The sequence below is a fragment of the Channa argus genome, chromosome 10 (assembly GCF_033026475.1).
Source record: "Channa argus isolate prfri chromosome 10, Channa argus male v1.0, whole genome shotgun sequence".
Lineage (NCBI taxonomy): Eukaryota > Metazoa > Chordata > Actinopteri > Anabantiformes > Channidae > Channa > Channa argus.
The window spans coordinates 24,883,081-25,004,190 of record NC_090206.1 but is presented as its reverse complement, the minus strand read 5'-3'; the positions used below and the strand labels follow the sequence as shown (position 1 = coordinate 25,004,190).

General features: G+C 39.0%; 1 protein-coding gene across 1 annotated transcript; it reads right to left on the bottom strand.

Moving 5' to 3' along the window:
- Window positions 1–8,816: 8,816 nt before the first annotated feature.
- Window positions 8,817–97,569, bottom strand: fat2 (FAT atypical cadherin 2). The gene is made up of 29 exons (XM_067518133.1): window positions 97,317–97,569; window positions 85,004–88,267; window positions 83,327–83,638; window positions 74,792–74,850; window positions 74,054–74,365; window positions 72,136–72,343; window positions 62,348–62,487; window positions 61,917–61,979; window positions 61,077–61,289; window positions 60,407–60,617; window positions 55,110–58,777; window positions 54,032–54,428; window positions 51,658–51,857; window positions 50,390–50,543; window positions 48,999–49,232; window positions 43,666–44,055; window positions 35,310–35,521; window positions 33,351–33,488; window positions 33,084–33,227; window positions 30,286–30,483; window positions 28,676–29,279; window positions 28,015–28,215; window positions 24,881–25,038; window positions 19,796–20,228; window positions 18,844–18,997; window positions 17,458–17,557; window positions 17,139–17,287; window positions 16,207–16,460; window positions 8,817–12,247 (listed from the first exon to the last, which is right to left on the bottom strand). The coding sequence occupies exons 2-29, from the start codon at window positions 88,239–88,241 to the stop codon at window positions 11,751–11,753; spliced, it is 13,041 nt and encodes a 4,346-aa protein (XP_067374234.1). The 5' UTR covers window positions 88,242–88,267; window positions 97,317–97,569; the 3' UTR covers window positions 8,817–11,750.
- Between the last annotated feature and the right edge of the window lie 23,541 nt (window positions 97,570–121,110).

Genomic DNA, 121,110 nt, shown 5'->3' with positions numbered 1-121,110 from the left:
CCTTAGAAAAGCAGTAAAGGTGTAAAGTGGGCTAACCATGAAAAAAGAGGAGAGTTTTATGTTTAATTTTATATTTAATACTAATGTGAACAACAGTTTAGAACCTGCAAGACAAACAATTCGTCGTTTGAAATTGACGTCCGTTGCCGTCATAGCGTTAGCATGCTGGGAAGCTAGCCCAACCACGGTAACGTCAGCCGGACGAGGAGAACTGTTCGTCCTGAGGAGCAGGGCCTGTTCTGGAAGGAAACAACCCGCAGCAAGACGACATGAGGGGGGCCACACGGGATCAGCACCATCTCCCCATCGTGTGAGTGTTTTTGCTGCGACAGGGTACCAAGCTAACAGGTGAACCGCCGCATCACAGGTAAGAAGACGCAAGCTAATGTTAGTAGACCGTGACGAAGTGTTACACTTCCCCTATTTTTCTGTACTGAAAAATTCGCATTTTTAAGAGTTTGACTCGAGTTTGACTTCAGAACGTTTGCGTTAATGAAGCTTTGTGGCACAGGCGAATAAGCTCAACTATATCAGTATCACGTGTTTTCTTAATAATCAAGATCATCATACTGTGTAAGGATTTCGGTCACATTTGAGTAATGTTTCCAAGATACTTTTTATTAATAAGCAGGTTCAAGCATAGCAAATGAGCAGAAACCGCAAAAAGCCCTTTGCAATTCTGTGTCTTCGTCAAATGCTCAGTGGACTGTTAAGACTTTTTAATACTGAGCAGATACAACTAAAATTAGCATTAGGTCATATTTTCATTCCTTGTACTATTCTAAAACGATTACTTAATTTATAATTTTGCTATTTTAAAAAATGTTAAAGTAAAAAGTCAAAATTACAGTGAGTATTTATTCACTGCATATGTTAAAAGGTTTCCGGTAAATTCTCAGTTTGAAAATGACTGAACAATACTTTCCACTGGTGCAATACAGATTGTAAGATGGACCGAAACATTGAACCTTCAGTGTGACATGCATTTTTTTTCTTGGAATAGATTTTGCGTGATAATGAGATGTGTTTGAAAAATAAAGTGTCCTTAATGTAAATGATATGGTCAAAATATTACAAACACCAATTAGAAAAACACTACAGAATGGTTAAAACATCTCTAAAACCTCTGTTCAAAAGTGAAACATGATATTCTGCAAGAAGGTCTGTTTTACATTAAGGCTGATGTGTGAATTTTAGTTATTTCTATATGAACAGTGTCTATCTGTATGTTCAGATGAATCATCAAATGTTGTTAGGCCTTTGTCTGACGGCAGAGTGTCGTGGACGAGAGTAAAACCGCACCACTGCTGAAAAAATCCCAAGGGTAATACTGTACTGTAAATGTAACTTATATATGCTCTGTCTTCTTTCTTTGTCGCTTGTACAAACTGCTCTGTTTGTCCTTGCTGTGGTACAAAATGGCAGTGAGGTCATACAATTTCTGGACCTGTACAGACTCTGGTACTGTTGTCTTTACTGTTGTCATTGTTATTGCCACCGTGGTGCTTTTGCAGGCTATCTAGACTGTAAATATGACAGATATTGTTATTATTCTTTTGACTCTCTTTTTGCAGATGATTATGTATAATTGCATCAAGAGAAAAAAACATTACGGGTAATGCAAGGCACTTAAAAGGTTAAGCAGTGAATTAAGGCAGAAACTACATAATTCTAGCTAGTACTCTCATTGTGTATTGTGCATGGGTGAAAATTACATTTGAGTTAATATTCAGTGTTTTAATAACAAATGACATCCTAATTTCATATAAAGTCTCAAAAACGTTCATTAGATTTTTGAACTGCTTTTTCCAAAGCTGCGGAAAACATAGTGCCTGGAGAAATAATCTTCATGACATTAACCTGGGATATTTATTGGCCTCTGCCTTCAGGGCAACATCCACCAGCTCGAGTCTTTTAAACTACAAAGGTTCTGATTCAGAACTAAGATTTGACCTTGATATAATGACATTTTTAAAATGTTTTAACTGAGACACATCAGCTGGCGGTTTTACCAGGAAAGGCATCTTACTCTGTTTGAAAGTTTATGGAACTAAACACGCTTTAACACTGTTTAGATCAGAGGTGTCCTAAACCAATACTAATAGTATCTGTATTGGGGCGAAGTATTGCTATCAGCCAAAATAAAGCCAATACAAATTTAGTTTTATTGGCCTGTATTTGAGAGGTTTAGGGCTCTGGTGCTTTCAAAACACGGATGACCTACATTATGCTTTGTACAGGTCCTTGACTGCCTCCCGAATATGCTGATGGGCTGATCATGCTATTTTCCTAATGTAGAGTCCGCACATTGCAGGCATCAAGAGGCCTATTTATGACACAAACAGAGGAAATGTCAGATTATGATTTGCTGGCATCAGGGAGAAGCTATCAATTTGTGATAAAACTCGTATAACTGATGGGAGAGGTGGGATGGCTGAGACTAATGCATTTCTGTGGTAGAAAGTGTAGATTTTTGTTGTTTATTTTTAAACCCTTGATACAACCTACTAAGTATAACGAGCTACGGACGACATGGGCTTATTCAGGTTATTCAGGTCTATTGACATAGACACTGATCAATTTAAATCATAGAATTGCCATTGCTCACACGTGACATAAGCCAATGCTCGACATTTTAAGCAGCAAATAAGTAGTCTACAAGTGCAGTAGAGGAAGGGGAAACGCTCTATTAGTTTTCTTGATCATTTATGTTGTTATTTTTGACAAATTAAAAAAGTATGTTGTTTGTGTTTTTTCCATGAACTAAAACAGTCCATTTAAATAGTTAATAAAAATTTGAAAATGTGTTGCGTAGTGTTGATATTGTGTCTGCTGACCCTGATCTCAGTCACTGGTGATTGGTGCAGTGGTTGATCAGTTCACTGGTTAATCAGTTCACTGGTTAGTGTGTTTGGTAATCATGCTTGGCAGATAATGCACCTCATGCACAAACGTTTTTACCTCCTGTTCTCACTTTGTCTTACTCTTTGTGAGCCAGGTTCATAAAAAGTTTGCCACGGCAAATAGTGTTTTCTTCACCCCACATCGAAGCAGTGCATCAAGGAAAAAATGACGTACCAGTCACCCGATAGAAGTGACTAACCTGAAAATGCAACCACAAGCTGACACAATCCTGTGTGTTATTGTTCCAGTCCCAAGTCTGGATAAATGCAGAGGGTGGTGTCAGGATGGGCATTCTACATAAAAACGCTCACCAAATCAAACATCCATTGAATCTGACTTCCATACCAGATCGGTCGCAGCCTGGATTAACAATGACCACCACCTGTGCAGTTGACGTACAGGGAACAGGTGGAAATTGGGCTACTGTTGGTCATAGGAGGAGAGTAGGAAGGTGTGTTAGTAGGCAGAAAGAGAAGAGGAAATCTAAGAATGTAGGACTGACAGTAGGGACTTTGAATGTTGGGACTATGACAGGGAAGGCTGGAGAATTGATTGACATGATGCAGAGAAGGAAGGTGGATATACTGTATGTCCAGGTGGAAAGATAGCAAAGCTCAAAGCTTAGGAGAAGGGTTCAAGTTGTTCAAGTTGGGTCAGATAGGAAGAGAAATGGAGTAGGAGTTATACTGAAAGAGGAGTTAGTGAGGAATGTTCTACAGGTGAATAGAGTATCAGACAGTATGATGAGTCTGAAGCTGGAAATTAAAGGTGTGATGTTAAATGTTGTTAGTGGTTATGCCCCACAGGTAGGATGTGAGTTAGAAGAGAAGGAGAAGATCTGGACTGACTTAGATGAAGTGATGCAGAACATCCCCAGAGGTGAGAAAGTGGTGATTGGTGCAGATTTCAAGGAATAAAGCTGATGAGACAAACAATGAAGTTGTGGGAAAGAGTAGTGGAAGCTCGGCTAAGGACAGAGGTGAACATTTGTGAAAGAGAACTACAGATGCAGTTTGCTTTGAGGATGATGATGGAAAAGTACAAAGTGGTTAGAAAAGAAGATATTGGCAAGAGATCCAAACAAACTTAAAGAAGAAGAAATTTGTCTAATAACTGACTATGTCTAAATGTAGCATTACATCGCTGCATATTTGTGTCACTCAACTGAAGAATTTAATGGGTGTAGATCAAAATCACTTTTCAGGCATTGAATTGGCCTTTAACCCTTTGAGCTTTTAACTTCAAACTTGTAACTTCAGAGTCCTGTCAAGTAGGGTTTTCTCTTTAGTCGTGTTACCTTTGTAGCCTTCTCTTGAAACACTTTATAACTTTGGGTTAAGTGTAAAAGTAACTTTACTCCAGTACATGATATTGGAATTCTAGAGATGTTCTGACCTGATCCTTACACTGAAAAAAATGACTTGTAAGATTTACTTGATAAAATCCTCGTAACAATTGTGACTTACAGTTTTTAAGTAAATTTTACTGCTGTAATATCAAGTACAGCATACAGGATCAAGTAAAATGTACTTAATACAAAACTTTACACAAATGAAGACATTAAGTAAACATTACTTAATTATATTTAAGATATAAGATATATTTATAGAGAATATTCCAGTACAATTAATGATTTTTTTCATGAACAGGAGCATCATTGTCATAAAAATATTAAGTAAATCGATTTCGATTTACTCTTATGAAGAAAATAAGTTGATTTTATGAATTTGTATTACTCACTATAATTATGTAAATGTTGCTAATTTTATTGATTATTGTATTTATTATTATTATTTATTTTGTTAACACCTAGTCACAATTTCAAATTGCCTTTTAGTGCAACCTCTGAACATCTGTAATGACTAGGCTCTGAGTCCTTTTAAACAAGTGAAATCTCAGCAGCTAACTGCATGTTCCATGCAGCATGACTCCTCAGTCAACAAAGCTAAACAATCCTCATTGAATGGTATTTTCTAAAAAAAAGCTCATTGAGCTTTCAACCTGATAAAAATTAATTGTATGTTGCATTTCAAACGTGCAAAACCTTTAGACTGATATATCACAAATACAAATAAATCCCTAATAGATCTGAAATGGTGATATTTTATAGATATTAAATAAAAAAAAAAAAACCCTTAAGCCCTCTGAAATAACTTGTGCACTTTAAGTATGCTATTAAAACAAGGGTTCCCAAACCTGGTCCTCAAGCCCCACTGCCCTGTACACTGCTGGTTACCTGGATCAGGGGTCAACCAACGCACTTTGTCCTCCCCCACTCCACCTAATCCAGGTAATCAGCAGGTGGTGGGGCAGGTCTTGTTGTTAAAAAAGTAGGAAAGTAGGCATTGAGGACTAGGTCTGGGAACCCCTGCATTTAAACACTTTAACTTAAAAAGGCATTAAGAGCTCCAGAGAAAATTGAAACTTTACTTTACCCCTTATCTGTCATAACACCAATGATAGAAAGACCAGGTGCCTTAATTGACACAAAATGGAAAACTTTCCACAAGTACTGTGGTAAGATGACCTAAAAGACTTTTCACAAGGGTGCAGTATATCCTTTTTGTAAAGTATCTTACATATGAACCAAATCTTTAATAATAATTCAATTTCAACAGAGATGTGTGATTCTATACATTGTGTGTGCATTAAAGCACACTATAAACAGCAAGTCAGCAAGTCCTGGCCATGTTTGAGAACATCCAAAACGGTTTTTGATGAGTGAAACTTGAAGAACACCTCTCCAAGTGTGTTTAGAAGGTGGCGGGTCCATATAAGACCAGCTGCTGTATGTAAGAAGAGGGTCCAACAGTGTGTCTTTGCAAGTTGTTATAGTCGTTGAAAACTAATGTGGGATGCAGCAGCCATGGCTGTCAAGTACTTGCTGTGGTCTGTTAGGACAACATCTTCAGCTTCAAAGCTTGTACTTTTGGGAACTGCTTAATCACATCCAATTCCAGTTTTCTGAAACCCCTCAAAAGTGTAGCGAAGTGCTGGGGGGTATGCACGGTTGAGGGCATAAATCCGGCGATTTATGCGATAATACGGCGAACAAATCAGTTGTAGAGCCTGGGGCAAGATGGTTGCACTCCACAAACTGTAGCCCCAGCAACTTTACGTTGCCTGGAAACTCTATGGCTTTATAACTCCAGAGCACATTTCATTTTGAACAAATTTTAAACACTGGAATTGTCAAGACCTCGCGGGATAAGCCGAAAGGACAAAAATAAATAAATAAATGAATAAAATGTTGGCTTTTTTAAAATAGCATTTGGGCCAGCTCTTAGTGGAGCATCTCCACACCAGTCATTCACTTACTTATGCATGAGCCGTCACAGTATTTGACAGAACATTTCTCCCTTGTCTGTCTCTAAAGCAGTAAAACAATTTAAATGTATTCAGTGTTATACCTGCGTTCGACCAAGTTGTGTAGCTAACGTTAGCTTGTGTGCAATCGTCATGTTGCTCTATAGCAGGAAACAATGTCATTTCAAAATAAAAGCGCTATAAGAAAACCTAACTTTAAGTTGGAACATTTCATTCTTCACAAACACCCAGCTCTAACAGGTACACAGAGACCTGCGAGTCCCGCTCTCTAGCCATTGTTTGGCTTGTCCACAATGGACTAGTATTAGCTGTGCTAACATGGCAGGCTGCTTGGAAGAAAGTTCCCCTATAAGTTAAGGTTAGATGTGAAGGGCTATGAAAAATATGAGTTTTAGTTTAGGAATACACTTATGAAAGCATCCAACCAGGCAGCGTCTCTGACAATTCCAACTGTCTGAGTCAAATTACGGGAATCTTGTTTTATTCAAAGGCGCGTGCGTAAATTCAAATCACATATGCTTTTTTCCCTTAAAATTTACTTAGTAGTTCTGGGTTTATGTGCAGCGACTATAAATAATTTAAATAGTATAAGTAAATGCCTAATAAACCTTACTCTCCCCACACAGTTAATTTATTACATGAATAAAATGTGTATTTAAAAATTTACATAAGAAATTCTAGTTCTCACTGAATCTTAATGTTACAATGTTAAAATTATGAGTTATTTTAATATATTTTACTATACCACAAAGTTCGTCTTTTCAGTGTCAGATTAGGGCTGACATACACATGTTTTAACGATTCATATCAGGTAAAATAAAGCTGATGATCAAAATGTATTTGTGTTGTATACGACTTAGTTCTGTCTTCTGCTACTCCTTTAAAAAGTGCGTAGTGTAAATGTATTTAATAATCAATGTGAACGACTTAGTAAATCTCTGGGACATTTTTGTCAAACTGTCTTTCTCTATGTGGTGACTGCTATAATGACAGTGAAGCTAACAGCGTAGATGTGTTTGTGTTTGTGTCTGGGCTGTTGGTGTCCGGCTGTCACATACCTGTCACATGTCACTTAGTTGCTCCCGCCGTGCGTTGGCCAGCTGCATGATGCTAAATGAGAAGCAGTGTAAAATGCTTTGAGTACCAATAGATAGAAGAGCTAAATAAGTGCAGAACATTTACCATATGCAACACTGTTGTTCAGCTCCTGACAACACATTTTCAAATACTTTGGATATGGTAGAATCGTAGTGTGTTGTGCACCTTCATAGTCACTTTCACAAGTGTAAAATAACAAATGTCAGGACTAATTCAAATTTCAGTGATTTGGTTAAGCTGTTGTCCAGTTTTTGCTCAGCCAAAGCAAAAAAAAAAAACACCTCTAACACTTGTGTGATGTTATAATGTAGTTGTAGGTATCCAAGAAATTCAGCTGCTGCTGAAATGATTAGTCATTTTGAAAAAGTATCTGCGTTTGTTTTGATTGATTTTAGCAGCAGTTCAGAGCCAGACACTTGGCCCTTCTAACCAATCAGATAATTTCAAAGATTTCTGCTTGATTACTGCATTTTGCAGCTTGTAGTATATTGTAATATGATAATGACTAATGTGCTGAGTGTAGCTTTTGATAGAAGAGCTTAATAAAGCTGGGGATGGTTGGTTGGACCAAAGTGGATTGATTTCAAGTCTCAAGTTAGCAATAGTTTAAGTTATGAGTTGTAGCTGTAATAAAGATTTATGTACCTACAGGTTATCAGGTTGGATTCAAACGCTGCATAGCTTTATTCTCGTTTTTACAATTGACCAGTAAAGCTGAGCCACTTTATTGATTTGGCATTTTCTAGCTTCAAATACAGGAAAGTACTGCCCCATGAAAGGTAGATTATCTGGTTTCTGTCTGACCAAGGAAAGTTGTCAGTAGATACACTACTCACAGAAAGTTTGAGATAATTGACTTTTGGGTGAAATTTATGGAAAATGTAAAAAGTTCATGCTGCAGTGATATTATATCCTGAAAGGGCATTTAAGTAGAAGCATGCAGTGCTAAATTCTTCATCTCAAACACTTTATTAAAACAAAAGCAAGAAATGTCACTGTCTCAATAACTTGTCAATTGTTAGGTGTCGTTAGGGGAAGAGGACGTTTTTAAATACACACTGTCATTGAATCACGTTGGGATTTATTTGTGGTTAATCACCATGTTAGAGAACAGCCCGTTATGCAACAATTACTGAAACATTGAACAGTTAGACATGTGCATTCAAAAGTTCAGAGAAGGTCAAATTAAGTTCACATGTAAAGGTTAGAGTGCATTCTGAAATTTCACCCGAAAGTCAAATATCCCTAACTTTGGGACTTGTGAGTAGTGTGTGTCAGACTAACACTGACAATGTAAGTTACCAAGACAGCAAATAATTTTCGGTGTGTATCGGACCTTGAAATTACCCATGGTTCCCTGTGATAACTCTAATCTTGTTTGGGGCTTTCCATTTTTAACCTCTCTACTCGGGACTTAACCCCATTTTTGTTTGTCCGTTTTGATAAATGCTCAGAGGACTAAGGGTGCAAGCAGTCAGACATCTTCATTCACTGTTCATAGAAGATCCTCTTTATTCAAATTCTCTTAACAACATTGAAACACAAAAATGAGAAGGTGGCATCTTTAATAAAATATCTCACAGAGAAACAATAGACCAAAACATGGGAAGGCCCACATTGATACAAAAATAAACTTTATGACCTAACTGAATGAAAACAAATTTAACAAATCACATTTTAAGCAAAGAACATCACCACAAACGCTACAGACTCTATGCACAAAACATTTCTTTGTACATTTTAAGATCTTGCCAGTGATTTTACATCAACCCACGTCATACATCAACAGGCTATTGGTAGGTCAGTGTCACTAAATCCTAACAAAGTATTACTTTGAGAACAGCAGGTGATTGTTAGTTTTAAATGGTTTCCCATATACAAACATAAAAATAGGCTCTAGAAAATGAATGTAGTTTTTCTTTAAGTTTAAGAATGTTTTGTACTTTCAGGGATACTCTGACATTGATCTTCTTGTCTAACTCTTGTCAAGAGTGAACAAAATGTCAAAATGTCAATTTTGCCTTTGGTGTTCAATACAGAAGTAGGTCTGTGATGTTTAGTGTAGCAGAAAGACTCGACATACATTACATGTTGTACTGTGTGTGTAGCAATAGAAAGTGAGATGTTACAGTTTAAAAAGCAGATAACTTATGAACAGAAGCATAAAAACACAGATTATAAAACCTGCACTATAGTGGCTTCATTACTATGGTTCCAAATGTGAACATCAGTGAAAGTTTTAATTATTTTGATGGATACTGACTGTTTCCTGCCTGTAATTGCGCTAAGCTAAACACCACAAAGCTACAGTTCTCCTTCACTGAACATAAAGAGCTGCTGATATTGGTTTTGCTCTTTAAGCTCTCAGTAAGACCGCAAATAAGCACAATATCAAAGTATTTCCTTAACAACATTTGATCTTATTATATCAAGTATGTGATTGTAATGTGTGATTCACACAAAGGTGCAAGTGTGATTTAATATTTCAGAACAATATTTAGTCCGAGTGTATCACAAAGGTAAAACCTCAGCTTACACTGTACCTACAGTGGTCACCATGTCAGTCACTGTTAATGCATCTGCAGTTAGGGCTTTATATGCTTCCAAGCGTTTAATTAATTTCAGTCTTTTAGTTTCAGAAATAGTTCCAAAGCTCAGTAGCAACTTTGTAAGACTTCAATTAAAGCAGCAGTGATTGAACACTGCATTGTGTTGTTTGGGTTTGTCCATTATGGTGCCAGATTAGAGTTTTGGAAAGATGTTTTTTGTTTTTTTGTTTTTTAAACTTAGACAGGGCTGGAATTACTTGACCCATCAAGGTTTTGTGTTTTGGTAGTAACGGAGCAGTAAATCAGAAAGGTTAAACTGCTGAAATCTGTTTTCTATAGTGTCAACTTATGCATAATGATTCTCTTTGTAGCTATGCTAACAAACAGTACATACTGTAGACTGTACCCCGATTTATTTCATGTACTAAAGGGAACAATACATGGCTACCACAGTAGGTTTGTTTAAGTGAGATAACAAGTAAACACAAATCCTTTCAGTTGGCCATCAAGGAAAATAATTATCAATCTACATTTAAAGTTACCCAATTATTGGCCAGACACAAAAAGGCAATTTAGTGTCATAAAATCAAAATTGATGGTAACAAGTAACTAATAGTTTTTGTTTCAGGTTTCTTCCTGATATATTGATATGGAATATTTGTAAATGCAATGATTTTAGCTACTCCTGTAAAGCTAATGTAGACTACTATTCAGCATAGCACATTTACTTGATATGTAGCACACACTGCACAATGAGCTCCTGATCAAAACAAGCATTTCTTTTATGTGAGGCTTGCATATTTACACCATTGAAAATGGCTGCATAGACAAATTTAGTACTGCAGTAAGTTCCTCTTATCAAGGGCAGCAACATCACAGAGCAGAACGTGATTACAATCAATACCGCAATCTTTTTCACACACAGAGAAATCTACAGAATTTACACTAGAAACATTTATTCTGGTGTAACACTTCACAACTAACATTACCATGCCACTTGTGTTCAGGACTTATCTTTTGAGGATCCAGCCCCCAAATCTTAGTAACAGACAACGACACAGGGTTCAATACATTTAGTGCTCCTGTATGAAATGTGCTTAGTGCCACCTTTAATACCTCTAGATTCAGAAGTAAATAAATGCTGATTTAAAAAACAAAACAGAACAGTTGCAGAATGTGGATACATTAAGCCCCATTTGTGATTTACTTGTCATATAATGCAACAGTCATCCTCGAAGCAAATCCAGATTTTTATTAAAAACATTTCTGAATGAGTTGTTATTGCCAGTGTTTTCTTTGAGCCTGCTGCTTCACAGTCACATGGTGTACAGTATACGGAATATCAGTTTGACAGAGTGTCAGACACGCTTGAAGTTTGGGCGTTTGGAAAGACTCTCCTGTGTTAAAAAGTCTTGAGTTTTGCCTTATTTCGACTTTAAAGCAACTTATAGTAAAGTCTAATACTGTTGACGATTTCACAATCCTAACAATGTAACAAGGGTTTTCTGCAGCATATCAAAATAGATGAACTTCTGTGGATAACTGAGGAGTCCTGAATTACCCTCTTCTAGTCTGGCACAGCAAGACTAACAACAGAAGAAAAAAGTTAAAGAAATGAAAGAAATCTGAACTATTGTTTCACATGGTGCTTTCATCTTTATCAGAGATGAAGACTCAGATCTCACAGCGAGAGACTGCTGAGTGGCTGGTCCGTGCTAACAGCTCCATCTGAGAAGTGTACTTGTACACAAAGCTGCCTTAGAATGAAGGAATAGTACAGGCGCTTGCACTGTTTCTTTCCAAATGAAACAAGAGTTTAAAAAAAAAAAAACAGGATGTAAAAAAATGTAAGCTTCAAATTCTTACTTGGCCTTAAAACATCACCTCCTCACAGCTCCCATAATCACTTTCCACTATGCTTGAGCCATCGTAGCTGCGCAGGTTCTGACCTGATGGTCGTGTCTGAGGCTCGGCGGGGTTCGGCTCTGGTGGCAGGCCGGTCTGCTCTGCATACGATGGCATGGCCACGCTCAGGCGCATACTGAGTCTCTTGTAGCCTCCTGGGACATTGTCAAGGCTGTGGGTATGTTGGGTGGGGTAGTAGCTGATAGCAGTATACTCATTGGGGCACTGAGAGCTGGGAAGAGGAAGCCCATCAGGACCCAGGAAGTCGTCCAGGTTTTGGTTGCTATAGCATGGTGGCAGGGGTGCACGGCGGTCACACCGGTCCAGTGGGAAGGGGAAACCACTGAACCGAGAGTTTCTCCTGGAGTCCACCGTGGAGGTGGAATAAGTGTCCTCTACTATGTCAAATTGAGGGAACTCCTGGACTGTTGGTCGGCCATAATAGTCAGGGTCTGCAGGGTACACTGAGGATACAGGAAAGACACCAAAGATATCAGAACCTTTTCTACATACTTTTCAGTTTTATTAAGGTTTTTAATAATGTAATGCTGAGCAGCAAGTCTGTTGACCAATTAATATATTGACAGAAATTGCCAGCAAGGGATAAATAATTGTTTTTAAGAAAAATGTCAAACATTTGCCTGTTCCAGCTTCTTAAAAGTGAGAATGTGCTGCATATTTCTGATCCTTAAAAAGACACAGTACATTTGGTTTATGCCTGTATCAACAAAACTATGATGTGTACAGCACAAAACTTTGGCTAAATTGGGTATTTAATAGAATATATTATAGAACTTGCATCATGTTATATATCTTTGGATTAAGCTTTAGACAAACTGTTGTAAAGGAGTAGAATGCATTTCCTGCTGGGGAAAAAAGCTGGGACACAGCAACATCATGAAGGTTATTTATTTCGTAATTAAAAAAACTGACAACAGTATGTCAGTGTTGCTCTCCACACACACACTGGAGATCCACAGATTGTTGGATTAAATCTGATCAGACAACTCTAATCAACACCTAGATTTGCTGAGAGATTAATACCAGTAGACAATTGTTGCAGTTAAAGGTTTTAAAAAAAGCTTTATGCATTTGCATATTTAATCCTTAATTGTGATTTGAATTCGTGTGGGTTTGATTAGTGAAACAGGAGGTGGGAAGATGTCTGAAGAAAGCTCAGGGTCCTAAGGTCACATGTTACCCAAAGGCAGAGAACTGATCCAGAACAACTTCTAATGACAAATTAAAGAATCCTTTTTTCTTTGAATCAACAGAATTGCAATCGAAAAACACTTTTTTTTGTCAAAGGCAATTCAAAGGCTAAGGTCCTCAAGCGTTTGTACACTTAACCACATATAAATATTTTCCTGAAACAAATTTTAACCCGAGGCCCCAACCTTGAAATACCTCACTGATGATAAACCCGTTTCTTTTCATGAATGTTTAAGTAGTCACTTATTGGATTTGAGGCGAATAGCTATTTTTCTGAGTTAGATCTTGAAGGAACTTGGAGGACTTTGCAGTGATTCATACTGGACGTATTTAGCATTGTTTCATGTAGCAGTGAGGAAAGCAGTAAACATGCTGCTCGCATGAACAGAAAGTGTTACAGTCGTTCCTAAAGGTGGAGCAGTGATGCATTATCAGGGTTCTGTGACTTTTCATTGAGGTGATCTGCTTCATGGTCAACCTTCATTCTCACCTAAAATTAAGACAACTAAGAGGAATGTGTTTTTCCTTAGCCACGGTTGCTAAGGGAAAACAAAGACTAGTAACAGTAAAGTAATAAAGTCTAAACGAAGAGGACACTGAAACTCATCTCACACTGTTTGACTGACACGGAACAGAAACATTGCTTAGCAGGAGAGATACAAAAACCCGATGTATTAAACAGTTTGTTCAAACAAAACAACTTATAAAGTCTCCTGCTGAACTTGAGTTCCTTAGAATACTAAGCAGTGTGTCTGTGTGTGAGGGAGTTTAAGTTAGAAACAAGAGCTATGTGGAGAATGGCTGAGGCAACGAGGATGAAAGACAGATAATGAAGGGGATGTGGAAAATAGGTGAAAGGTGGCAAATGATTCAACACTGGAGAGAAAGTTTGTTTGAGTCGTAGAGGTCAAAGAGAGAGAGAATTACAAAAGGGAACAAACCCATAAGATACATAAAGGAAGGGAGACAAAATGGACAATGGGGGGAAAAAAGAGAATTTGCAGATTGGTAGAGATGTTTCCTGACTAAGAGGAAGGGGGAGGGGGGATGAAGAAATCCCGCTATGTAGACTTGATCAACATCAAAGGGGACATTCAGCTCAGATTCAAAGTCCATGATTATGTTATTTCCACAGTTCGCACAGCTCAATAACTAGTTAAGAAGAAGAGCTGTTCTTATTCTGGTGCTCTAGAGAAAAAAAGAAAAGTCTTGGATCACTGCAGCCTGTAACATTGATAACAAATGGCAGAAGCACTTTTTAAACTTTAAAAAATGTCTTAATGCACAAATTACACCCACAGGGGTGTGTGTGTATATCTGTTCACTGTAATCAATTATCTTTTACTGGTTGTGACTGTACTACCACACTCAGCAGCAGCTAATATTTTTTGAAAGAATTTAGACCTTGGTCATATTATATTATTTATTAATGAGACATTCTTAAATAGACTGATTTGATTCTGGCTCTCAAAGCACTTGGTTACAGTCAGAAAAGGCTTTGTGATTCCTAGTGGAAAGAACCTGACACAAGACAGATTTTTCCACATTTAACCAGTCCCTCCTTAACCCCTTTAGGTTTCTAGTGTTGGGGTCCCATGATTTGGACACATTTGTTGTTATAAGACGAGGTGGTTCTAATGTTTTGGGCACCCTATTTAAAATTAATGAGGTGGCCAAAACATTAGAACCACCTCTTCATATAATGTAAGACTCCACTACCCACTTTTACCTCAATAATAATCATAGTTAGAAGGTTAGAAAGTCTAGAAACTTTACTCCTTGTAAAAGTAGAATTCCTGGCAGAGCCACTGTTTGGGTTGCATTAAATTGGAAAGGTGGTCATATTGTTGTGCCTGATCGATTTATATCATTCAATTCCACTTTACTGTTTTGCTTTCCTTTGGGTTTGCTTCTGCCAAGGCCATAGTTCAATTTTCTGCATCGACACTAACTCTTATCCTCTGCAGGCAGGGGAGGGCAGAGCTTTGCATGTGAAGTCTGTAGGAACAGTTCTCTTACTATAGTAGCATTTAAAAAATGCGGCATGTTGAGTCTTGCATGTACTTCACTTGACATCCGTGTTTAGACAAAGCTTGGATCCTAAATTATTATATCTTGTATGTTTTATACAACAGGCTTTGAATTTCTATTTGTTAGAGTTTGTATTCAATATGCAGATTCAGAATTGCATTTCTATTTAATAAAGATTCTATGTGAATTAGGAACCAGTGAGCTTGAGAACCCATGATTAAATCAAAAGCCACGTGCGAAGGATTTAGATGCTGAACCTCTAACTAGCAGGATAACAAGTGAGGAACTATAGGAATGTGTCTTTAATTCTCCCTGATAAGATCAGGTGTTCATCATGCCATCCATCCCCCAGGAACAGCAGCCTATCTATCTTGAGACCATATCAATGGATGTATGAGTCACAGCTGAGCTCTATTGATCTGTTGCATTTGAGAACATCGAGGATAGAGAGCTTGAGAGAACAACAACAGAGAAGGAAAGAGTGAGTTTGGTTGCAGTGAGAGACTGAAGAGAGATGGATAAATTAATTAGGAAAGGTGGAAACGAAATCCCTCCTTATTTGTTTCCTTGAATCTTGCCTGCTGCACTAAATCCTCCTAACGGCCCAAAGTTGCACATGTCAGTCAGGAAAGTCAAAATGAGATGAGGGCGGCTTCTAGAAGAACACAATGATTCAAAGAATATCTCAAATCTACCTCAACATGCTATGTAGCAATTACTTTTGGGATCAGTTTCATTTACACTGGATGCATTGATTTTTGTTGAAGCTGTTCTTGCATGAAACCCACAGACAAGAGAGAAAGTATAATATGTAAAAGACAAATAACAGAAGGGTTTTTATAGAATTAAAGGGATTCATAGAATATAAAGTTACAAATATAGACAGTCATTCAAGGAAAAAATAAACTCAAAAAGTAGAATTAACAGAGTCAAAATGCAAATAGACGAGGCTGAAATCACGTACAATGGGTCTTGAATGACAAAATCCTGTAACCTTTTCTGAACAATTGTGAGGCGTTGCAGCAAAACAGGGAATGACAAGTTTAGTTAGTTTAACTTTTTTATAGACTGCAGAGAAAAAAACACTGCATTTGGAATTATTTTTCTTGTTGGTGAGGAGCATTGGCTTATGCACTTGTCCACATGATGCTAAAAATTCTGAAATGATATAGACACACACCTTCATAGTCCATGTCCCAGTGACTCTTCCTGATGGAGTCATTGTCGGAACTGGACGGTGGCCTGACAGGGAGGTTGGGGGCCACGCTGCACACGACCGGCCCCTGCATCTTTGGGGAGGAAACCCCACCCCCTGACAAACTGATCTGGCTCTTTGGACGAAGCGATCTGAATGGCGTGTGATCAAGGTCGTTGATGGGACCAACCAGTGACGTCATCTCTATGGGGTTCCCTTCTTGATTGGAGTGTAAGTAACTGCAGGTGTGAATAGAGACGTTTTGGTTTCAGTTAATCAGCCTTTGAGGAATAATTACAAATACCGGAAATCTAGTCTCCTTCACTAGCTAGGTAGACATTTTGAGAATTTGGAGAAGAGGCAGGAAGAAAATGTTTGCGAGTTGGGGAGCAACATTCAGCAATAAAGATATGTTAAATATACTGACATGGGCCAAATTAGCAAGTACTGTTCTGTGATTGAGAAGGAAACAACAATCTCAGAAACAACGTTGAAATAAAGAATGAATGAAACATTTTGAAAAAATAAAAATCTGAATATTACAGAATATTTAAAAAAAACACAAATGGCAGAGATAGATTTGTAAGAAATAAATAATAAAATTAGTAAAACTGTTTTCTCTAATTAGTATCATACATCTACAGTATTAATTATTACTAGTATATAGTATAGCACTGTTTAAAATATAATTTACATCAAAATCAGATTTTTCTTATTAGTTGTGTAAACTTCCATGTTGTTTTGTTATAGAAAGGTGGAAACATTGATGGAAAAGAGAATAAATACATTGGGAAATCTGCCAATAGTTTGAGAAGTGACATTCGTGTGTCGTGTTAAAATTGGGTTCAGATGCTGATTATAGTAGGAGAGAAGTGTTACAATAATAACTTTGAGGACACAAATATGCCTTTACTTACCCATTGGAGTCCTGGACACAGACTGGCGTATTCTTCTGCTTAACATAACGTTTTCTGATGCAAACGAAGATTCCAACCAACAAGAGTAAACCAGCCACGCTGGCACCAATCTCCATGATTTCTATGTGGCCAATCATTGGAGTTAGTTTCTAGAAAGACAATATACGTGATAGTTAAATGTCATTTCCCTGTAGGTTTCTCAAGAGTTATACATATATAATGATCAGAATTAGCACCATAACTGATACTTTATTGTTTTGTTTTTGGGCCATTCTTTAAAGCCCAAGAAAATGTATTAGTAAGTGTTGTTGTAACGGACCTGAGGCAGCGGGTCACAGTGGATGGAGCCTCCAGTAACTTTACAATCAAAACCTCCAGGACACGGATTGGGTGAGCAGTCATCAATCTGACTTTGGCACCTACAGGGATAAAGGGAGTTGAATGTTAGAGCAACATTTTGTATTAAACTTTAACTGCTTTTTATTAGTACATGTTAGTTGAGTGTGTACACTTTGAAGAACAAAGGGCTACGTAACTTCTCCTGGCAGTGTTGGTGTTCAACTCTAACTGCTCCATAAACACCAGACTAAAGGTCATGACACACCCAAAAGACCGGCCACCGGATCAGCTCGTTACCTTTGTCTGGCTCTTGATGACACCAGTAATACAAAAGCTGAACAGTCCTGTGCTTGTAGGAGAAGAAGACAAAAAACTAAACTAAGCACTGTTTGCTTCCTATGTTCTCTCACTCACCACAGACTGTTTAGAACTGCTTGTAATTGAGGATATGTCTGATAAGTTACAACAGCAGTACAAGTTGTACTGGCGTCATCAATACAATTTTTTTCCCCACTGCACTGATTTAACTAAAGTGGAGGTTTTTTAAAAACTAAAATGAAGCTATTCTTCACTGAAGGGTAAATGCTTGACAATTCAAAGAATTTCCAATAACAAATGTTTTTGTTTTTTGGTAAAGAAAAAAAAAAGATGCACGTTTCCCAGGTGCTGAATTCCCTCACTGTATACAACATATGTTAGACAAGAATTTTGGAACGTTGATAAAGTTTTTAGATTCTGCTGTCTTTGATTGGATACTGAACTGTTTGGTTAAAGTAGATAGAATTCAATCAAAATGAATGTGGTGGACAAGGAAAACATTTTCCTCATATGTGCTGTAGTTCAATTCAGAACCCGATTGCAATGTAACACACAAGCTAAGATAATAACCAGACTCATTTAAAAATAAACTGACAGCAAGATAAAACTTGTAACTTGTAAAGCACAAAGCAAATGTTCACTTCCTGTAATTACAATCTACTGCGGTCATTTTTCATAACCTGAGTTAATCCAAGTCCCACCTGGACCATGGACTGGTGATACCCACGAGGGATGCTGCAATCCCACAGGCAGCCTTAATGAAAGAAGTGAGATGCAAATACTGGTGTAATCTTTGTTCTAACATGACACATTCTTTTTGGCTATTTATGAGTGGAATGAAAGTAGGTGGTTGATATAAAAAATGTGTATGTCCTTGAATTTGCATGGATGGTCTCTTGCTCTCTCTCGCATGCACACAAGCAGGTTATTATGTTGTTGTTGTTTTTTTTTGACACAAGCAAGTGATGCTGCATATATGGTGGTTATGCTGGTTATTGTATTTTTTCCTGATCACTTTTTACTATAATAATTAAGTTTGTGAGATTACCATTGTTCATCGCTGCCCAGTGAACAGTTGCACATGTACCCTTGAGCCTTCGGTACACAAACCCTGCCACCAGTACATGACTGTGAGACACATGGGTTGTCGGGCAGCTCGCAGCGGTCGCCGTGGAACAATCCAGCACACCTGCAGCGCGGCTCTGCAGAATGAAACCAAATATGAATGAAATACCCAAATATCTGAGACAAGAGCAACGGATCAAAGCCCCAGTGAGCTTCCCCTACAGGCAGTAAATAATCAAAGCTAAGGTCAACATGATCTAACCAGAGAATAGGAGAGTGTGTTTAATATTAAAAAAAGATTTTGGCTACATGAACTTAATACAAAACATGTCTGCTTACATCACGAGCAAGGCTGCTACTCCAACACATTGTAAACATGAAAAATAACACTAGGAGCAGCTGTGCAACAATAAAAAAAGAAAAGAAAGGCGCATTATGCATAACCCATTTGTAAATGCATATTAAGCTCTGAACGCTTCTGAAACACAGCTGACCTACACTATGTACCAGTGACAGGAGAGAAAGTGATAAGCTCAATCTTACAATTTGGGTATTTTGCAAATTGTTAAAACAAAAATGTGGATTAAAAATGATTTTTGGTTCCATATCCACCTTCCCAGAAAAGTAGCAACAAGCTTCCAGACATCCTCTTTTGTGATCCATATTTCAAATAAAAGAACGGCCCACAGATAAAGGATTTAGGCTAAACACATTTACTGTGACTTTTGCAGCTTTAAAAGAGCTGATCAGTTCTAGTTTTTAGTAAATAGCTTAAATCTAAAACGGGATATTTGGGGTTTGCGACACTATGGCCACTGATGTGTCTGTGAAATTGGCACAGAGGAATAACATATGCTGTGGATACTGGAAACTATAGAGAAACGGGCTCGAATGAAATCTAACTAGTCTAATTTCTTCATTGTTCATGCACCAACCTCCTGCAGCATCCTCTTCACAGACTCCACTGTTCAGACAGGGGTTGTTGTCACAGGCCCCTACTAGGCTGCAGCACTGGTACACCCCAAACACCCTCCTGCTTCCGGGCCCACTCCACTCCGCTGTGTCACCCACTCGGATTGGCTCCCCATTGAACTTTAGGCCTTCCAGGCAGCCAATGAAATTAGGCAAGTTCCCAAGGACCTCTGAAGCGAAGAGCAAAGCACCATGGGAGCGCATCATTCGACACGGTTCTGTCAGGGTGGTGGAGGCTGGATGCTGCTGGTCCAGGGTCAGTCTCAGGGCAGTAGAGTTCACTTCAAGCTGTATATTGTGCCACTGGCCGTTTGATAACGGAGGAGATGTGATGAATAGGGAACCAGGGGAGGTGTTTCCACAACTGTACGTAAACTGCAGATTTCCATTAGTCAGCTGAGGAAAAAAAATGACGACAAATGGTTAATGAGGAGTAAAATCTTTAAGGATCACAGTCCAAATTCCTCATTTCAGCTACATGTGAATAAATTAAGCCAATTCTCATAAATCTAAAAGAGAATTTTATCAGTTTTTTTCTTATGTAAAATACAGTTTTACATTTTTCTTTCTTGTTGACTTAGTTTTGTACACAGATGGAAGGCAAGGAGGCTGCTTGAGGTTTTTTTAGTTACAGCACTGAGCTTCTCTATTAGAAACTGTAGTTTAATGAATGCAGTATTCAGTCCATATGGAAAAAAGATTCATCAGAAATGAATTAGAATGGTATGGATGGCAATGATTAATGCAGCCAAATACAAAAGGACCTTCAAGAAAACATAAGTAAGAGTGCAGGCGACTCAGAACATCCATGAAGAAACACTTTTCTCCCCGTCTGATGGAGCTTGAGAGGATCCGTCAGGAAGAGTGTGACAAAGTCGAACAGACAAACAAGAAGCGTCAAAGTTGTAGTTGTTGCCAAAGGTCAATAAGTAAATCGCCCTTATCGAGTGCAGTCCCCATGTTCAACACCATTTCTGCAATACTCTGCATTTTAACAAAGTAATGAGCCAGCAGCTTCTTCCTGCACCTTTTAATCCATTTAGTTTCTATACATTACAGAATCTTCCCTATTTAATACACAGATGGAGTGTGTGCCCCTACCGGACACAGAGCACCACGATGCATTATTGATGCAGATCTGTTTGGCTCCTGCTTCTTCACTGCTTTAGGAAGATGAGCTTTTCATCTTTTGTTTGATTTGCTTATTTGGAGTCTATATTTTTTTTTATCCTCCTCATTAACAGGCTGCTCAGCATTCAGGCCCTTTGCTGCATGATACTGTTTTTTCTTCTGTAGGCCATGTTTGATTCTCTGCAGCTTAGAGCAACTTTTTATTGTGGTAGAAGGGAAGAAACTATTTTGGGACTGGCCTGCAAAAGACAGGACACAGGAAAAAGGCAGTTTGAGGATTCATTGTATGAAATCTATTTGACATGAGTGTTGGTGTGATTTATGTGAATATTTGACTAACGATAGTATTACTAAATATGATTTTATAGTAGCAGTACAGCTGAAGCAGTATGGACACAGGGTCAACTCCACAGAGACAGAAGCACCTGAACCAGCAGCACTTTATGATGCCATAAATCACTGACCTCGAATCTCAAATCTAACTCAGACAGGTAGCTTGAACACTGCTAGGCAAAGTTATTGTGTATCAATTGCTGCAATTTATGTAAATTTGGGTGCAGGTGCAAAGACAAGTATTTAAATGAGTAAATGGGGAAGGCAGCCTGGCAGTTTGTTGTGCATAATAATACTTGGTTACATAGAAATAACATCTGTGGCTACATCCACACTACTAATATAAAGCTGAAATTGAGTTGGAGTGTGTACTATCTGCATGCAGCGTTTAATTAATGGAACTGCTTCCTCCTCATAGTAAAGAACCTGCATTAACATGAAAGAAAGTCAGTTTGTGTTACTGCTTTGTGGATGAAGACTTAATTCCACATCTTTGTTCATAGTCAAGTCTGTATTCAGGTCTGAGCTGTCACTTCTCATTAACAGCAGTGTTTTTCGGTTCCCAGTCACCTTTACGTTTGCAAAGCTTACAACTGTGGCTTTTTATTCAAGCAGCTTCAATTTCCATTTCAGAGGGGATGTTCTCTGAACGACAGACAAAAGGAATCTAGCAAATAGATTTTATTTGAGGTAAGTTTATATTTGATATGATGAGATTTAGTAGTTATATTTAACCATTAAAAAAAGCCACAAAGATTTAGTAGCACACATCCCAGGGAAATCAAGTGTGCTAACAGAAGAAGTTTCTCTGAAGCAGTTTCTAAAATCGGGCTAGTGGGGTCGGGGAAACCAGGTTTTCCCAGGTAGATTTTCCGTCAGAGATTTCGAAAATTCAGTTTCCATTTTCGATTAGACAGAAAAAAGGCAGAAAGCAGTGTTTTCTATCACAATGCAGTTCAAATCTGTGAGCCAGGCTTTTAAAACAAGTCAGAGATTGATTTTCAGTAACTAAGGTTTCTGAAGAACGTTTAAACACTGTTCCCCGATTATCTGAGAAAGCAGATTTCTCCGAGTACCCCGGCCGTTTACATGCACCTAAGTGTTGCAGTAACTGCGTTTACATGCACGTAGTTACTGCAACAAGCAGGGAACTTGAAATGCCTTTTGAAGCCATTTCTGCTCACAGTATAAATCAGGCAGGGACACATTCTTACATGTATTTTTTACTGTAGCACCAAGATAAATTGTCCCTGTTCTCAACAATGCCAAAACAGCATGCCAATAAATCCTGAGGACAGGTAGTTTGTCATCGAGTCTTCTGCGGAACTCGTGCTTGTTCCCTCTGCGTGCTTTTTTTTTTTTGAGGAAAAAGGGCAACGCGTGGCTCACATGCTGATGTTCAGAGCCAGCAGTCATCCAGACTTGAGTTGAAAGGGAACTGATGAGCTGATCACACTGGGGAAAACAAGGAATAACAAGTCCTGTATCATTGGCTCTGTCGTCCCATGTGGAACTTTGAATGTGTGCAGGTTTTAAGTGTACTGCTGCCTCTGATATTCAGTCAAGCATTAAGCACACAAACACATGAAACAATCTGCCAAGCAGTGATAAAGTGGAGGTGCACCTGATATCTGTTTCTTTCTCACCGTCCAAACCTTGCATACAAATAAATATCTAAAAATAAAATATGACAAAGCCAGAGCAAAGGTAGGATTTCACAGTAAAAACCACATGTTCATAAATGTCAGCGGTGTTACAATAATATTTGAACTGTATATTTTATTTATCTGGTTCGTAATCCAAAGGCTAAACACAGGCAGATTGGTGCAGCGTCAGAAGAAAAGGAGTCGTGGTACCGAAGCTTATGGTGAAGGGGGAGCTTTGAATTTAACAACTCACTCTGAACAATAGCTGGGGAAAAGAACATGTGGGCATCTTAGTGACTCTGCTGCCACTGTGACCCGACTCTGGATAAGCAGCAAAAATTAATAAAAGAACTATTATATTTTCCAAGATTCAGGGTGTCAACAAGAAGTGTCCTGACTAGGCTGAGAGCTATGAACAGCAAACCAGATATAGCTGTACTGATCACATGGTTGCTGACACAAAGTAGCAAATAAAATATTGATCGTTAAATTGATATCCGAACATATAAGAACATCTAGCCGTGTTTATTTGCGGAGCTGGAAACATTTTGGATTGAAAGCTTCGGCAGGACGTTCCCCTGAGATTAAATCTGCGGCTCTAAGATTTTATCATTCTGATTGTGAATCAAAAAACATTACACTAACAGCACATGAAAATTAGGAAGAGATTTAATCTCTACACAGCACCAAATAAATTAACTGTCAGCTCAGGGGAAAACAACTAATATTTCCACTCGCTTGAGTCAAATGAATGACGGAATCTTTTTTGGTTCCCTTTGTTGTAATTGAATGCCTGTGTTCCAATTTCTTTTTCTTTTTTCATCCTGAGTTGTTGTGACATTTCCAAATAACACACAATGAGGTGACTTGTTTTGTCCCACGTGAACAGAACAAACCAAACAACCAAACAAATCTTAGACCAGGTTAAAGTGAATGCTGCAGGGTTGCTGTGAGCTGCAAACAACAACACACCTTAATGAGCTCAAAATGTTTCCATTTCACTGGATGTGGGCTTTAGTTCATCTTTTGTCTCCCTTCCAGCCTGTCTGACCCGATGTCTGCATGTTGAAGTTTGTACCTACTCAAATTATTTCAATTGTTTAATTTTATACACTGCATCATGTAGCCATCAATAAAGGTGAAATGCATTTACAGGATTTTTCTTTTTTTTTTTTTGTAACTGCTGAAACGGATATTGGTAACATAGTAAGATTAATAAATTATTGGAATATGACTGAACTGTATCAGTTGTTGGATCTTTGGTAGAAAAAGTATTGACCTGTAAAACTTAAAAAACAAAAAAACACCATTATAAGTAAAGTTACTGCATAAAGTATCAAGCAGAAGTAATAACCTAGCAGTAAAACAGGTAAGATATGCTAAAAGTATCTAAAGGAAACTATACTGATTTCTTATTCCAAACCTTTAGCATGTTAAAGTGAAACTGTCTGTGCTGCTGCTGCTTTTCCGTGAGTCTGTGTCACCTTTGAGAAACAGGATAAGGATACTCTACTAAAATATGTGAATAATGTTACATACTGTAACAGTAGTGGGCTACGTGTAAGTGAGCCGGTAATATTTCAGCTGGCTGAGGTGGAGAACTTTTACTTGCTGCTGTATAACCTAATGATATTTCCTGAAAAATGCCATAGATGTAATGTTAATGTAGTAGAAGAAAGTGGAAATATGTACAATTTCTGCACATTGGTGTAAATGTACTCAATACGCTGCATCTTGTTTCTTACATGTGATGAGTAGGTGCCACATTGGCTCTAACAGCTGAATACAAAAAACTAAAGGAGACTCTGTAACTGGACTGCTGGAACAAGAGATGTACTTTTTAACCAAACGTCTGTGATTAGGAAATAATGGGCATCTATGACCCGTTGTTCCAAAGAAATACTGTCTGCTCTCTTCAGACCTTAGAAAGATAAACACCTGTAATGTTCCCCAGTCGTTGGTGCCATTGGTGGACACGATCAGGCCTTTCTGCTGGAACGTCTTCAACCTCAGTGAAAGTTTGAAATGCTGGTTGTCTTCATCCATCCTGTGAAGGTACCTCACGTAGGAATTCCCATCAAACCTCACAGCTGACTCTGAAGCACAGACGTTAAGAAAAACACACGTGAGCACAATGTAGAAACAGTGATTCAGAGTCTTAAATCTAACCGAAAATTGAGACCAACCATGTTATGAGTTCTGCATCTACTGGTTTGTTCATTTTACCAATATAAAATGTTCTAAATGAAGTGCACAATTAAGGGATTTGCTGAAGACAAAGGTCATATCAACAATATATGCGTCTTGGATAATTGTTTCCCTTTATGCTGCTGCATACAGAGTCAGGTATAATACACAGGTAAACCCCTCCAGCAAGGAGCAAATGAAAAGAATTATGCAGGAGAATGACAGAACATTTGTGCAAAAATGGTATCATCAATTAAATATTTATGAATATCATCATAAATAATTGATATAAAGCCGACAGAAAATAAAAGCTTCCTACTACTAATGAAGGACCTGCTTTTTGTTGCAGTTGGTTCTTAAATAAGGAGCTTTTTGTTAAAAGTCTGTATACAGAATTTATGATTAGTTTAAGTGTTTAGTCTGACATTTCAGTTTTGGAAAAAAACACCATGGTTTGTACCAATTCATTGGCATTTAAAACAAATTAGTCACCTAAACTAAAAAAATAAAAAATGAAAAAAGATCTTCAATTTTAGGGATTCCAAATTCTGTCCTTTGGCTTATCCCAAAACCTTGGTGTCCACACAGCAGACCACGGCGGCACAGGTTTTGACCTTGGACGTCCTTTCTAATGCAGCCCTGTACAAGTAACTCCCATGTGGCCTGGCTGCAGTCGGGCAGTTTAATGGTCCAGGGTGCAAACGGCCAACCCCATGGTGTCAACAGTTGTATTTTCAAGCCCAAGTTCTAAGAACTCTGCAGCCAGTAAACTTTTTCAAATCAGAAATTAAGAAAACGTTTAAAATGGGACAACATTCCTGCAAAATAAATCCAACCAGACTGCCCTTTTTTTTCCCACTTTCAACTCAAGACCCTAACGCACAAAAAAAATCATTCCTTATGGCAACACCATGTTTTCACGTGGAGCAAATGTGACAGCAGAGTCTGTAGATGAAACAAACTGTAAACTGAATGTAGCGTGTGATCTTACATCTGACAGATAAGACTCCAAAGGATTTTTTTTTAAAAATCCCTTTAATGAGAAAATCGCCGAAAAATAAAAATAACAGAAGCCGAGAAAACAGGCTCAAAATAATCAGCAAAGATTCTGGCACAAATTTAAGCTCTGAATGAAGAATGAATTCAATGTTTTCTTTATCTTTACCCCATTTGTGCTTGATAGAAGGTTTCAGTTGCTCGGCACTTCTTTTTTTCTAACATGTTCCCCAGTGTAAAACCTCACACATTATTCTCTCCCAACCTCAAGAGTTTCCTAAAACCCTAAATGGGAACCTAAGAAAAAGGACTGCAAACACGCTGATACTAAGTGCATTTCTTGGAGAAACCTCTAGCGGATTTTCATTCTGTCCTCACAGCACTAATGCTCACAGACAAATGCCAACACAAATCACAGAGTATGATCCGACAAGGCGCGGCTGCTCAGTGGCTCAGATGTTCTGTCTGCAGTAATTGAAGGCAACAGCAGGCCTGACATTCACACCAAACGTGTTCCGTTTCTTCTAAGAATTCTGGGGGATTTCATAAGAAACTAATTCTGTGTCTCAACAGGTAAAAACAAGAAGGTTCTTTGATCTCTGGCAGCGACTGATGTCTTCACAGAGTTGCCTGAAAACACTACTCTCTGTGCTCTTCCTGAAGAGCAAGAATGTAATCAAAGCTCGATGATGGAGGATGGAGCTTTATGCCAGGAAAGTCTTGCAGAACTGAAGGGAAATGCCTGATGCTTTTTAGTGTGATGGGCAATGCTTCATTTCCTTTGTAGAAATAACAGTCGCAAATAAAAATTAAGTTTTACAAATCTAAAGAACAAAAAAGCCAAAGTAAAAACTTTGGAATTCACTATAATGGCAACATAACAGCTATAAGCTGCATGTGTTTTGAATAGCTGATATCTTGTGTACGGTGTCACAAGAACCAAAACTTTAGTAGCAATTTAACAGCAAATGACTTAAAACACGGTTGAAAGTAGCAGCATAACATTTAAGCTGGAAGAGTTTCAGCTGCATTTGATGTAGAAATACTCAACACACAACATTCACAAAGGGAAAGTTGGCCAGAGCTGGTGCTGCCTGCAACAGTTGTAGGCTACTGACATTTGAGCTGAACTTTTACAATAATTTGTTTTGTTGTTTTCTCTCAACAGCATTCATTTGTACCATTTGAAGGTTCTACAAATGAAACGTTCTTGTTGAAACCCAATTGTTAGATAGATTAATTTTTTTGGCTTTGTATCAAAATAATGTCTGTTATTGTGACATGCAGTAACAGTAGAGAGTACAGTATATTATGAAGACAGAAAATGCTACAGTGTTCAATACAAAGACAAGAAAATTGGAGCATATAGATTTGATAAAAAGCTGTGAAACACAATGATTGTCAAACAGAATGAATAAGTGTTTTTCGGGTCATAATGTATTTCTTGTATTTTACTGTATGTCTTCTTTTAAAATATTTCTTATTTTAGTTCAAATTAAAAGATAACTAATATTTTCTAATGAAGGGGAAAAAAGACAAACGTAGGTGGAAGTGAACCTATGTTCACCCCTCAGATACACAGCTGGATCGAGTTGTCAGTAGAGTGCAGGCTGCACTTTCTGCTGAGAGCTGGATGAAATAACTGTGCTGAGGGTTCATGTTCTTATTCAACGCTGCACTTTTGAACTGGATCAAATACCAGAGCAGCAGGAAAACGCTGCTGTGTCTCTCTGCTCTTCAGCAGAGAAGACAGTGATGAGCCGCGTATCTGTGAAGCTCAGAATTGTCGTTCCTGCTGATAAAAGGCAGCCGCTTCCTCCCTAGTTCACACGCTTTCACATCAGTATCCACAGACACGCTCAGGCGCACACACACCCACACAGATGTACCGTTACAGGGGCAGACGCTCTCCCAGGTGTGTTGGGGGGTGATGTAACCAGCCCTGGCGGTGGTGAAATGGTTTAGTCTCTCTCCCGTCAGCCGGACAGCATTCCTGCAGCCTCGTGGTGGACAGCCTCTATCCACACATCCGTTGTGGCTCATCCTGATGATTCTCAGACCCAGAGAGTCCTCGACGTCCGATATAATACCTGCACGAGAGAGTTCTACATTTGAGATTTAACTTTCAGAGAGACTCTTCATTTCGTGGGATGACTTTGTGTGTCCAACATGAAACTTTTGTTTTGTTGCTCTGTATTTCAGCAAAAGTAGCATCTCTGTATTCCTACACCCCTCAAAAATGAACAAACCCATCAACTCTTAATTATTGCATTATGGAAAGTACACATTATGTAGGCCTCCAGTATATTTTCCATCGATTTGTACATTGCTCATACTGCAAGAGGCTAAAATATCCAACAACTGAGAAATGAAAGAATGAAGCGGCTACATTGTTTGAGCTGCTCCGATGTGATGTACATTAAATCACAGGGTTTCTACTGAAACCTAATTTAATTCCAAACAATGTTCCGTAATGTACATTGTATAAAATTCAAAATCCAAACGTGTCAGGCATCACAGTAATATTAATTCATATTTGTGACAGATCACCTGAAAGTCTGGTGGTGGGCAGGGGCTGAATAAGTCCAGACTGGAGACTCCGGATGAGCAGGACTTCCAGGAACTGGTCATCATCAGCATGTTGCTGCAGGCTGGCCAGATGAAGCTCCTGTTTGGGCAGATGGAGAGCTTGTCCCAGAAAGCGCTGGAGCCCTCTCCAATGATCACCCAGAAACTCCTCAGGGGTCATTCCATCCATCTGCAGCGTCAGGCCCGAGTCCAACGCTTTTTGGTCTGCCACCCACACGTGAACTTTGACCCCAGTGGAGACGCTGAATTTCCCATCGGTCACGCTGACGTTGAGTGAGTACGAGCCTTCCTCCAGGTTTTCATTTGCCCAGATTTTACCATCAGCCAGGTCGACAGAGAACCTTCCTCCACCTGGGTTTTCGGACACCAGCCTGTAGGAAAGGACGTCCTGCAGGTCTTGGTCTGAGGCGTGGAGTCTCCCAATAACCCGATTGGCAAACAGCCCTCCAGAGGTAGTGATGAAGACCTCCAAAGGCACTACAGAGGGAGGATACCGGCTCTGCTCAGTGACATTGATGTTGACCACACAGATGGAGGAGAGGGGAGGGTGTCCACTGTCTGTCACCTGAATGGAGCATAGCCAGCAGTGAACACAAGGTTTACACATTTAGGTTTAGACACCAAGTGTGTGACACCTTAATCTTCCGTTTTATAACAGCGGTTTTCCATATGAACTGTTAGTGTACAGTGATATTCCAAATGATGTGTATGTGGATTTTCTGATACACAGACCAGAGGGGGTCTTCGGTTAAAAAACGTTTTTAATCATAAATTTGAGAATCGTAGCTATTCAGACCAAAATCTCATTTATTAGCAATTTTAAATCCCAAAAATATTTGTACCAGCAAACAGATGTAGCATTTTTTTGTACAGCTGAATATGCACAATATTCATTACATAGATAAGCTCATTACAATCTTTATTCACATTTTCTAGTGGAAATCTATGACAGAGATCAATTTAAAGACCCTAACTTGAGGATTCAAGTTGTACTATTGTTTCTCTAATAACCTGTTGTGTTATTGTGCTGGACAAACAAACCTTTCTTAGGAAAAACCTAAATTGTTTTCAAATCCATCAGCTAAAGTATGTTGGTAATAGGAGGGTCGTACGTCAATCAATTTTTAGTGGAGGGAATTTCCCAATCCAAATTCAAATGTATAACTTTATAGCAAATTGGTGACTGACGCTTAAAGCAGTTCATAAGATCAGCTGTACCACTTATGATCAACGGACATGAAAATAACACAATTGCCACCTCTGCTGACAGCACTGCATCGCAGCAACTGAGACCACAAGAGGCACTCTGAGAACCTGGATTACAAAAAACACTTGTGGATCACAAACATCTTGAGAGAGCTTCATTTTACCATCATAAGATTTTGCTAAAAACATGGGGAAAAGGTGTAATGCAGAAGATTTGACAGATAAAACAGATGGTTATTTTTCTGAAAACAAAAAGGTAAAAGAATACAGATTATAGTAGAGTTAAAAAAATGTGAGTAGGGATTCAGGAGCCTGTATATGAGTCACACTCATGTCTGGAGTGAACGTGCCCTTTGTTTCCTGACCTGTATCTTGAGCTGATGCTGAGGTTTGACCTTCTTCCTGAGAGGAGTGGAGAGGGACAGCAGGCCACCCTGGTCGATATGGAAACGGTGATCCTCGTTTCCACTGACGATGTGGAAGGAAAAAGGCGGGCCGTTCCTGGGCGTGTCTCTGTCCATCACAACAAGCTGGAGGACGGTGCTGCCGACTGACTCGCCCTCCTGCAGGAGACGAGGTTTATTAGTTGATGTATTTCAAATGTTTTTAAATTGTTTAAATGGAAAATGGCTCCTGTGTAAAAGCACCACACAGTAGGAAAATAGACTGCAGACTTTCATGGTGATGTATTTACCCATTTCACAGCATAATGGCCACGCATTTTGATTTTTATGGTGAGTTAAAATTAATAGAAACCAGCAGCTACTGGAAACATTATCCATCTAGAAAACTTACATAAAGGTTAGACAGACAGGCAGCAATAAAGTGCACAAAATTTGCAGTTAATGGTCTAAAACATACAAACATCTCTCTGTTGTTCTCTTGCACGTTGAGTTAGAGCACACGTCACAAAGCACAGTCCTGTTTTTGCCCCTCAGAGTATAAGGAAAACAAAGGGGGGCGTTTCCTACTAATCATATTTGCATCTGGATTACATGTTGGACGTTTCCAGTACAGCATTATTGCTGGGATTCACAGTCCTGATGAAAACCAAATGGAGCCTGTTGCCGCTCCTTTATCTCCACGACCACTGTTAAGTTCCCAGTAAGCACTGACCTGAGTTGCTCAGGCCATAAGTGCTGGTTTCACATGTGCTCAGAAGCTCAGGCAGACACAGGTTACTGTGATCACATCCTGTGTAGAATCCAGTCAAGAGAAATAAAGGACACTGTCTAAGCAGCAAGTTCTCAATTTGAGCTAAACAAGTGTCTGTATAACTTTTATAGTTTTGTAGTATTTTTAAATAGTTTGGAAACTTTTTACTTTTGGAACAGATGAGGCAGAAAGTTAGTTTGTAGATACGGTTTAAATTAGTGAGATGACATGTTTTGGTTTGTGGAAAATGTTCTGCATTTTCAAATCAAATGTTAAATGTCACGTTGTCGTAGCACATCTAGCCATTGTTTGAACGGGAAGTAAAATAGCATATAGTCCATCAAAACCGGAACATGATTTATAGCTGTGCTTCAGTGATTCTACATCCTTTGAGGACTTTCTCAAACTGTCCATCTGCTGCTTTTAGTGAAACGCCTAAATTCAACTGCAGCCTGATGCGGCGTCAACACTTCAACTCCAACACCTGCAACAAAATGAGAACCTCTCTCAGCAACATCCATCTGTCCAATGCAAATCAGAGCTTTCCCCGTCCGGCGGAGCTGGCTATAGGGACATTAGCAGATGGGACAATATCACAAAGTTTGGATTCATCAACACAAAGTGCATATGTTTTGGCTCGTGAACCAGCTAGTCTGTGACTGGAAGGGAGCTTCTGAGTTGGCAGAGCCGCAGCAGGTAGAAGGACAGAGAGCTGGCAGAAATAACACAAATTGTCGGTGAGAAACAGCCGGCGTGGCTGAAACAAATGGCCCAACCAGAGGCATGAACACACACAAGCATGTAGGCAGCTACGTCAGACTAAACGTGCAGGGGGATAAACTGGCTGCTCCTGTTTTTTGTTTTTTCCACACCAGCAGATCTGGAGGTGTAATTAAAGACCTACTGCTACTGATCACTACCACAGAGCAGCAAATCACGACAGGAACAAATCATGTCTTGTTACTTTGATTCCAACAAAGTTCAGAAAGCCCAGTCTGGTTTTGCTTCTTTGAAAAGTTTCACTCTCACTACACAGTTTTAATGAGCTCTGGGCATCACTGTTATGATGGAGGAGCACTTGGAGGTCAGCGTATTTCCACCAGAGAGTTCTGGAGAAGGAGAGTAAAAGAGAGCGAGAGGATGATACGGAGAGTAACAGACTGATAGACGATGACTCATCCTTTTCTTTCATTATTCTCTAGTCATTATCTCATCTGTTTTTATTATTGGCCTGTTATGCAGCCAGGAGCAGAGCAGGTTAGATGTTGCTAAGTTAAACAGATGAACTGAACTAGCGTTTAGAAGTTGCACGATCTGCTCATGCATTGCTTTTTCCATTGACGCATGAATGTGACTGCTGAATTGATGAGCAGGTGACTTTTCAGGTTTTTTAGGTCAGTGTTTTTGCTGCAGGTGCTGTAGTGCCAGTGTTTCTTCAAGGCCTTGGGGATGCGAACGTTGTTGATTTCTTAAAAACAGGACCAGAGTTGTTTCTCCTCAATCAAAACACATCTGCCTGTGATTTCCAGCTGGGGTCAAATCAATTAATAACCATGTTAAATGCAAAAGGTGTATGACCGTATTAGAGAGGTACATATTTGAAGGATGGATGCATCTGTTGCAAATCACTCCAGCCTGTTGCTCTTCCATTTTTTAAGTTGCTTTTTCCTCGATCGATTTGATGGTCTGAAGACAAGGGATGCGGTGCATCTAAAAATGTTTCTGAGTGAGGCTGTTCTACCCCAGAGAATGTCAAACCCAGTGCATCACATGTTAATGCAATCGGGTACCTTGCAAATATCTCTGTGCTGCCACAGGCCATGACAAAGCAACAGTATGTGACGCCCTGGAAGGACCGTGGCTAACTTGATTCTTTAAAGTCTTATGTATGATATGTAAAATATGTATGGAGCTATCGCACTTTATACATCTTGTACGGAAACACTTAAATCAATGTTTAGACCTGCAGTTCTGTAGGGAAATCGTGGAGATGTTCAGGTTGTCATACCTGCAGCAGCAGATTGTGGTTGACCTGAGAGAAGAGCGGTGGGTTGTCGTTCACATCAGTGACTGTGATGGTGATGAGAACTGCAGATGACAGAGGGGGATTGCCTTCATCAGCTGCCTGCACTGTCAAAGAGTAATGTGGAGTCTGAAGGAGAAGATGAAATATCAGTAATATTTCAGTTATTCATTTGCTTTCTTTATTGCTTTTTTTTTTTGTCTTAGCAATTTTACTCGTGCCTTTAAGTGACGCACACAGAAACACACAGACCTCCTCTCTGTCCAGTGCAGTCTGCACAGTTATTTCTCCACTGCGAGGGTGAATAGAAAACTGCTGCTGAGCGTCTCCGCTCACTATAGAGTATCTCAGCAGATTGTTGATTGGACCGTCCAGGTCTGTGGCTGTTACCTGGAGGTAAAGAAAAGTAATGGAGGAAAGATGGGGAGAGGTTCAGAGATTCTCCTTTTTCTGAGCATAAGCCAAACAAAAAGATTGACACAATATAGCGCTAGCACCCAATAATGACATTCAATAGGGCAACAATGCCTGGTGACAAAACAGGGCCCAATGTCACGGTTAAGTACAGAGCAGCACCCCTGCCGCTGGTTAAAGACACACGAGCAGGGTGGATCTTTGCTCATTCAGCCATTGAATGCTGATCCTTGAGTTTATTGCCCGGCAACATGTACATCCCCACAGACATGTATGTTATTGGAGTAGAGTGCGTTAAAGCAGATTACGTGCTCCTCTGAAACCTGATTTCCGTAACACCTACGGTTGGGGATGTCCCAATACTGTTTTCATATATTTGGTATCTGCAGATACTGAGTCGTGCTACAGATGCGTAGTTTTGTCCATTGCCATTAAAGCACCATAGCCTAAATAGTGTCAATATTGTCTTTAGCATTTTGCCACTGTCAGTATCTGAACTGTCAGAGTCTCCAATGTGGCCAAAAAAATAAAATCACATTTACGGGTCTTGATCACTGCTCTCCTATTCTGCAGAAAGCAGCTGTGCAGTAGGAGAGTAGCTGTGTAAAGAAAAATATGCTCTTTACTAAAGTACATTGGCAGGTTTGTCAGTGATTTTGGTGCAAATGCCATGAAAATGATGAAAACATCAGTGGACTCCTGCTTTGCCTAATGACTTATCTTCAACTTACATCAATTCCTTGTTCGAGCCTTTTAGTTAACTGACCTGAAACAACGTGTCTGTACTGATTAAAGTATGGATTTCTTTGTGACCTGCCTCGGCTTTGACTTGTCTTAGACTTGACCAAGATGATTTTTTAAAATGGAGATCTCTTACAATAAAGCAACAACTGTCTCCACTGACACAGGACCTTATCTAACAATTATTGTATGTGAAAACATTTCAGAAGGCAACATGTTGCAGGTAAAGGTGGGAGCAGACAACAAAGGGAGAAAAATATGAAACCATGCGATTACAAACTCATCATCCAGCTGTGGTCTGACCATCAGTGAATCACTGAGCTGTGTTATTGCTGTGTTATCTCTGCTGCTGGCTTGACAGATGACAGCTGAAATCTTTCTGGATCACTCTGCATTTATTCGGTTTCTATTTTACTCATGTACATCGTTAACAGACTGACACATCTTCTCATTCTGCCAGGATGTTTTTATTGTGTCAGTGTGTGATTCTTCTCCAGTTGAAGCTCACATTTTACCTTAAAACCATTTATTACGTGTCATCAGCACGTGTGTGTTTGCACAGTGACGTCTGAGGGCATGTGTGTGCCCAACAAATGTGGTTTGAAAGCACAACACACAAGCCTGTGGTATGAGGCTACAGATAATGAACAAGTGTCCTTGAGTCAAACTGAACCTTGGAATTTATTAAATTAACGTCCAATTGAATTCAGTGATTAAATTAAAGATAACTCATGTTGTCTCATCTATGATGCATGAATGTGCCGCAGATGCTGCGAGTGCATGTATGCAACTCATTAGAACGCATTTTGTTCACATGTACGTTTTTCTTTTCAGCACTGCTGACTCAAGTTCACTGCCCTGAAGACGACCAGCAGTCACCTGCAGGTGTTGAAGGTTTTGTCCTGAAGCAACATCTTTGTGCATGAAGCATGAGATTAACTCATCCTGTGACCCCAACAATCAGAACAATCACATGTTTAATCGACTGTTCTTCTCGACCTTGTGCTCACCTACAGGGACATCTGAACAAATCCTCAAACATCAATTGATCTCTACCTTCATCACCAAACTTCCGGGCACCAGATCCTCTGATACTTCAGCCCTGTAGTCCCCTTGTTTGAAGACCGGCGCGTTGTCGTTCACGTCCGTCACATTGATTATAACTGTGGTGATGTCGCTGAGGGACGGCTTGCCGCGGCTTCCCTCCACAGACAGGTAGTACTCACGGAAAACTTCAAAATCCAGTGGTGCAATGAGGGTGAGAAGACCTGCAAGACCCAAACATTAAGAATTGTTTTTGTCAAAGTGTGAAAAGACACAGCACAGATTTGAAAATGGAAAACCTGCTCTGCAGAAATCAAGAGCACAGACGACTGTTCTACTCTCCACCTCTAACCTTTGGTTAGAATGATGATGTTGCCCTTGGTGGCTGACTGGGGTGGGATTCGAACTCGCTGCCTTCTGCATCCCAACCCGATGCTCTACCACTGAACCGCCAGGGCCCCTTAGCTGAGCGACCACTAATAAAAGTGATAAATTTGTTTTTTTCAGCATTAAGGACCAACTTTAATTCACTTAGTGATGACCAGAGCTGTTCGAAAGCAGATCGAAGCTCATTGACAGCCTGGGACAAAGAGGGGTAATTGAGTAAATGGCTGTATCTTCTGTTTAAAGATGGGTTTTTACACTGCTCAGGTTTCTCCCGATGCCATCAATAAAAACAGAAATTAAGATAGAAGCTAAAACAGAACCCTGAAGTACCCGATTAGAGATCCTCATGAAATCTGACTGATGTCCATCTGCAGCCACACTCAGCTTCTGAACCACTGAATGGTCAGATTTGACATCCCGATATCTTTGAGTCCGTTGAGGAGTAAAACATGGCGACAGAATCAAATCGACAATGTCATATCAGTGAGTCTCAGCAGTTTAATTTGATGTTTTTTTCAGCTCCACAGTTATTGTGGACACCTGCTGAAATAAAAGGCTCACTGAAACCTTTAACAACATATATACACAACATAAAAAACCTGCTTTGGAGTTATTTTTTGGTTGAGTTGACCACATCTGATTTCTGGCAAGCTTGATTTAATGTTAGTATTGGATACAAATTTGATTTGTGTCCAAGACTTTACTGGGTTGTTTAAATTCTGACTTTGTCTGGACTGGGCCTTCGTTTCTTACGGTCCTAAAAGTTGTCCAGTCAGCTGCTGCATTAGAGGAGTTTGCTTTAGCCCAAATTGCATTTTGTTCCCTGAATAAATTTGCAAGTTCTTCAGTAAACCAGGGATTTTCTTTTCCCGATATTGTAAATTGCTTTTAGGGGCATGACTGTCACAAATTGCTTTAAATGACTTGTAAAAATGATCCCCACAACACTCCACATCATTTATGAAACTGAGTCTACCAATTCACTTACTTCCAGATCACGAAGGAATGTTTCTCAAAATGTTTAAAAGGGTCTTAACAATATAGAAAGATGTTCGGCAAGATAATCGTTTTACCTCTTTACTGTTTTTCACAGCACGAAGGGCAAGATACAGACAACAAGAATGTCTGATTTACATCATCCATTCAGTGATCGTCTTCCTTATTCCTGCCTCCCTCCTTGCAGTTTCTTTGTCATTCCATGAAACCAGAGCTATGTAGATGTGCAAATGCACATCTGAACTGCCACCTCCCCCCCACCCCCACCCCCCTCGTCACATACTGCCATGACGCTCTGTTTGATTTCACATCAGATTGTGCATAAGATTTAATATGTGACCGACATACTGTTACACTGCTGAAATAATTGTACTGCAGGGAGATTTATATGACACTATTCTCCATAAGTCAAACAGACACTGTCATGTGTGACTGTAGTCAACTCACACCACTGTGAGCTCAGTGATGCTGCAAGTTTAACCTTTCGCAAATGATAAATCCCTCCACATCTAGCTGCTGTGAAGTCTAACACCAATTTATGGTGGCGATGTAGGTGTTTCTCAGAGTCCTTAGAGGAGATACTTGTTTTTGCCTCCTATTGATTTACTCCTTTCACTTGTGAAGGATTTAGGTCCTTGTTCTTCTGACCTGCTGTAAACCTGCTGAACTTTAACAGATGGACCTTTTCACCTCCTTCTCCCACTCAGGTCCTAGTTACTGAAGGTTTGATCATTTCCAGTGGTCACGGAGGAAAATATACAATTTGTCAGGGATTAGAAATGAGGTTCAACTGTGGGTCAGTCATTTACAGCATTTGTTTCTTACTGTGATGGTTGTGTAAGTATAAGGTTTTATTTATATGCAGACAATTTTTCCATTAGATTTGTTTGCCAGTGCAGTTTGTCAGGATTTGGTGATTTTACCTTTGTCTTTGGTGATTGTTAAATTAATTTCTTAGATTCTAGACTGTAGATTGGACAAAACAAGCAATTTTAAGATATTACTGCCCTTAAATAAAACTTTTTTAAAATATATATTTTACCCTTTTCTGACATGTAGTTTTTTTTTTTTTTATAGATCAGACTTGTGAGTTTTTATGAGGGGATCTTTGTTAGTACCTTTATAAAACTAGATTTTTAAGAAGAAACAAATCTGACCAAAGACATAAGTTTCACATAGTAACATCATCAATTTCAAAACGACACACCTGTCCATTTAAATCAAACAGGGAAAAAAGCAAAAGCCTCTGAAGTGACTATGTGTCGACAGTGAACCACACTGCTGCACTACGTGTTCATCATGTCACCATGATAAACCTTTGGCTTTTTTTTAATGAGACTTACTTTAAGATGCCAAACTGTTAAAATAAAAATGTCCCCCGAACATATGCTTTACCTCTTCTTTTATGAGTAACATTTGGAACTATCAGCAGCTTTATGAAATGAAGGAGCATTTGTTTGTGACCTGATCTTATAGATTCATATGTTCATCAGGAACCAATGAGAGACAAACTAATGTAGTGTCTTTTTGGCCGTATGTTGACAATAAGGAAAATGCTCTGTTACCTAGTTTGACTGGAACATGATCAAACACTTTAAAATTAGCTGTAACGTGTAGTCGTCTCTTTCTTTAGTCTTTTTTTACACGTGGCTTTAATAATGTCAGTTCTTCTGCTTCTGTCTTCTTGCCTTATTTGTTAACTGATCCGAATCCCATATTTTTTAGTAAGCAACAAACACGTAGCTTGTGTTCTGCTTTGTCAGCCATATCCAACTTTTATACAGTAGTTACTGTATATTGTTTTAAGCAGTAGACTGGAATTTGTTAAATATATATGAACATGTCTGAAGAAACAACATGCCTGTGTTTGTCAGTTAGTTACACAACACATAAAGCTGGAGTGTATCTGTTGACTAAAGCTCCTCGTATCCAGCAGAGTGTGTGGCTAAGACGCATACACACGCTTATATTGTTGGGCTGCCAGCCAGTCTGCTGAACCACACTTCATGGAGATAAAACCAAATGGGATCCAACAAAAACAACCATCTACCCTCAAACTAAACTCCTCCCAGTTTCAACTAGTAAATGATGTGCACTTCGTACACGCTGCACAGATTTCACTTTATTGATTTTTTTTCCCTGAGATCAAGGAGATTTGGACAGCTAGCCTGAGTCAGAGTGCCGTGTTAATTATTCATTGACTTATTTATTTATTTTTAACTTTTGCCACATGGAGAAAGTTGGCTGAGCTTCAGTTTACTTTTTCTCACTGCCCTGAATCCTATTCACACTCTTCTGTTCATTTTTTCTTTGCCACTGTGTTCAGAATCTGTTGTATCAGTTTTAAATCTGTTAGACAGGCATTAACAGATTACCCGGAAGCTGCTTACTAACACTGATTGTAGCTTACAGATGAACATTAATAATAATAAATTTCACATTTAACTCACATGTGATTTAGATTTATGATGCTCTGGTTTAATCTACTAAGAGGTTTCTTCTACTACACAAATCTAAATTTAAATTTTTATTCTCAACTTATCCTGTGACCTCAAAATGATGTACATAATTTTTTTTCCACTAGTCATCCAACACCAAAAAAAAAAAAATAATGATGCAGTAGCTTCAATAAAATATAAAGACAAATACACTGCAAACCTCCCCTTTAAAACTACACCTTTAATTTAGAAAGGTAGGCAACATTTTGCCCTTCATGCTGTAACATCTATCTGAATTGTGATAATAGTAATGTCAGCTGTCACCATTTCCTTGGAGATGCCTGCACGTCTTGGTTTTGCTAGTCTACGAGCTGCAGTAATGGCAGCCACAGCCTACAAACAGAGGTGAGGACAGCGAAATAATACCAAAGCAAGGTAATTTATCCTCAATGATATGGAAATGTCAGACATCTCATTACCTCCTTTTTTTGTGCAAGGGCTTCAAATTGAAAGAAATGTGTCTACGCAGGAGCCATAGCACCTGCCACCTACGAGGCAGCAGTAGCTCAGGGGTAGAGCCAGTATCTACGTGTCGAAGTGTCCTTGATCAGGTCGTGTGAATCGGTGAATGTTAAGCAACAATATAAAGTGCTCTGGATAAAACAGTAAAAAGGATGAGTTATTTGTGTTAACCCGAGTTGCGAACCTCAAGCCACCTTCTGGCACAAATGAACTTTATTTCCATTTTAATAAGACTAAACAAACACACAAGCAACTCTTTGCTGAGATGAAACACTCAAATTTTCTTCCCAGAATAAAGTCTTTGCATTGATTTTCCTTCGAGCTTTAACTGCTTCCCACCTGCCGCTGTGAGCTCAAAGGGTTCCATTAAAGCAAGACTCTCTTCCTCTTTGTACTAATAATGGAAATAATTCCCATTTAAATAATAATCCAGAAGATTTTCCCTCTATATTCACACAAAATTCAAACTGCAGAGCTGAAACCACCAGAGGGTGACATTTCTTTTTATAGGAGCCATGTTTCTGCAGATTTATAGCCATTAAAATTCAGCACGTTCTATTTTTGATATATACAGAGTTACAGTTTCTAAACATGGCTGCTTGTTCTCCCTGCTGCCAGGTTTCTGTCAGTAAGGGTTCGAAACTGTGCTCAAATCAGGCTGAGCTCGTTTTTGTGCAGCATGATGCGAATTCTCAGAAAATGAAACTGGGTAGAGGTGATTTATCATAGTCTACATAAATGACCAAGTTTCCCACAGGATTCATTGTGTGTACACACACACACGCAGGCAGGTTTTAGAAACTCACTTGCTCCTGATTATTTAAGCGGACATCAACTTAAAAATAAAGTTTATTCCCCTAGAATAGAATTGGTACCCAAACGCTGTTATTTTACCATATTTCAATGCAATTTGAATATGCGATTTTTTTGCGATTGCCATTGCAAAGTGACAATTCAATCCTCTATTCAGTTTTTATTATTTGGATTAAAATTGTATCTAAAAGCTAAATCAATTGCATTTCAAAATTCCAGGGCTTTTTGTATGCTGTATGCTTATGTCAATTCAATGTGAAAAGTTGCAATTTAATCTTCAATTCAGTTTAAATAACTTTAATTAAAAAACTGAATGAAAGCTAAATCCACTGCACGTCACATTGGCATGGTTTTCTGGTGTCTTCATTTAAATTTGGAGTTTTTTGTTTTGCTTTTGTTGGCGCGTTAACTGTGGCATTTTGTGTTTTGTACTTACTGCTCCTTTGTAAAAGAGGTTTTAAATCTCAATGGGTTTTTTCCTGGTTAAATAAAGATTAATGAATAGAAATAAATAGAACTTTGGTTTGACTCTGGGTCACCTCTCTATAAAAAGATATGTTAGCATATTTCTATTAAAAATATTTTTACAAAGTTGGATTCTGCAGCTTTATAAATTAGAGAATACTCTTAAATAAAACAATGTAATTTTGTCCAACCTGTGCCGCATTTTTAAACAAGCATTATTTCCATAGTAGGAATATAGAAAAGAAATAATGTGACTTTAGCTTCAAACTGAACAGAGTCTCCTTCTTATCAAACCCTCAGAAAAAGAAGCATATTTTATAAACGTATCAGACTGTTCCATCAATATAAATGTCTTTTCATATCACATTTAAAATTTGCTTTATAACTATTTTTTTTTTTATAATTACTCGTGTATTTACCTTTACATTTCAAATTGTTCAGCATTAATCAAACATTAAAACAAAGCAGTGGAACTGAATCACAGTTTTTTGGCACAGTAATTCCAAATAGTGATAATCAATTCATTTAATTATGAGCATAAGTATTAGAAGTAAGTATTGGAAAAGTTTCTGAAGGTTCACTGGGGAAATACTCAACACAACTGAGGCTCCAACAGAGCCGAGGCTCATCACTTCTCGAAAAAAAGCTCACGTCCTTAAATTGATTTCTACAGCAGCAGCTATGAGAGTGTGTGTGTGAGAGAGTGTGTATGTGTGTGTGTTAGTGTGAGTGAGAGTGTGTATGTGTGTGTTAGTGTGAGTGAGAGTGTGTATGTGTGTGTTAGTGTGAGTGAGAGAGACTTTTGAGCTTTATTTGGTTTTGTATACATCTTCCTTACTATCACGGTTACTAATGTCTCTACATAAATACCTACTCAGCAGTTTAGACACTGATACAATAGAAGCTTAATACAGGAACACTTTACTTTTTACTCTTCCTGTTACTTGGAAAAGTAATATTATTGCACTAATACTTTACTAGCTAGTGATATAACTAACTTTTTCTTCTCTTCTGTTTCTGTGCAAAATACAGCACCTGTAAGTGCTACTATATGATGACGATAGTCCGTCGCCATGTTTGTTTTGCTCTGATGTCCTGTTTGATCACACATGTTTGTGTGGGATCCCCACAATCTGAATTAATCTGAATTTACTGAATTTACTACTTTTTACTAATTGAATTCAAATACTAAATTAGAAAACAACTTATAATGCAGCTTTAAACACCTGTTCACCTGAATTAGTGACTCAGATCCCAGTGTATTTAAGAACTGAGAGTGGAAACACAGAGCATAAACTGGTCAGTACCAGCTAGAGAACATAAAACAAGAACAGAATCGATTGGGTGGCAGGATGTGTACTTATGTCTCATCCACCTTTAACTTCTCAAGATTATCACTTGTTCAGCACAATTCAATTTTTATACATCCTTCAAACACAGGTGGATGTTAAAAAGATTGAGTTTTTTTTTGCATCTTGCTCACAACTTATTCATGCCACCAGAAAGGATGAATTTTACTACCAGTACATAGTTTTGTACTTGCAGTTCAACTTGTCTCATGAATAAACAACAATGAGAATCTCAACAGCCTTGTCAACATTAATACATAATACCTCACAAAGTTCTTCTACTGTTCCTGAATTCCTGATTCTTAAGTGCGTACGTGTCTGCTGTTCAAAATTGTGAACTCTCCAAATAATGTAATTTAATACAGTGGACACTAATCGATGCCTATGGTTCTTCTCACCAGCTGGCCTTCAATGATTTATTGGCAGTCCAAAGGGCAGACTGCAGTTTGCACCAAACGTCTAACAGTGGAATGAGCACATGACAAGTCTGGGTACTTAAACTGTGGGTCAGAGCAGATTTCACTGAATCAAACTAAAAAGAACATTTTACCTGCCATGCATATGAAAAAAATCCTAACACTTTTTAAAAGACACACTTTTGCACTAAAAAAAGACCAGAAATGTGTTAAAGATTAAAGTTTGGGAGAAATAACCTCTAGTCTTCTGTCAGTGTTTAATATGTGGTAGTAGCTATCAGTCAGGATTATAGACCTATAGTTCCACACAAAAGAAAATCATTAATAAAAAATAAAAAAATCATAATTAATGTAAAAACACTAATTACAGTAAACCTGTCCCATTTAGTGCCTTAAACAAATCCAGATTTATAGCACAAATTTCCTGCTCGGTTGCAGGTTGCAAGTGCTGCTCATCAAGAGAAAAAGCAGCTAAAGCTAAAGGTGAAGCAGTAACTTTTTATTTTGTTTTTGATTTATTTTGGAAACTTCTGAATTTCTACTGTTTGGCCTTCATAGAGGGAAACTATTGGCACTGCATGTAACTGGAACCATGAGGTGATTAGTTTAGCACAAGCAAACAGCGAGCCGGGCCCTGTTACAGCACTTCTAAAGCTCACTAAAACCTGATATATTTACAGTAGGACATGCTTCTCATCTAACTTTAAAAAGTAATGTAAGCGAGGGAATCACTCATTACATTACTTCTTTCAGCGATACAGTTAATAGTCAAAGACCTAAAGTAAAAAAATACAGAGACAGACAAGGACTGGAGATTAATGGGACTGAAAACTACTGCAGATCTTATGAATCTTAGTCCCACTCTTTTAGATCCAATACAACACAAAAACTACTTTTTCGTTGTATTTTCTGAGAATCAATTGATTTCACAACCTGCTTTACACACACAAAAAGAAGAAAGATGGACAAAAACTGCTCTCACCTGTCTGCGAGTCCAGCTGGAACTGTCCATCCTCGTTTCCAGACACGATGCGGTACATGACTGGATCCGGCCCTCCACCATCTCTGGTGAGGGCAGACACGCTCAGCACCTCCGCCCCGACTGCAAAGGATTCTGGGAGCTGGGCAGTGTACTCTGACTTTAGGAAGACTGGCTGGTAGTCATCCAGAGAGACCACATCCACCGTCACAGTGGCGACGGAGTACAGGTGGCGAGGCAGGCCGCGGTCGGTGGCTTTTACCTTCAGCTCAAAGGTGGGTGGGGTGTCAGGGGTCAGAGGTCTCTCCAGCCGCAGGATCCCGGAAAATTCTTCCAGAGAGAAGTAACCCCCATCACCTGCCAGTAGGGAGTACTTCACTTCAGAGTTTATACCTGGAGGACATGAACACAAAGAGATGTAAATATTAAATACAATAAAAAGTAGATACTGATCAGCAGCTGCAACAGAAACAAGACATTTAATTAAGATCACTTTTGTTAACTGATTATCTTTGCTTTTAGTAGTCTTGTGCATTTGGGTGGGATATTGGCTCCGACAGACGTGTTGCGGCCTGACACCCAGATTCCTATCTCTGAGAGGAAAAACAAATTAGCCAAGAAATTGCTACTGGTATTAAAACCACAGCTGGATTTCACAAGGGGTGTTCATAATTAAAAGTGAAAACACGATGTGCATGCACAGAGACACAAAATACAAAACACTTTCATCTTCACAAAAGCCATAACTTGTCTCAATGAAAGCTTTGTGTATGTGCCAGAAATGCTGACACATCAACTAAAATAATTATCAGTATTACAGGGAAATTTATATTCTTTTTATATACGCAGAAGGAATTCTGCATAACTATAAAAATGTCCTTATGTGACAAACGAATTTGACACAACTGGAACAGATTATACTTTCTAACATGCGGCTCCCTGTATTAGATTAGATGTAATTGTATTGTTATTACACATGTATAAGTACAAGGCAACAACATGCAGTTTAGTATCTAACCAAAAGTGCGATAAGCAGTGCAAAATATACTGTGATATAATGTCTACAGTATGTACGAGATAGGCACTATTATGGACATAATGTGCAGGTGGAAGCACTACAGAAAAATTAATAAACAGCTGGAGTACTATGGATATAATATACATATGGTAGTACTGTGGACAAATGATATAGAGCTGGAAGTACTGTGGATGTAATGTACAGATGAATGTGTCTCATCAGATGTTTATTCTGATAACACAAGTCAGCAACTATAAACACTTATTTACACTACATTAAATTAAGAATAATGCATAAAGAACAAACAACAGGTGACAGTGCAGTGTAAAATGCTAATGCATAGTATTCAGTACATGAAGGAATGAAATGAATGAGGACTTGGATCATTGTGTGAGATGGATATAGTTGAAGGTTTGTATGTGTGTGTGTAGGGAGTGAGGGGTCAGCGGCGGACAGAGTTCAGTAATGTACCAGCTGTATTGAGGGTGAAGCTACAGCAAACAGCAAGGGTGCATAAATAAGCAGCACTAGAAAGTTCCAGAGATATCTGCAAATTTTATACATTTGTTTCTTCAGTACATGTTAAAGTGGAGCCATGGATCCATTACAGAAAAGGCCCAAAGGGCACAGTCCAACGAGACGCCGTATAGCTGTTAACGTATCGTTTTCCTCTAAGAGCTCAGTTACGTATGAAATACCCACAGATAGTCCTATTGACTACTAAGGAATGAAAGAGATCATATTAAAAGATGTGTAAAACCACCAATAAGACACAAATCAATTATAAATAGGCAAACAACTCCAAAGACACAAAAGCAAAATGCTAAAAATAACCGACCGTCACAATGGAAAACCATTGTACAAAGAGACAGAAAGTTACTGTTACGCTGACAATGGGATCAAAACAGGCCACATGTGCCATGAAGCCATTCATTCTTGTAATTACCTTTTAGTTCTTATTAATGCCTCAACAACCACTTACAAATGGCCTGTTCCACCTGGAGGTCAAAACACCACTAGGGGTCACAATGTACTGTGAATCTAAACCATTACTGGATGGTAAAAACACAAAGGACTCAAAGTTATGACCGATATGACTTTAAACACTGCAGCTACACAAATGTGACACCTTATGTGTGGTATTTTTTGGGGGGGATATAATGATTTTTGGGGTTTTTTTTGTTTTTTTTAACTTCAGCACTCCCGTAAGTATTAAAAAAAAAGGAATCTGAACAATTTCATTACGCTGTGGTAAAACTGGTCACTGTGACATGTGTCCTGTAATTGTTATCCATAATTATGCAGTGATAATTACAGGCCACGTAGGCCAGTCCTTGCCTTTACCTTAGCCAACACAAATACCCTAAACATGCCCCAGCAGCGCTCAGAAACATGCTGTAAGCAGATGCTGTTATCCTTTTAGTTCACAAACCAAAAGAATATTTGGGAACTGCTGTTTAGGCATAATGACAGCTGTGATTGAGGGCAGTGACGTACTTAAAGGTCAATGTTTTAGCTGACACACAGCAGCCTCAAAGGGAACCTGTTTAAAAGGGTTTTAAATTATGTGTCACAACAAATGTCATTGTCATTTTCTGTCTTCCCTCATGTTTTCTGTAGCTGTTATTAACATCAGCATTACAGGCAAAATGCCAAAAAAGTAATTACTTCTGAAAAATAAGCTGCTCCGACAAGAGTTTTATTCCTAATGATGCTACATACATCTTGTTGCAGATCTTTTCTCTCATTGTGTCAAAATGATTAAGATGGATTTCTTTCACATTTCTTTGGCAAATAAAACATCCAAGAGAAAAAAAAGGCCCATTAGTCACTGTTGACTGTGAGAAAGTTGCCATTGGAGAGAAGGACAAGCTGCTGCACATCTGAAGGAGTGGCTGACTTGTTCTGTCTGCTCCTGTTCATTTGCCCAAGTGGGTGTGTGTGTGTGTGTGTGTGTGTGTGTGTGTGTGTGTGTGTGTGTGTGTGTGTGTGTACACATGTCCTATGTTTGCATGGACACATTTCACAGAGGTATTTTGGCTGGTTACTCAACCTCAGTGCTGTCATTGTTAGGGTTGGAGTACGCGGGTCGGGAAGTGTCCAATGTGTTAAATTTGTGTGACTGACTCCACTTACAGCATGTGCTTCCAAATCGTGCGCATCTTCCAGTGTTTGCATGAGCTGAACATTTGCACTTCAGGGTGTGTGCACATTTTATTAGACACTCTTGCATGACTCTTGCATACACTACACTGTTTATGTGTACACAAATGTGCATACGTGAAAAAACACTGAATGTCAACACAGACTGCTTTTAGATGAGTAAACTGTCCAACTTTTATTAGACTTTACTGTTGCAACACCTGAAAACCAACCAACCATCAAAAGGCAACAAATGAATACAACATTTAGAACCTGCAGAGGAAATTTGTTCCAAACTGTGCTGGCTCACTTCAGTCAGAAGAGAGAGGTTCGGTTTTTCTCTATAGTATGTTTAGCGCTAAAACAGTGAAGTGATAAAATGAACAGTGATCAAACCGTGTGCTAAAACACAGACAGAAAGACAAATTTGTGGGTGAGCGATTAAAAAGACAGATTGCAGGAAAGAGGAAAACAATAAGCTAAGGAGGAGCAACACGAGGTCAACAATGGACAAGTAACAGATGGAAAAAGAAACTAATTCATGCTGATTAGTCATTTTTTTCTTACGCAGAAACAAGCTAAAAGCTTTGGGGAGTTTAATCCAGTATTATTCAAAGCCTGTTTGTCTCAGTGTTCGTGTTTAATTATAAGAAGGTGAAACCACTACCTTGGTGGTGGTGCCCTTGCAGCACACAAGGTAAAGGACGTAGGTCCTCCACTCTGCAATAATTAAGCCTAAGCAGTAGAGCACACATTTAACTGAAGCGTGAGCCATGTGTGTAGAACAACACATGTCTCTTCTGACTCTTCACATGTCTTTTTGGAGATGACCTACTTTTGTCCTCTAAGAAAAATCACTTTGTGCAGGTTCCTCAAAATCTGCTTAGCTGCAGCATCTTCCTTCCAGTTTGGTTTGAACAGAGGATTTTTCCAAAAAATTCAAGCTAATCTGAAACTTACTCATCTCTCCATTTACCCGTCCCAGTTGTTACTCTCCTTGTCGACTGAATAATGACGACAGGCAATATGCACCTCGTACGGGTGAGATGTCACCTGTTCTGAAAGTGGTCAGAGATCAGAAGTGAATCAGATCTAGGACCACATTTGAAAAGGATCCTTATCTGATTTGAGAAAATCCAACTTGGTATGTCCACAGGTCCACGGAAACAAATTAGATTAATGCCACTTGAGGACAAAAAGATTTCAACTGTAATGTGAATGCAGCCAAAGATATTCTACCAAGTACATTTTTAAAAGCTATGGATTTCCATGACATTTGCAGAGGCAATCATTCCTAGGTCACGTGGAGCAGCGGTCAGCAAAGTCTGCATCACCTTTAGAGGTGGTTGTCTGTCTCTTTGCTTGAGACTTTCCAGGGTGCACCTCACTTCCTACTCCTAATGTTTTAGCCTCTCAGGTTACCACTACACAAGGTGTTATTTAGCCCCCCAGCCACCCCCCAAACAAACACTGAAGTATGCCCAACACCCAATCTACATCTTATGTTTGTATTTTGTATGCAAGTTAAACATGACCATACTGTCATTTATTATAACAACTCCACTTTTCATTTGAGTTGTGTACCACCTATATCTGAGTGTCTGCAGCAGACTATTCAGAACCTGCAAATTCAAGTTATTACTTTTTAATACTTTCTAAAGCCTTTCATGAAGAAGATTCATTTCATGCTTCTTAAATCACATAAACTCTGTAGCTTGAGCTTGTCTCTGTCCTCTGGATAACCACAGCGAAAATAAGCTGCAACATTTTAAATTACTCTGACCTAATGGCAAAAGTCAGAAGAGAATGCTGCCAGGGTTAAAGGTTAAAATCCACAGGAAGCTAATAATTACAACACGGCTGGTATGACAAAGAGGAAAGGTATCCGGTGGGCGTTTCAGAAATCAAAACTCTGTTGACAATGGCTTAATCTGTTATTATGTTTAGGATCAGTGATGCCACATTCATAGACGCGCACAGACACACAAAGACAAGCCTGTGCATTAGGCTTTATTAGTGTAAAAAGGATCACTGATACCAGGACTAAGCTGTTGTTGCAGCGTGTTTGGACCTGAAAGAAACAATATTAAGGTCTCTGCAGCCTCACTGTGTTGTAACTCCCAGATTCATAGCAGCATTGGAAGATATAATAATAATTTTAAAAAAAAGAGCTTACCCGTGTCTGGGTCTTTGGCATATATGACGGCGATGGGCGTTCGAACCGTTGTGTTATCAAACACAGTGACCTCATAGTGACTGGAGGAGAAGCGAGGGGGGTTGTCGTTCATGTCCTGGATCTTTAGCAGGACATCCGCCTGACATGAACGCCCCCCACCATCCGTAGCCTTCGCCACCAGGTTGTACTCGACCTCCCTCTCACGGTCCAGGACAGCCAGAGTGAACAGCTCACCTGTGTGGAAATGGAAAATATATTAAATGCCCTTTTATTATCATTGTAACATTATGCAAAGCACATTTCAGACTCATCTTGTTTAAGTACTAAAATATAAAAAAAATTAAAGTTTGGTGCATCTTCATACATGCAAAAGCACATTGTTTGCAGTAAAAGAAAATGTAACTTGTTACCCTAATGTGCACATTTTGGCATACGGATCTGACATATTACCATAATTGAGTTATTAAAGTATTACATTTATGAGCATTTAACATGTCCAGTTTAGTATGTTAGAAACAAGTGAAACCCACGAAGATGCAGATTAACATCTGTTTTAACTAATGCCACAATATGCAACTTAAGCTAGTGTTAGTGTGAGAATTAAATTAACTCTGCTCTTCTTCTTCCTACTCATCTACTATCTGCTACACTCCTCCAGAGCCACAACAACCCTTCATTGTTAATGTAGTTATTACCAAATTACAAACAGTGACAAGGCTATAAAACATACTAATCCATCCCCTCTGCCTGAGCCATTTAATGGGTCTAGACCACAGCACCACTTATTATTAACCTAAGTTTTGTTCTGTATTTCTACTAAAACAAAATGACATGCTGCAGTTTTAATGAGCTTTAGAGATCAACATCAAAGGACAAAACACAGTTGACTCCTGTATTTTACTATGAAAAACATGCCAAACCATTCAGATTATCAATATTTATACACATACACTCATTATGTACAGTTGCACTGTTGAACAGCAGCGGCCTTGGCAGTGTGGTAACTTGCTGTCTGGTTAGCACCTGAGGTGTCAAGCTGACAGAAGAATGTTCTTCCTGACTAGCACTAGCATGTTCCCGACTCACCAAGTCGCCCCATTAATTGCCGTTACACTACCAACAGGAGTTACACAACATTTTAGGTTTAAACTTTGGCTGTGAGCTTACTATGTTAACACAGCTAAGACTGTTGTAAAATCAGACTTACTTTTACCAGATATGAAGTTTTGGTGGCTCTCTGGCTTCAAACTATCTAATATCCTACAGCCACTCAACAATAATAAAACCTGAGAAAAACAAATACAAGAATAGGAGAGAACCTCTCTGATCAGCTGCAGAGTACTGATGGCATCATCACCTCTCTGCAGCCAAGTCAGAGAGACCCATCATACCTGTTCTGTGGTCAATATGGAATTTGTCTGCGTTGGGACCGTGAAGCGTGTAGGAGATCTGGCCATTCGCCCCCACATCTGGATCTGACGCAGAAACCTTGAGCACAAAAATGCTGGAGGGCGAGTTTTCCATCACCATCTCTGTGTACACCAGCTGGAACAGGAGCATAATAACGATACTCAGGCCTCTATTAATGTGCAGCACTTTTTTCAGTGCAGCTCCACAGTGTTGGATAAGTAAAATGATTCAAAGCAGCGGGCATCAGTGTAGCCACTGGGTTTCAGTGTACAATAATGAGGGAAGGTGTTGGCTTACAAGCACTTTTGCAATGGTAAGATTTTATTATTATATTTGAAGTAATTCATAACTGCATCAAGCGTTTGAAAGCGCTGCTGTAAGTATTTCTATAATCTCAATTACTAGGCTGCAGCAGCTCATGTTGAAGAGCTGACTATTAATCGTGGTTCATTCCCCACCTCCTCATGTCTACGTGTCAAAGTGTCTACGAGTAAGACAAAGTGCTCCCAATACATGCAAGCAGTAAATGTGTAAGTCGTTTTTGGACAGTGTGTCAGCCAAACTGCATACACAATTACAAGAAAGACATTTTTTGCCCTCAAGGTCAAAGAAATTTGTTTCCAATTTGCCCTGCAATCAGTGTAAAACAAATCTTGCATGATTGCTGTTGCATAAATTCTTCAGAAAACACAGCCTTAAATACATCATGAAATTTATCAATGTCACGATGAATGTTTGATATATTCACATTTATTCTTAAAAATTGTCAAATGTCACTAATGAGGTAATTAACCTAATTTTCTTAACATATTTACAACACTATTTACATTTGTCCCCAGTGTTAGAAAAACTTTGAATTACTATAATGCTTTTCCATGCCGTTGCATGGGTGGATGCCTGGGTCTTTTTTTCTAATTAACAAGTATTTGGAATGTTTATCCTCCCCTTAAAAAAATTGTACTGATATGTTTTTGTTGTGTCCAGGAGCTACAGAATAAGAAATTAACAGAACTGTGGGTCTGATCTGTTGCAGCTGGGGTGATGTGCATGTAAATAAACGAGGGCTTTTATACTTTGCAAGCTATTTTCTTCCAATTATGTTCAACAGAATTCAAATAAACTAATTTAGAGATTATTGTACTTCTTAAGTGTGACTGATGCTCTGTAGTTTAACAAGTTGACTTTTGGCAGATAAATAAGAGTGATGACCTGATAAGGGAAAGAGTGGGGGGAAAATAAACTCGCTCACCTGTTCACACAGTGGAGTGTTGTCATTGATGTCCAGCACGTGGACGTCCACAGTAACTGGAGCCTCAAATTTCCCATCGGTGGCAGTGACTTTCAGCCTGTATCTGTCTTTCTTCTCCCGGTCCAGACGTTCCTTCACAATCAAACCCCACACGCCCTCGTCCTCCTGGATGATGGCAAACTGGCCCAAAGGGTCCCCATCTGCAATCGTAAACAGCTAAGTTATTAATTACTATACTGAAAAACTTAGCTCAGTTGGTAAACCACGAACCAGGAGGTGAGTGGTTTGACTCCTGGTCCATTCCTGGCTACATGCTGAAGTATCATTGGGCAAGAGACTGAACCCAAAGTCCAGAGTCACTCCTAGGAGGTCAGGTGTGAATGGATAAACAAATAAAGTAGCAACATTCTAAAACATTTTGGATAAAAGCACAGTGGACACAGGGACATTAGGATCTCTGGAGATGGACTTGTAGCCTTGAGATTGTCCATGTTCTTCCACAATTTTTTCTCTCAAATCCACAATCCTGCCTCTTTCCACATCTTTCTTTTCTCCATGCTCAGTATGACACACAACACAACGTTTCTCCATTTTAACTGGTTGCAAGTGTGATTACTATATTGCCCACAGCTGTTACTTGCCACAGGTGTCTAAATACAAATTACAGGAGCATCACATGCTTGAATTCTGAATGAATTTATAGCATGTTTGACTTTTCTTCTGTGGTTTTTTGTGTTGTTCTAGTGCAAACACAAACAATAAGCACTTGAATAGCAAAACATTTGCAATTGGAAGAATTTTCTGAGACAAGCATTTTCTGACAGAATTGCAAGGGTGCCAATATTTTTGGCCATATTTTATTGTTTCTTTAGCTTTAAGACCTATATTGGAGAAGACTAGTCACGACAGCAACGACAGCTTCTACCTTAACAAAGAAACTGTTTCAATTCATAGTTGTCATAAGTTACCAGAGAGGTCTTGTGACTAATGTTGGTTTTTTTTACAGCTGTGACAATATACTAATTGAATTCTACATAAACAGCTCACAGCAAAATAAGAAATAGGTTTACATTTAATTTAAATTCATGTAAACAAACTTCGTTAAAGTCTACTTCTGGGGAGAAATGTCTGCATGATGGAGTCATGAAACTTTTTTGTTAAAGCTAATGTTAGAAAATCTTCCCAAAGTATTATATACCCCCCCCCCCCAAAGAATTTTACTCTTCACAATGAGGAAAAGCTTTGCACCCTCATTTAGATAATTAGTAAAATATTTTTAAAACGTTTCAACCTCAAAAAAAAACACCTCGTTTGGTGCATACACGCAAAGGTACTTTTGTTTTAAAACAGAAAAAATTAAATAAAAAAGCAATCAAGATGTGAACAAGCTGTAGGAAAATTATCTTCTCTTTCTATTGAAGTGTCTTGCTATTTAATAAATATCATGCAAGATAACTTAATTCAATGTAGAAATGAGAATTAGATTAAAAATCTGGTCAAATAAATAAATAAATTAATTAAAATGAACATACATGTTTGCAGTACAGCAGCACAGTTCCATTTTTTATTGGTGTTTTCATGCATTACAAAATCAATGTATTGAATGTTTGGCTTTACTACTATCGAAGAAATATTAGGGGTTTTACTCACACATGTTTTTTTTTTTAAATAATTCTACCATTAATTATGTCCTAAACTTTGGATATATTTTTTACTTTCAACAATATTCTAAAAAGAATTTAAAATCTGGTTGTGAGAAGAAGCTCTGCCGTTAACATTTTCAGGTAAGTCCATCTACAACAATCATAAAAGGTGGCAGGCTTCTGTTTTTGTGTCTCTTTGACAAGTTGCTGTGAGCATCAGCCAAAATACTACCTTTTATAAATAATTCAAATGGAAGGCTTTACTCATTACACTTTCTAAAATACAATGTTGTGACAGCAATCTAATTCAGAACTGTCTGACTTTAACTGTCTGGAGGAAACTCGAGGATTTGCATTAATTTCAGGCTTTGTTTTTGTTGTTAGCTGCAGGGCATCCAGTTGGTGTTGTTGTTTTGTTCTCTTGTCAACCAGCTCTTTTTTGTAAATAATCTGTGCTTGAATAAAATATCATGACACAGTTGAGGGCGATTAACAGAGATTTCATTTTCCGCATTAATGTCTGGATAAACCCTACAGAGCAGCAAATCTTCAATGGGTTATTAATTTGGCTGATAACATACGCACACGCTTGTATATTACAGCTGAGAATACAAATGGACACACACTGTTGTGCATACACACACATACACTTGAGCTGTTTCTCTGTATGATTTGCACACATTCCTAAACAAACACTCACAGGCTCAAGTCTACACACTGGACACACTAACCTGTGATGTAACAAGTTACTAGGCGGTTCTCCAGGGACACATCAGCATCTGTGGTTGTCATGGAGATGATAACTTCCCCCGGATTGCTGTCCTCCACCACCGAGCCGCGGTACACATCGTCTGAGAACTTTGGTGGGTTGTCGTTCTCATCCGTCACAGTCACCTCCACCAGGACGCTGGATGACAGCTTGACGTTACCACCGTGGTCGGTGGCGACCACCTTAAACCTGTAGATCCTGGTCGTCTCACAGTCCGTCTCCTGTAAGGTGGTGATCCAGCCATTCGTGCCATCGATGGAGAACACGTTGGTGATGTCCGTTGTGGTGTTGTCTGGTAGTGACTCCAAGCTGTACGTTACAAGTCCGTTGCCATCTGTGTCTGGGTCGTTAGCTGTCACCTGCGGGTGTATTTAAAACTTCAGTATTTTAAAGACATAAACATTTTCTTTTTTCTTGGGAGATGGACATTGTTCCAGTAAGTGTTTGAGATAGCAAAGACCAAGCTGTGCCAGCCAAGAACTAACCATGCAATGTCTACAAGGTGGGATGAATGAGCAAACTTTGTTTTAGCCTCGTCACACCAATCACTAGCTTAAATTATTAACAGTGATCTGATCAAGTTGTTTTGGTCAAAATCTTAAGTCCTATAACATTGGGATCAGCTTGGCACGTCTCTGTAAATGAGCTGACTGCATTTCGTTAAGTATTTCTAGTTGTTTGTCAAGTGAAGTTAAACTACATTAAAAACAGGCTCCTACTGTAACTCTCCCAAACTCTAAAATGACAAACTAATAGTGTCTGTGTTGCGTAATGTTTTTTTTTTTTTTAACCACAGCCAACGCCTTATTTTCTGTACCTACAAGTACTACATTCATGATACAGCATTAAATATGAATTGTGAAGATGTGGATTTGTTTGCAGGCATCTTCATTGTGGTGTTAAAGTAAGCTCAATGTGTCATAAATCTACATGTATTAGGAGTATTAAGAGTATCTAAGAGTATTAGAGGGCCAGTGTAACAGTGTGCTTTAAAAGGTCTATGTTTTACAAATCTTGACAATCAGTAATGAACATCTCACCTGAATAACAGTGGTTCCAGGAGCCATGTTCTCAGCCAGGAAGGCTCTGTAAGGGTTTGCATCAAACACCGGTTGATTATCGTTCACATCTTGGACCTGGATGCTGACAGACACCAACGATGCAACGTCCGTCCCGTTGTGGCTCCCCTGAGCAATCACATCAATCTGGTACCATTTGGTCTTTTCGTGATCAATGGTCTTCTGCAAAAGCAAAGTTCCACTTTCTTTGTCCAGTGTGAACACTTTGTCTTTGTTGCTTTCGACTGTGTTTCCATTCACCAGACTGTAAATAAGAGGCGTGTCGGACTCAGCCCTCACTGAGCCGATTTCCGTCCCTATGGGAATGTCTTCAGCAGCTGAGAAGGAATAAAGAGGCTCTGAAAATTTTGGAAGTGGAACCTCAGGGGGAACCACTTTGACCTGAACAGGTACTGTGGAGTTGTAGAAAGGAAGGCTACCATCACGAGCTTTAACTTTGAAGTTGAAGATTTTGTTCTCCATGCCAACAAGACTCTCTTTGACGCTTACAACTCCAGTGAAAGGATTAATCTCAATGATGTCTTCAGTCACATCTTCGGCTTCATCCACAGTGTAAGTGACATCTGCATTTTTACCATCATCTGCATCATAAGCCATGATTTGAATGACAGGGGAACCTTTGTTTACAGTTGACTGGATTGAAACCTGGTATTCCGATGCTTTAAACTGAGGTACGTTGTCGTTCTCATCTGTGAGAATAATCTTGACCGTGCAAAAAGCCACTTTTCCACCTCCGTCTTTTGCCATCACTTTGATGGCTATGACTCTCTGGGAGGGGTTTTCTCTGTCCAGAGGTTGTGTCGTAACAATCTGCCCGTCATCATCAATGGCAAATTTATCATTTGCCAGTTTGTTAATGATGGTGTAGTCAACACTTCCATATGGTCCATCATCAGGGTCGATAGCTGCTAGTCGGATCACACGAGTTCCTGCTTCTGCATTTTCAGCCAGCTCTGCTTCGTAGATACTCTGCTTGAAGTGCGGGCTATGCCTGTTGCTGCTAATCATGTCTATGTTGACAGGTGCGGTTTTCTGAAACACTCCGTCAGACACCGCCACTGTGAGGTTATAGTAAGGATCCAGATTCCTTTTGCAAACATTTGAAAAAGAGATGATTCCTGACGATTCATTTATATTAAAGTAGCGCCCTTCGTTCCCCGAAAGGATTTTGTACTTGAGGTCATCCAGGTCATCAACATCAGGATCAGAAGCTTGGATTTTGATGACTATGTGGCCACACTTTGCCATTTCATCCAGGGCGGATTCATACTGGGAGCTGACAAAGTCTGGTGGGTTGTCGTTGACATCTGTAACATTTACAAAGACGTGAGCTTCGCTACTAAGAGAGACAGTGCCATTGTCAGTGGCTTTAATTTTCAAATTAAATTGCTTTGTGTTTTCATAGTCCAACACTTGTTTTGTGACAATAAATCCACTCTGAGGGTCAATCTCAAAGAAATCTGTTTCATTTCCTTCTGTTTTTACCATCTTGAAGGTCAAATCTTTATTTCTGCCAGAGTCCTTATCAGAGGCAGATACTTGTATCACTGAAGTGCCAATTGGAAGCTCCTCAGCAATGCTCACGCTGTATGAGAGCTTCGAAAAAACTGGTGCATTATCGTTCACATCCTCCACTTCTACTTCAATCAAGGCCTCTGAGAAAGCTCCAGTTACAGAATCTGTGGCTCGAACTGTCAACACATGCATGGTTTGGCTCTCGTAATCCAGAGGGTTCGAGACTGTCAGTACACCAGTTTTAAAATCAATGTGAAAGTTCTTTGACGCATTTTCTTCTTCGAGGTTGTAGATGAGCCGATAGCCTTCTGGATTCCTGGCCTGGACGTGTAAGATTGTGGTGAATGGGGGGACATTTTCGGGCACTTTCAGTGGATACAGCAGAGTCTGAAAAACTGGGTTGGTTCGATTTCTTACTTGAATGCTCAGCTGTGCTACAGCACTGTGACTGGGCTCTCCCTCATCTGTAGCCACGACTGTCAACACATACTTATTCAGGGCCTCAAAATCAAGAGGCCTCTGAAGGGACACATCGCCTACATCAGGATCAATTCTGAAGAGGCCATAATCGTCTTCCAGTGAATACATGATAGATCCATTTTCTCCCAAATCTCTGTCAATGGCAGTTGCTTGATACAAAACATCTCCTGGCTCAGACTCTTCAGATATCATCATCGAAAAAGGCAAGTTTAAAAACTGTGGAAAGTTGTCATTGACATCATCTATAAACACCTTGACTTGGGTTGTAGCTGTTCTACGAGGTGTTCTCATGTCTTCAACCTTCACCACTACATCATAAACATCTTGTTCCTCTCGGTCAAAAGGGAAACCTGTTGTTTCAAGCACACCTGACGTCTGGGAAACTGCAAACTTCCCCATTGGGTTTATAACAGAATATAAAAGAGGCTCATTTAAATAGCAACCCGTGGCTTTTAGGGCCACCAAAGTTTTGACTGTTTTTAAATTTTCGATGACGCTTGCGGAGTAAAAGTTCTGCTCAAACCCAAGAGAGCTTGCTGTAAGGTTTGTCACATTTACAATGACTGTAGCTGAATCTTTGTAGAGGCCATCAGATGCTCTGACAACCAGTTCATAAAACGGTTTAAATTCAGACACATTGCTCACAGAGATGACTCCAGTGTTTGGGTGAATTGAAAAGGCATTGTAGAAATTACCCTCACTGATGCTGTATGACACTGTTGAGTCTGCATCGTGGGCCATAACATGCACAATCTCTGTATCCCTGACAACTGGGAAGATGATAGATGACTTGTACACTGGCATGGTGAACTGTGGTGGGCAGTCGTTTAGGTCCAGGACACGAACTGTGACCTTGGCAGGCTCTGCTGCATACAGCGATGGGTCCCCTGAGTCCTTCACCTGCACACTGAAGTGATACTCAGCCTTGGTTTCAAAGTCAACTGGTGAAATTAAAGAGATAGTGCCCATACTTGGGTCTATCTTGAAGACTTTCTGGGCCTCTGGATCAAGTATCTGATACACCAACAGAGAATTTGCATGTTTGTCTGCATCTAAAGCCTGGATGACCAGAGGGGTGTGTGTTTCTCCCATCATCATGCTGTTTATATGAGCTGACTCACTTATTTGCCCAAAGTACTCCCTCTGCTGAAATACAGGAGCATTGTCATTCTCATCAATAACATAGATATACACAACAGTCTTGGACAAAGCTCCAGCTGTGGTGGAGGCTGTAACTTTGAGCTTGTAGGAGGCACAGTTCTCAAAATCAAGGTGCCGTTGGTTTGTAATTAATCCAGTAAATGGGTCAATGTAAAATGTCCCATTGGGATTGCCACTTTCTATCCCATAAGAAACTGCTGCTGGGCTGGAAGCTGAGACAGTGACCACTGGTGTTCCAACAGTGCTTAATTCACTGATTTCTGTCAAGTACTCTTCTGAAGGGAAGGTAGGTGGGGTTAGATCTGAGATGCGGATGTGGACATGGACAGAGCAGAGGTCACTGCGCTGAGGGAAACCCTGATCAGTGGCCTTCACTATCAGGTGAAACTGGTCCTGGGGCTGGAGGTCCAGAGGTTTAGACACTGTGATAGAGCCCAGGTCTGGATCTATAGCGAAGATGTTGTCAATATTTCCTGCAGAGAGAAAGGAAATACGGTGTTAGACAAACAAGAACAAATTGCTATTAATTGTATTATTTCTATATGGTTACACCATAGACATTTTTTACAGAAAACAACCCCAGAGGCCAAATTCAAGCCAATTGCAAAGGTCAACATCAAGCAGGCAGGTGAAACATTGAACACCATAACCAAGTGGCTGGCATAGTGTACCCAAACATGTGTGCTGAGGACGGGCTGGAAGCTGGATTTTTCAAATATCTAAATGGGACACACCTCCAAAGGTGGTTGAGAATGAGAGAGCTAAGATCCTCTGGGACTTCCAGATACACATTGACAAACTGGTAATGGCCGACCAACCCAAAATAGTAGTTGTGGACAAACAGAAGAACAAGGCTGTGTGGTTCAAGGAACAACGTCTGGGATTTGTGTCCAGAAGTGTGCATTCCTAGGAACACTTATGATACTGCGCAGGTCCCTCAAGCTGGTAGAGGACCTGAGCTTAAATGATGGATGGATGGATAGATATTCACATACAGCAGTTTTCATTCATTTAATTTTACTATGGAAACAGGTGCACAAAACGTTTTACTATTGTTATTCAGTCATTTAGTTGTAAAGTATTAAAGGTTCTCAAAAGTGAGAATTCACCATTGTTCTTGGCATTACAGTAAGTCAAATGTTTTCAGGTTTTGACTTGGTTGGTTTAGTTTGATAAAGTCACAATTTCTTATGTTTTAAACATATATTCAACATGTTATTATAGAGCTTTGGACAAATTAGTTAGTCTTCATTATTAAATTACAATAAATAAAGATGGCTTCAAAACCTAATAATACAACAGAAATCATTGAAATTAGTCAGAAGGGCAAGCATCACTCAAAACCTGTGGCAAGTACTGCTGAAGAAGTCTTAACAGGAGCTTTGTACATTTAGAAAGGTTCTGGAGCAAATTTCTACTAAAAACTTTGACATGCAGCCACGAGAAACCAAACTTAACCACCAACCTTGGGGTTCGTGGATGACTTTCCCTTCATTTACTTCACCTTAATAGCCATTTCTTTTTACTGGTTTTAAAAAGGTAAAATGCCTTACAGACTGAAACTGAGAAAGTATGAGTTATTAGAATGCTTATCCTTTTCTATATTAAATACACTGAGCTCACATAATGTGTTCCAATGCAGGAGTTAGGGTCATGTGTCAAGCTCTGCATTTCCCCCCACTGCTTTCATCATACATGGTCAGCAATATCTCCTGAATTAATCTTTTGCAGAGAATGCAAGTTGTGTGGCCAAGCTGTTCCACAAATGTGCTAAAGGTCAAGGTGTTTTAGCATAACGTGGGATCTGAGATGCAAGCACAAAGGCAACAAACCAAAGTTTAAGTTTGTTATCTCTAACAGGACAATCATGCAATGGCATTAACTGAGAAACATTTAGCAGGTTATCAGGAATCCCGCTTCGGTGGAGCCGGGAACCTGACATTCTAAGACGATCGCTGTGTGGGGCGGCTTTGGGTGGCTAAAAATAGAAAGTGCTAGGAGTTCCCAGGTGTGAATGTGTGTGTGTAACTAAATAAATGTGGAAAAAGAGTAAAAGGGAGCAGGCGGAAATAAAAGATGAAAATGACCATCCTGCTGCTCACCAGAGTGCATAGAGTAGCTGATTTCAGCATTGCTGCCTACATCCTTGTCCAGGGCCTTGACCCGGATGACCTCAGAACCCATGGGAGCCAGGTTGGAGATGATGGCCTCATAGCGGGGGCTGAGAAAGACCGGGGAGTGGTCATTGTAGTCCTCCACGTGGACCACCACCTTCACAAAGTTTCTCTTCACTGGGATCTCCTGGTCACGCACCTGAGGAGGAGCAAGGACATTTTAAAGTGTTTTAGCTACTGGATGTTTAAAAATCTGTTAGCTCAACAATAAATGCCAAGGAAAAATTAAAAGGGTAAATAACACAATGAGTTTTGCATCAAACTGACATATTGATACATAGTATCTTTTAACAATGTCACAGCTTTTCTTTGTATGTCTTTGTGCCATGGCTCTTAAATCTTTCATACACAACACACTTTATGCAACAATTTAACTGTAACATGCACAAGTTCTAAAGTGGAAATTTAATGACAACTGTACTAACTAGTGTAACTGTACTACTCTAATAAGAATGAGTAGCTGCAGATCTACTAAAAGAACTCTTTGCAAATACTATACAGTTGGACACAAAAATATATACAGCATTGACATAAGTATACATTAGTACTTGTAAAATCTCTATTCTACCAGATTCTACTGAGCTAACTGTGTCATTACCATAACGATGAGTGTATGAACAGAGATCATCTCATAATCCAGCTCCTCCGTCATCACCAGGACTCCACTCTTTGGGTCCAGATGGAAGAACCTGATGCTGTCTGGGTGGAGGCTGCTGTGGATGGAGTACACCAGCTTACTGTTTATGTCTGCATCATGAGCGCTGATCTGTAGGATGTCTTTCCATGGGGAGGTATCCTCTGGAACTCTCACCTTCACACACAGGAAAACAATAGTTTTTCAGGGTAATGAAAAGTACAAGTTCACGTGTGACACTGAGCTGTTAAGTGCCGACGCCTCAATTTGTTTTTATTCATCAAGGTCTCGGATTAAGGATAAACTTTATGACATTGTTCTGTTTAGGTTTAAAGTACACCTTTAAAAATATTTACAAGATATAACTAAATTTTGCTGACTCCTGCACAAACTCCCAATAACCAGAGATATATAGAGAGTGTCTAATGGGCTCTTTTGTTAGAGTCCGGTCAAGCGCAGAGCTACTGCAGGAAGCACATAAGATAGCAACACAGTGTGCACAGTATAAGAACAACAGCCTTTTGTAATACAAATACATGACGCATGTCACTTAGGCCTATGAAGTATTTTTAAAACCTTGAATGCATGATTGTGTCAAAACTTACACTCTGACAAACAGCAGACTGGTTGCAGTAATTATGCAAATAACACACAGTTTTAGATTCAGTTTGTCTTATGGTTCCTTAGGACAAAATTACTCCCAACCCACTTAGAAATCACAGAAAGATGCTAATGATAACTTACCCATAAGCTCTGCTTTTTCTATTCAATTAAAACCCTACTGAGTCCCCCCTTGACTCTCACCTCGTACAGCGGCTTCAGGAAAACAGGATGATGCTCATTCATGTCCAACACGCGGATGTAGGCCTGTGGATTGGAGATGTAATAAACAGGGGTTGAGAGAAACGAAATGGCTGCTCAGCATGAACAACGTTAATTATGGAAGACAGCGCTTCAGAGCTGCTTTGCACACAGGTATTTATCTGCTGCTGCCTGCGGGATTTTACGATTAGATTCTTAACCAAAATGTAAAAAAATGAATAAATAAATAGAAACAAGCTCATGAATTTGCATGATGTTTTTATTTATGCTGCTGGTGCTACTCATTAAGCACAGTGACTAAGGTTTGTTCTTGTTTAACTAAAATATGGTGGAAAAGGCCAGTTTGTTGCTTTGTTTAGGTTAATGCTAGACAACTGACCTTAGTAAGGAAATCATGAGTCTTTGTTTCTCACCTGCGTGGTGGCACTATGGTGGCCGTCGGTGACCCGTATCGTCAGGTTGTAGTTGGCATGTCGAGCTGCGTCGAGCCGGCGGGCAATTGAGACGGTTCCGATGTTCCTCTGGATGTCAAAGTCCTTTTCTTCATCTCCACCTCAGAGAGAGAAAGAGAGAGAGACACAGGTGAGGAAAGAAGACAGGTAAATACAGAGACATGTATTCCATCAGCTGTTGATGCTACAGTATGTGGGGTTATGGATCAGGCTGTGTGCAGCGGTCAGAGATAATATCTCCGATGATGAATAAGGCTCTGCAGTCTGAGTCTGACTGATTACAGAAATGATGCAACTTGACATCGTCCTCCAGCTTCTGAAGAATTGAACTGATTTCCCTGCGGGGGGCCTTATGATTAATGATCCACTTTCTAACTTTGAAACACCCAAACACGTTTAAAATCAGTCCCAGGTGGAACAGGGTTATACGGATGATGCGTTTTAAATTATTTCTATGATTACATGCTCTAACTTCTAAAAGTGTCATCATTGAACTGTAAATACTCACAGGTTACTGTTGTTTAGCACATGCTGTCATCTATTATGAACCAGCTTGAAGTGAAACCTGTCGAGCCATTGTTTGAAGCTGGCTTGAATTTATGACCTGACTTTTGAAAATGTGTTTGAGCAAAGTGTGTGTTGTTAAAGTTTTAACGTTTTTGAATTAGAGCAACCAAAAAAAGGAAAGAAACAGGGAGAGAAAATAGATTTTCTTTGCTTCAAAAGGATTCCATCCATCACAGCAAGACATTTTGATTGCCACTTATTAACAGAGTGAACTGAGAATCCCACTGAGACATCTAGACCCCCCACAACCGCAGAAACAGTTTGTGTTTACCTGCCGTTTATTACAAAAGTTCATGTTTACTGTTTCTACTTCCTGTCCTTCTGCCAAAAAAGGTCACGATTGGGGTAGGGGTGAATGAAAAAGGAATTAAGTTGTTGCATTTGTTCCATTTACAGGCGCCACAAGAGGAGGCAGTACAGCAGATAACTCTTGTATTACAGCAACACACGAGGTTGTTTAAAGGTACTGAGCTCACATGAAATATGACAGCATATAACATGCATAACATGACCCAGGAAATAAGGTTCCAATAACAGATTAATGTGTTTTAAGGCTTCTTAGATCCCAGAACACTCACGGTTTATAATACTCAGACTTTCCATAGCACCGCACAGGTTTCTAATATTCAGACAAGCAGGTTGTGAAATTCTATCACATTATGAGTTATCCCTCATGTTGCTCTTACTTCCTTTTTCCCTGTTAAGTGGAGTTTCTCCTTATCCGATCTAAAGGCCTTGAGACAGGCCAAAATATCTGTGTCCACTGGTAAACTGCTGATTGACTGGATCTGATGGCTGTTGGGGTAAATGAAGTGTAATGTTATCATTTTGTAGCAAACAGTTTATTACCAATGTCCAAGGTGTAAAATGCCATGTGGCAATGTTTAGATAACCAGGCCCAGCCTCACTAGTTCTTGGGCTTACGAAAAGGTTCCACCCACCAAGCAGTGACTTTATATTTTTTTTAGGTAGCACCGTGGTCCTAAAATTAAAGTTGAACTCTGGTTCCTCTGCTGCATCACAACCAACAAAAGTTCCTACTTTGACAGAGGTAAATTTCAGATAGTGTGTTATAGAGAAGTGTTGAGTCGCTTTATACTGTTGTGCTTGAAGCTGTTTTGTTAAACTGTCTTAATTATTTAAGTGTTTCAGGAGTAGAAAATGCATTTAATGTGCACGTTAGGCCTTCAGGGTATTCCTCCAAATCTCCAAATGATCTGTATTCTGGCTTTGAAAAGATGTTCTGTTCTTGTTGCTGCGAATAAATTAAAAACACCAGGTGTTCAAAGGTGGATTTGCTTTTTGTATATGCATCACTGTTCAGCTTTAACTTTTATCCTGATTTATCTGATTATTTACAGACTGCAAATATAACTGTTTATCTTCTTCCCTTTGTTACAAACCACCTAATGTTGAAACATACTGTGCTTTAAATCCGCACTAACACCCACTCAATCTGTCCATCTGTTTCACTTTCTCGCCTCCTTTATCCTCTTCTGTTCTTTCTTGCTTTAGCTCGTTTCATCCTGCAGTCCTTTGATTTTACTTGCATCATGTCTTTTCCCTCTGTCTCCTCCTCTCTCTCTCTCAGCAGGTTGTATGTACATGGGTGAGAAAGGTAAACCTCATGCTTGCTCAGCCAGATGGTGTTTATTAAGATGTCCACCTTGCAAAGGGCTGAACACACACAGATACATTTCCAAAATGTGATGGTCGAGGCTGCATTCTGTTGTCCCTTCATTTAAATTTAAATCAGCCTTTTGAATTTATGTGGAAGAAGTGTAGAATAAAACATTGGCAAACTTCTCCAGACATCTAATCGTTTTTCCCCGTTTTACATTATACAAAAATGTAAGTACACATGCTGATCAATGCCTAATTAGGCCATTCAGAAGTACATTTCTTGAATAACTGAGTTGTAACGATGCGTAACTGTCACATCGTCTGCTCTGTTTAACAGATTTAGATTTCCAAGTAAGAAACACAACATCACTCACTCATCACTCAACATCAAACCTTTCATAGAGAGAAGAAAAAAAAAAAAAGGTTGAATCAGATGCTGGATCGTCCAAAGTGTGTTTCCTCAGCACAGATAGAGGAAGATGTACTGTAAAAGCAATTTTTCACTTTACTGATAGTCTGTAGTAAGACACAAAATCCCTGCCAAGGTTGGACATTAAATTCTGGGGCGAGTCATGCAAAAAAAAAAAATACAATTCCTTTTTTAATTCTACTGCTTTAACAAGTGTGTTTCAGTGTACAACAATTGTCATGTTACTCAGAGGGAAAATATGCGAGAGTTTTAATGTCATTATCTCTTTATCCATCATCTAGATGTTTATCTGTATCAGGGCCAAAAAGGCAACAAAGCACACAGAGTGGGCTCAATGCCATCAGTCATTTAACCATTAAATTAGGAAATTTTTGACCTTCTCTCACCACATGTTTATAGAAAGATGGTGCCAGTGTATGCTTGCTTTAGACATTCTAAATATTAATGCTTGATGGTGTACGACCGTCATATGCTTCAACATTTTCAGCCAGGAACTTAGTGGAGTATAAGCATGATGGTCAGGAAACCTTGCCTGCTTTGTTAAAGGAGATACCTGCTCGCCTTTGCTGCGCTTCAGTGCTACCTTCGCGGAGGAAACGCCATCGTCAGGGTAAATGCAGCGGTAGGCTGGTGAAGCTGAAGAACTGCGTGGCACATTTTAATCTGTATTCATGTAGCAAGCCATCACTATTCTTAACTTATTCCAGGTTTGAACTGGACCTATTTGAACTGGGTCGCTCTCAACATGCGCTGTGATCCATCGTCCACCCAAATACAATAAGGACTTTCTAAATGAATTTCCTGAACTGTTGTCTAAAATTATGCTTAAGTATGATACAGTCCTTATTGCTGGACATTTTAATGTACATGTGTGCCGTCCAAACAAAACAATAACTAAGGACTTTTCAAGCCTTATTGTCTTCCTGCCCTGTAAAACCTTTATAAAATCCTTCAATTGGATATATAATTTTTTTGTTGAGTTGGAGAGAGAAAGAAAGTTCAAAGGAAAACAGCATTTTTGAGATTGTCCAGTCTGGCTTTAAATCTCTTCACACCACTGAGTCTGTCCTGCTGAGGATTTTTTACGACATCCAACTAGCTACAGATGCTGGGGACTGTGTGGTCTTGGTGCTACTGGATCTATCTGCTGCCTTTGACAGAGTGGATCGAAACATTTTGATTTCTTAATTACAGCAATGGGTAAGCATCAGTGGCACTGCTCTGGAGTGGTTTAGGTCACACTTGGCAGTGAGAACATTTTGTGTACAAATTGATAATGTCCAGTCCTTTTCTGCTCCTCTCTTGTACGGTGTCCCACAGGGCTAAATTCTTGGGCCTCTGCTTTATTCTCTTTATCTGCGCTCCGTTGGCTCCATTCTCAGAAAGCACAATTGTCCTTTCCACTATTATTTAACTTTTTAATTAAAAAATAGGATATTGTCTTTGGTCAAAGTACCAGTAGTGGGTCCTCCTTTGTAGACCCGTGCCCTTTTAAACAATTTGTTAAACCTAGTGTCCCAAATTTGGGTGTTAAGGTGGATAGTGGTTTTAGCTTGGATGGGAAGGTTAGTGCAGTTGTAAAATCCAGCTTCTTTCACTTGAGAAAATTGGCAAAAGTTAAATCATATTTGTCAAAAAAGCATTTTGAGACTTCATGCTTTATTTACAACTCAGCCGGATTACTGCAATTCTCTGTATTTTGGTTTCCAGTCCCGTCTTCATCTGGTACAAATTGCAGCTGCACATTTGTTAACCGGAACACGTAAGAGAAAGCACATTGCCCCGGTTTTAGCCTTGATGCACTCGCCGCCTGTTCATCTTAAGAGTTCATTTTAAAATGTCAAAAAAGGGGGGTCAAATAAATAGAAGGCAAAGCTTTATATACAACAGTAACCATTAACCGGAGCAACCTTTAAATCCCCCGAAGCAATATATTAACTGACTTAATGTCATCTTAAAGGCACAAGTGGGTGCAGCTGTGTACAGCTGAGCAGCTAAATAATAACAGGCAGGCTGACAGTCTCAATAAATACCTCAAGTATAAATTAAGTCTAGTATCTGTATCTACAGGGGACAGGGAGAAATAACTCAAACAAGTAATAAACTAAATAACTGATTTACTATGCTGGGACAACAGGGTGGATGTGGGGGCATGAAACAAACTTTATACAGGGGGAAGAGGTGAATCATGAGGAGGAGGTGTGCGAGGGGTGCTACATCAACTGAGAGGCTGGGGAAACTAAGGACCTTAGGATAACTGAACCAATTATCAAGAGCAGGAGTGAAAGATGTCGATATGGGAAAAAACAAACACAAAAATTACATCAAATAAAACTAGTAAAGAAAAATAACAAGGGGTGACCAGGAGTGTGTGAATGCTAATGGGAAGGTAAACCATTGTGTTGGAGGAGGAATTTAGCGGGAAAGATAGTTATCCAGGAGTGGAGGGTGAGAGGAAAGGCAAAACATCTGGACAACTGGCGTCCAGGAAGTGGAAGAAATCAGGCAGGTAAGTAATGAGGTAAGTGGTGAAGGCTCCGGGAATAAAGACAGGACATAAAAAAAAAAGAAATTAGACCTGACATTTAATTTTACCCTATCAAAAGTTTTTATCTTGGCTTTGGTCAGACTGAACTTCAGACAAAGATAGAAACTTGTGATCACCATCGGAATGTTGAAGATAAGACCTGGAGCAAAGTTCTGTGAAAAAGTGATGGGGCAAGTTCTGAGAACTTGTATGAGACAGACAGGTGACTATTTAATCAGCCTGGTAAAAAGTATCCCAAGACATGGTTGGCCGCATTAGACTTTTCTTGGACAGTTTGACATTTTGTACACAAACCTATCAAACAACCTGTACAAAAAAAATAATAGGTTGCAGTCAAGATCAGCCCTGACCCTTTCAAGTTTGGGCTGCTCAAATCTGCAAAGGATCAGATGGGAGGTTGGGTCATGTTTAAAGGTACAGTATGCAGCATTTCTTAAATATTTTCAATAGAAATATGCTCTGATCTTAACGTGGGTTAAGGAAAAGGACAGCAGATAGGTCTGATGCTGAGTCCCAAGCTAGCGCTAGCTTAGGCTACACGCTGTAGCTTTAATAAACCATATATATTTTTCTCAGCCACAGTCAAAAGACATGCATGGTCTACAGTCACATTAGACTGGAGACCCAATCTCTCACCCCAGCTGGGATAGTCACCAGCCCCTATGACCCTAAACAGAACAACCAGTTAAATATAGTGGCTGGATTGGTGGATATTTATCTGAATCTCGAGCAGTAGCTCCAGATGTTTCCGGCTCGTGACCCTTTAAAACAATCTAAATTTAACTCACAAACCTCTCATCAATGTTATCCACCAATCAGCTCCAACAATACATCCAGCAGGTATGACTGTTAATGTCCTTGCGAGCAGGAGGCAGGAGGGGAAGATTTTATGCTGATCCTGATGGACAGGTTTCAGAACAGTGTGTCACAGTTCACTGTGTGTAGCTGAAACAACTTCACCTTAAATCACTTCATTTTGTCCTTTGCATATTCAGTGTTTCACACACATACAATATACTTGAGTGAGAGTATGTTTAGAACCACCCACCCATCTGTTAAAAACACATAGGCCACCTACTTTTGATCATTTTTTGTATAACTGAGGTCTACGGCACAGACAAACAAGATAATTGAGGCTGGAAACTGATTCCCAACACATCGTTGTTGGTGTTAGTGTTTGTATGAGGATTGCTGAAAATATGACTAAAGTTATCTTTCTGAAAACTGTAAATCAAACCTGTACACGTAGGTGAAAGATGTCTTATATTTTTAATTTAAGTAGTTTTCATTTGTGCTGGAATCAGACCCAGGGAAGCCTGACCTCATCCTCTCAGAGCAGATGCTGAAGCCTTCCCTGCAGGGGACAAAAACCCCATCCTCCAGCAGAGAGCCACGGTCTCAGACCTGCAGGTGCTGACCCTCACCTCAACATAACACACTTTGCAGGGACACGCTCCAGTGCACAGATCACAGCCCAGAAAAACTGGAAGGACACTACAACCGTCAAGAGCAGGCCCCACTTGCTCTCTGATATCCTGCCACGGATTTTGTGTTGCTACTTGGCTCTGAACGCAGCGTGTTGTTTTTGTATAGAAATACCGAAGGGATGTGAACTATTTTGACAGCAAAGAGAAGAATTCATTTATCTCCTTAAACTATCTCACGCACAGAGAGTTGATAGGCATCTTGGGTTCTGCTGCTGTAGAGGAGGAAGGCAAAGTAATGCAATCAATTCCTGATCATATCAGCATGAGAAAAGATTCCTGTGAAACAGCAGCCCTCATGTACCAATGCGGGGATGTGAGGGTCACTGATACATGACTGTGGGGATGATTTTTGGCCCTGGATCTATGGGCATGTCCCCCTGCCACATAGATCAAATGCTTTATCTTACATGCGCTCATGATTCTCTGTTGAAATGTGGAATAGTGGAAGCATTACGTTAGAAGAGAGGTTTGATGTGTTTATGCCAATATTTATTTAGGGTAAACATATCCCCTGAACATGTTCACTAACATTTACAAGTTTTGTTGCTTTCTATTTTATCAGTGGCTGAAGAAAATAGTTTTATCTGAATAGATATGGGCGCTCAGGGTGTTACTTTTTTAACATTAGCTCATGGGATCACATTTTCTGACCGATGCAGCGTGCAACATAATCACATCTTGAAAATATCATCTTGCTTCATTGCTAGGTTGACATTTTTTCATTTACCAGCTGCCACTGCCAATCCTAAAAAAACACACACACAAAAAATTTAAAATAAAACTTCAAAGACAACTGTGGCTTAAAGTATATAAAGTTGAAGAGCTGGACAGAGGCAATGGTCCCACATGTTCATGTTTGTAGCACAGACCTCATATCAAGTAAGTTTAAATACTATCTGTTGTAGGTACCAATGATAGGAACATTTACGCCTCAGGTACCATGAAGTGAATGTGTTTGCCTCCAATTATTTTTTGTTTTGCCTCCACCTAAAACTGTGACGTATTGATGTTGGACTGCGAAAGGGTCTATAAAGTGTCATTATTTAACTTGTATTTAAATAAAGCAAGCGCATACTGTCTCAGAACATGGATACATAACATACTTAAAAGATTTCTATTTTTTAGATAAAATAAGTTCTGTAGGAGACTAATTTGTCCTGTATATTGGTAGTAGCTAAAAGTAACTGTCTAATAACTGAAAGTGCTAGTTATCAGTAAATGTAGATAGAAGATTCACGCATGAACAACGGAAAACTTTTCTTAACTTTTTGCAGAAAGCTAGTCTGTATTCTTTCATGCTAAAATTATTTTGAACACTATATGCAACATATGCTAAAGGTGATACTGAACAGCAAATCTGTTCAGGATGACCGGGCCCTTTTGCTTCGTGACAGAATGTGAGACACAAATGTCACCAGACCCAACATCCGGCGTCAGTAGCTATGAGACAACTGAACCTCCAGGGATGCGGCAAGCGTCTGTTGCATTCTGCTGAGTTCTGGCACAGGTCGAGCTTGGCAGAGCAAAGTGAACAGGAGGAATTTCGGACTTTCTCTGCACATGCTGACCTGCTTGGTAGGGAAGTGCCTGGCAAACCCTGATGCGTTTTCCTTTGAGGCTTAAAGAGAACCAGACACAAACGCCTCAGGAGTTTGAGAGCTGATTTCCATTTTAACTGAAATTGACAAAAATATCTCCACGGCTTTATTTTCCACAACTTTCTATGTGAAAGTCTTTGTAATAATGCCGGAAACAGGGTGGAGGGAAAAAGGTGAAAGGTTGTTTGGAGAGGAGAGGAGGAAAAGGCCAGTGGGTCTTTCTGTGGTGATCTGGCAGGTGATGAGAGGAGGCACACTGCTGATTTATCCTCACAGAGAGAAAAAGACCTGCTGATGCTGCTGCCACCAAGAGCTTTTTTCTTCTCCTCCTCACCCAATTTCTTTGTTTTTATCAACCGGTCCAAGAACACTTAAGCTTTTGTTTTGGCAAGATTGCTTTTAACCAAACAACCCACCTACCGGTCTAAGCTCTAAGAATCTATTTAAAATATCTGCTAATCCTGTAGGGATTTTCACTTATCTCCTCTAAACCATGTACCAAAGAGAGGCCTGCACGGCTACTATGAACCTAATCATCAATTGACGGATTATAAATTATACATATTTTTAATCTGAACATATCACAAATTATTAACCTAAACAAAAGAAGAGAATATTTAAAGATTTGGCAGAATTAAGCCTCAGGAGAGACTTTTTTAACTGCTTACTGTCCACAGTGTTATCTTTGCATGAGGACTGGGTTTCCTAAAAGTCAGGTTACACTACGGATATCAGGTGAACTGTGTCAAAGTCAACAATCACACCCCACTTCTACTAAGTCTTTGCCCATGGAGAGTATGTCAAAATTGTGTCCTGTCTCGGATGTGAGGAGTCTTTTCTAAGGATTAAATGATCAACCCTTCAAACTGAAAACAAAGCGCTTTGTTCACTCTTCATTCAGCCATACATACACATCTTCAAAGCATTTCACTCCAGATTCTCAATCATTTTCTACTGCAAATGAAAAGTCACACAAGTTGTGACAAAGTGACAAAAACTATTCTGGGACGTTTTATAGGCAGCTTGAAGAAAAGTGTCTTTGAACAAAGAGACAAATAAAGACATCATCATAAACTATACAAATGCTGAACTTTCAAAATAGAAAATCAACAAGTACAATTCTTAAATTTATACTCATATTGTTTATCCCCAGTGTTGCAGGAATTTGCTGACCTTTACAAAAGTCGCTCAACATCGAAACAAACAGTGGAAGTGGAAGTGTTGCAAATGTCAAATATAACTTTTTAGGCTTGTCACACAGAAACAGAGAGACATAGATCTATGAGAAGTCAATATTTTATGATCATCAATCCTTTTGTCTCCTTTTAGAGATCATTACCCTCATCTGTAAAATGCTTGTTTTTCATCAGAACTTGAAGTATATTCCATTTTCTTCACCAAAGCTGCAAAGCAATTGGCTTCAGATCAATACTCAGTTCAATACCATAATCTAAAGATCACAGTGTGTGTGTGTGGGTGGGTTCATTTCCCCTCACCTATGATATCGAACCACCTCAGCCCATGTGTTTCCGTCATGATGATGCCCACCATGTGAGTGACAGGCTCAGTTTCCATGACAGCAAAGGTGAAATGGGGCTCTTCAAACGTGATTGGCTCAGCAGAGGGCTGTGGCCGGGCGACCCACTCAATGTCGAGCCTCGTCGTAGATGAGCGTGACGGCCTGCCCTGGTCTGTTGCTTTAATCTGGAAAACAAATTATATTTTAAGGAGGGTTTTTACTAAAACAGCATAGCTTAGTGTAAATGAAATGCACAGAATGGAATTTAGGTTAAGAAAGATCTTGTGTTTTGATTCAGCAGAATATTTTGAATAATACAATAAATAAAAAGTAGCCTGAACGGAAAAGTAGTAACTCTGTTTTTTTGGTTTGTTGTCAAAGTTAGATTGTTAATTTTCTGTAAATAGTTTTTTCTCCTTTTATGAATTTGTAACTGTCAGCTGCAAAGCAAGTCAAATATACAAGATCAAATTTCATCAGTGCACATAATCAACACGCTCTCATATATAATGTGTATTTTAATATATAACTAAATAGAAATTATCCAGTCTTTTGTGGCATTTATGTCTGAAAAAACGAACGAGGCTTTTCCTGCTTTTGTGCCATATTGTTTTTTGCTTTTTTTTTTTTTCAGTCACATTTTTGCAGATTTCCACCAATATAGGATTTTTTTTAAAGAAACAGATAATTAGATTTTATGCCACGAATACAAGCAGACTGATTAAATAAACATTATACACTATATTACTACTAAGATTGTTTTTGAAGCATCAACGTAATCACAGGGGCCAATAGTGTAACGAAAGCTGTGACTTAGGAGGAAGAGCTTATTCGGTTTCATCCCGAGCTCCTCCTGTTCCTATGTCGAGAAACTGAACACCAAGCTGCGTGTGTGTGTGTGTGTGTGTGTGTGTGTGTGTGTGTGTGTGTGTGTGTGTGTGTGTGTGTGTGTGAGAGTTAGTGAGAGTGACTGTGTAAGTGAGTGAGAGCGAGAGAATGTATGAATGAGACGATAAGGATATGGTTATGATAAAAAGGTGTGTTACTATGTAGTCTGTAGGATAAACTATTTTCATTTTAGCGTTTAAAAGTTGATAAAAGTCAATTCAACATATAAATGCAAATGCAAATATAAACAGATTTAAAACCTGACTCACTTTTTGAATTTTAGAACAGACTGATCATTTGTCTCATTTGTTTTGAAAAATGATTTACCACAATACATTTATTTTTCTTAATTAACAGTATGTTTCTTTTTTCGCGTCAGACATCATGAAAAGACTTCGAATAAACAGATCTCACCAACAAGGCCTCAGAATCAAAACTCAGATTTTTCTTGTTTATCTGAGCCACAGCCATTGTTGTCCAAAACTATGGAAAGTTTGTGTGAGTGACATGAAGATTGTTTTCATTCACTGCAACATACACAGACCTTATCAGCAGAAACCTGTGGGCCTGAGGCTGAGTGTCACAGACAGACTGAAGGTATTGAGAGACTGACTAATATATTAATGTTTTTATTTTTTCACAGGATTTACTGCCAGTAGGAAGAATATAAAAAAAAAACATCATTTTATATATTTTTCTAAAAGATTTTTCAAGATTTGCGAAATCCTACTGAGCCTTTCTGTAGCCTATATATTCTATTGTAATGCAGCGTGACGGCAAGGGTTGAATCTCTACTGGTCTGAGAGCAGGTTTTAGTAAAGTGCCTTTCAGGGAATTAAACTGGGTTAACATAGCCATAGCAGAGACAGTGGCCCAAATCTTAAGTCTCCATATCTTATCATTCATGCAGGTTTTTGCTCCAGAGCCAAAAACACTTTGTGCATTTATCAGATTTGGCAATGTTCAAGTAAAAAGTATGAAAATATAAAGCAGTTCTGGACACATACCGTCAGAATAGTATAGTTTCCAGGCCAAAAATCCCCGTGCGCTGTCACCACACCTGTCGCTGCATCAATCTCAAAATGCTCATCCTTGTTGTCTTGGAGGGTGTAGCTCAACATAGCATTTGACCCCTCATCGTCGTCACGGGCAACCATCCTGCAGACTTCCCGTTTGCCCGCCTCGTGGCGCTGTTCAAGCAGCTTAACGTGGAAAAGTTTGTCAGTGAATTTCGGCCGGTTGTCGTTGGCGTCCTTCACACTGATCACGACGGTGGCGGTGGAACGCAAAGGCGGAGATCCGTTATCAGAAACAATCACCTGAGAATCAATACAGACAGTTATTATCAGGATATTTATAAACATTTATATGATTTATGTTATTTGTAAAGCTATATGAATGAAAAAAATATTGACTGGCAGCCCTATTGAGAATTTTCTGGCTGTTTTTCATCTCAGTTCGGTGCCATATTTTGTGCATATTAGAAGTAAAATGTATCAAATTTTTAGCTTGTGAATAGCATGTGATTTTACATTTAGTTTCAAGGCTAATTTGTTGTCGTTAAGTAACTATTTTTAACACACACTGATGGTGATGCAATAGAGCTGGAATAAACAGCAGTGTATGTTTGTCTGTAAAACATGTACATATTGTTGGACGTCCTGAAGCATTAGAGGATGGGAGGATTTTCCTAGTTTCAGCTTCAGCCTGAAGTGAAGTGCACAAGTTGTTTATTAGAGTCTCACCTCGATAGTGTGCTCGGGTTTATCCTCTCGATCTAAGGCTGAGAGAGTGCTGATAACACCTGTGCACGCACACAAACAAAAACAAAAAGCATCGATGCTGTTAGTGTGTGAGAGTCTCAATCCCTGAAAGTGAAAAGTACACTTTAACAAACAGACAGCTGCTGCCTCTGTTATTGTAGCTGTGTGTATGTGTGTGTAGGAGAGAGACCACTCAACAAGCAACAGCTGACTACACTGCTGTGTGTTTGTGTATGTCCGCCTCACGATATAGGCTCCTGGAAGTATGCAGTATGTTTCAAAGAGGCGGTTTCAGATTGTCCTTTATTTCAATGGATATTGATCTGTTTATGAACTTAATTTTTCACCTACCTACTATATCACGTTGTTGTGTTTTTTTCCCCACTTGAACAGGACAAGAAGCATAACACTTTCTCCATTTCTTTAAAATAAGTTTCTAATTTCACAGATTTTGTAAATATCGTAGTATTTTTGCAAAATTCCATTAAAATATCCAACAGGTTACTAGAATATCTTTTATATACATTTTTAACCACATCTCAGGGTGTTTCTCATCAGTTATAACGATGAAATGTAGTTAAAAGCAGTACCTCTTTTGGGTATCTGCTCTTAGTATCTCCTCCAAATGAGAATGACTTTCAAAGCTCAAATACAGGACATATTTTAAAAAAATATGAAACAAAAAGCGCTGACTGAAACATCCACTGTAAACCAGATGTCACCATACATCAGCTGTATGCATACTTTATATTCAGTGTTTCAATAAGATACTTTTTAAAAATGCAGAATTAAACAAAACAAATAGAAAACTAGAAAAATAAACAAACTAATATCTGATATAAGAATACAAATGGTTAAAAAGTCAAAGCTATGATTCTCAATGTCACCTGTGCCCAGATAAACACATAATGTGGAGGAAGCTATTATGAGTAACTAATATCAGAGCCATTCAAAGATTCTTAATCACTGACAACCAACGCTACAAGTTTACTAGAACAGCACCTAACACAGCTGGTGTGTGTGTGTGTGTGTGTGTGTGTGTGTGTGTGTGTGTGGGGGGGGGGGGGGGGGCAAATTACTCAGTGGCACCAGATGGCTGACTGGCCGTTTGGTGAATCAGCTCTGGTGTCTGTGTATTTCTGAAAGAAGATATAAGTTATGTGGCTCAACAGGTTATTCAGACACATTCAACTGCTTAAAAGAGAACCGGGAACTTCTTCCCTCACTTTAAATATGACTGGGACAGTCAGTTTTGTCGAACAAGAGTCACAGTAAACAACTAAATGCAAAATAATTATTCTGACTAATCCCATTTACATATGCATATCAGAATTGTTTTGATGTATTTATTGTTCTTTGTTTTGTACTGTATGTTCTTAAGGCCTCCTGCTGGATTAGCTGACAAACCTGCTGTCTTTGGTTGGGTCATGCGTATTCAAATACATTTTTAAGTTGTCTTTAGAATTTTGTCCTGTTTGACGTAAAGCAGAGAATTGCATTGTATGTGCCGTGAGACAGCAAGCACACTTTGAGGAGGTGTGCAAAAACAGCTACACAGCGATCAAAGGGATAATCTACCTCATCTTCACTGGGCTTTGGCCCCAGTGTGGAAAAGCAACCACAACTCCCTCAAAAGGACTTTTACCTCACGGACGGTTCCTCGACTAGACTTGATGGGGGAAAAAAATGTATCTGGAACATGCAGTTGTTGGTTCGATCTCCGGCTCCTCCGGTCAAATGCCGAAGTGTCGTTTAGCAAAACACTTTAGTTGCTCCTGGTAAGCGTTGGCCAGCCCCCATCGGTGTGTGAGTACATGTGTGATGTGAGTGTGAATGGGTGAATGAGAAGCAGTATAAAGTGCCAAAGCCAATAGGTAGAAAGGCGCTATATAAGCGCAGAACATTTACATTACCAGTTTTACCTGATTTTTACCAGATTTTAAAAAACAGAACAGAATGTCTAAAAACAATTGACTATGTTTCTTACTGTAAAATGAAATGTTTTGTCTTTATGTTGAAACATCTTTTACACAGAGGTCACTATCCTAATCTCAACATTAATGGAAAACATTTCTTAAATCAAAATGTCTTCCTTTCTAATTATCCTGTGATTTCTGAAATCACAGTGACATTGGAAAATGCATGTTTAATGAAAGTTGAAAAAAAATCCTTTCAAATTTGCTGCAAACACTCCAGTGTTTTGTTAACCTGCACGTTCACTTTAACGTTTACCCTGCCCTCTCTTTTCCGTGGCTACAAGGCAATTTCCGTGTTGAGCTAATGCAAGTATCTTTTGACCTCATCTCATCTAATCTAAATAAATTAACTGAAGTGTTTTAAAGCAGCTATTAGCTCTAATAGGGACAGGAGAGACACACAGGCAGGGGAGGGCAGCTAATGTTGCTGACAGGATAATAACTGGGGTCAGGAATAAGTGTGTGTTTATCCTCTTTCACACCAAAGCAAGGACCTCGTTTTTACTGTTTGTGTTAAACAATTACAGATACTGCTGCTATGTGGTTTTTCTGAAAATTTGGTGGCATGGACAGGTTGAAAAGGCAAAAGCTAACTTCTAGCCCTCTCAGACATTTAATCCAACGTTTACCAAGTTTGCATTTAACTCGCAATGTTTATCTTTAAATGTAACTTTTAAAACTCAACCCTTTGCCATATTTTTTATTAAACACTTTCATTTGGCACTGATTATGCACTGTGCTTGTTTTTTATTGACTTAATTTACATATTTTTAAATTACATTTCATCAGTGGTCTTCTTATGTCTACACACCTAGTAATTGCTGTGTAAAGTAGATGTGAGTAAGTTTCTCCAGAACATAGTCATAAACCCAGTGGGCACAGTACAAGTCCACTTCCTTTCTAAGGTTGTTTTGTGATGCTGTGAAACATCCTAGTTCTTCCTGAATACATAGTTTACCCTCACTTCAAAGCAATTGTAACAGAAAATTAGTACAAAGTACATTCATTGTCATTTTTTATCATTTTGATGTGTTGTACATTAAATAAGTATTCATGTGTAATTTCTACTTTTACTTCTCTTTGAGAACTTCAAATTTTTCAACACCACAATATTCATAGTTAATGCACGTTACTTACACATTTATATTTTAAACAAATAACATAAATCTTTATATAAAACATGACATTTTAGTTTTTTAAATTGTAGATGAAATATAGACCGTTCAAAAATTGCGACATAAAACATCATAATTAGGCGTGTGTGTGTTCCTATCTGTATTACACTGGGTGTCAGCAACTTTCATACTAATGCCATAGGTGCTTTAAGGCCAGAGAAGAAACTGGCAAGAAAAATATTTTGCTTATATTGCTTAAAGCTTATTGTATATATTATGGATTTTAAGCAACAATGACCCAGGAAATAATATCTGTACCATATTTGTTGCAAGGAAACAACAAGTGTTGTGAAAAATTAATGCAATCCACCAAGTCACTTAAGTGTAAAGGAATTACAAATTAGCCACAGTGATGACAAGGAAAGAAGTTCTCTGCAGACAGAGCTGGGGGTCATAAGTGGAGTGAAAGACCCTGCTGAGGGTCATTTAGTCCTTTTTACAACAGTGCAAATAAGCCCTGCTGGGAGGGCAGGTGGGGCACATTGGAAAGTGTGTTTTTGTCATTAGTGAAGACATAGGAATCTGGGGTACAGCCCTGCCTCTCTCTCACTGCCTGTTTTCATTCACTGTGCTGTCAAGAGAATGAAGATAAGCAGTGTCGTCTGGCATGTCCAGAACAGCTTGTTTGTTTCCCGGTCGTTCCGGGAATTTGCATGCGTATAAGTAACTAGGTTACAGTAGGCTCTCTGGAAAGCTAACTTCTTAACTGTCGTGTAAATGAGAAAGCTGGTTTCCATAACTGGGATGGGGGATTAGGGAAAGTTGATTTTACAATGTGGAAAACTGCAATTTCTCTGCCATACATATCCAGGTTTCTAACCAGCTTTCTCTAACAGGCAAATGTGCACAACCAAAGGCTCCAATTGGAAAATCTGCTGAGTAAAAAGATGAATGAAAGGCAAGATCGTTAACAGAGGGTTATCACTTAATTAAAAAATAAAAATAAAAAATCAAAGTACGGCTAAGTCTGACAGAAAAAGTACATAACACAAAGGGCTTCGTAGAACTGTAATTAAGTTGCGCTCTCCTGGATTTTTTATGGAATTAGACAGTTCACCCTTTGTAATAGCTGCCATTCACCCCTCTCATTTCCTCTCTTCCCCTGCACTCATTCTGTTTTCCATTCTGCAGCGACACAAGCACAGGAAAGAAGGAAAGTCAGTTAAGCTCCATGACAAAGTCTGAGATGAAGAAGAAATTGGAAATTGCAGCATATATACAGGGGGTTCCAGTAACGAGGTTTCTAAAGTAAGTGTCAACTTTGCTCAACGCTTAACTGTAAGAGCTGGTTTCTCTGCATGCATGTAAATGCAATCATATTCTGTGAATTCATCGCCACTCTACAACTTTAAAGCTACTGCCTCCCATCTATTTAAAATCATTTTTTCAAGCGGGAAGAAAATGGCAAATGGCAAAAAATGAACAATGGCGCTTCTATGACACATTTGAGAAATATTAAAGAGGGAGGTGGAAGAAGACACAGAGACGCCGAGGAAAACAATATTAACTTTGAAAGGCAAGATTCCTGATACAGCTGAGTTAGTCTGAAAAGAAAAGTTCTCTCTTGATCTGTCTTTGAATGTTTAACGTCAACTTCAGTGTTTCCTACAGAAAACATGAATCTGAGGATAAGGTGCTTTCTGTACATTTAAAGTCGTTTCCCGACACATCTGCGAAATAGCACTGTGTGTTCATGGTAATGAAGGAATATGTTACCTAGTGCAACAATGTTGCTCTTTGTTGTTTGTAATGTTGTTTGTGTAAAAGGGCAAATATCCAAAGAGCAGATGGTTTTTAATATCAGTTTAGGGATCGTACTGGCTGCGCGTTACTTTGACGAGTTTGCTATTCAAAAACGAATTCCTGGACTTGTTGGGCCTTGCCAACAAACATCATCTTTTGTAAAACACATAATGAAACCTACACTGAAGAGTTGCCAATTTTTTTGGTCCTTTAGGTTAATTTGGTACAACTTTGTTCCCTGCACAAACCTGTTGTCGAAATCAGATAACAACTTGTTCAGAGTAAGAACAGCCTAAAGAATACAAATTGGACTGAATTTCATTTGAGTTTTTCCCCCCTATCTCACAGCACACAGCCTTCCCTCAAAAAAATTCCATCGACTCATTATTCTAAGTTAAATTAAACAGAGGATGCTGCAGTCTATAATATATGGTTTCTTGAGAATAGAAACTTTGACAGAAACTGCTGAGGAGCAATGAGTCATTTTCATCCTGTCGAGGCATGAGAGGTTTCTACACTCATTTTGCACATTAGTAATTGTGGGTTCATTTGTAAAAAAAAAAAAAAAAAAAAAAAAAGGTGCATCATGTTCAAAGGATCTGATTTCAACAGCACGTTTGTGTCATTCAAGGTAACACAATCCCTCATTCACATGTGGATTTATTTTTTCAGCTAATGCGGGTATCAAATTTTTCTCATGACTTTCTATAACTGTAAGCATCATTTTAGTCCATCATTGCGATAGTCAGCATATGTTCTTAAAAAATGTGTTTGGATTCACTTATGTAACCCAGTTAGGGTACACAGTCATGAGTAAGCTGATTTCTTTTATGCTTATGAGAAACATGGTTATCATAATCAGCCTGCAGGAGATGACACACCTGATTTTGTCCATAGTAAACCGATGTCTCTGTCATGAATGTACCCAATCAGGTTTCTAATCGGCTATATAAGTGAAAATGTGCACAGTCTGGGAAAGTCGTGAAGTAGAGTGGCTAAATGAAAGAAGCTAAATCAACCATTACAACACCCCAATCTTAAATCAAGTTTGCCCAAAGTAAAACAAAGCAACAAAGTGGCCTGTTGAAGTCTATATGAGTCAGTTTGCACCATGGAGCTGTTAAAACCTTGCAGTTTAAACTGTGAAAAGGGGTTTGGTTTTGTTGTCCTGCCTGTCGCTCTCTTTCTACACTGTCAGACTGTTTCCAAAATACAAGTCTGATTAATGAGCGGCAGATTTAGTGACTTAAGTGCATGTAAACACCGATGTTGGGGCCCAGAGGTGTTGGATGGGTCGAGTCTAGGTCCCTGTACAGACAGTCCCTGTTTCACCAAAGTAGGGAAACTATCCCTTTGTACTTGGGGGGAATAAGGAACAAACAAACTGTTTCCTTAAAGTGGGAAGCTACTTTTAGGATGTAAAAATCAAACAAGTACACATGTATATAAAGCCACACATGTCCACACAGCCTCTTTTTGCTTACAGTAGCCATTAAAGAACTGGTATCCTGTTGTAGAAACATTATTTTAAACCTATCTCACACTTTATTCCCTAAACATACTTCTAATTCAGGAGTGGATATAATCACAAACGTTTGCCAGAGAACTGTTTGTGACTAAAATAATTCACGTCCATGCATTGCAGGCAACTCTCACAGCAGCTTGGAGAAACATTTTTGACTTGGGATTTGATACGTTGGCTCCAGGGTTTGTAGCAATCAATGAAAACTGCTGCAAGGCTAACTCCATCGCCCTTGGCGATGAAAAAGGAAGCTTTGTAACCGTGTAACCATTGCGGTGTTAATGGTTGTTGTTTCCTCACACAAAAAAGGGCAGACATGCATGTTTGTCATGTTGCCATTGTACTTTAGTTTTTTTTAACACAGCTCTTGCAGATTACATAGTCTTCAAACCTTCTTTGTTTCATCACTAGAAAATCCAAAGTGGATCCAAACCTTTAATTTAAGCGACGCCGATGCTCCAGTAAGCTCAAATGGCATAATGTGTCCATCCATCTGTGTTAGCAGCACAGACTCCAGAGCTGTTTCACAAGCTATTCTCATAACATTTCCATTATCTATTTAGTGTTGTCACATTACCGGCAATAAATAAATAAATACATAGCAGTAGTTTTTGTGTATCAATTTAGCCCATCTACATTCCAAAGCTTTCAGTCTATAGCTGAGACTAGTCATTAGGATGTCCTCAGAACCTAAATGGCACACACAGACACAATAGGACTTTTCAAGCAGACACATTTCATCCTGTGCTTGTATGCATGAGTAAGAGAATATCAAATACACCTGCTCTTACAAGAAAAGGCTTGTTTTAATGTGACACGGTGGCTGTTTTACCACCTCCTGCCTTTCCTGCCTTTGTGTGACGTTTCTCCCTCTGTAATCCTTCAGTATACTGGCCTTAGGGTGTGGACAAATGCCACTTGGAGATTATAAGGAAAAGACAGGGCTTGTAGCTGCTTGTAGCATCAAAACTAATGCTGCACTCATTTGTTTGCACATCAACACAGGTACCAGGTGACTCAGTTGCAACTGTCAAAGATAAAGACTCAGATAGCTGAGGGGGAGTTATGTACATGTTGCTTTTTTATGCCATTTAAATCCCTTTCCCAACACAGATGTATAAGTTTGTTAGTGGCCTCTGAAAGGTTTATTTATACCTCGATTCTGCATCAATTGCTTTAATCCGGTTTGCAAAAGTACATTAACACACCCTGCCTATAAACACTTTGAAAAAAATTTTTTACAGCTGCAATGAAGCCTCAAAAATCTAAATATTAAATGGAGATGAGGTGACATTTACAGATGAGCTGAAACAATTTATGAACAAAGCACAGATATCTTAAAGAGGTCTTCTAGTTACAAGTGCAACAAATTTAAATTAAAATGTACATCAAAGATAAATGCAGTGTTCAGCCTGTACCATCGTCCAAATGTTTGTGAAATGATGCTGTAAAGCCTTATACTGTGTGTATGTAAGCTCACGAAAAGCTCATATTGCATGTTCCATGGCTGAGCTGAACATTTAAATATCTAAATTTAAAGTCACACATGGAAATCGAGGATGGGGGGCTTGATGGGCCAGTGGTAGAGCATTGGGTTGGGTTGCAGAAGGCCCTGGGTTCAAATCTAATAAATCTTTTACAAAACTACAATATTAAGTTTTGTTAGCATTGATTCAAAGGATCCCTGAGTACAAAGAAAAGATTTACATGCAACAGCATCATACAATGTTGGATTAAACACCAACTTTTTATGCCCTTTGGCCTATAATGATGACGGTGCTGGCAGAGGTTGCGGCATCTGCATCTGTGTGAAGAGCCATTGACCTGACAGACATTTGTAAAACTGTTACCTTGATAAAACTGGGCAAAGACAGAAGCATAAGGGTGCAGATATTCTTTTGTCCATGTATTGTTTAACTATTAAGAACGAACTGTTCACGGCTCCCTTGAGTTGCAACAGATGCAGAACCATTTCATAAGATGTTATTTGAGGCCATTAGCTACTATAAGGGTATTATGATTGTACTGCCTTCATGTTTATGCTACTTTAAAAATACTTAAAAGTGTATGATCAGACAGTCGTTAGGACCATGATAATTACCTGTTTTGGGGTCAACGTCAAAGTACGACCGATGAGATTCCAGCATCTGGAAGGAAAGCTTCCCCTCAGAGCAAGTGTCCGCATCTTTGGCTGACACCTGGACGACAGATTTGACCTTGTTCACGTTCTCTGGTACAGATGCGAAATACACCGGCTGGGAAAGTTCTGGAGCATTATCGTTGACGTCCAGCACCTCCAAGAAGACGTGAGTCCAGGAGATCAGAGGCTCTGTTCCCAGATCAGTGGCGTGGACAGAAAGCCAGTAGTGAGCCACTGTCTCACGGTCCAACGTCTCTGTTGTACGAATCACACCTGGAACATTTCATCGTTCATATAAATCACCTGTTTTGACTTCTGAACAACTCACTAGTGTTTACCTGTGTCAAACCTGCTACTGTGCCTAAGGAATGAATCTGTTGTCGTTGTTATCAATTTTAAATGTAGGAGCCCTAAGCACCCTGGAGAAAATATCCGACATTAGCGATGAGCCTAATGCACCCAAGGTGAATTTGTAATTCTGGATTGGTGCCCAAAGGTGGCTTGCGAAATTATAAGCATTCTCTGCTCAGTAACAGTGGTGACAGACTTGTGCTGTCAAAACATACACATGTTTAGTGTTTTTTTTTTTAACGGTAAAAACGAAGCTGCATGCCGCACAGTAGTCCTTTATGCTAGTATTGTTCAAATAAGGGAAATTGTTTTTTCTGCACACAGTTGTCTTTAGAAGCACTTAAGTTTCCATATCCTGAGGATCAGTTTAGAAATCAGAAACAAAAGGAAAAATTATATATTCCAGCACGGTTCAATTATGACAGCAAACTATATTTACCCTGATTTTATCTGAGCCTGAAGTGCAACAGCGCGCTAATGGAATTTGCTATGTTACGCGCCAAGGTCACTTAATAATTTCAATCATGCTATCCTCGACATGCCACCTTGATACTGAGACATGAAGAGACATTTTATTTTGTACAACTATACTCATGTCTCAATTTATAAAATACTAAGGGAAGGTACAGTACATGAGGAAATGTATACTGTGAAAGTGTGACATATTTATGTCACTGTGTTAAAGTTCCAAAATTGTAGCCTAGACCACATTCCATTTAAATGTATTTCTCAGATGCTGCTTTGGCATTTATGGAGACTGTACCTGAATGACAACCTTAATCCTGACTAGAGGACTGACGGTTCTATCTTAAACTTGAAAACAGCAATTGGCAAAAAAAATAGCTCATTACAAAGTTAGATTGAATTTGGATTTACAAATGAGCAGTAATGCAATAATACAATTCCACTAAGGTCAAGATTACATTAAATTGCAGAAAAGTGTAATCTCAGGCTTTTCATCTTGTTAGAAAGATGGAATCGTGGAATAAGATCACAAGTTCACAACTGCTGATGGGCCCTATAGCCCATTTTTAATAAAATGAGTCGATGGTCTCTAATTAGCTTAAATTCAGAATTCACTCTATAAGCATAAGTCACTGTTTGAATTAGTTTGACTAGGACCCAACTTCTTAAGTTGCATGCAATGTCAAAACGTGCTACGCAGACTGTTTCTGACTTGATTCAATGGTTGAGTGGATCGAGAAAAGAAAAGCATTTTGACATTTTCATTTTTTACTAACAATACCAAAGAAATTACAACACATATTAAAATAAAAAGTTAATTACCTGTTTCCTCATCAATGGTGAACACTCCTAAACCAGAGCCTTCATAGATGTGGTACCTGACAACTCCATCTCTACCCAGATCCTTGTCTGAAGCTGTAAGCATCACCACAGATGTTCCCACTGCAGCATCCTCCTTCACTCCAGCTTCATACACAAACTCTGAAAACACAGGCCTGTGAACGTTCTCATTCACATCTAGAACCTGAATCTCCACAAAGCAGGATGATGAGAGGGAGCGGGGGAGTCCATGATCAACAGCTCGCACCGTGAGGTTGTAAGATGGCCGCTTCTCAAAGTCTAGTTCCCTCTCGAGGGTCAAGGCCCCCGTGGACGGGTCGAGCTGAAAGATCCCGCTCTCTGTGTTCTTGAGGTTGTAGGTGACAAGGCCACCACTGCCCAAGTCTAAGTCGATGCTCTCCACCCAGACAAGTAGGGTGCCCACAGGAACATCCTCTGGAACTTTGATTTTGTAAACCTTTGGTACAAATCTGGGTGGACTGTCATTGATGTCCTGTAAAACCACCACAAGGTCAACCACAGAGAACAACTGAGGGCCGAGCTTGGCTTGGTCTCTTGCCTCAATCTGGAGGTCATGCCTGGGGGAGGTCTCCCGATCCAAACGACCTGTCACAGCCACCTCACCTGTCAGCTCATCAATTCTGAAGAGCTCAGTAGACGTCAGGAAGGAGTACTGGACATTACAGTTTACATCTACATCCAGATCAATGGCGCGAGCTGTAAAAACAGTCGAGTCCACTTCCATGTTTTCAGGCACTCGTATCACATATCTTGGCTGATTAAAAACCGGAGGATTGTCGTTGACATCTAAGACATTCACTGCAATGAACTTCCATGCAGATATTTGTGGAGTTCCCAAATCATAAACAGTGACGTTCAAAATGTAGAACTCCTTGCTCTCCCTGTCTAATGGGCAAACTAACCGAAGATCACCAGAGAACATGTCAATGAAAAAACAGCCATCCTCATTCCCACCTGATATAGCATATACCAGCTTACTATTGAACCCAGTGTCATTGTCCGTTACCTTGAAATTGAGAATAGTAGAATTCAGCGGATAGTTCTCCGCAACGTCAATCGAGCCGGGGATGCTCACGTCAAATCTGGGAGAATGCTGGTTGATGATGTAGACATCAGAGAATGTGTCTTCCTCTTGACGGGTTAAAATTGGTTTGATTGACTCTATTAGTTTATTAGTCAGCTGTTTGAAAATGCCTGTTTCCTGGCAGTGGAGTGTTGCATCGTCGCCTCTGTTAGTGACGGTTATCCTGACAACTGAAGCTTCCGAGTGATGTTTGCCATCTGTGACTACAACTCTTAAAGTGAAGGAACCTTCTCGCAGTGGAATTGGTTGCTTAAGGGTGATGGCTCCTGACACAGAGTCAATACCAAACACTTGGAGATCATTTCCAGACTCTATGACGAACCTTAGCTGCTGCAGTTCATCTAAATCAATGGCTGACAGCTCAACAACGGTCTGCCCCACAGGGAAATCTAGAGGGACAGTGGCATTGCAGCCAATCCTCTCAAACTGAGGGATGTTATCGTTGATATTGTTTAGGGTTATTGTCACAGGGCATTCGCTGACTTGACTAAAAGGGCTGCCGCTGTCAGAGGCCCACACTCTCAGGTGGTACAGCCGTTTCATCAGCTCATAGTCCAAGTGTTCAGAGGTTGAGATAACACCTGTGAAGGGGTCTATTGTAAAAGGCTGGCGTCCAGAATTTGCAATAGCATAAGTAACAAAGCCATTTTTGCCTTTATCTGGGTCTGTGGCTGATACTTTCAAAACACTACTGCCAACTGGGGAGTTTTCATCAAGTGTGGCCTGATAGGAGGTGTGTGTGAACTGTGGGCTGTTGTCATTTTCATCAGTTATCTCAACTACTATGTGAGTTTCAGCTTCACCATGGTTGGCCACTACATCAAACTCGTATCGATTTTTCCTCTCATAGTCAAATTTCCCTGTGGTTATAATTATGCCAGTTTTGGGACTGATCTTAAAATTTGAGCTGTCTGGATTATTTTTGATACCAAAGGTAACATTATAGGGAACTGGTGTGACACAAACTTTAACTACATGACTTTTAGGAGGTGAAAACTCACTCACTGTGACAATGTAGGTGTCTTCCAAAAATGCCAATGGGACGTAATGAAAGGCCGGGATATGGATCTGTGTAATTGGAGAGAGCAGACTTGGGAAACTCCTGTCTTTAGCTTGAAGGGAAAGATTGAACCCAAAAGGAGTTTGAGACCAGATAATCCTTTTTGTAGAGATCACTTGGAAGTCACTGCCCTGAACACCTAAGGGGATAATCTCAAAATGCTTGTGGGGATCCCCTCCAACAATATTAAGGGATTCCACAGGCTTAACTCCTGCCTCCACATGGACATTGATAGTTATTTTGCCATCTGCAGAGACTGAAGGTTTAGAGGGAGGTGTAATAAATGGAGACCCCATAGACCTCTTTTGCACATTTACTGTGACTCTGGCAACATTACCGAATTTCTGCGCACCAGATATCTTCTTTGTCCTGTCCTCAGCTAAAACAGTGAGGTCGTATCTTTCCGACCGAGTGTGATTAAGCTGTTTTAGGAGGCTGACTGTGCCTGTGAAAGGGTCAATGAAAAAAGGATGGGCTCTGCTGGTGAAAGAGTAATAGAACTCAGCATTGCTCCCAATGTCTGCATCTGTAGCACTAACTCTTACCACACTTGACCTAAGTGGAGTGTCCTCCCTGATGGCCACATTGTATGAGGCAGGATAGAAAAGAGGCTTTAGGTCATTTGTGTCAAGCACCTGGACAAACACCTTGGTCTTTGACTGGAAGTCAGAATTACTTTCAGTTGCCTCCACAGTAAGAGTGTAAGTGTCTCTGACCTCCCTGTTAAGGAGAGCCGAGTTACTACTGCGTGTTTTAATCCTGAGGAAGCAGAAATCTCCCACTTTGACAGCCTCGGCTTGAAAAAGCTCGTCCTCATCACCTGAGACAATTAAGTATTTCATTTCCCACAAGGGATCTGTCACCTCAATGCCCATCTTCACTGGCGTCTCAATGTATGTCCGCGGTGGAGAGTGCTCGTTGATGGTGGCATTATAGAGATGGTGTGTGAACCTCAGCAGCGAGCTGTCCTTTACTTTTCCCAAAATCCCCTGACATCTGGCCACATGCAGGAGAACTACTGCAAAAGTAAGGAGGACTTTCCCTGAAGCTGCCATGTTTAAACCCTCAAAGACCTTCAAACCTGCAAGCAAAAGAGGAAAAGTAAATTTCATGTAATATACTATAAGTGAGGAGAAGGTGAAGCCTTTGTAGAAACAAGGACTCATAGGAATTATTATATTATTAGGCTTTGTCATTGCAATGCTATGCTCAGGGATTTGTACAGTGATGACTCAGTATCATACAGATAATAGTGGGTGGTTCAAGTCTTGATCAAAGTATAAACAGCTTCATGAGTTGTGTATTTTTGTGCTGGTTAAAGCTGTATGTATGTGCATTAGATGTTCCTGAAAAATTAGTACCCAAAATTGCTGCTTTCAGAATCAACTGATACACAGGATGCCAGACACTTTCAGTTACAATATCTGCTTAAGAAACCTGGACAAAATTTAACTGGAAGCTTCCACCGATACAAGTTTAGATCACCTACATCTAAAGAATCATTTAGAATAAAATCTGGATTATTTTAAATGTTTATTTTAGATTCTCATGAAACTTTTTTAAATGCTGCATTTATTTATCTAAAGATACTATTCTGTATTTTCAAACTTAAAAATTAGTTTCTAAATGGATGGCTGAGTTAACCTGGATGATCTGAGGTGAATGCATGCATTCAGACTAATGCATCAGAAGAAATCTATTTAGTCTAACTCAAATACTACACACTCTTTAATTAACAAAAGGATTCCGTTTTGTATTCCTTCAGAAGAGATTCAACGAGAAAACTATCATATTTCCACAAACTGACATTGAACCTAATCTGTATCTTAATGCACGTTTTTCATACTTCGTTGATGGCAAAACAGTTTTCACAATCCATAGAATGGATGTTGCATTCCCTGGCTATTCTGTTACCCTGGTGGAGGAAGTGGTTGTTGACTGTCAAAGCAACAGTGAAAAGCACGAGAAGTGGAGTGAGGAGTGCGATGTGTAAAAAGTGGAGTGTAGATACAAAATTGGCAGCTTCCACTAACAGGATTTTGAAAGAAAAAAAGTCGCTTAAAGCAACTTATTAGGAAGCTAAACTAAATCCTACCCATACTTTGAAAAGGGCCTAGAATTAGCTTTAGATCTTACACATGTTTGAAGGTGCATCCTTTCCGTGTGGATTACATGCTCATTCAAAGAAACCAACCCCAAATGTGCACAAACATGGAAACACATGAGCTGCACAATCACACCAGGACAGCTCTAATTTCAACACCCACAAGTGACAGTAGAGAGAGAACAGGAGGACAGTTCCACTTTCCCCTCCACTGCCTCTCTGATAGCTTAACTAATATGCTGTTCCCTAAAATCAAAGATGAAATGATCTGTCACTCCATTTGCCCGCTCTTTCACGTGTCTGGAAATTAGCCTTTTTCGGACAGTATGAAAGAAAATCAAAACCATTTGATCTAATTTTTAGGCCCAGTGCATGACTAAAAATGAATGCACAAAGAAGAAAGGCCACCTGTCTTCATATTGCACCACAATGTTCTGAATATTGGTGTATTACTTTACAATTTACATTAGTTGATCAAAACAATTCCTAGGAATACAATGTACTGAATGTGCAGGTCTGTGTTTCCAAGTCAACTGGCGCTGGAAGCTTTGGTGGAGGATGACAGGTATGTGAGGTTTATAATCTACATTCACATATTGACAGACAATCAGATAACTACAGGGTTAACAGGGTCACAGTTTAAAAAGAAAAGATCTAAGGTATGTTGTCATGTTGCCAGGTTATTTGCAGCATCCTGTTTTATCTTTTAGGTTTGCATGATAGAATTATAATCGTTTTTAAAGGTATTTACAAGTCTACAAGTAGGTCCTATTTTAGGTTTCGGGGACACCAGTGGTCCTCTAGAACTTTCTTTTAAGAACAAAATATTAGTAAGGTACTTGCATAAATGCATACAGTGAAATGCATTTAATGCATTTTTAAGTTTCCACTGGTTATTCCCAAAGACATGAAAAAACAGGACTGGGGTATAATGAGGTATAAAGTTATCCTTACAGTAATTATTACAGTTTATGAGAGATATTTATCTTTAATATGAATTCCACTGTGGACAGACTAATTCTGTCAAATGTGTCAAGCACTTGAGCAGGAATTTAGCAATATAATCCAGGTTGTGCTTTAAGGGTCACCACGTAAATTGTACAAAAATAATAAAATTAAAATAGAAGACAGAATAGAGAGAAACTCGGTTTTGTTCCATTAGTTTGGCATTGTGAATTTGACCCACAAACACTGAACTCTACTTACTAAGTTAATATTTAAAACCCTAAAGCCTGAACCAATTTTAACTGCTGTAGGATTTGTCCTGCTTTTCTAGTTTTCCTAAGAAAAATGTACCTTTGTACCTACTGCTTTTCAGCAGTATAACAGAATTTGAAGCTCGACTATCTGATGTTTTGTCACATGTATAGTGCACTCAAATGCAACTTTAGAGTTCTAGGTAACTTTTTTTTTACCTTATTCCATTAGCATTTCTAACAGCTGTTACAGTTTTACTCATGATTCAGTCAATACATCTAAGCCTTTAGGGGCTTCAGTCATCTAGTCTTTGCAAAGAATCAACAATCTTTCTCATGAGCTACATGAGCACTCTGAAATCCTCAAATATAAACTTTATTGGATTAAAACTGACTTCAAGGCGAAGGCAGCCCTGAAATTAGCCCTTTTTTTAATCATTTCTCTGGAATTGAATTATCAATCAACTGTTCCAAGCCATTTTACTATCAGGGGGTTTGTCCTCCTCTATTAAAGAATGTGATTAGATTTTAAGGCGAGTGTAATCAAAGTTTGTTAAAAACTTAAGACAAACTATCTGCTAATATATAAATTCCAACCCAAACATCACTCATAGGTACTTAAATATGCATTAAAAGTGTGTCACCAATCAAAAAGTACAACAGCTGAAAAAAATCTGAAACATTGCAGTTTCTCCAAATCTAGTCACTACAACCATTTAACACTGCTGGGAATTGTTGGTGCTTGTTGAATCTCTTTTCATGATTGATTTGCAAACTGACATGTCACTGGAAGTTTGTCTGGACTCCGTAAACTTTTGTGAAACTAAAATGGAGATTGAAAGGAAACACTTGTTTTTACACCCAAACATGCAGGGCTGCAGGTAAGAATCCCTACGTTATCACTGCTTCTATTGACGACAGTGAGGTGAAACACACACACACACACACACACACACACACACACACACACACACACACACACACACCTACCTCCCAGTGTGTATTGCAGATAAGAACCTGCAGCTACATGTTAAGCTCCAGTGTCCTCGATCACATTTCACCATCACCCCTATGGCTCCCAGTACAGACAGAACAGTATGTGCTGCTTTTTCCCCCATTCCTAACCACGACCTCAGTCTGGGAGGGGGGGGGGTTCTACATAGGGCGGGCAGGCTGTTAGTCCCTCCATCCATAGCCTTAATTAAAACACTTATCTGACATATATGCAGTACTCAAAGTCAGCTGGTACTTAGCAATTTTACCCTTTGGCATGTTGTGCTGAGGTTGGCCTGTCTACAGAGATACAGAGTGAGCCATATACATTTATTATTTTTCCTTTGTAAGTGATTTCTGTGACTCTTCATTCTGAGTGTGCTTCCAGCTGTCTTGGCATTTTGTAAGTGGCTGTATCAGTGTTTCATTCTGGAAATCAGTGTGTTGTTAGACTGTTACTGTCACTATGCGATGTTAAAACATGAGTAGTTTAGGAATAAAACTGGAAAAAGCATCAGATCATAGCTAAAACAGCTTCAACCCACAATTTATGTCTGTTACCATTAATTAGTTATTGTTCTTGTCATTTGGGCATTTGTAGGGGTGATGAGATTAACCAAAAGTGCAACCATGATTCAGCAATAAATTTATAGTCACTTTAATATCTGTTGTTAAACTTACTTTTTATAATCACTCAGTCACTAGTCTTGCTTGCATAATACTTTGATTATCTTTACGTTGAGTGAAATGGTCTGTGTGGTTCAGTCACTTCCTGTGTGATGACTCTGGCACAGACAAGTTGAATCATGAATCCTATAGCTGCCAATTTGGTTTTGTAAACCCCATGAGTGTTTTGTGATGTGAGGGCGTGGAACGGGGCTTGATCTTAAAGAGCCAACAGTACACAAAGGCCCTGCCAGGCACCGTGGAATACACGCAATTACCTGCATGTGTTTACACAAAGGTTCTTCATCAGTAAATTGTGGTAAAATACTAATGGTAGAAAGTGGTCTTATAAGGGAATTAAAGGATTCCAGTGTTTTCTCTTTTTCACAGAAAACTGGACAACAGCATTGTCCCAGTCCTGATCATTCTCCAACTGCTTTCAACCCATTAGTCTTAGTTTCCTGGTTTTTGTGAAGTGATTACTCCCCCATTCTCTGAAAGAAAGGGGAGAAGAGAGTGCTGCTGAGGTTTAGGTGAAATACAATAGGAGTAATCACATCAAGGTGCTGTTTTGGATGTGGGTGTTTTCAAAGGAATCGCAAGAAACCTGACAGGCCAAGGTGCCATTCTGTGAAGTGAAAACACAGCTTCATCACTCAAATACACTTTCTGGATAGTAAATCCTCTATGCATTAACCTGAGCTATAGAAATTAGTTTTTCCGTTTTTCAATTCTACAGTGTAATGTTTTTAACCTCTGCCCTTTTGTCTATTCTAAGACGTTTAAAAGAAACATACAGGCAATGTGACAGTGCTGTGATTAGCATTGCTGCCTCACAGCAAGAAGGTTCCACGTTCAAACCTGCCAGCCATCTTTTCTGTGTGGTGATAGTATTTTCTCCCCTTGGATGAATGGCCTTACCTCCAGGTATCCAACTTTCCTACCACAGTTTAAAGACAAGCAGGCTAATTGGTGACTCTAAACTGCCTTTAGGTATGAAAATGAGCACGAATGGCCGCTGTCTCTCTGTGTCAGTCCTATGACACACACATGTTCTATCCAGGGTGTATCCCACCTCCTGCTGGTTACAACCCATCCATAATACGAGTGAAGGACAAGTAGATTCATACCAAATTAGTGGAGAAATATTTTGTGTGTTTATGGGAGTATGAAATATTAAGCACTTATATAAACTGAACATATTAATTCAATGTATATTTTAGCCATCTACTTACTAAACAATTTGTTAAGAAGGAATATATTTGATATGCGCCATAGCCATACTCCTCACAATATCATTTGCTGATGAAGTCTCTTAACATGTCTTCATATCTTATAAACAGGTTTTGAAACATTTAAATCTACTGTTATTCAAAACATTGTATAAAAAGGTAATACAGATTTTATTAAATAGGCATTTTTCACATTAATTAAACCAATAATATCACTGATGCATTATCATTTTTTTACAACGGTTACTTGTGCTTCACAGGGAATTTGCAGTCATTTACAAATGCTTAAGCTGTCAGGTTACAGCTGTGCTCAGTCACCCGCCATATAGAAAGGTTTAAAGTCAGGTCCTGCCCATAAAGCTAAGCTAAGCGTTGCCCTGTAACCTAATCACCGGTTCTGGGTGAGTTATGATGATCTAAACAATTTGTCTTCTACATGACAACAAAACATGCTTTTAGGGCCCCCTCTCTCTCTCCCTCTCTCTCTTTCTCTCTCTCTGATTTGAATAGTTGCAGAGTTTAATTTCCTTCCTAGTCATAAAAAAATAAATAAATGAACATTCATAGTCAGTACTTTGCTACAATCTAACACAGTAATGAATTCATGTTCTACTCTTAAGCCATGATGGATGGGGAGGCTTCACTTGATGTCAGTCTATTAAGGGCTCACTCTTGTTTTATGGTGAAATTTGTTGACAACAAAGCACAAGTGATGCTTTGTTCCTCCTTTAAAATGTCCTGGAAATGTCAACTTTAACAATTAAGTGCTACAACAAAGTGCTACAGCAGCTGCCCTCTTTTAGATAAAAGGCCCTTTCCAAAGACATGTGGTAAGAAGTGCAGGTCTAAAGAATTTCAAGACTGATACGTTTTAGTGTGTGTGAACAATAAGCAACAAGAGCAGATTTTAGTAAAGTAAAGAAGAAGGTAGATATGACCTTTACACAACTAGAGTGTCATTATGTCTGATAATATAGAGTCAATTATCAGAAAAAGGGGCTTTTGTCTGTTTGTAAAAACAGGCCTCAAGGTTTGTATTAACCTATAGATTGTAATATCTCTTAATCCCCTAAGTGTCTGAAATGTTTCTGAAAATTGTCAGCATTTATACTCACCTGCTGTCTTTAGAAAATATGGCATTATACTCTGCACAATATAGGGCCTTGATGTCCAGGTGTCTAAGAAGCCTGGTAACATATATATACATGGAAGGAAAACTGTCATTATCCTAGAGAAGGTTATCGCTTATTCACCCTGATTACAGCTAAGAAACCAGCACATGAGGCTGACTCTGACTTAGTGTTTTTAAAGACAATAACTGTTTGGGTCACACTTTGAACTCTGAAGAAGTCATATTCTAGCAGCAATAATTCATCTTGTAAGACTCCAAACTAATTTTAACCCTTTCATTTGCACATACACAGTGTCTTTCTCCAGCACAGACACTGCAGCAGTGAGACTCCATTCCATGGACTTCATTATTCCTGGGACATTGTTCCAACATCTCAGACATTAGAATATGAATTGTATATTTGAGTTATTTAGCACAAAGTCAGTTTTTAGCAAAAGCTCACTTCACCCAGAACACTGCTTATTGTCAAAATTTGTCCCATCTAATCTAACTTAAATCTGGGATTTAACTTGTTTTGTCGTACTCTAAATGCATCAGTTTAATCACAAACACTAAACTGTTATTTCTTGCAAAATGTTCTCAGCAGTTAACGCCTTTAAAGCAGTGTAATTTCAGACCAGATTTCCAGGATTATGTTAGGGTGGGGTTACAATCCCAACCTCCAGTCTGGAAGGGTTCATGTGTTGGGGAGGGTGCGGCCTCCAACCTAACCTCTCTCACGTCCACAGCATGACGTGGGGACACTGAGGCCTTTAAGTAAAGCTCAATGGTTATATTGGTAGGAGTCAACAGCCTTGTGCTGATCTGTTCTGGAGCTTTATAACCTTGTCAGAACCACAAAAACCTTTGATGAAAGACAATCTTACAAAGGTCTGTCTAAAATACAATTAAGTAGTTCAGTATTTAGCAGCTGGAAAATAAATGTCAACACAAATGAGCCCTTTACAGACAATGGACTTGAAACATTGCTGCCTTAATCCTTAAAGTGACAGATTTCCATCATTCAGACATTGTTTCGTTTAAGTTAGTGATCCTCACATGACCAAAGTTACCCTTTAAACCCGAACATTAATTTCTGGTTTCAAGAGGAAAAGCTTTTAGCAAATCAGAAGGCCGGGAAAACTGCAATAACACATTAAACCAAATAACACAAAAAACATTATGCATGCAGTAATGTTGTCCTTTCTGTACTCTACAACTCTATTGTATATTTAACCGTATATTTCTGAGCCCATCCTCTCATAGCTGTAGTCTGCAGGGGTCAGGTCATGTTGTGCAAAGAGAGTATTCTCAAGTAAAGGGGGCTGGGGGTGTCAAGTTAAAATGCTTTTCCACACACACACCTGAGGGGTCACTTGGGCCTCACAGCAAATACCATAATAACAGACAAGGAGGTTAAGAAATTCCTTAGCAACATTCCCTGGTAGTCAGCTCAGGTGAGTCCACCTGAATGACTGATGGGCTGAATATATGAGGCGTGTAGTGGGTTGAAGGGGGTGGCTGTCTTCAGAGGCATGCATACAGTTGGAAATTAAAGTTTACATTCACTCATCCTGAACATAAAAATATTTCCTTGTAAGGTTTTGTAGTTCACACTCAGACAGTAAGGCCTTCAGTCGGTCAGTGGAAAAGGCCAGCAGGCCAATCAGACTGCACAAAGGTAATAGCTTCTACTTTATGGTGGGCAATTCTACCCATCCTACTGGGTATGTCTCAAATGTATTTTAGTTCAATGGCAACGATGAGGCTCATTTTTTCTAAATTATACATGGACTCATTTAAACAGCTCTCAGTGCAGACTGGTTTTTATGTGTTTGACTATAATATGTCTGCACATCTGCAGCAACCATATGCTTCTAAAAACCTTACTTTATGGGGAAACCAAACCTTAATCCTACTGTAGTGAATTATACTGCATTTCTCCAGTGCCATTAAAAAAAAACAATTTGTCTATATGGTTTAGATCAAAGCAGCAGCTCAAAGTACTGACAGTGCTTTAGCCAAACTTCAAGTCAAACTTCAAGTCAAATGAGGCTCAGGAAAACTGCAAGTTATGATTTCACATCATTTACCAAACCACATATTTATCAGTTTCCATTATGGAAAGTCACCTCTTGACAAATAAATTCGTCAGGCTTTTGAGTTTTACATAAATGCTACACACACACAATGGAAAGCGACAGGACTAAATAAGATATACTTTCAGCAAGCAGCTCCTGAGCTGAAAGTCAGGAATTGAAACATTTTCATCTTTTGTTTTCCTTTCATTGGAGCGCAAAAGACTTAGGCACATGTGCCAACACTGCTGCAAATATTTCCTTCTACATTGAGAAAATCAGCTGTAGGAGGGAATAGAAGAAAGAGAAGGGAGGAACGCAGTGGCCAAGGCTTCAAACGTCAAGAGCTTGACTGCGTGCGTTGACATGTGCCTACGCTTTACCTCTCCTCCCTAGCAACTGTCAGAAATCCTTTGTGCAACACACACTCTTTTTATCATCTGTGAAATATAGATAACTACTTGATTGACTGGATCTTTTCAAGTCTCTTTTTTATAGCAACAGTGCGTGAAACACAACTATCACAGGAACCTCATCTGTACACTAAGTGTATAAATGAAACTACAATATGTTACAAGAAGTGCAAAAAACATTATTTTACAGTCTGGTTTATGTTTTTAGCTAATTATATACTTTTAGTGCAAGGTTTAGAAATATTGTAATACTAAACAGTGATATTATTCTCCATAATTAACACCAGTGTGTAGTGAATGGAGGCAGCATGCACAGTGAACAGCAAAGTAAACTCACCTGAGGTCCAGTTAGGTGACTCTTCCAGGAATGTCTCTTTTGTCCCCCTCACACGGCAGGAACTTTAAAGATCCTCTGGCAGGATAGCGTCAACCGGTGTATTTCCATAGTGGTTTGGTGAAAAGTCCAAAAAGAGAAGACAACATTTACATAGAGAGTTACAGGAGTGTGTTTCAACTGCTGCAAACTCTAACTTCAGAGCCTTCAAAGGCTGTGAACCAAAGTGCTGCACCTCAACACTCCCCCAGAGAGTCCCATCTCCACCCACTTCTCACACCATCCCTCCTCTCAGTGACACACACACACACACACACACACCTACTATGTGCCCAGATTGTGGGCTGTGCACCCTCCTCCCCCACCCTCCTCCCCCAAGGCCTTTGGGCCTTGGCCAGGACTGTTTCCAGGGTGGGAGGCTATGTGCCTGTGTGAGAGCTTGTGTGGATATCTGTTCTACCGTATCTGTTGATGCTGTACATCTTTCATATGTCAACTTTTATGTCAATTTAAATGTACCTCCATTTACTTTAATTCTCAAATAACTTTTCTCAAAACAGATTATCTGCTGAAAGACTTTGTACATGATGACAGACTTTGTACAGATTTAGGAAAAACCTAATTCCTGCTTGCTTGGTTCTTGTACCCTTATTGATTAACTGCACAAATGTATTATTCTCCTTGTTACTGGATTTACCACCTCCACCTTGTGTATTTACATGTTCTGTACTGCATGTTATGTAATGCAATGCCGTCTAAATGTTGCTATGAACACTGCATTTGTATAGAAAACTTATACCTTAAAGAAAACTCACATTAATTTTTTTATGCTTATGAATTTAAAACTAAATAACACGTGACCTTACTTTTCACTTAAAATAATCAAATTATGCAATTTCCCAATGACAGCCTTAACATTTGCTCACAATATTTCTATACAGCATTATATAGAGCAGTAAGTTGGAGAAATATTTAACATTATTTTCTCTACAGTATATTTCTATAGTTATAAAAAGTGACCCCCTTAATATCTGATAAAGTTAAAACAAACATTAGAGTGATATTGGTGAACTTTATTGACCTCTAAGGGCAATCGCCAGAATTGCAGAAAATCAGAAACCCTGTTTTCCATAATTGGGGTGGGAGAATAGAGAAACTTGATTTCGACAGGTAAATCAGTTTCTCCGAGTGGCCTGGTTGTTTAGTGCTAGTGCACGTGAAAGCAGTCAGTGAGATGGTCTCTACTTTTTAACCACCTACAGTACATTATTGAGGCTGACATGGCACTGAGTTTAGTAGACTTGATAACAGTGACTGAAGGCTGTAATTTTCGATTCATCAACTAGAAGGAAACAATCAGACTAAATAAAAACTTAGAGCGGAATAAAAGATTTGACTACTTTGATGATGACTGGGCATGTTTGAAGCTGTGATTGAGGAGAATTACTCCATATATCCTACAGATTTCACAATAAACAGCTATTATCTTCTGCCAACATTGAAGCAATTTTCAGAACTATGGCTGCAACCAACATCCTCAAATTATGGACATCTTTAAATTGCTTGCTTGTCCAACAGCTTTCATTTTTAAGCTTGGGATGAGGTTTGCCAAAGTTTGTTTATGCTTGTTAAACAACTAAGGAATGAACCTAATTCACCTGTAAAATCAATTTTACAGTAATTAATTCATAACAATAATTTGTTTTTAATTAGGTTAGTTAACTACAAGCGAAAGCATTCACAATACTCTGCAGGTTACTTGTTGCTGTACTGAGCAGTTTGGGTGTAACCATGTAACTTAACAGTGATTGCCAGCAGGCTTTCTTCAAACCACCTCCGCCTCACAGGCAATGGTAATTAGCTCGGATGGTTTATAGCTGCAGCAGAAACTCAGCAGGCTTTTTGTTGTATAAACACTACCAATAAACTCCCTGCATGCAGCTGTCTAACCCCTGGCCCTGGGCCATTAATGTGGTTAGGAACAAAAAGAAACAACAAAAAAGGAAGAATAATATGGGAGGTGGTACTGGCATCTAATCTATAGACTGAGAATACAATTTTAGACTAAAAAGACTAAACTAAACCAAACCACTGACAAAACAGTGGACTCTGGAAGCAACAGTTGATAACTATTTACGTTTAGAAGAGATTAGATTATAACAGAGATGCAGCTCAAAAGGTATAATAAGGAGGTAAATCATCATCATGACAAACAGTGGGACAATAATGCTTGGATTGTGTCTTCCATCCTTAAACAGAGGAAAAAACACAATGCCAGGATTGTTGTGTGATTAGCCTGATCAACAGCCAAATAGGGAAATCTTGTTTAATACCACTGATGTTTATGCCAGATGTCGTTTGACAGGAAAGTATATTTACTTAATTCTTTGGAAACCTTGAACACCACAAGGCTAAAGTTTTATTTGCTGTATATTGACTTAAAAAACAAATCCAGCTAATATGACCATTTAGCGTTCAGCACTCATTCACACAGGACATAAGTGTTGCATTTTATTTTGCCTGCAGACTGGTTTACACAGTCTTCCATGTACTTTTTACATACATCATCTACAATGACCCTCTTGTTTTTGATAAGTGAGGATTCAAAACAACAAACTCCAGCTCACCCGTTGATTTGCTACCAGCATACAAGCCTCAAGCCTAGCTAAGCATTATGACCTAACCTAGAGGCCTGCTTCATGTCTGTTTCTCTGTTTCAGATCTTCAAACAAAAGCAAGCTGCCCAGAGGCTTTATGTCAAGTATTTTAGGGCCAAAGTAGAAATACAGAGAGGAGAGAGGTTTGTACATGAACCTGTATAAAGTGAGAAATGTGGCTGGAGGAAGTAAGACGCAATAGGAGATGGGTCAAATGGAGAGAAATCAAGAATATACATTGAAATGGGAGAAAAAGGTAAGAAGTGGAGCTCACCAGAGGGGAGAGGTCAAAAGAAATATGTCAAGAGAGAAGAAAAAGGAGAATAATGAAGTTAAATGAGAGAAAGGAAGGGGAGGTGGCTGAATGGAAAGACAGAGGGGAGGAGAGAGGAAAGGAGAAAGAAAGCAGTGAAATTAATAGTATATTGGCATTAGAAAGTACAAAGACATTGACAGAGAAGTAGAGAAGCTTGAGAAAAATGCAGATAGGGAGAGAGAATGATGAAAAGCTGGGAGAAAGGAGGGGGGCTTGGTCCAGAAATAAACCCCAACAGAAGGTGGGCATGAAGCCACCGGCAGCAGGTGAACCTGACCAAAGAGCAAGAGAGCCTGGAGGAAATGAAAGCTAAAATCCACCGTATGTAACCCGCTGCTGCCTCATGCCGTTCAATCCGTACTGCCAAACATTTTCATTTGCATTACATTCAGCTGATGATTCTGTGCGGAGAGGCTCACAATGGCACAGAAAGTCTCCGCTGTTTTAACCATCAAGTGTCAGCTTTTAGTGTCCTAGGAATCAAATAGTTATTTTATAGTTTTTACAAATCACAAGAACAAGTCCATTATTGAAACGCAAACACTAAGCAATTTCCGTCCAAAGGTAAAAGAAATAAGGCCTGAAATTTAAAAAAAAAAAAAAGTCAGAGGAAAAAACTGGGGGAAACACTCCGAACAGCATAGCTGGTCCTGCTCGCAGATTAGATGAATGAAACACTTTTTCAGAATAGTTATAGTTGCTCTGAGACATTCGAACCTTTAAGGACAAACATGTACACAACCTTTGACAACACAAACAAGACAAAGAAAATTCATAGTAACCAAAACAATTTTCTGTCACTAAATGAAACTATACAGTGTAACATAATGCTATGTTAATCCAAAGTCTTATTCAATGACTTAAAGTAACAGAAGTAATTTGGCCACTTGACCCATATAATAATTTTTAAACTAAATTAGATTATATATTGCCAATTTATACCCTTCATCTTTTAAATTGCAATGAAGTACCGCAGTTATTGTAAATCAAGACCCTCTGCATGCAGTTCTAATACATTTTACTAAACTACTACTACGCTTTTTACAAATCCTTAAAATCTCTAATTTCCGTAGCCTTGTCTCCTAAAAATTATTTTATACAATTAAACTGCAAACGCAAGCAGGACCTAACCTCACAATTTATAATTTGCCAAGAGGAAATTGCTGTGGAGAGACTGCTACATTTAGAGTGCTCTGGGTTGAGCCACGAACTACAGGGTTAGTCCACCAACTGCTCCACAGTTAATAAGGAAATAACTCAACAGCAGACAGAGAGCAGTGATGCAATAACGGATGGCAAACAAGAGGCACTGGAATTACCTATGAAATGTTGCACAACTAAAAATTAAGGACACATCAAAATACTTCATACGAGATAGCTTTTGTGTAAGCATGAATTTCACATAGTAGCAGGTTAAGTTCAGCATTGCATCATATAGTTAGCATAGCTTGGGTTCAAAAATCACTGCCCACTAACATGTACAAAAATTCAATTTCCCTCCAACTGGAAAAAGAAAAGAACCAATCTCAGGTCCATTGGTGGGAAAATTACTAGACAAATTGCTTAAAAAAAAAAAAAAAAATAGTGGAACAAGCCTGGTTGACATTTGGTGTTATTGTTAGACTCTAGTGAATAACATCAGCTGCTCCACAAAAATGGCTCAATAAAACTGTTCTCATTTCTGGCTATAATTTCCATGGTATCTTAACTATGATATTTTTTGAAAACGTCACATTGTGAGAGGTAACCTATAAGGTCCAATGGGACATACTTTGGAATGAAACCATTTCCAGCAGCTCATCATTTAAGCTGATTTCAGTGTGAATTAATGGTCAGGTCTCAGTTCATCAGTTCGGCTGCTACTGTAATGTTCGTGTTCTACTTTGTCACCTCCAGATCGATGGGAAACGGTCACCTCATGTTGACCAAACCAGCTGGCATGTTCAGTGATGCATTGAGGCTGCAGGGCCCCAAATACTCAGCTTCCCTTTTTCAAAATGTGTCACCGCAAGTTCCTGTCTTGGTTTATTTAATCAGACTGATTACATATCACCACTTCTCCTCAAAAGTCAATGTTGATAGTTTAGGTGGCACGTAATGCACAGACTCTTATACAGTACAGTTTATGTTCTGTCACAATTCAACTGTAAACTCCCATGAGGAACAGACTGATAACAATCGGAGAGACGTTAGCCTGAATTCCGTCATACTACAGCATATGATGATATTCACGGTTTGTGAGTTTAGTTATTCATTCAGCTTCAAGATTTTGTTAACTGTGTAAATAAACTAAGATAAAATACAATAATAAAAAGCAGAGAAAGCACAGGCTGATGTAAATACACGTTATATTTATTAAAAACGTCTAAACAAGCCAACAATTTTATCACCACTTAATTCAGTGAATGAACCTTCACCAAGACACAATACAGCTTCTGTAGTTTACTGTCTGAGAGACACGATTCAGGGCCAGGGATGTCTGAGCTTTTGCTTGAAAATCCTGAGCACCCGGTTATAACTGAAGCTAAGACAGCTGAGTTTTCTAGCACTCTTGTGAACTCAATGTGTTTCACATTGGAGTATGGCAGTTAGATAATAAGAAGTGTGTGCAGTTGTATGTCGGATACAATCTCCTCTTTTCCTTGTAAACCTAACTTAGCACATGTTTAAATTCACTAAAACACTCTGACAGCCCCTAGATATGGACCACATGGCCTTTTTCAGACATCTCCTCTGCTGTAAGAGACTCAGCAGCTCCCTTTTCCCAAAAAGTCAAAATTATGTGTAGCACTAATCCAATGTACATAATGTAACACCACAGGTTCATCAGTAATACTGATAACCATACAATGATGATAACCACATTAGGAAGATTAACATATTTTATGTTTGTGGTTAATTCCCACCAGTTGTTGGCTTAGTTCCTAACATCCTCACCCTGCCCCTCTAACCCAATGTCCTGTGCATCCATCCATCCTTTCATCTAGTCTTTCATCAATCTATGCAACAAGTCCTCAGCTGCAACATGAAACTTGTAATATGACTGGTTTAAAGACAGAAGGAATGAGTCAGGAAAAAAAACCCGACAGGGGCATGCCAGGACAGACTGCGAGCTGGTACACCCGAGAGAAACAATCTCGCTGTGGGTGTTACAGTAGGGGAAAGGTTATGGACTGAAAAGAGAGGAAAAAGAACATTCATTCATTCACCTGTGCAAATATACTAAGAAATTTACTTGTGCGGGTACAAAATAAAAAAAGTTGTTGCAGCATGTCTGAAATCTGGCAAAGAGCACACTTGACACTGCACAATGCAACTGGGAAAATGTTTTGTGGACTGATTAGTAATGTTGAGTTGTTTGGGAACAGACAGAATTACATTTAGCATAAAAATATAACTGCATGCCAACAATGACAAGCTCCCAGTGGTGAAGTATATTCAAGTTTACATACATCCATCATGAACATGACTGTCCTGGTTTATGCTAAGGCAGAATGATGGTATCTTTATGAAATGACAACCTAGTCAGAGTCTAGAGAATCGGGTCTGGTTATTGCCTGCAGTTGCCATTTTACACATGTAGCACACTACAGGAGACTAGTTATCTCAGACACGTTCTCAACCAATGAAAATGCTCCGTTTGGGTGAGGGGTGGCACGAGGGTAAAGCATGCAGGATTTAGGACACAGCGTGAGCTACAGAAATCGCAGTCCAGGTTTTTGGCTCAAAATGAGGTGGAACCATCCTACAGTAAACAGTACGTGTTCCACGCCTTCCAATCGATCAAGCAAACACTTTATCCTGAAAATGTATTTTCGGGAAAGAAGAAAATTTTAGGTGGATGAATTCATCATTACATTCTTATAGTTTCTGGACACTGTCCACAGGTTGCAGTTTTCTATCCCGGTGTCTTTGAACTTACCTTCATCGACCCAGTTTTCGTAAGAGAAACAACAATTCATAAAAGCCATGTTATAGTATGTTATCTTACACAAGACGTCATGTTAATTTACTATGAAACTAAAAAAAGTAAGTTGATGAGTTTTGAGTGGCAGCCCAATGATCTTCATGACCTGCAACTCTAAAATCAGATTAAACTTCATTAATGCTCAAAGATGTACCTGTACCAAAGATGCTTATTGTACACACGAAAAATTAAATAAATGTGTTTACACATTTATTTATTCACAAGTGTCTGGTTCAGATCTAAACTCTGAACTGATCAATTTATTGAATTAAGAATAAAATCTTTACTGGGACATTGTGAAATGAGTGATAGAAGAACAGCTGATAGTTTTACTAGAAGTCTCTAGTTTTTCTCTACGCAAGCTGGAACTACAGAAAGACTCAGTCTGCTCTGGTTTTCCCATCAGCGTTACAGAGTGATGCATCTTGCCTGAAGACTTTACAAACAGTCGTGTACATTTTTCCCCTCACTGACACGAAGAACAGCTAGTTTCATTTTGTCGGCATTTGTTTGCATCAGTTTTATTCAGTGTAAGCTGGCAACAGATGATTGAAGCTGTGGGCATTAACTCACAACAGCAACAATCACCACCAGCTAAACCAAAAAGCTGCTACGTACAAGTTTTAGCTGACACAGCGCTTTGCTAACAGGAAATGCAGAAGAACCTCAAATCTGTAAAGATTCTCATAAAAAGCCGTCTAAGAGCCACGATCCAGTGCTTGTGCATTAACAGAACTACTACGCAGGTGAAGTTGATGCAGGTTAACACTGACACTGCCATGACCTCCCCATGACAATTATCTGCTCTACTGTTAACACAATACCTTTTATGCAGTGTCATGCATGAAATGTTTTTTTCCCCCGAATCATATTCAGAACACTGCTACTACTGACAAGACAAAATGCTTCATAAATGGCCCAGTGATGGGGCTCTCAGAGTGTAAACCCAATACTGGTCTTGGCAGAGACGATGGGATAAAACTACATGAAATACTCCAATAGTTAAACTTGTGTCATACCAATGTTTACTAGTGAGCAGCGCCGAGACGCTCAGCAGACATATATCTTATTTCTCTGCAGGTTTATCAGTTCCCTCCTCGCTCTCTGTTCCAATTTCAGACAAAGATGTTCTTTCAGGTGTTATCATGTTCTTATCACAACCTTGAGCTGCTGAACAAGAAATACTGTTTTATTCTCGTATCACCTACCTACATGTCAGCCAAGTGGACATACACAATGTTCTAAGGTAAGAAAAATGGCTTTGGGATAATATATTGTTGTGCAAATTATATTCCTCATGTTCCTCATTCTGTGAGCATATTGGGGACAAATAGAAAAGCCTGTGAAGCAAGATTTATAATATTATTAGATACTACAACATGGCACTACAACCATCATCCCTAAAAGTCCCATCAAAGTCCGAAGAGCCCGCGAGCACATGCACCCACACACACAGAATTCAACTTAAGAACAACTTTAAATCTATTGGGTAAATTAAAGGCAGGTTAGATGCTTATAATGAGTCCTGTGAAAGAATAGTGTGTGTGTGATCAAACTGATGGTTTGTACTGCAAATGTGATTAGGGCTTTTATTTTAACACCCATGCTGTTGAACTGAACTGAGTTGCTGGAGTGAAACTCCACAGAACAGTTTCAAAGCTTTGTGATTTGGACAAAAGCACTAATGCTCTAGAACAAATCCACTGTGGCAAACGACAGTGCTGCTGTCCACATTTCCCCTCAAAAACCCAGTACAGCAGAATAAAGTAAAGTATATTTTAATTTTTACTTTCTCCCCGCTTTTACTTTATTAACCAAATGTCGACTGTAATGATGAAAAAAAGCACAGTCTAATTAGCTCAAACATATACCCTGCCATTATTGTTTGTTTAGCAAACGGGATCATTTCACTTTTGTGGAAGCATGCAATCAGCACATTCCTCGGCCGTCAGTGTGCTCAACTCTGTGTGCATCTGAACTTTTATCAATTACTGTTTTCCAGGACAATACATCTAAATCTCTGCTTAAGAACCCAAACAGACAGGTTTGAATAGTTTAACTCACTGGTTACAAAGCCTGGAGAGGACGGGTTTATTAGTCCAGCAGTAACTGGCATTTGTTGAGGGCTTTTAAAATCCAACACCGTGACCAACAGTAATTAATTCCAATATTTTGAGTGTCATGCTATATACATGCACATAATCTAAATATTGTTGTTTTAAATGGGGGAAAGAAAGTGGGTCTAAGCAAACTGGATACATCTGACCACTAGTTGTGCTGCAGCAGAGTCTAAATTCACATGAACAAGAGATTTGATTTTTAAGAAATTTTCAATTTCTAAAAACCTGCTCAACATGGGCAAAGAAGGAGATGTGAGACAGGAGAGACAGACAGGGAGACAGTGTGGGGTGTATATAATATATATATAGCATAACTGGGTCTGAGCCAGCAGATCTGTTGGGAATTTGCTCCTGTTTCCTGGGGCATGCTGTGTTCACACAAACACACGTTCTGGGCAGAGTTGCACCTCCTGCTTTAGTACCATCTGCTTCCTCTATATGCGACCTCTTTCTCTCTCATAAGAATTTCTAATTTCTTGCAGCCTTTTAACACTCTTAAAACTGTCAGATTCTGGCTCTGATTGTGGTATTGTTTTTTTTTGTTAAGTTTATTTCAGACCTGAGGACAGACAAACTGAGATATACCTGACACCACTATTTAAACAATACCTGTATAAATGATGCGTCTGCACTACTTGCCTGAAGAACTGCGTGCATAACGTTTTGGGGAAAACATGTTTGTTTTTTGCAACACTTCAAATCTTTGCATCAGTTGTGCTTTTCAGTCGAACAGAAAAAAATCACATTGCGCCTCAACAACTGTATCATTATCACATCATTACAAAACAATTCTATTTTCTTTCCCTCCTTTGACTTCCCCTTTCGCCCGTCATTGTCTTACAAATACACATACGGATAATAGCAAACACCGCCCAAGCATCAATTGGCCACACACACTTGTGCTGACATAAAACAACCTTGACAATTTATAGGGTCTATGAGCACATGAGCTCATATTTTTAGATCAAAGTTTAAATACCTGGCAGAGTGTCAGAGACAATTATAGATTCCTCCAAAAGAGGATTTTATGAGAGTCCTGAACTCTCTGTGTTCTCCAATAACTTATCTGTAGTTCATTGCAGGTCAAAGGCTGCATCCCAGAGCAGGATGGCGGATCTTTCAGAATCTTAAACATAGCACTAAGGCTCTGCTTGAATTGTAAAATTAGTTTGTGGCAGGCAAATTGGCTAAAATCAAATGTTTTCAACCTTTAACAGAGAGAATGCATGGAAAGATGTGGGGCTTAGCAGATTCCCAGGATGTGTGTGGAGCTACTTGCTGAGGTCTTTACAGACATTTTCAACCCGTTTCTGAGCCAGGCAGTAGTCACCACTATAGTTCCTGTGCATAAGCACTTCACTGCTGAGGCTCTCAGCCTTGTCGCACTCACCCCCATCATTTCCAAGTTTTTTTTTTGTTTTTTTTTTTTGAGAGCCCAGTTCCCTCCCACCTCAAATCCTGCTTGCCCACTCCCCAAAATAACCTAATCAGTTTGCCTACAGGTCAACAGATAATTCCTTCTGCAACTTCTACAGAATGTCAGAATGTCCTTCTTGACCTTACCTCAGCCTTCAACCCTGTTCTCCTCTAAACTGATCTCATCCTTCTTCAACAGAATGTTAGACTTTCTGACCAACAAACCACAGTATGGTCAGTTACATAATCTCTTCTACTCCAAACGTTTCCTAAGTACTGGTGTACCACAATGGTGGTTGCTGAGGCCTCTGAGGTACTCCCTCCTCACCCATGACTGCACTCCTGGCATGTTGTGTGATAATAACTGGACCAACACTCAGAAAAGTCTAAAAAAGTAGTTTATATTCTATTGCTGCAGGACTAAGGGCACTAGGTGCAACCCGTTCTACATAACAGGGCTGTAGTAGAGCATGTGCCCAGCTTTAGGTTCCTTGGTCCTCACATCTCTCCTGGTCACTGATCTCCACCATTCTTGTTAACGATGCACAACACCTCCTTCACTCCCTGCGAAGCCTGAAGATTGCCCACCCGAGTCCCAAGATACTATCTGACTTTTACCAATGTATCACTGAGAGTATCATAAAGAACTGCACCTCAATGTGGTATGGCAACAGCTCCAGCTCAGACTGCAAGGCCTTTAGGGGGGTTAAAAAGTGCCCAACACATTACCACAACCCACCTGCCCAACTGTTAACGACTTCTTTCAGACAGGTGTGCACAGGGTGAGAGGAATCGTCAGAGATACATCTCATCCTTTATGTAGACACTTTGAGCTTAGAACTCAGTGCCTAGTCACTTGAGATGGTGTATGAGAGTTATATAGAGAAAGTGGCATCAAAACACAATAAAAACCATGTCTCAGAATACACTACATGCTATGGCTAGTTTTTATTCCTTTGCCCTTTTTTCGCATTCGTTATTTGTTACAACAGGGAAAAATAATAATGTCATGGACTACATTGTCTAATGCATGAAACTTGCATAAAAATGTCAAATTCTATTTACACTCCAGGGGAAAAAATGTCAATATGAATGCTATCTGAAACTTTCAGAATTTACAGATTAAAAGGTCTTTTAGAAAACAGTTTTCTTTGCAACCCACTCTACTTACAAATCAAAAGTTCTCTCTTTTTTCTTGTTACAAGTTCCTTTATTAAATGAACGCTAAAAAGAAAACCGCTCATTTCGGCAAACAAGTTTTCCATTGGACTCGTAATAATGGCTACCTCACCCACGTTTCTTTTCTCATGACAATCTTCAGCTGTCATGCCGCCAACAGAAAAAGAATCTATTTCACCTATTATTTCCTACCATGTGTCTCATCCATTCAAGAATCACAAGAATAGTTTCTTTGTTAAGGATCTGTTAGCTGTGGCCATTAAGAAAATAGTTATTCAGACATTCTTCTATGGAAAGTCACCACAGAATGTGAAATGCAAACAACATACTCAACAAATCTGTTGTTTAAGTGCCAACATCGTGTTTTGGAACAGTTCACTGTCTGAATGGAGCTCAACTAAAGATTATCCTTTTTAGCTTCTATGATAAAGTTTTAACTGCATAATCCACCATAAAAAACAAAAACATCACAATGCTGATTTCTCCAAACTGTCAAGCATTCTTTGTAAAAAATAAATAAATAAAATAAAATAAAAAATGCTGATATTTAAGAGTTAAAAAGTATGACAATCGTATAGTATAAAATGCTACAATAATTTTCTTTTAAATAACTATAGTGGACAATGCTGGACCTGAATATTTGACTACTTGGGAATTTGTTTTTTAGGTAGGTATTCAACATGTGCAACTGTGGACTTGTATGTTAGGTTGGACACTAAGGAGGGAGAGGTGGATTTGTACAGGTTGGCCAGACAAAGAGATAGAGATGGAAAGGATGTGCAGCAGGTTAGTGTGATTAAAGATAAGGATGGAAATGTATAGACAGGTGCCAGGAGTGTGATGGGAAGATGGAAGGAGAACTTTGAAGAGTTGATGAACGAGGAAAATTACAGAACAAAGAGTAGAAGAGCTGACTGGTGTGGAGCAGGAAGTAGCAAAGATTAGTAAGAGTGAAGTGAGGAGGACGTTGAAGAGGATGAAGAGTGGAAAGGCAGTTGGTCCTGATGACAAACCTGTGGAGGTATGGAAGTGTCTAGGAGAGGTGGCAGTAGAGTTTCTGACTAGTTTGTTTAACAAGATCTTGGAGAGTGAGAGGATGCCAGAGGACTGGAGGAGAAGTGTACTGGTACCAATTTTTAAGAACAAGGGAGATGTGCAGAGCTGTGGCAACTACAGAGGAATAAAGCTGATGAGTCAAACAATGAAGTTGTGGGAAAGAGTAGTGGAAGCTCGGCTAAGGGCAGAGGTGAACATTTGTGAGCAGCAATATGGTTTCATGGCTAGAAAGAGACAACAGATGCAGTATTTGCTTTGAGGATGTTGATGGAGAAGTACAGAGAAGGTCAGAGGGAGTTGCATTGTGTCTTCGTAGAGTTAGAAAAAGCGTATGACAGGGTGCCGAGAGAGGAGCTGTGGTATTGTATGAGGACGTCTGGAGCGGCAGAGAAGACATGTATGAGAGCTGTAAGACCGTGGTGAGGTGCTGTAGGTGTGACAGAGGAGTTCAAGGTGGAGTTCTTCATCTTCTACAAACAGGCTACTAAATCTCTTTATGTAATCTTCAATATACATTATCTATGTATTTACTAAGCTTATAGTTACATGGCAACCAAGATTTCACAATATGCATACAGCTAGAAAAATTTTGGTCTAAACCCTGTGACCCTGACACTGTAGACTGCAATTTTCCTGCTCCATTTGTATTTAATAGCAATAACATTATAAAACTTTACAAACCAGAAGGCCGACAGTGTAAACATTTTGTTTCCTCAGTTTTTGGAACTAAAGTCAGAAACTTTAACCATGACACTACAGGTTGTCTAAAGTTTTATTTAAGTCTGGATTGCAACAAGTGATGAATAGGTGTTTTCTCAGTGTTCTTGTTGATGCTCTAAGGAGAAAAGCTTACATGTCGACAAGTTGGCTCTGATCCCCAGAGCTTGGAGACACAATTTGCAACAAGTATTTTGGCAACACAGCTATTTTTTTTTTTTTTTTTTTTTAAGTAGTGAGGGGTTTGTTCAAACTCGTTAGGTTAAGGGAGATGGATGTATGACATGATGAAAGAAGAAGGTGATTTAGCATGTGTTCTCCTGATTTTCACAGTCTAGTTCCAGATACGTATTTGTATCCATACAAATCTCTCCTTTTGTGTTTTATTTGGATGGATCTTTTTGCATCTCCCAGATCAATTTTCAAAAACAAAACATGCATGTCCACCTTTCTACATAGTGGTGTCTAACCATGCACATCATTTTCTTACTGAGTTACTGTGTTTTTGAGACTTCTGCTTGAAAACGAAAACTGAGAAACTGTGATAAACATAAGCTGAACTCCAGTTGCTACTATTGCCTACTGCTAACAGTAGCTAAATGTTTTAAGGAAACCTATGTTAGTGGGTTGATAGGGAAATGATCTAATAATTTTGTATCTAAAATTACGAGCTGAGTAGCACCCACACCCTAAGATCATTATCATCATGGTAACATTCACAAAAAATGTACAAAAAAAAATTGTATGCAAGTTGGCCACTAAGATACAATTACACATAAATGTATAAAAGTGGCATAATCACCAGGAGAAGCAACTTGTCCATAGCTAACACAGATCTTTCAGAACTAAAGGCAGTTTCCTGATCAGTAGGGAACCAGTTTAAATAGATGAGGTTACATGAGAATGTGGCCTGGTTAAGTGCTCAGCAACTGTTTTTTTAGGAGCTTGCTTAAATACATACATACATAAACATACATACAGACAAACATACATAACTAAACATACAAACATACAGACAAACATACATACATACATAAACATACAAACATACATACAGACAAACATACATACATAAACATACATACATACATAAACATATACACATACATAAATAAACACACATACATAAATAAATAAACATACAAAAATACATACATAAATAAATACATAAATAAATAAGAGTGGCAGTAGGAAAAGCCCTGCTGATCTGACCACAGCTGATGTGTACAAAGCCATTTACCAGAGTAGCGATTCACTTTGATTTGAATTGACTCCTCTCCACTATGTGAAGTTTAAATAAAATGGAGGGAATTGTTGCAGTCTTTAACTTTAATACAGAACAGAACAAACCTGAAGTCAGAAAGCAACTGCCCAGCCAAAGCAGATAATATACAGGCTATTTTATCAGGTACATCTGTACAATCTAATGCAATCCAATGCAGCAGCTCTGCCACGAGTTCTATTTCTATAATGTTGTATAAATGTATAATTTCTCAGGTTTTATGTTGAAACGGTCACGGGGCCTGGTAGCTCAGTGGTAGAGGGTATTTTGGGATGCAGAAGGCAGCAGGTTAGAATCCCCGGCCAGCCACCAAGGGTGACCCTGGTGCTGGTCCCAAGCCCGGAAAAAAAAAATGGGAGGGCTGCGGCAGGAAGGGCATCTGGCGTAAAAATCACATGCCAAAACTAAGTGCAGAACATGTTCTGCTGGCGAGCCCTGAAGGGACAAGCCAAAAGCCACTGAACGGTGATAATTCTACTCTCCGTTTATTATTGAGGTCATAGATGGTGGTGGAGTTGTACTGTAGTGCATTATATTAAGATGGTTTTATTGTTTTTGCCACCCTATTTAAAATGTATGTGGGCTGCTGTATTGGATTGCACTAGATTGTACACGTGCACCTAATAAAGTGGCCAGTGAGTGTATCGCTTAACAAAACACACCCCCAGAACTACGCATCACATGTAACATAGTGGCAAATTGTCCAAGTGAGAATCATTCTCATGAGAGAAACTCTGCTTGATTTCAATGAAGAATGGTGCCAGTCAAAAACATTTTTAAAGAAAGAAGTAGTGTCAGTAAATACGCACATTCGTTCGCTATAAATCCTCCCAACAATTCAGGAAAGAACAGAGTATTCTACCCGCACACAGATTCCTGCACATAATCTAGAGTTCGTACTAGGGGGCTGGCAGGATAAAGTCCAGGTAATCTCCAGGCTGGTTCACACTCACAACACCTGTATTCTGACATACAGCATCACCAGGTGCAGTTTGGAAAAGATCATGGATTCAAAGCGCATGTGTAAAGAACCTTATGTCTGTCTATTAGGACACCGGGGTCCATATGCAACAATATTAAAACACAGCCTTCTCCTGTATCACCATGTGGCATTTTGTATGTGACTCACAAAGGTTGTTTCATAGTTTTGGAACAGAGGACCAATGTTTATCCTCAGCAGAAGTGGATGAAAAGCACCATGCACAGCCAGATTTTAAAGAGCTATTTTTTCTTGTAGTAGACAAATACTGATCAGTCTAACAAACTATTGATACAAAAATGATTAATACAACATAATTACAACTTCATACGATTCACACTATGAGAGCTGTAACTTAATTTATTTTTCATTTGCACATAGAGTTGAAAGTCTACATTCTCACAGAGGCCCCGTATACTAACAACTCTCATGCTAGATTCATGCTTGATGCAGACAGTGTCGCAAAACCCCTCACGCCCTGGAATTATAACCTTCCTTGCCTGCACAATTGCCCAGTGAAGGCCTGGTGAATGCCGGTCATTTTTTCAAACCAACTCTGCATCCCCCTATCAGATGCCTCCTTGTTAAAGAATGGTCCTTGTCCGCATCCTTCCATCACGCATAGATTAGGGACACGTTAATCACCTTATTAAGAGCAAAAGAAAAAAGAAAAAAAAACTGTTCACCTCACTATCTCATTCATTCATGGCCAAAACATTAGAACCACTTCTTCTTATGATGCATGTATGATCCAGTAAGACTCAACTACCCACTTTGACCTCAATAATTAACAGAGAGTAGAATTATCACCTTTGTGACGGTTTCAACTCAAAGTTTCAACCATATACTACTAAGATTTATTAATTCAAAGTATGTGTTATTTACATTATATTGATCACAATATTGAAGTGTTTAAAGAGAATCAAATGGGAATCTATTTATGGGTGAAATAAAAAGAAATGGTAATTTTCTGCTAATCTGCCAAAAAGTGCAACAATGCCTAGTGGCTGATTACATAATGACTGCATTATGTCCAAGTTTAAATAACAGGTACATTCGTACATAACTAAAGACAAGTTTGTCAGTGCTGAAAGAAGAAATCTAACTGCGTACGTGTCTTATACCCTCCACTTAAATCCCCAAGTCTTATCACTAATCTTCTTCAGATTATTGGTATTTACATAGAGAGGAGTTGTCGTTATTGTTTATCCAGCTGTACAATTCTTGTACACATTCTCACTGCAAGCTGTACAGTTTATCCAGTTTGCGAATAGACAGTGGGAAAGTGCCATCTACCCACAATTTAATTTTAGAAATAAAAGTACAGAGGTAATGATTCCAGGTCTGTGCACAACTATATACAAATGACAGTGTGTATGATTTTAAATCTCACCTGCAGGCTGATACTGTTCCAGTAAACAGCAGTTACATCATAGTAATGTTAAATTGTCATATCGACAGCCAAGTCATCAGCAGTCTCTCAGCAAGTTAAATTGAATAACATTTCTGTAAAGGACTGATGCTTTGATCCTCCTGACAGATTCTGACCTGTTTGAACTCATTTACAATTAATGCCACCCAGTAAAAAGGGGATTTGTCACTACGCATTTTGACCCAAAATGACTTGATGAACGACAGTGTTATTTTAGGAGAAGAGAAAAATTACCTTTGGATACTCATTTTGAAAGGTCTGAGTGTGTAATACTGTAACAATTTATTTGATCAATTTACAATTTAAATTAAATAAATACAACTAATTAGGAGATTCAGAAACCAATGTAAGCTTAGCTGATAGTTTGAACAGAGACAGGGCGGCCCACTGCACATATACAAAGACTAATCTCTCTGGATTAAAGATTCATAATAGAGAATATGAAGTCATGTCTTGCTGTGTTAACTGTTAGGAGAATGGGGACATGTTGTGGCCAATGTGATCCGTTTACCTGTGGCTGCTATGGTGGCTATACAAACCTTTCCGTGGAAAACAATTCCACTACAGTAGATACTTATCTGAAACTGCTGTGAACAAATTTAAAGAAATTATTCTTTCGTCATGTGCTTCATCACTTGTTAATATAATGGAAAGTAGCCAACTTAACTCCACTACAAGTTGACCCTGTAGTTTTCCCTTAACTCTTAGCAGCAATGACTTCATGAATTTCTTTCCAAAAAAAATTGCAGCTATTAGAGTGCTAGTATCATCAATAAGGCCCCAGATGATAGAAATAAATTAATCAAACTTCAAGCATGCCTAAAGAACATGAGCCTGGATGTCCTACAATTTCCTTCTTCTAAACTCAGATAAAACTCAAGTCATAGTATTTGGGCCTAAAAATCCCAGAAAAATGTTGTCTAACTATATCATTACTCTAGATGGCATAGCTTTGTCCTCAAGTACTACTGCAAGGAATGGGAGAGTGATTTTTGACATGACTCTTTGATAAAGCTTATACTTAGTTATAGTTATGATGCTATAGGCTTAGACTGCAGGGGGACCCACCCCCCGATGCACTGCATGCTCTTCTTGACCCTCTCTCCTCTCCTTTAACCCCACAATTTACACCAGTGAATGACATTAACTCTGTCTTTATCTCCCATAGTTGTCTTTCTCCTTCTCTGTATCCCTCTCTCTGTCCCTTTCTGTAGGTGTCCTCTGGCTTTGGATCTGTGAGTTTCCAGCGTGCAGCTACTGGTCCTACCAACGATGTCTTGTTGCTTTTGTTGCCCTTTTCTTTTCTCTCTCCACTTTCCACTCACCCCAAACAGTCAAGGCAGATGGCCGCCCACCCTGAGCCTGGTTCTGCTGGAGGTTTTTTCCATTAAAGGGAGTTTTTGCTCTCCACTGTTGCCTATAGGCTTGCTCAATGGAGAATTGTTGGGTTTTCTTTACATCTGTAATATATCTTTACAAAATGCCTTGAGATGACTTTGCTTTGAATTGCTGCTATATAAATAAAGTTGAATTGAAGTTTCTCATGCTTTCAACCCGAGCTTAGTCAATCCACTACTCCCTCACAGACAATCCCAAACAGTAATGTGTCCTACTGAGTCTGAACATAAACCAGCTTCATTTCAACACAAAATTAATTGGTCTCTCACAGTGGACATTCTGTTTGTGTATAAGACTTTAATTTCCATTAATTTAAAATGGGTTCTTCATTTTTAATGTCACATACAGTAAACCAGTGGGTTTATTATTTTGTGCTACATCCTAGGTACATTTTCAATGCGACCTGGCAACCAGCAGCTAACTGATTTTGTAATATAGTGGTACCTGCTGTGCATTTTACATTTTTCCCATCCACTACACCACATGAGCCAAGGCAACAGTACCAAATGGGGCCCAGCTGGCATATTAAAAGTATAGTCTATTGCCTGTTTCAGATTGCAAAAAACAATGCAATTCTTCGAATATCATATGTTAAAATTTAACTTGTTAAAACGTGCTTTACTCCAGGTAACAAGAAGAACTAGTTCAGTTTCCCCGATATCCAAATGAATATTTCAGGTAAGGGGAGGGAATATGTAATAAATCATATACAAAAACAGAAGACATTACAAGGTAGTTTTGTGCTTTAGGACTGTTTTACTTTTCCATTAGGGTATTGAAAAAAAAAAAAAAAAAGATAAAGAAGTACAAATAAAAAATATGTTATATTATTATAACTAAAGATCTAAAATATACCAATGAAGTAATTTAATATTATCTGTCAAATAACCCACAAAATAATAAATGTACAACATAAATATGTAAACTCAAAGTATTAAAATTAAAGACCTGTAAAATATAAGTTAACATCTACAACAAAAATTACTCCAGAAGGTTAACTAAAATAGTTTAAATTAGTTTTTTGGACATTTGTACTCCATCTGCTGACTGATATGGAGGTTGTGTGATACAAGAACACATTTCTAAAATTACCTTGAAATATCCTGAAATTTTATAGAAGTCTCTAAAACACCATCACACTTGCAGACACCCGTTTAGTTTAAGAAAGTGTATAAGAAACTAAGAGGGAAAAATAAATCTTTGACGCTGTGTTCTCAGTGACTCCTTAGTAATAGTTTAATATCAAAGATGTCATAATTTCTTTTAACTTTGACAGAACTTGTAAATGGAACAAAATTAAATTTCAGTTTCTCAGCAGTCCAGCAAGAACACACATTTACAAAAAGTACACCACCCAAAGATTCCACCATCTTGTCCTCTGGGTCCCATGAGAGCAAGCAGTAATAAGAAAAGTTAATCTGATGAGTTATTTCGACAGTTTAAATGCAGATCATGACCTGACCTTCATTCCTTGACAGGAGCAGTCAAGGAAACTTAATTCAGAGCCAAGAGCAACATATTTAGCTTCAGTTTTATCACCTGGTGGTCCAGGGACAGACTCCTGCTCTCATGATTCGCAGAATTTGTATGAAAAATTAATGTCCAGTGCAACTACAGTCTTTAATACTGGTCACTATGCTGCATGTACTGTGGATAATCTACACAAAAGTATATGTAGATTCTTTATTTACATGAGGCAATACTTTAAATGAGTGTCCGCATTTCTCTTATTTTCTTTATAGATGTAAAGTGTAATAATGTATCTTGTATAATGTAGGTGTTTGAACAAGATCATACAAAAAGTTTTCAGACAACTTTTCTTCCTCCTAATCTGTCTCCAGTGCCAAAATGCTAACGACCTCAACTTGCAAAGACATGAAATTTTGAGTAAAGTAATACTCTCAAACAAGCAAACACTTTTATGGCTCTGTATTCATTTGTCCCATTCAGACGAGATTAATAGTCCCAGGGAAAAGTCTGTAATAAAATCTTTATCCAGCTTTCTGAACCCATTAAATGCTATTACAATTTTTCCAATAAATGTCACCTAAACTGTATATCAACATCAAACTATTTACACTCCATTATGAACATGTTTTGCAGGGATACACTAATGTTATTAGTGATGTTGTCTACAAGAGAGGCTTAATTCTTGGTGAGCAAGAACTGAACTTTACTCTCTTGGTTCAACGGCTTTTGTTTCCACTGGCGAGTTTTGGGAGTTACACTTCAGCACCCCTAAAGGGGACATATTAAATTACATTCCAGAGACTCGGACAGTCAGTGGGTGCCTATCGGGCAGTCTCCTCTCGACTGTCCACTTAACAAGCTTAGTGTAAAATACTGACATCTACAATGTTCCAAAGCACCTGCAGAAACAGCCACACCAGGTTTTTGGCCTTTACCTGCCTTTGTCTTTATCTATGTTAAAACACGGATGTAGATGCAAAAGGGAAAATCTTTTAAGTACTTATATCAGTCCCCTGTATCAGCAAGTACTCTAATGCATGCGCTTGTCCTGTCGGTCAAAAGTAGTGTAAGAGGATCTAATTTTTACTCCAATTACTCTAAGAAAAACATTTAAACATGCTCTAACAACCTAAAGTACGGCACAAATGTGGTGCACATTAAACATAACACTGAACATAATACACTGATTATATTTTTGATCTCTGTACAGGTAAGGAAAGAAGCCAAGAGAGGTTCAATCTAAAGCTTTTATAATGACACGGGATAAAAAGGATATTCATCATTCACATCCAGTCACAGAGTGGTTTAAATCCCGTTTCAGGATGGTGTTACCTTTCCCTTCACCTTACGGGCTGTTCTCGGGAACGTTCATGTAAACGGGGAAAACTTCTTAAAAAACTTCTTTAGATAGATTTCTGTTGAAGAACGCCAAGCTCTTTGACATGTATACACCTCACCAGGTTTCTAATCAGCACTAACTAACACATGGCGGAGTGAAAGGAGAGATCATTAACAAAGGAATCCTGCCTCATTTTTAGAGCCTACTGCCCAATAAATATGAACACCAAGTGCCTCGTAGAAGTCAAAATAAGTCACTTTCCCTCATGGTTTCTTGAGTGCATGTAAATGCCAATCCTGATTACCTGAGAAAATTGATGTCCCAGAGTTACTTAACTGCATGTAAATGCATTTAGTGACAGCTGAATAAGATCTGACATTGTAGCCCTTATACCCTCCCCCACAGATTAGGGAGTCTTAAAAACAAAAAACAAAGGCATGTATTTAAGGTATTACAGCCAGGGCTCCGATCTGAGTGTTTTAAAAAAAATTCTAGTCCTATCTGACAATGTTTTGCAACTTCATTAGCTGAAAACTATATAGTTTTGTGTTCCTGTAGATGGAGAACAGTATTTAGCATTAGGTCAGTGTTTCACTAAAGAAAATTAAATGCTCCACTCACTTCATGTGTGGGGGAGAAAAGGTTTACTGGCAAGCTATGCAACTTTCAATGCCATTCATTAGGGTTGTGGATACACAAAGGCGTTGAGTCACACCTTTGCATTTAAAACGTATCCTACACGCCGATATACGAGTCCAAGTAGTTTAAAGGAGGAACAGTGGAATAGGAATGGGGGTTGGTATGGCAAAGAAAAGATAGTCATGGCTCTGTAAGCCCAAGGACAAGTATGGATGAGAAGAAAAGCTATGTGGAAGGAAATTAAAATCCCAAGGACCCTGGATTAATTACTGGAGGCACATCAGGTCATCTGACACACTAGCTTCTTCTCCTTTTGTATTGCCAACACATCTTCAAGCTCGTCATGTTTCAGTTATCACAGTGCATCCACAGAAAAACGTAATGAATAAATATAGAAAATATTACTTCTGGTATTGAAACATGGGGCCCATTATTTCTCAGATACAATTTTCAAACAAAGTTATAGATTAACATAAATTAAATTCTATATTACATATTTATGCTGGCATATCAATATACATTGTGATAAGGGAAAAGGTCAATGTTGTTAAAAAATGTAATATTAAAAAAATTAAATACATTTGGAGACATTTATTTACCTAATGTTTATGACAGTTTTGCCCATGTCAGCATAAGAAATATAAAAGCTTGTGGGTTTTTTATTCTACTAATTTTCATTAAGATAACAGTAGAAAAATATTTGAATTAGCCCCTCAATAATGTAACATGTTGTCAGCACTTCTACTAAACTTTAAGAATGGCCAGTCTCCAAATGTCCGGCACTCTTAAGATTAAACAAAAAAAAAAAAAAAAGATTATATTACAAGTGTAAAAGACATAGACAAGAGTTTAAAATACTGTAGATATTAAAGTGGAAGATGAAGCTTCAGGTACCAGTAATATTGCATATAGGCCACTTGTGTAGCCTACACCCTTGTGAGAATTTACACTAGGTTGTGGACTTTGTCACCGTGCATCTTCTCTACCAACAAGTTTCTAGAAACTGACTGTAAAATGTTGAGTCAGAGGAGCCTACAAGTTTTTGAAAAAGAATTATGCTCATTTCATTGTGGTAAAGCCTCCTGTGATAAAGGCTCACTGATCAGCACTGTCCACGGTGTAGAGATATTCACTTCTAAAAGTTTTGAAGGCAAGTCTTCCAAACAGAGAAGTGTACTAATTCTGCTTAATTAGTAGTTTTGTAGTATTTATATTTATAAAAGTGGGGACCTTTCTATTTTCAACAAACATAGCACAGTATGCTCCAATTTGGCACCTTGTGTTTTGGCCAGTGAACTACAAATGCGTGACATTCAAGCTGGGATTACAGAGGTGCTGAAAAGTGGGGACAGTAGTTAAATGGGTTTTTTTCGGAATGAAGAAACACATAATGGAGTGAAGCAAACTGTCTCTCCTGACCTGTAATTTTTGGTTTGTTTAGTTCCATAATCATGTAACCATCTGTTCCATGATCATCATGCTTAAGAAACAACCATGGAAGACATATTTATGAATGGTTGGTTGTTACTTTCATCTACTTATTAATGGTAAATATAAATTTATCAAAACCTGGAGCTTGAACCTTTGTCACATTGTTAATAACTAGATTGAACATAAGCATTTACAAAATATAAGGCGTGGTAGGCTATTTATCACAGGAGAGAGAAAGATGTTTATGGATTTAGGCATCTTAAAGTTAGTGTGCAACATAAACTAGTGCTAGCACAAAACTAATTTCTCTGCTGTTCTGCTCAGCCTTCCCTCTCCCTGCTCTGAAAACAGCTTTGCTTCGCTCTTTACACTCCTCCACACAATGCACAGCCCTTAAAA

Bases quoted from the DNA above. Each gene is read 5' to 3' on its own strand.
- fat2 (XM_067518133.1), bottom strand. From the start codon at position 88,241: ATGGCAGCTTCAGGGAAAGTCCTCCTTACTTTTGCAGTAGTTCTCCTG. The intron at 44,056-48,998 runs GTAAGCTCTTTT...CATGTCCTCCAG, and splicing joins TGCCAAAGACCCAGACACGG to GTATAAACTCTGAAGTGAAG. The intron at 33,489-35,309 runs GTAGAGATCAAT...CTTTACCTCCAG, and splicing joins CCGGAAGTTTGGTGATGAAG to GTAACAGCCACAGACCTGGA.